We start from the raw sequence: 144,179 nt of genomic DNA on the forward strand, positions 1-144,179 counted from the left end.
CCTTGAGTCAGGTGCCCAACAGTCCAATCACCTGTGGCTGGGAGGAGTAGGGTTTTGAGGCCTGTGTTATCCCATCCCTTTAGCAGGGGCTATGGTGTTGAGAGACAATTCTTCCTCGATTTCTTGTATTTCTGCACATCTTCTGAGCAAGAAGCATGAATAGCTTTGTCCTGTCCTGCGTTTTCAAAGATGTTTGGATACCAAATAGCTTCTTAGGAGACAGATATGTTGTCCCCTACTCTCCTCCCAGGTCAGAGGACAGATTTGTTCCCTGAGCAAAATGAGGATAATGTCTTGTCCTGGGGCAGGTTTCTAGCAGTCCCCTAAGATTGGGGTTTCCTAAGCTCAAATTTCCTTAGTTGTGACACAGACTCACACTGTGTGTGTGTAGCACCCGAAAGGGAGACTGGGGGAAAAGCAAACTGATGTAATTATGAAACTCATGCTTTCTACTGTGCTATGAGAAATGAAGTCCTTTTTCTCTGATCCAGGGATCTTGTATCTACTCCTGGGACCTAGGAAACTTGTTAGCTTGCAAGAGGGGGAAAACCCTGAATCCTTTGCAGTCCTTGACAATGAGAAGGGATATTCTCCTTCAGGTAGAATGGTCCTTGCAGGCACTGTGGTAAATCCATCCAAGGCAGCATTCTGTTCTGCTTCCCCTTCTACTGAGTTTCACCTACATATAAATTAAGCTTTAGGTAGTTCTTCAGGGCCTCAGTTGTGGGAGAAAATGCATTATACAGTAATGAGGGTTGGGGAAAAAAGAACCCAAAGGATTGTGCAACATTTCTGCCCTCCCTGAGTGAACCTCGGTTATGCTCAGATTCGGCACCTCTGCTATACCACAGTGCTGCTGCTAAGTTGAGAGTGGGGACTGTCTTAACATGGCTGTGCATCTGCATAGCATTTATTTCCCTTAATGTCCAGTGTACTTTCATTTGGCCCATTCAGCTTCTGTGAGAGTCACAATACAGCAAGTCTGACAATTTTACAATGATGCTTACTCCTTGTTAAGCCCTTAGTAAGATAGTTTGCAGGGTTCATTGTGTTAGTGCTGGTACGCCAGCATAGTTACAAAAAAAATTATACAATATTTTGTATCAGAGCCTACATGGCCAGCAGAAAAGCAAGGCTTCAGAATTGCCTGCTTTATGTTCTATTTTCTGGATAAAACCACACTGGATGCATATGTGTGAATGCTGTAGCACAGGAAGAAGAGAAAACAAGCAAAAATAAGGCACAGGATATAAGGTCAAACACTGGAGTTTTGGTTCTTCTATTCAACTCAACCCATCTCTAGAAAATAAACTCTTGGCTGGTGCTGGTGGCTCATGCCTGTAATCCCAGCACTTTGGGAGGCTGAGGCAGGTGGTTCACCTGAGGTCAGGGGTTTGAGACCAGCCTGGCCAACATGGTGAAACCCTGTCTTTACTAAAAATACAAAAATTAGCTGGGCGTGGTGGCACATGTCTGTAATCCCATCTACTCAGGAGGCTGAGGCAGGAGAATCGCTTGATCTGGGGAGGCAGAAGTTGCAGTGAGCCGAGATCGCACCACGGCACTCCAGCCTGGGCGAGACTGCATCTCAAAAAAAAAAAAAAAAAAAAAAAAAAGAAAAGAAATTCTTTTCCAATTTCCCTGGTTGTAAGACATCATGACCTGCTGTGGGCCATGGGGCATACGACCTCTTAGGAGATGGGTTCAATCCTTCAACCTATAAATATCTCAATATAGCTATAGATCCTTTGGGCTTGAGAGTACGTGCTGGTAGCTAAAGTCACCTTAGGGGGCTCATTCTTTCCTTGCTTTTGTTTCTAGCTTGGGTAATCACAGAAGAGACACTAAGGCCCTGTATGTCAGGCATTCCCCAAGCTAAGATGAAATCCTTTCTACTGAGCAAATCCAGCTGTGCTAGGGGTGGGCACGCGTAACACTCTCTTCATTACAATGGACACTTCAGGATGCCAGGGATCTTGTCTGTCTTGTTCACAGGTTTGTGAGAGTAGGCACTTCGTAAATATTAAATGGACAGCAGCTCAGGTTATGCAAATATTTAATTTGTTGGGTTTAAGGAAGGTGTTTTTCAGTGGATTGAGAAAGGATTCCCATTTTATATGTCCTAATATACTATTTTCATAAGCTCCCTAATTTGGGTATGTTTAAACATTTTCTTTCAGGTAGTATTTACTCATTTAGATGTGGGTTGTAACCAAGGTGCTCACTTGTGAATAGATTCATTATCACCCAACTGAGGCTAGAGGTAAGCTCCTCATCCCTATCTTCATCTGCTTTAAAGATCAATTTAAACGGAAATAAAAAGTCTAATATTCTAGAATGGCACCAAACCTAGAATACTGCAATACCAGGGTTGGGGGATCCTTGGTGCAGGTAAAGAGGAAGAATTATTTGCTGAGGCCAAAAGCCAGTCGGCATGATGGCATGTAGAGAAGCCCCTTGTAACAGCTGTCTGTAACACTTGGGTTCTCTTCACAAGTCATTGGGACTAGACTAATAGAACTAGGGCACAATGTAAACGGCTGGATTTTAAAAAGAATGCTTTAAAAAAGAATTTTAAAATGGCATTTAAGGATTGATATCAAAAGGAAAGCCCCTATCAGGTGTCTCTTCCTACGAATGAAACAACTTGGGAGTAGGTTCTGTACTCTTTGGAGTATTTGCAATTGTGGAGAGCAAATGTCCATGGCTTCTAGAGGAACTGAAATCCAGACCTTTGGAAAGCGTAGCACAAATTGCTTGTAGAAAGATGTCTGCATAGTTAGCTCTCGCTGGCTAAGAGACGACAGGATGCTATACACATTTCAGGCCTGGGACAGTCTCTGCAGAACAGTTTAAGAAAACCAGATTACCAAGCAAAGGGAGGAAGTTCTCATTAGATCTTACTGGTGATTAAGAAACTTCACTAATCAGGGCCACATTAGAATCTTGGTCATCAGTACACAAATATCTTAACATGTTAGCAAAATAATATAGCAAGGAAAAAATATTTCTCAAAATTCTGAACAGATCCTAATTTTTTTCTGATAAAACAAAACAACAAAACAGATTGCATCTCAATGTACTTAAATAATAACACTGATAACACTGACCAGGTAAGCTGTTCCTACTCAGGAAGGCAGCATGAAGTGGACAAAACCCACAGCATCTCGTTTAAGAACCAGGGCTCTTTGACCATGTCTGGGCTCAATTTTTTTTTTTAATTTGTAAAGTTGAGATAAATAAACCCTGCAGACTTATTATGAAGATGAGCTAAGATAGAGAGCCTAACACTATGCCTAATATTTAGTGCTTCATAAATAGGAACTATTATAATGTAAAAATGCATTTAAAAAATGAATCTTCGTAAGAAGAAACATTGTTGTAATCTAAGGAAATCACAGTGACTGGCAGAATTTTTCTTACTGACAGTAAGTAGTATCTTTCTAAAAAGATAAGATAAAGACCTCCCTGTCAATGTTCACTATAAAAACTGTATATTGATTATATACTAATACTGTAAGGTGCAATAAATTGCCAACTATCTTTATTAGTGTGTTAGGTTTGTTGCGTTTTAGCAAAATTAGTATTATGAAAATTACATTTTATTTTGACTTAATAAAGTTCCCCTGTCAAATTCTCAACTCTTGAAAGGTAATTAATATGTTTTTAAGAGTGTTTTAGCTGAAATGTTCATCAATCTCCAAAAAGTGGTGCTATAAACAATGATGGAAACAAAGTATATTTCCCTATGACTTTGCACATCAATGAAAAACATGTTTTTTCAAACCCTTATTCATGCACAAATAGTGGTAGTACTGAACCTATAATTTAGATTCATTATAGAGAAAACAGAAGTAGGGTGATTACGTGACTTTGTCAAGGTCATGTTATTTCAAACACAATTTTGAGACAGGAAAAGGTGGACTCCAAAGATTATTAAAATGAGCTTGACATTGATCACTTAACAAATTCTAAGGCAGATTATTAAACAGATGGCATGTAAGGAGTTAGAAAAAGAGGTAGTATGGTTTCACTAAAATGAGGCATTTCCAGCTGACTTCATTTCCTTTCTTCAATATACCAGCACATTAGGCTACTTCCAAAGACAGTGCATAGTACATCTGTCTGCCAAACATGACAAAATTTTTAGTGTCCTTTTTAGGAAAGATGAAGAAACGGGCATATGAAGTGACTGGTAGTTACTGCAACAACTGTAACCAAAGTACTAATTAATGGATCACTCATCTGAAGTGCAGTGTATAGTGGCATTCTGAAGAGTCCCTGTATTGCATCACATTCAATTCAACATGTATCAACAACTTAGACAAAGCCACTAAATACCAAAGGTATGCTTTATCAAAATTGGAACTGATGCAAGGCTAAGTGGAAAAACCTGAATTCACAAGAACCTTCATAAACTAAATTCAGTAAGGATGAATGCTGTCCTTCAATTAGGTTAATAAGAGACTGTATAAAGACTAGGCGTGGACTTGGCTTACCAGCAATACCTGTGAAGCTCAGCAACAGACAGCAAACAGTATGACAGCCTGGCTAATAATGATGGTGGTAATAACAACATACACCAACCATAACAGCCATAGGAGAATCACTCTGAAGTTGGCAACAGTGCTCCTGAACCCTGCCCTAGTTCGATCACAAAATTGTGTTTAATTCTGAGCAACATACTTTAAGAGGAGTGAAAGAGCCAACCCTAGGCTGGTCTGGAATAGATATCATGTAAGATTTCAGAACATGTGAAGCCTGAAGCATATGAAGAGGTGACCACACAGAAGAAACAGGACTTTCTGTCTAATTTCACATGTGCTGTTTATAGAGAAATTTGGTGACAATCTTCCAACAATGAAATTCATCCTTTGCAGGGGTGACGAATGGCTCCATCCAGCAGTGGCTGAATGAAAATGATGATGAAATGATAAAAAAACATCGACAGTAGAGGTATACCACTGTTTCTAGCTCGGAGACTATTTTTCTAGTACATATTTAACCTGTTAGAGAAGAACTGGAATTCTAAACTTTTCTAAGCATTTAAACAAAATGGTGTTTTTGTCTTTGTAAATTTTTTTGAGACAGGGTCTCACTATGTTGCCCAGGCTGCTCTTAAGCTCCTAGGCTCAAGCAATCCTCCTGCCTCAAGCCTCCTGAATAGCTGGGATTATAGGTGCACACCACCAAGCCTGGCTAGTCTTTGTCTAATTGAATGGCGTAATTTATCAGCACCCAATTGACCCTTCTGAAATGAGTTCTCTGAACTGTTTGAGAACCACGAGGAATCTTGCTAAACAGGTAGATTTAATAATATTTCCATGCCTGATTTGCAGAAAACCACTGACGTGAGGTGGGCTCCCTTCTTATTAACGGTTTCTGCAGTCCGGAGTCAGTGTGGAAATCAGGTTCTGCTGAAACCTACAGGATAGCTAAGGATGTCAGGCAGGAGAGGGCAAGGACTCAGAGACCCTCCAGCAGTAGGAAGTCCATCAACTACTTCTGTCTGGCTCTTCCTAGGGCTTTCTTATATTATAGTTCAAGGACTTTTAACATCACATGCTCATAGTGTTGTCATTAACTCTAAATCCTTCAGGGTTACATTATAGAAGTGATACAATTACACAATTAAATATTAGAAATGACCACCGAGTATATTCTGTTTATTGTTTATGATTTACACAGAAAATGATGGGCTGGGGTTGTAGAACAATAAACCAACCATTACATTTAGACCTGGGCTTTTGAAAAACTTGCATTCCATTTTAACAATTCATATGTATCTAACAAATACATAAATCCAGATCACAAATAATCTTAAGAGTTAAACAATTAAGAAACACAAAAGAAAACCACATAGATCTACCTTTAAATATCAGCATTCATATTACAAGAAATAAGAAAATGTTAAAAAAATAAAATTAGGTTAAGTCACAACATAAAATAGAGAAATAAGATAAATGCTATTTTATTAATATTCATACTTATTTCTAATTTACCTTCATATAGTCTTAACTTTTTCAAAAGGATCCAAGATATGACCAAATAATATTTTAGTATCTGAACTTGCCAGCCTTAGCTATACCAGAGCTTGTTACCTTGAAAATCCTAAAACCTCAATTTTCTTTTTCCTTTTTAAAATTTAAGCCAACTCTTACTCAACTTTTCTCCTTCACAGCAGCTGTTTATAGATAGTAGGGAGCCAAGAATGAAGGACAGTAACAGATGGAAAGCAAAAAGTACAACAGCTATCTTAAGTTCTGCTCTCAACATTGCTGGTTGAGTTTGGAACCAAAACCTCGTAACAACTGGCAGATAATAGCTAAATCTTAACAGGCAAAGAAGAAATATTTTCTTTGGGACAGCTGCTATCTAGAAGAAAACCAAGGTCCCTTAATATAGTCTAAATATAATGTGTGGCTTATTATAGAGAAATCTTTAGCAACGTAAGTTTAACCAGTAAGTGTCACAACTGATCAACAGTACTTAAAAGGAAACAAACAAACAAAAATCACACTAGCCACAAATTTCCACAATATACATATGAAATTAATTTTAATCTGATTTGACTCCTTGACACTAACTGATCATTAATGAAATATGGTATGGAAAGATCACAGAGTAGAAAACAAGCAAAGATTAGTTTATACAACAATGACTATATACATCAGAGGGAAAACATGCTAGCTAATGCAACATTAAGGCCTGAATGTAAGCATTTCCAAAGTCACAGAAGCCCCAAAGAACTCCTAAATTACAAATTCATCACATTACATGCATGCAATGTTCACTTTTGTTTTACCCATAAAAGGATACACAGTATTTTGCTGTAAATACCAGACACATTTACAATATATGCAAAAATTAGAATGCAAGTGTTATGTTCCTTATATTTAAGCCTCAAATGTGCCAACAGTGAAAATTCATTTATTTTTAAAAATGAAAAAAAGAGACGGGATATAAATACTCAGAGGAATTACACAAATAAGATGTAACTCTGCATTTGGGAAGCCATATAAATATTCCTTTCATGTGCCCAAACTAAATTATCAATGGACCAATTAGATGGACGTACACTCACTATGTACTTTACTGTTTTACTTGCTCAAATGTGATATTCTAACAGTCATCATTCTCTAGTGTTAACATCAAATCACATTTGTAAGTGAACTATTATGTCCATGTTTGCACATACTCTTCTACTGTGTGTGATTACCTAAAGGAGACACTGTGCATCTTAGTTTGGGGTTATATAATTACAAAGATGACCCTGTGCAAGTTTTCAGACCTTCCAAAATACTGTAGAAGCAAAATTACCTTAAACTAACTATATCCAATATTAAACAAATGTGCCATGAGTGTTCTGGGCCTTCAAGTATAATTTTTACCAAGGAGAAACAGGTTGGGTGAGGTTAGAGAGGGTTTCATAAGGCCATCTAATTCAGCTCATTGTACCAAGCCCTGAGCACACTAGATTCTTTGTATGCTTTACTAACCTTATGTTAAGCACATCCACTGGTTTCATTAAGGATTTTACTACCTAACTTTATTTCAGGGGGAGTTACTTCTAAGATTTAAAACTTTTGTAATGTTCTGGCCAGAATTTTAGCCTTCATTTGGCATTCTGAAAAGTCCTAATTTTAAACAAAAATGGACTTTCTGAAAAATTTCTCAGCATATGAACCAAGAGGTTATGGCGTAGCAAAACCAAAGGGACTAGTGAAAAAGCATATTTTACAATTTGTTTCATTTCCAATGAAACCAAATTTTACTACTGTTGTGAACACAGTCTTAACATTTGATGCAAACAGGAGCGCTTAATTATAATCACTTAGTGGCAGTATTATAGACAAAGCCAGTAACGTATGCCACACAGATGATTATTTCTTCTGGAGGAAGTCAACTGATAAGCTTGGCTTTACAATTAATACAAACATATTCAACTAAAGAAAATGGATGCACTGTCTCAACATTCAGCTTGAAAATGTTTAATACTTTCTGCAAACCTAAATTTAGTTTAGAAAGGTTAATATTCTTTCTAAACTATGGCATATACTATATATAGCTTTTTTAAATATATTTATATATAATTATTTGCACATGAGATTTAGAAGGAATTTGCAGATTTACTTCGATACACTGATCTCATTTCAACTGTTAAGGTTTAGGGCGCTTCTGCAGTACTGTCATTTGAAGGTGGGGCATCAGGATCAGGCTCAGAGGAAGGAGCTGCAGATGCTTCAATAACTGCAGGTGGGAAATGACGGCGGCACACAGGGCATGTTCCCGACTGGAGAAAAAAAAAAACGTTAAGAGCCACCAGAATCATCTTAACTGCCACACAAATAACTTAATAAAGAAAAAACAGTATCATTATCCTAATAATAAATATCTTAACAACAAAAAATAAACTTCAAATCCACACAATGCAGAAAGACATTATTTTCATACTATTCCCTCTGTGCCCAATCAGACTCTAATTTGAGGGTAAACAATGTATCTTATTAATGTTCATATCTTTAAGGTCATTAATTCTCCTTCATTTAGTGAGTTTTAATTAAGAGCTGCTAAACTCAGCGGTGATGCAATGGCAGAGGGTGAGCAAAGAATCATGGCACATGTCCGCATGGAGGTCAGAGTTTAGCTTCAACAATAATCTGAACGGAATTATCATTATTTAGTCTATTATGCATTTATTAGAGAAACCACAGACCTACTTTAATTCACATCAAATCATTTATGATTTATTTATCATTTATGATTTGGTGTGAATTAAAGAAGGTCTATGGTAAATTAATGTAGATCTATGGCAAATTAAAGCCCCATTTTAGGGTAGCACAGATATGTCAAAGCAGATGGACTTCAGACTTTCTTTCTAAGCCATGACATTTCTTTCCAAAAAGAGGTAAGAGTGTCAGGTGCCTTCTAAATGACAAAACAATCAGCCACAGACCTTGGAGGGAAGGTGGGGAGGGGAAAGCAGTTATACTAGGAGTACAACATTCTAGGACCAATGGATGATTATAGAGCTACATTATCTGATAAAAGATTATCCCCTTGCAAATCTGGTCTTTTTCCCAAAGAGGACTCCCTGCTGGAAGGGAGGCTGAAGAGATCATGCTGTTTGAAGGCGACAAAGAACTGCATCTTGGGAACATTCTCCCCAGAAAAAAAGCAGGAAAGGCTTCACACTAAGATATTTCCTGACAGGAGAAAGACTGAAGAGACTGTTACCTTGAGTTACAGCAAAGTCTCAAGTATAATTCAAGGCTGTACAACATATATTATGTTTACCGTTTAAGAATTCATTTTAGGCCGGGCGTGGTGGCTCATGCCTGTAATCCCAGCACTTTGGGAGGCCGAGGTGGGTGGACTGCCTGAGCTCAGGAGTTCGCAAACAGACTGGGCAACATGGTGAAACCCCGTCTCTACTAAAATACAAAAAATTAGCTGAGTGTGGCAGCGTGCGCCTGGTAGCCCCAGTTACACAGGAGGCTGAGAAAGGAGAATTGCTTGAACCCGGGAGGCGGAGGTTGCAGTGAACCGAGATAGTGCCATTGCACTCCAGCCTGGGTGACAGAGCGAGACTCCGTCTCAAAAAAAAAAAAAAAAAATTCATTTCAGCAAACATTTATTGTGTACTTGCCATATAGATTGGGCCCAACAGTAACATTTTAGAGTCAAATCGATGAGCGTGGTCTTGGTGAACTATGTACTAGCTATTTAAACTTAGATAAGTAACAATCATTAGAAAACAGGAATAAAGATACCAGTAAGTCCTAATGTTCTGTGAGGATTAAAGGAGAGATCATGAATCATTAAAGAGGAATCATCTGACAGTGACTGACACACAGCAGGCACACAAAACACTGCTTCTTAAGTCTCTGAAACTATCGTGGGAGTTTAAAGACAGAATTTATTAAGGACAGAAAAGGTGGAATTTAAACTGCACCTACCTATATCATCTAATCTTACAGATGGTATAGGGAAAAATCATGCCAGACTTCAGGAGCAAATGTATAGAAACATAAGCAAATGTACAGAAAAGTAAATCTGAAGAAACAGGTTGAGGTCTAAATCACAGAAGGTCTTGAATGTCAAGATTAAAGCTTCAGATTATTCCACAGGTGACTGGAGGTCTCTCTCTTTCTTTTATGAGAAGGGAAGTACATGATCAGAACTATATTTCATAAGCAGCCTTTAATGACGGAATGATAGAAAATGAAGATTTGGAAGAGTGGGGGGTAGGAAGGGGGGAAGATAATGAGAAATTAGTTAATGGGTATAATGTATGTTATCCAGGTGATAGGATATCCTAAATGCCCTGACTGGACCACTACGTAACCTATGCATGTGACAAAGCTGCACATGTACCCCACAGATTTATGCAAATAAAAAAGAAATGAAAAGAAAGTACCTCTAAAGGAAGTAAGGAAATAAAGTAGGTAACTACAATAGTAGTTAAGACAACAAAGGTTGAAGGTCTAATGTATGGGAGTGGAAAGAAATGAGGGAATGGACCTCACAGACTCAGCCACGCTCAATATTGTTAAGAGTTGGTGGCTCTGCATTTTCTGCTTCCCCACTAATTTTAATAACACCTACTTTCACTACCACCACCATCATGTACAGACAGTGAAAAAGTCATTTTCTACTCAATTCTAATTTTCATTAGTAATAAGTTTACCATTACTTTTCCTACACTATATGTTTACTATGTGCCAAATACCATATTAAATTCATCACGAATTACCTACTTTAACTCTTATAAAAACCCTACAGGTTGGTATATTGTACAATACAGCCATCTAGGCTGTATTAATAAAATGCCAGATAAATAGGTCAAGAAAAATCACCTAAAATATTATTTCCCAAATTATGTTCTGGGAGAGGGGAGAGAGCAAGGAAAACAGTATTTTAAAACTAATTCAGAATCCAGCATTATACCTCAATCCAGAACGCCAGGAAGTCTCATGAGACTTGAGACACACATGATCTCTACACAGGCAATTACTCCTCAAATAGTACATGTTAGCACATGCTGTTTACTAAAGACTGCTAGCTCGTCTTTGTAACTTGCATCCTAAGTTTGTATTTGTGATTTTGTTGTTAATAAAATAAAAAATCTCTAATTTCTAATAACAGCTTTCATCTGATTTGTAAAATATTTACTGGGCACTTACTACCTGCCAGGCACTATGGGTTATCTCATATACAGATATTTTATAAAATAACAGTGAACATTTCTAAACTGGATTTCAGAGATTTTAAGTGGAGTTTTGAGAACAATGAAGTGGCAAATAGAAATAGAGGAACAGCAAGAAAGGAAAAGGAAAAAGAGGGAAGGAAGGAAAGCAAAGGGAAAAGGGAAGGAGAAAAAAAGCACTGGTTATAGGGGAAAAAGATAGTTGTATTCCTAAGTAGATAATCTGGGAAAGTGACTTGGGAATTCCTAGTGAGCTGGATGGTAAATATCCTTTATGCAAAAAAATAGACTTCACAGAGAAGACTGAAGTAAAACACTCACTTTATTTAAATAATTCAAATATGCTTAAGATTTATTGGGCAAATATTTGAAGGCAATATATAAAAACTGGAATAGGAGCTATTTGGTAGGTTATTAAATATCTTTCATATACATTTCAGAAACACCAACCCGTATTAGCAGAATAGCTGTATATTGTTATAGTACTTTGAGTAGTGCCAAAGGCTTCTCTGCTTGAGATACTTTTGAAAACACCAAATTTCAAGGTTATGATTAAAATTCTAATCAGCTTTATTCTAAAATAATTTTCAGATATTTAATCACTTCCTAAAATGATTAAAAGCATGTTATTGTTGGCTATGTTGTTTTTAGACAATGTTAATAAAATAAAATACTTCCATATTATCCCTGATTTGTAATCATTAAAGGCAACCAGTTTTTAACAATGAATTAAAAAGTACTACAAATTTGTAGCTAAATAAAACAGGTTTAAAAGATACTACCATTGGCTGGGCATGGTGGCTCACAACCTGTAATCCCAGCACTTTGGGAAACTGAGGCAGGCAAATCACCTGAGGTCAGGAGTTCCAGACCAGCCTGACCAACATGGCGAAACCCCGTCTCTACTAAAAACACAAAAAATTAGCCGGGCGTGGTGGTGGGTGCCTGTAATCCCAGCTACTTGGGAGGCTGAGGCAGGAGAATCGCTTGAACCACAGAGGCAGAGGCTGCAGTGAGCCGAGATCGAGCCACTGCAATCCAGCCTAGGTGACAAGAGCGAAACTCTGTCTCAAAAAAAAAAAAAAGAGATACTGTTATTATTCACTTGCAGAAGACACTATTAAAGTATTAAATTTTAAAATTTTAAATTAATTATTCTATCACTCACCTTTTGTAGCCAAATTGAGACACAAGGTTTGTGAAAGAAATGGTGACAGGGCAACTCTGTTGCTATATCATCCTTAATATACTCACTGCAACAGATTGGACAGCATTGTTCCTGACCAATAGCTGAAAACAACAAATAATTTAGATCAATCACATATAGTTCAATTTTAATAAAACTGAAAAACAATATATTATACTCAGAGAAGATACCTCTGAAAGACGAAAGAGCCAATCTTTGATCAGTTAATTGGCAAGCATTTCTGTCAAATACTTGGCAATTTGGAATCTAATAAATACTGATTTTGTAAAAAAGCTGACAAAGGAACATTTGTCTCAGTCTATCACTTGAAAATTAAAAATATTCTTATACTAGGTGAATTTGTAAGCATCTGGTTCTAATAAACAAATATTTAATCATCTAGGTACACTGATAATATACTTAAATGTGCAATGTGTTCCTCAACATTTGAGATCAACTCTGCCCTTACCAGTGTGATCTTCAAGAACAAGGGTCTCTGGAAGACCATCGATGCTTTCCTTACTGGCTGGTGGATTGGCCACCTCAACATCCACTGCAAGAGACTCTAAATGTGCCAGAGCAGTCTGAAAAACAAAAGGTACAGTTCTTTGTTAGGAAATACTTTAAAACAGTAACAGAAAACTATTTTTTAGGGTATCTTCAAAATTATATCACCATTATTCTCTTCTTGTTAGTTTCTTTTGCTTTAGTCCTTTGCTCCTTTTGCCTCTTCAGAAGAAACTACCACCATCACCAACAAACCAAAACATTAAATATACACGCAGAGCCCAACTTTCTACACGTGAAATAAAAATATATCTTGTCTCGGCTGGGAGCGATGGCTCATGCCTATAATCCCAGCACTTTCGGAGGCCAAGGCGGGTGGGTCACTTGAGGTCAGGAGTTCAAGACCAGCCTGACCAACGTGGTGAAATCCTGTCTCTAGTTAAAAAAATACAAAATTAGCAGGGCGTAGTGGTGCATGCCTGTAATCCCAGCTACTTGTGAGGCTGAGGCAGGAGAACTGCTTGAACCCAGGATGTAGAGGTTGCAGTTAGCCGAGATCATGCCATTGCAATCCAGCCTGAACAACAAGAGCGAAACTCCATCTCAAAAAAAAAAAAAAAACCCCGGGTGCGGTAGTGTGTGCTATAATCCCAGCTACTTGGGAGACAGGCAGGAGAACTGCTTGATCCTGGGAGGCGGAGGTTGCAGTGAGCTGAGATCACCATGCACTCCAGCCTTGATGATAGAGCAAGACTGTGTCTCAAAATAAATAAATAAAAATCTATCGGGTCTCAATAATCATCTACTTTTCCGTATTCATATTTTGAAGGAGTGGTTACTTTTTCCAACTATTGGTTCCTATGTGAGATCAATAACATGAAAGAAAGTAATAAACATTTTAGAAAGGTTCACTTCATGAAAGATAAAATGTGGCTGAGGCTACTAGATGCTCCAAGTATGGAAGCAAATAATGCGCCCCCGAATGGCTGTATCTACTACTGGCATGGATTTGGCACACCCACATTACCAGCTCACAAGTATTACTAGGTTATCTGGGTTGTGAATTTCATTTACAGGTTCAAATACCTATGTCAAATTACTGTTCTAACAAGGATGGAAAGAACATCAGATCATGTGATCATCTGGTATGCGTCATCCTCATCCTTTCTGGCTCCAATTAGACTAGAACAGCAGTTGAGACTTTCGTCTTTTTGTCTGCAACCTGTACAATTACTTGCTCTTGGTGCACATGCTGCTTCGCCTGCCTGGTGCTTTCTGTCTATCCTTTAAGTCCTATCACTCCCTCAGGGACTGCATAAGTCCTATCTCTTCCAGGAAGCCTGTCAGTGGTCCTAGACTGCACTAGTATCCTTCTGAACTGCTACTGTATTCAAAGAATTGGTATTACACAGTTTAATTATTACATGTTAGTATTATATCCTAATTACAGCATCATAAGATTATGGAGCTATGAAAGACCTTGGCTTCTTTGTAGGGATGAAAAACTTGAAGGAAATTTGACAACTATCAAAACTGGGCCTCCCATCCTGGTTGAAGTGCAGAATATTGTAGCTGCTACAGAAAACAGCCCAACAATTCCTCAAAATTAAAAACAGAATTATCACATAATCCAGCAATTCTAGTTCTGGGTACATACCTAAAAAGAACTGAAAGCAGGGACTAAAACAAGTATCTGTACACCCACGTTCACTGCAGCATTATTCACAAGAGCCAAAAGGTGGAAATAAATCAACTGTTCATTGATGGATGAACGGATATGCAAAATATGATGTACACATACAGAAGAATATTACTCAGCCTTGAAAAGGAAGGAAATTCTAACACATGTCACAACATGGATGAACCCTGAAGACATTATGCTAAGTGAAATAAGCCAGTCACAGAAGGATAAATACTGTATGATTCCTATATGAGATACCTAAAGTAGTCAAATTCATTGAGACAGAAAACAGAATGGTGGCTGCCAGGGGCTGGAGAGATGGGAAAATGTGGAGTTACTGTTTACAGCAATGTGAATACACTTAATTACACTGAACTGTACACTTAACTGTAGCAATAGTAAATTTTATGTTATGTTTATTTTACCATAATGAAAAAAAAATGAACAAGCCAGGTTTCCCATATAGAAGAAGAATTCTGCCTGACAGCTTAGCTAACACTGTATTCTTTTGGACGGCAAACTTAATATTTTATACATGCCTAAGGTTCTACGATAGATATTCCCGAAAAGAAATTGAGATAACTTATAATAGAGGATTACAACTTGCTTTGGGCCAAGCCTAAAGCAAAATCAGGACTAAAAAAGGAAAAAGCAAAAGGGTTCACCAAGAGTTAATAAACACAGTTAATATTATTGAACACCAAATTTGACTCTGGATATGCAGAGAAACATTGCAGAAAATAAGACACGCTGCTCCAGTAATTGAATTATTGCTTCTCAGCTCCAAATACACCTTTCATTTCTGCTCTTTGAAAACAGACTTGGGCATTTAAAATATTTTCCCTTTTGTTAGCCGACATGATTTTAAGTTTTGTCAGTAGAGGGTGCTGGAGAGACACTGCACACGTAAAGGACTTTGCTTCCTGGTTCCCTTGGGCTTGCCCCTGCAGTGGGCCAGGCTTCCCTGTGCACAGATGGCTTCTCCAGCATCAGGCTCCTCCATTGTGGGTGGCTTCTCCAGTGCCTGGCTCCTGAAGCACATGCCACTTATCCAGTAACTGGTAATTGCAGGACAAGGTGGCCAGTAGATTCTCCTGGTACTCATCTTGGGTGGTTCTGCAGCAGAGTACCTAGGGGCTTGGTCACATCACTGTGAAGCTTCTCTGGTGCCCCAGAGGGCAGATTCTTGCCAAGTTCCAGAAGGCAAATTTCCAGCAAGTTCTGCCAGCGCAGTACCATAAATACTCCTCCGTAAGCCATGGCTGTGTCCTTCCCAATAAGGTCTGGCTTTCAGCCTTAGAGGGGAGGGAAGTAGAGTGCTCTATCTCGGCCCTAAAGGTGTTCCTTAAATCTGCTAATCCTACATTCTTTAGAGTTTGCTTTATTTCCTACTAGCCAATCCTTTGGTATTCGAAACTTCTGTTGTAGTTAATATTTACAGTAAATTTTCCCTGTTCAAATTACTGTATTTCTCTCTCGGGACTGAACTCAGACTGATATAGAATTTGTATTAAGAGTGATCCCAGGACACATTTAAAGCAGTGTGTAGAGGGAAATTTATAGTACTAAATGCCCACAAGAGAAAGCAGGAAAGATCTAAAATTGACACCCTAACATCACAATTAAAAGAACTAGAGAAGCAAGAGCAAACACATTCCAAAGCTAGCAGAAGGCAAGAAACAACAAGATAAGAGCAGAACTGAAGGAGATAGAGACACAAAAAACCCTTCAAAAAAATCAATGAATCCAGAAGCTGGTTTTTTGAAAGGATCAACAAAATTGATAGACCACTAGCAAGACTAATAAAGAAGAAAAGAGAGAAGAATCAAATAGACGCAGTAAAAAATCATAAAGGGGATATCACCACCGATCCCACAGAAATACAAACCACCATCAGAGAATACTATAAACACCTCTACACAAATAAAGTAGAAAATCTAGAAGAAATGGATAAATTCCTGGACACATACACCCTCCCAAGACTAAACCAGGAAGAAGTTGAATCCCTGAATAGACCAATAACAGGCTCTGAAATTGAGGCAGTAATTAATAGCCTACCAACCAAAAAATGTCCAGGACCAGATGGATTCACAGCCAAATTCTACCAGAGATACAAAGAGGAGCTGGTACCATTCCTTCTGAAACTATTCCAATCAATAGAAAAGGAATCCTCCCTAACTCATTTTATGAGGCCAACATCATCCTGCTACCAAAGCCTGGCAGAGACACAACAAAAAAAGAGAATTTAGACCAATATCCCTGATGAACATCGATACAAAAATCCTTAATAAAATACTGGCAAACCGAATCCAGCAGCACATCAAAAAGCTTATCCACCATGATCAAGTTGGCTTCATCCCTGGGATGCAAGGCTGGTCCAACATATGCAAATCAATAAACATAATCCATCATATAAACAGAACTAAAGACAAAAACCACATGATTACCTCAATAGATGCAGAAAAGGCCTTTGACAAATTCAACAGCGCTTCATGCTAAAACCTCTCAATAAATTAGGTATTGATGGGACGTATCTCAAAATAATAAGAGCTATTTATGACAAACCCACAGCCAATATCATACTGAATGGGCAAAAACTGGCATTCCCTTTGAAAACTGGCACAAGACAGGGATGCCCTCTCTCACCACTCCTATATAGTGTTGGAAGTTCTGGCCAGGGCAATCAGGCAGGAGAAAGAAATCAAGGGTATTCAATTAGGAAAAGAGGAAGTCAAATTGTTCCTGTTTGCAGATGACATGATTGTATATTTAGAAAACCCCGTCGTCTCAGCCCAAAATCCCCTTAAGCTGATAAGCAACTTCAGCAAAGTCTCAGGATACAAAATCAATGTGCAAAAATCACAAGCATTCCCGTACACCAGTAACAGACAAACAGAGAGCCAAGTCATGAGTGAACTCCCATTCACAATTGCTTCAAAGAGAATAAAATACGTAGGAATCCAACTTACAAGGGATATGAAGGACCTCTTCAACGAGAACAACAAACCACTGCTCAATGAAATATAAGAGGACACAAACAAATAGAAGAACATTCCATGCTCATGGATAGGAAAAATCAACTTCGTGAAAATGGCCATACTGCCCAAGATAATTTATGGATTCGATGCCATCCCCATTAAGCTACCAATGACTTTCTTCACAGAATTGGAAAAAACTACTTTTAAGTTCATATGGAACCAAAAAAGAGCCCACATTGCCAAGACAATCCTAAGCAAAAAGAACAAAGATGGAGGCATCATGCTGACTTCAAACTATACTACAAGGCTACAGTAACCAAAACGGCATGGTACTGGTACCAAAACAGAGATACAGACCGGTGGAACAGAACAGAGCCCTCAGAAATAATACCACACATCTCCAACCATCTGATCTTTGACAAACCTGACAAAAACAAGAAATGGGGAAAGGATTCCCTATTTAATAAATGGTGCTAGGACAACTGGGTAGCCATATGTAGAAAGCTGAAACTGGATGCCTTCCAAACACTTTATACAAAAATTAATTCAAGATGGATTAAAGACTTAAATGTTAGACCTAAAACCATAAAAACCCTAGAAGAAAACCTAGGCAATGCCATTCAGGACACAGGCATGGGCAAGGACTTCACGTCTAAAACACCAAAAGCAATAGCAACAAAAGCCAAAATTGACAAACGGGATCTAATTAAACTAAAGAGCTTCTGCACAGCAAAAGAAAACCTCAGAGTGAATAGGCAACCTACAGAATGGGAGAAAATTTTTGCAATCTGCCCATCTGACAAAGGGCTAATATCCAGAATCTACAAAGAACTTGAACAAATTTACAAGAAAAAATCAAACAACCCCATCAAAAAGTGGGCAAAGGGGTTGGGCATGGTGGATCACGCCTGTAATCCCAGCACTTTGGGAGGCCGAGGCGGGTGGACCACGAGGTCAGAAGATCGAGACCATCCTGGCCAACACAGTGAAACCCCGTCTCTACTAAAAATACACACACACACACACACACACACAAAAAAGGCAGGTGTGGTGGCGGGCGCCTGTTGTTCCAGCTACTCTGGAGGCTGAGGCAGGAGAATGGCATGAACCCAGGAGACAGAGGTTGCAGTGAGCCAAGATCACACCACTGCACTCCGGCCTGGGAGACAGAGCAAGACTCTGTCTCAAAAAAAAAAAAACAAAAGTGGGTGAAGCATATGAACAGACACTTCTCAAAAGAAGACATTTATGCAGCCAACAGACACATGAAAAAATGCTCATCATCACTGACCATCAGAGAAATGCAAATCAAAACCACAATGAGATATACCATCTTACACCAGTTCGAATGGCAATCATTAAAAAGTCAGGAAACAACAGGTGCTGGAGAGGATGTGGAGAAATAGGAACACTTTTACACTGTTGGTAGGACTGTAAACTAGTTCAACCATTGTGGAAGACAGTGTGGTGATTCCTCAAGGATCTAGAACTAGAAATATCATTTGACCCAGCCATCCCATTACTGGGTATATACCCAAAGGATTATAATTCATGCTGCTATAAAGACACATGCACACGTATGTTTACTGCGGCACTATTCACAATAGCAAAGACTTGGAACCAACCCAAATGTCCATCAATAATAGACTGGATTAAGAAAATGTGGCACATATACACCATGGAATACTATGCAGCCATAAAAAAGGATGAGTTCATGTTCTTTGTAGGGACATGGATGAAGTTGGAAACCATCATTCTCAGCAAACTATCGCAAGGACAGAAAACCAAACATCGCATCTTCTCACTCATAAGTGGGAACTGCACAATGAGAACACTTGGACACAGGATAAGGAACATCACACACCGGGGCCTGTCGTGGGGTGCGGGGAGCGGGGAGGGATAGCATTAGGAGATATACCTAATGTAAATGACGAGTTAATGGGTGCAGCACACTAACATGGCACATGTGTACATATGTAACAAACCTGCACATTGTGCACCTGTACCCTAGAACATAAGGTATATAAAAAAAAAATTCATGGGAAGAGCGTGCAAAAAAAAAAAAAAAAAAAAAACCAGCTCTGTGTCTTGCAGGACACAGAACTGCATTTGGGGATTGGTTTGGTTAGGCCTGTGAGCTTGAGCTCAGTGCTGAGCTCCTTGCCAATAAGAATGGGATGCTATTAATCCATAGTCTGTAGTGGCATCACAATTAATCAAGGTATCACTGTGGTTGACAGTGATGAAGGTCCAACTGAAGCAAGTGTCTTAAGAGCCCAGAGAGCTGCTATACTTGACCTTACAGCAACAGTGATCTAACTATAAAAATCGTGATGTGAGATGGATTATTAATAAGTGCCCTTGTGCACTTACAGAAAAAAATTACAAACTCAGGTCTCTTAGCCCTCACAACAGGGTATGAGAGCCAGAAAGCATCCATGACAGCCCTAAAAGAAGCTCTTGCGCCTAAAAATCAAACACAAAATGTAACTGTGTGGATTGCTAAATGAAAATTAGAGTTGACTTCTCAGTCTCATCAAATTTCTCAAAAGTTTTACCATTGATTCGTTAAGGAGTAAGATTCTGAAACCTGGAATGAGGACATCTGGTTGAACTCTGAGGAAACTGATAATCTTGAATCCCCAAGTCACTCTGAGCCTCCTGTTACCAGTGGAAATAGTCTGCCCTCCACAGACTAGGCTTCCTCTGCTTGAAAACCCTGTGATAATAAACCCTGGAGTGTGAATCTCTTAGTGCTTTCATGCCCAACAGTAAAGTTACCAGAAAACTACAGCAGACAAAAAAAGAAAGAACTGAAGATATAAACAATGTAGGTTTGGGTTACTCTAACAACTAAAGAATCCTAACCAGCTAAATGAGCTTCTGGCTGAGGGCAGGGAAAAATATGACTGGGTCATGGAAGAAGGAAGTTATAGCTATCATTTACAGTCTCACGACCAAATACAGAACAAGGATTAGTAATTTTGCATATTTTATGTGCTTATTTTATGTATGTGCTTATTTGTATATATTAACAGTTCACTTTTTCTCTTTCCCATTTCTATTTCATATACCAGTTGCTGGAAGTTAAATTTGCAATTTAGTCTTTATATAAGAGAACATTCAGTGTGACTATGAATTTATGGAGTAATGCATAGCTAGTAATAGATACAATGACACTTGGAACTAGCCATCTGCTCATTCTGGGGAAAGGGTGAAACTTCAGTTGTAGTAATAGCTGTATTTTGTGGGCTGAAAACACAATTCTATTGATGGATGGAAATTTAAACGTGCATTGAAAGGTATGTATGGAAGCCAAGTTGTCAACGTGCTGGAATGTTCCATTTATGGAATTATTGCTCCATAAATCCAAATTCACCATTGTGTCAGCTCTGTGAAAATCTGGGCTGTTTAAATACTTTCCCTCCTAACAGCTGGCATGATGCTAAGCTTTGTTCACAGAGGATGTTGAAGAACACTGCTGGAGGAAAGGGCTTTCCTTCTGTCCCAGTGTGCTTGCTTGACAGAGCACACCGGGACTAGTGTGATGTTCATAGCTTTTTCTAGCACTAGACTCCTACAGTGCACACGGCTTCTCTAGCAGCCAGTTCCTGTAATGCACTTAGCAGGGAGCAGCCTCCCCCAGCACCCATGTTGGACAGTTCTGCAGCACAGTGCTTCCACTCAGACACCTTCCTATGAATAGCTCTCCTCAGCACCCTAAGAGAGCTGACTTCCAGCAAGTTATACCAGCACATACCACAGTGACTTCTCTCTCATATAGCAAGCCACAGCGATGCCATTTCCATCAAGGTCTGGACCTCAGCCCCGAGGTAGACTAGGCACTCTTCCTTGGATTGTCCTAGCTTTGCCTGACAGGTGGTGGTTGCTCCTTATATGTGCTTTTCACATATTCTTTAGAATTTTTATTTCCTCCTAGCCAATCCCTTGTTACTCTACTTCTTTGTTCTAGTTTAGAATTCTTTATATTGAACTTTCCCATTGCAAGACAGGAAATGGAAGGTAAGATCCTGTTATCTGTCCCTTTCCTTCTCACATAGCTATAATTATGAATCTTCTCCAATTTCCCATATGTACTACTGAAGATAGAACCTGCTTGCAAGAACTCATCTCTGCTACACATAAACAGAAATAAAGGATATTATTTATAGTAACTTTCATTTGGGGAGGTTATTCCAGGCTAATTATGCTTTGATATATGTTTGTCTCAATGGGTTCATCATCTCTTTCTAATGATTATCTGCACATTTGCAGTGCTAATAACACCTCAAATTTCATATATGTAAAAATAACTTATTGCCTTGGTACTGTCATGTATTTAAGATAATCCAGGATCACTTATAAGCAACACAAGCAAAAGATAGCATTTTATAGCCACTGCTATGAAAATCTATAAAAATTTAAAAAACAAAAAACAAAAAACTATTTACACCTTTAGGCAGTACAATGTATTTACAATAGTTAGTCCAAGAGTCAGAAAGACAACTAAATAGCCTAAATCACCCAATCTAGAATACATTTTAAAGTAGCATTTAGACCGGGCGCGGTGGCTCACGCCTGTAATCCCAGCTCTCAGGGAGGCAGAGGCGGGAGGATAGCTTGAGCCCAGGAGTTCGAGACCTGCCTGGGTAATATAGCGAGACCCCGTTCTCCACAAAAAAAAGGAAAAAAAAAAAAAAAAAAGACAAAAAAAGTAGCATTTAAAGTAGCATAATCCTTTATCAGCACAAAATTTTGTTCTGAAAAATAAAATACAATTCAGTTTTTAAAGAATGAAGATAGCAATACTGATTCTGAATGACAATCACTGAATCCAGATTTGTTCACTGATTACATCTCTTAGTTGACTGTTGATTTGAATAAACCTATATGAATATACCATTTACTGAGATCTCCCCAATACAAGCAGGTATTTTGCTAAAGGCTTTAACACAATCTCACAACAACCCATCAGGTAGATTTTATTATTCCCATTTTGTAAATGAGGAAGCTAAAGCTTAGAGAGGTTAAGTGAATTATCCAAGGTCACATAGCCTAACTCTTTAACACAAAAGCCCATCTTCTTAACCTCCACATTACTGCCTTCCGAGTGCCTATGCCTGGGTATATATAGGTGCTATTGTATGTAGAGACTTTACAAGGGGCCCGTGGGTATGGACAGTCTTAAGATGATCAGTTTCAATAAGCTTTCATAGGTAATCTTTCTTCAAAATGATCCACATAAGAATGTACCTGCAGTATATCATGCTGGTTCTCTGTTCTAACATTCTGTTTATACTTACCTTTCTTCCACTTTTATAAATAAAAGCACACTTCTTACCCATTCAGGGGGACAATCTGAAGTATGGAGGTAGAACTGAACTCTAATGACTAACTAACAAATCTTTTGGGTGACTTCCAATCCCTTGCTTAAACAAACAAACAAACAAACAAACAAAACTGAACGAATCTAAGGAATATCTAAACAACTTAAGTTGATGTGATTCTGGGTAAATATCTCAAAAGAATTCAGTGACAATGCCATAATAAACTCCTTCCATTCCTGTTAATTTATTTAGGTGAACAACATTTTTCAACCTTACATTCATAAGATGAAAATCAAAAGTAAAACTTATGCTGAAATGTTTCTCATTTCAGTAATAAATAAAATTCACTCATAACTGGGAAAGGAAAATGCCTCCATCTCATTAGATGCATTTCCTACAAAATACTTATCAAAATTCATAATTTATTTTTGATCATTTGGATACTATTAATTGTAACTCAATTTAGCCACTTTTTACATTAAAAATTTTAAACATTTTTCCAGGGAAGAAGTACGATAAAGTAAATAATACTACTTAGATTTATGCTGAAAAATTTTAGATGTCAACATAAACGTGCAAGGGGATTTTTTCAAAATCCATTTTGAGAAGTAGAAAAGTTTCAAAAAGTTAAAGATGTTTAATGTTTTATCCTCTCCTCACTCAAATTAGAGACACAGATATAGGGAGACAAAGACATATTGCCAGTATTTTCACCAAAAGCCACTACCTGAAAAGAACGATCAATCTAGTATTGGAAAAATACCAGAAATGAAAGCGACTACTTCCAAAAACTTATAGGGCTGCTTGAGAAACAAACAAACAAAAACAGTTTGTTTTGTTTTTGTTTCATTTAAAGAGTGTTAGTGTTAAATATAAAAGAAATAATCATAGATTATTTTTGTTTCATTTTAAAAAATGATTAAATAAATGCATACTGAACATAGAAAAATAAGATTTCTGGAGAGTGACAGGAAGAAAACTGTATTGATTTTCTAGGAGTGAAACATTTCAATCAAATTCAGATAAATTAAATCAGAGCACTAAACTGTGAAGAAGCTGATAAGCCTTAGAGAAGAGAGATGCTTAAAGCCATTAAACAGAGGCATAAGTATAGACTGGTAGGAATAATGCCACTGGGTTCACTACTGGTAGAAGCCAACAATGTGAGACTGTAAGTTCTTACTTGCCTCTTGTCTTAGTTCACCGCTAGTGCCTTTACCTAGCATGACCTCTCAAGACCAGTCTCTCTGGCTCTTCTTTCCAGATGCCAAATGTCACATTCCCCACTAGTAATAAATAATAAAACATTTCATTCTCAACACTTCTTTTTAAAGTTATCTCCGTATTATAGGAAATCATAAACCATTAGCATAAAATGAAAGACTAAATGTTGTGAAATCAGACCCTAGAACAGACCTAGCACAAGGAAATGAGTGATCCTTAATTTTTATATATTTCTGATGCAAGTTACCATGCTATACCATTATTTCTTATGTGTCAGAATTTGCCAAGGCAGGTTTAATAATTTGGCAAAAATCCTAAGTGTATCCTATCTCATGATGTTCTTTCTGACTTTTTTCCTAGTATAGAGTATTTCTGCTATGGTTACTTTGAGAAAAATTATTCATTATAAAGCATAACTGAAAGCAATCTCCATGGACAATTACATATGTAAAAAAAGTGATGACAAAGCAGAGCTAGCATAAATGTATGTGAACATGTATATGCATGCATGCATGCATGTGTGTGTGCAAATGGATAGGTATCTAATATCTATAGATGTCTGTATCTAATATCTATAGATATTACAGATGTCTAATATATAGCTAATGTATATGTTATGTATTACATATAGTTATATATAGCTAACATACACTAGATATGTTATATATAGCTATATATATTATATATGTAATATATAGTACATATAGTATATAATATATATTACAAATTAGAGGTAATTTAAAGACAAATATATCTAATAGAGATATAATACATCTAATATATATTATATATTATATACTAGAGAGGTAATATATTAGATATATAAATATATTATTAAATATATCAGTATTAGATAGGTACCTGCTACCTAATTTGTCAATCTGAAGTAGACTTTCTGGCTGGGCATGGTGACTCATGTCTATAATCCCAGTGCTATGGGAGGCCAAAGTGGGAGGATTGCTTCAGGGCAGGGGTTTGAGAGCAGCCTGGGTAGTAACATAGTAAGACCCTATCTCTACCAAAAAAAAAAAAAACAGAACAAACCAGGTCTGATGGCCCATATCTGTAGTCCCCGCTACTTGGGACAGGCTAAGGTGAGCTGACCGCTTGAGCCCAGCAGTTCAGGGCTGTAGTAAGCTATGACTGTACCACTGCACTCCAGCTTGGGCGACAGAGTGAGATCTTGTCTCAAAAATAAATAAATACATAAACTGGACTTTCTAATCTCAGAAAATTTAAAGACAAAATATATTATAATGCTTCTAAAAGTTCTTACCAAGTTTTTTGTCCTCTTACCTGTGGCTCATTCACCAGTCATTTCTGTACCTATATTTTGGAAATCACTTTGGAAATAGTGATTTAAAGAAAGATTTCTTTTAATGAAATCCACTGGTACAGTAGTAGTTCCCAAACACGAAAATACTTGGGCTTTGAACTTAGGCAAATAACATTTAAGAACAAGTTTTTCTGTTTTAGTTAAATAATGAAAAGAAGGCAAGAGAAACTTAGGCAGCAAATATGCCCCATTTATTGAAGTGTGTATATGTTTGTTGGGATAAGGAGCAGCAAATTTCCTAACTGCATTAGGCAGCCGGAGAGTATTTAGAAGCCACGAGAAAAAAAGAGATTTGTAATATATCCTTAGCTTCAACTGCATTTCACAAATACACGTGTGCATGTGTATATAAGATATTCACTCTCGTACTTGTATAATTCAATAGAGGAAAAGGTATTATTTTCTAAATGTAAGCAAAACATTTTCCATCCTGCAATAAAAACTGAGAAATACTGAAATTTAAGGCAAACTAGCAGGACACCAAGTATAATATGTATACACATACTGGTGACAATTATTATTCAATAACTGTTACTAAACTGATGGGGAAAAGATTCACCTTTTCTTAAGAATAGTCTCAAAATCCCTTTAAACCTTTATCATTTTGCATCCCATCAACTTATATATGGACATTAGAGTTATGAACATACCTCCATAGCCTGGGCTAAGCGTTCTTCTAATGCCATGTAGGTAAGGAACTGAGGATCCACATATGAAATAGCTTCGGCAACTCCTAGTCCATCTGCAAAGCCATCAAATAGGCTGAAAAAAAAAAAAGAAAGAAAAAAAACAGAAAAACAAAACTCACCACTATGATTTGGGAAATCTTATGCTGAGGACATAATTGTATTAGCATACTGACAAGCTGATAAGCATGCTGTGAACAGAAAACCTTAAAATATTTTAATACCAACTTGTAGGGTTAGGGGCAGGAGGAACCCAACAGAAAAGTGAGGTGCTGAAGATAAGTAGTTAAGATACTACTACCTCATCCAACAGGCTGCCAAACTCAATGCACAAAGTTTACAGAAAAATTCTCTTTTGTGTTTCTGGCTCCAACTCTAGAGACTGCTTAAAGGTACTGGTTGAGCATCCCAAATTTGAAAATCTGAAATCCAAAATGTGCCTATGAGTATTTCCTTTGTATGTCATACTGGCACTCAAAAAGTTTCAGATTTTGAACCATTTTAGATTTTGAATTTTCAAATCTGGGATGCTCAACTGGAAGTATATGCAAATATTCCAAAATCTAGGAAAAAAATCCCAAATCCCAAACACTTCTGGTACCAAGCATTTCAGTTGAGAGATATAGTACATTTCCCCACCTGATTATTTCCCACACATTTTTTCTGTTTTTCAGCTTCCAATTTGCATGTAGATGAGAGTATGACAAAGAAAATAACTATATATTTTTTAATTCTATCATTACTCATGGCCTCTTTTTTCTTTTCTCATTTTGTAATGCTGAATAATTCTAGATTTTAAAATATTTTATTATTTCAAGCCTTTCTCATTAATCTATCATCTCCTCTTCTAAGATTAGGCCACCTCCATTACTATGCAGCTTGAAAAATATCTAGCTCCTAACTGCTCATTTTTATTATAATTTTCTCTTAAAAACCGTTAAGCTCCTAGAAGGAAAACATGTCTCACTTTGGTCCTATTCTCTTTCCTCCACCCCTGAACACATCGAGATTCCTCCCTTTCCTCTAGCCTTGGAAATACTAAGTATTTCAAAATTTGAAAACTGTAAGCATGTCCTTGGTCCTCTTCTCTCTAATCTTGCTCCCTTGGAAACTATTAATATAATCAAGCCCATTTTCTTCAATTATCCTCTCTGCAGGTAATTCCTAAATCTCTACCTAATTCCTAAACTCCCCTGAAGCTCCTGACCTACATTTCTAGTTGTCTGTGGGGCACTTTGAGTAGATGTATTCCTACCACCTCTTAAGTACAAGACATCCTAAACTGAGCTTATTTTGTCTAAAGACAAACTTGTTGACTTTCATATCCTATCATATTTGAATATCATAGTCCTAAACATCCACAAACAACCTAGCTCGAAAATCATTTTGATGTCAACCCATGTGCCATAATTAAAATTACCCATCTATTGCCGAGAGACACAAAAATGGTTCTTAAAAAGAATATGTTATAGTTTAGCAGTATCTGGAAATCAAGTATCACACAATACAAAGCAACAGACATGCTCATATAATCACAGATTTTGGAATTAATATTAAGAATTACTGAATCCACTCACCCTTGAAATACTGAAACTCCCTCATCTAGCAGTAAGATGTAATACAAAGAGAAAGAGCCCTGAAGTCAGTAAGACATAGTAGGTGTGCAAAGGTGCCTGGCACAGGGATGGTACCACAGTAGACATTCAAGAAACAGAAGAAACATTCCTTCCATGCAGAAAATACGCTGCTTTCTAAGGTGGTATGTACCAGTGCGGGATAGCACTACTAGGAATTTAAAACATATTAAGTATTCCTACTTGTAACTTTTGCTCTGTTGCTGTAATTCTGCCTGCTGAAACAACATAAATTGTGTCTTCCTTCTCTTTGCAAAACGACCCTTCAAACGACTGAAGACAACTATCTCCCAATAATTCTTTTCTTCTCCAGGCTAAGCAAATCTAGACACTCAAAGCATAATATCCAGTTGTAATTTGGCCCACTACAAATAATCAGTTAAAAATTCTAAGATCATGTACTTGGCAGTCACCATGGTAATAACTGTTTCAGGCCGGGTGTGGTGGCTGTAATCCCAGCATTTTGGGAGGCCAAGGTGGGCTTTTGAGCTCAGAAGTTCAAGACCAGCCTGGGCAACATGGCGAAAGCCCGTATCTACAAAAAAATACAAATATTAGCCAGGCATTGGTAGCTCATGCCTGTAGTCCCAGCTACACGTGAGGCTGAGGCTGGAGAATCACTTGAGCCTGGGAAGCAGAGGTTGCAGTGAGTCAAGTTTGCACCACTGCACTCCAGCCTGAGTGACAGAATGGGACCCTGTCTGAAAAAAAAACATAAAACAAAAAACGAAAAAACAAAAAATTGTTTCAGACAAGGACCACTAATAGGTGCTAAAACTAGTGGATGGAAGTTTGACAGTTTAAGAAGAAACATGTTATTTACAGTCTCAAAGTATCTTCACGCTAGAAGCCTATTGACTACAGTTGACCCCTAAACAACAGGGGCTTGAGCTGCGTAGGTGGGTACCCTTAACCTCAGTTTTTTTTACACCCTGCCACCTCTGAGATAACAAGACCAATCCCTCCTCTTCCTCTTCAGCATACTACTCAACATGAAGACAGCAAGGATGAAGACCTTTATGATGACCTACTTCCACTTAATGAAGAATAAATATATGTTCTCTTTTTATGATTTTCTTAACATTTTCTTTTCTCTAGCTTGCTTTATTGTAAGAATACAGTATGTAATACATATCACATACAAAATATGTGGCAATCAACTGTTTACTTTATCATAAGGCTTCTGGTCAACAGTGGACTATCAGTAGTTAACCTTCTGAGGAGTCAAAAGTTATGCTTGGATTTTCTAGTGCACAGGGATCAGCACCCCTAACCCCTGTGTTGTTCAAGGGTCAGCTGTATAAAAGGATAAATGACAACTGTAAAGAAATCTGAAAGATAACATCATAACCAAATCAGATTTTATATCACCAGTAATGGGTTGATTTGACACCATGTATTTTCTGATATGTACTGCAAAGGACAAAACATCATTTCTAGGGTGTTTCTGCTAAAAATTCACAACTCAAATCTATTCATGAGAGACAAATACACCCTAAGGGACATTCTAAAAAATAAATGACCTGTACCGTTCTTCTAGTGCCATGTAGGTAAGGAACTGAGGATCCACATATGAAATAGCTTCGGCAACTCCTAGTTGCCGAAATCTCAGGGTAACGAAAAACAAAGACTAAGGAAATGTCCACATTGAAAGAGACTCGTTAACTAAATACAATGAAAAATCTAATACAAAGATTAGACCAGAAAAAAATTTCTCTAACGGCACTGGTGGAACAACTACGAACATCTAAATAAGGTCTGTAGATTAGATGATATTGTATCAGCATTAATTTGCTGACTTTGACAATTTTACTGTGTTATGTAAGAAAGTAGTCTTGGATTTGGAAATTCATTCTAGAATATTTACAAGTAAAGAAAGGGACATCATGCCTGCAACTTACTCATAAGTGGGTCAGAAAAAAACCTTACTATAAGTATAAAGAAAGGAAAGACAGAATGGTAACACAAATGTGGTTTCAAAATGTTAGCATTTAGGAAATCTTAGTGAAGGATATATGAGGATTTTTGTACTATTTTTGTCACTTTTCTGTAAGTCTAAAATTATATCAAATTATTTAAAAATTCTATTAAGCCACAGTTATATCCACACAGAATTAACTTCTCACAATCTTATTAGGTTAATAAGAACTCAATTTCTTACAGGAAGACAGAGAAGTTAAGGAGTTATCAAACAAAAAACAAACGGTAGAGTTGGGATTTGTCAGTATCTAAAACGATGATTTCTCTGTGTCACTTCCTACCACACCAAGCTATCAGGTACTCTTTAGTATTCTGAACACTAATGCAACTTGTAACTAATGCAACTAATGAAAACAAGTAAATAAACTTGATAGAGGACTTTTTCCATTTTCCTTTAAACTAAATTAACGAACCAAAAGGCTTCACTTTTTTCCTAAGCAGTGGTGAAATGAAAAAACGTGTGCCAAAGTTTGACCTCAGAGACAAGAACTGCTGCTCTTTGCCATGGCTTTACCCATAGCATGCTATTTTAATATAGAAATGAAACCACATTTTCATTTTATCAACCTTTAGACATTGCCACATAAATTAATGTAGTACCATATAAGCAAATAATGAGGTGCGGACATAGAGCAACCTTCAAAATTTGTGTCTTAAAATTAATGCTAAAATGTTTCTATAATTTTAAAAAAAAAACTACTTTGAAGCTCTGTACAGTTTTAGACCATTAGTAAGGTTTCTAAAACCTTAACACAACAGCCATATCTAGAAAGATCATCAGTGAACTAGAACCTAAAGTAATAGTTTCTCAAATTTAAGTTCAAATTATATTCAGAGGCTGGGCACGGTGGCTCACACCTGTAATCCCAGCACTTTGGGAGGCCAAGGAGGGCAGATCACTTGAGGTCAGGAGTTTGAGACCAGCCTGGGCAACATTGTGAAACCCTGTCTGTACTGAAAATATAAAAATTAGCTGGATGTGGTGGCAGGCGCCTGTAATTCCAGCTACTTGGGAGGCTGGGGCAAGAAAATCACTTGAACCTGAGAGGCGGAGGCTGCAGTGAGCCGAGATCACACCACTGCACTCCGGGGCAACAGAACGAGACTCCATCTCAAGCAAACAAATTATATTCAGTAAAAACTTCCATTATTCCTTCAAATTTTTAGGTAAAACAACCTTTTTGGAAGTTATTTAGAAATATGTATCCATACCCTGAAAAATACTACGTATCTTAGTAATGTCACCTCCAATTATTTGTCCTAAAGGAAAAACCAGAAGTATAGAAAAAGTTTTATGCAGGATGGGGAAGAAAAAGTTCACTGCACTATTTCAATGAGTCAAAAATCCGTTAAATCTTAGTGCCCCTATAGGAAGGAGCATCTTCGTAACAGAGCTGTAAAAAATTATTTTTAGAGTCTTGAAAATGTACAACAGAAAAAATTCCTTCATATGAAACCATAATTGCTTCCCAACATGCACAGATGATGCTAAACAGATGATTCTTTCAACTGCTGAACACTCTGAGGAATTACTTTGCATAATGGAGACAGAAGACTTCCGAATTAACAAGGAGTGCAGTAAAAAGGTAATGGGGAGACAGAGAGAGGAAGGAAAAGAGAGAAGCATCAAGATCAGCAAGACTGGGACTAGGTAAAGCCGCTTATTCTTCATAACGTATGGGAAGCCAGAAGATGTGTTTTAAAGTATGAGAATGTTTAAGGTAGAATTACAAACTGCATGGCTGTAATGAAATACCATTTCTACTTCCCCAAAATGGTAATAAAAGTCTGTTCTCCACACATTTTTCCCCCCTTGGGAAGTAAGAATAGGAAAGGGCAAGGAAGATCTCAAGATGTTCAGTTTCCCTTCTAGAACAATCTGGAGAAGTACAGAGAAGTAGCTAGCACACACAGAAAGAGAAATTAAAGACACAAAAGAGGGCTTAAAACATATGTTCCGGAAACCTGAAGAGATTCAGGAGATATACATGAGTTTTTTCTTATTTATTTTTCTGAATTTTCTGTAAAGGAATTTTAACTGGAAAAACAACACAAATTCTTAAAAATATATTTGTACAGAGAAAGAAACAAGGGTGAGTACATCAAGATATCTTTTTTGCCCCAGAAAAAGTAAAAAAAAAAAAGGGGATCAGTTAGGACACCTTTCTGCATCTCAACAGTTACCTGCTTCCAGTGGGCTACTACACACTTGAAAGACACTATAAACCAAAACAGTTAAATTCTGAGCATTGTATCATAAGTAGTAACAATTTCACAATACAATTCACTTATATGTTACTTTCATTTGAAGTTGACTATTCTTTGTCAAGCATAAAGTAAATTAAATGCTTTCAACATCTCTTGGAAAGTAAAATTTTATCTTCCATATTTTACATACAGAGAAGGAAAATGAAGAACAGGGAAGGAAAACTATTCTTACGGTTTTCTGATTCAACCACAGGTTTTAAAATTCAAGTGGTATTCATTAAGAAGCTATTTTTGAAAGAATTACGCTAAGTACTACAGGGCATATAAAGCAAAATTTTAAAAGTCAGAAATCTAAAACTCAAAAAATGTGTATAAGTAACTAGAATATAAGGTGAGCTTCAAGAGAGCTAAAGGTCAAAGGAAGAGGTCACTGACTGGAGGAAGCAAGAAAGGGTCCAAGTAGGAAGGAACATTTGAAATGAGCTTTGAAGAAGAGGAGAACTAACAGATGGGAAAAATTAGAATATTTCTTAGCCAGCAGAGATTTAATTTTCATAATTTAGAATCATGAACTCATTCTACTCAAAGAGTCTAATTAAGCATCCTAATAAAATCATGCTACATACCTCCAATCCACATCTAAGTCTTCACTCACACTGGAGTCATCCTCCAGGTTATTGTTACCATCCAACATGAAAGCTGGCTGTGCAAATTCATTGGCAGGTTCATTTCCCTCATCACTGCTGCTTTCATTGACTTCATTGTACTGTAACCAAGGAATTTCTCCCTCTTCCAAGGATGTCTGTTCCCTAGTACAAACATTTTAAAGGAAGAAAAAAATATTATTTTAAAACATACCATAACACTGTCTTTAATTCTATTCCATGCAAGTGGATTATGTTGAGTTCTAACCTCTTGGTACTTTTATAAACCTAAAAAACTGTCTTCCTTAACTGCAGAATTATGTAAAAAAGGAAAGAAATTAGTTATAGGGTCATATGTATACAGAAATAGTTCCTAATTACATAGGAACATATTTATTTGATTTACAAATTATCTATGCTCTGTTTTCTCCTTCTGTAGGAGAAACATAAGAAAACTCCACCCCTGACTATTTGAATTTTAAAACACTGCTCTTGAGTACTTTCCCTTCACAGTTAAAATCTGAATTCCTTAACCTGGCCTTCAAATCCTTGCATAACACATTCTTTCTGTTCAGCCCACTTCTCCAACAGCATCACTCTTCCCCCAGCTACTAGGCTCCTACTGTTCTTTCTACTTTTGCAACACATGGAGATCATTTCTACCTTGGGGCCATTTGCTCTACCTAAAATGTTCTTGCACTGAATGTTTACCTTGCTACTTTCTTTTTGATGTTCATGTCAGATTATAAGTCACCTGCTCAGGGAGGCCTGTCTTGAACATTCAGTTTAAATAGCTCTCCAGTTACTGACTACCACATAACTCTGCTTATTTAAATTATAAAATTTATTTTTGCTTAACATTTTCTTATTTGTTTACTGTCAGTCTACTCCTAATAGAAACTAACTAAACAGGAACAGAGACACACAAATCAATGGTACAGATCAAGAAAATAAGGAGGAGATAAAGGAAGCATTTCAAAACAGGAAGCAAAAAAAAAGGACTCCTTAGGCTAGGTGCAGTGGCTCACCCCTATAATCCCAGCACTTTGGGAGTCCCGAGGCAGGCAGATCACTTGAGGCCAGGAGTTTGAGACCAGCCTGGACAACATAGTGAAATGCTGTCTCTACTAAAAGTACAAAAAATTAGCTGGGTGAATGCCTAATTTCAGCTACTCAGGAAGCTGAGGCATGAGAATCACTTGAACTCAGAAGGCAGAAGTTGCAGTGAGCTGAGATGACACCACTGCACTCCAGCCTGGGCAACAGAGACAGACTCTGTCTCAAAAAACAAAAAAGGACTCAACAACAAAATGTATTGGGACAACTGCGTATTAGGCTGTAGGGAGGGAGGTTAAATCCCTTAAATAAACTTTAGCTATACTTTTTTGAAGTACATGTGCATATGCACCCCCACCCTCACTTAAACAATGAGTACCAGAAGAGTCATGAGAGAAAATTTTACAAAAATTTCAGTGTCATTCTAAGTATGATATAAAACCCTGAAGTCACAAACAGACTGATAAATTATACAACATTCACATTAAAGAAAACACTCACGGAAAAGTCAAAATGCCCAAAATTTGGACACAAAATTCAAATTGAGAAAAGTGAACTATAATACAAGAGAGACAAAGGGCTTTTCCTTAATAAATAGAAGCTTAAAATGTAAAAACAAACCATAAGAAAAACATCAATATATATCAACAGAAAGGAGGCAAAGGTTATATTTGGTTGGCAGAAAAGGAAATTCAAATAGCCCTTAAATAAATAAAGAGAAGCTCTGCCTCATTTATAATAATCAAAATGCAAATTAAAACAACTATGTTTCAACTATTAGCAAAAATAAAAAATTCTGATAATATCCTGTGTGTTGGTGAAATTTTGAAGAAAGGCAACCTATAGAGTGTTGGTAAGAAAGTGACAAATTTAAGTTCTTTGTAGGGAAACCTGGCAATAGCTATAGATTAGGTTTATGCATACTCACTGACCTAGTGGTTTGGCTTCCAGTTATTTCTCCTAAACAAGTATGCACAATGTGTTTTTTTTTTCTTCAGCATTACTTACAATAACCAAAACTGTCCACCAAATGAAACTGGTATACCCATTTAGCATTATACAGTAAGTCCTCACTTAACTTTATAGACAGCTTCTTAGAAACTGTGACTTTAAGCAAAACAAGGTAGTACTATGCAGATTTTTAAAAAGAATAAAGGAAATCTACATGCATGAATATGAAACAATCTAAAAAACAGATCTATAAACAAAACAAATAACAAAAGCAAGGTGTACACATATGTCTACACAATGTGCTACCGGTTGTATAAAAAAAATGAAATGGAATGTGTACACATTTATGCTTTTATGTGTATAGAAGATATTTAGAAGTTCAAAAAGGAAGCTGGTTATAATGGCTTTAAATAAAATCTAGGTTAGAAAAAATAAATATGTAATCATAGATTCATCAAAACAAGGTTGCCAGCTCTAAGAGCAAGTCTAAGGATGAAAAATGTGTGAGTAAAACCATAATTTGGCACTATAATAACGTAAAAGACTAATTTTGAAAAACTGGGCTTCTTAAATTACCAACATTCAATATCTCTGCTCTTGCTTTTTCTTTTGCATAGAAAGTTCTTTCTGAACCCTAATTCTCATCTTTAAGAACTCAGCTCAAAAGTCAATTCCAAAGAGACATCGTCCCTGACCACTCTAATTAATATCTTCATTATTTACCTTCTTTCACATTACTGTTTTATTCCCTTCACAGTAATCATCACAGTGTGTAATGTACTGGGTTTGTATCTTGGTTATCATCTGCCTTTCCTACTACAATGTAAGCTTCATGAAGGAATGTTATTTGTCTTGTTTACTGATACACAACTCCAATATCCAACACAATGTCTGGCACAAAGTAAATGCTCAATAAATATTTGCTGAGTGAATAATTACTAACACAAATGATATATGGATAATTTATACTTAGTAAACTAAACTAACAGTGATTAAAGGCAATCAAATATAAAATCATGAGGCCAGGCGTGGTGGCTCACGCCTGTAATCCCAGCCCTTTGGGAGGCCAAGGCAGGCAGATCATCTGAGGTCAGGAGTTCAAGACCAGCCTGGCCAACATGGTGAAACACTGTCTCTACTAAAAATACAAAAATTAGCCAGGCATGATGGTGGGTACCTGTAGTCCCAGCTACTCAGGAGGTTGAGGCAGGAGAATCACCTGAACCTGGGAGACGGAGATTGCAGTGAGCCGAGATCGTACCACTGCACTATAGCCTGGGCAACAGAGAGCAAGACATACCCTCTCTCTCTCTATATATATATATATGTGTGTGTGTATGAGTGTGTGTGTGTATATAGCTCAAGAAGAAAAAAGTGCCACCTCAACCTACCACTGTCAAAACCAATTATGTTTGTGAATTTCTCTTTATAGATTTTTCTATATATTTTATTTCTAGATTTTCTTATAGGATTAATCTCAAGCTGAAAATATATATGCTTCGAGAAGTACAAGTTTTACTATTAGTTTAGACTGAAAAAGTTCTTTTCCTAAAAAAAAACCCAAAAAAACATAATTTACCAAAATAGTTCCCATGAGAGACTAAGAATTAGAACCAATTATCATAGAAAAAAATTATCATCAAAAAGATATTCTCCTACAATAAAACAAGAGGCCTAGATGGTTTCACAAGTGAATACTAACAAACTTTAAAGGAATAAATAAACTAAGCAACAGATGCAAAGGACAGAAAAAGAAAAAGAAAAGCATAAACATTCTTTTAGCAAAGCAAGTACCAAACTGATACTGAAACAAAAAACTAAAAGACAATTTGCATCTAGGAATCTCAATATAAAAATCCCATGTAAAATATTAGAATCCAGCAGCCCATTAAAATAACAATAAACCATGACTGTGATCAGATTTGGTTTATTTCAAGGAGCAAGGGAAGTTGAATATTAGCAAATCTAATTATAGAATAATTCCTCATGATCAGGGCAAAAGTGAAAAATCATCATGATCATTTCCATTGATGCTAAAAAGACTTTAATAAAATTCAACAAACATTCTTGCTAGAAACCCATAAAACAATAAAAGGTTGGAAGACAGCTACAACCATTCATTTACATCTTGTCTATGGCTACTTTTATACTGCAACAGTAGAGGTGAGTAGCTGCAACACAGACTGGACACAAAGCCATGAATATTTATTATCTAGTCCTTCATAGTATGTTTGACAACCCTTACAGTACTAGAGCTTTCTCATTAAAATGAGGAAAGAACAAAAATGTTAATCATCAATCACTGATATTTTGGAGAGATCATACAATGCAATTAGACAAGATTATGAACACTAGCTTTTGCAACTAACTTTCTCCATTTCTGTGAATGAATCACTGATTTCCCTCTTGAGGCTGTCCTTTCTCCCTTAAGCAATGACAGTACTAATTTACCCATTCCTATCTTAACCAAAATTACATTTTAGGTGCCCAACTTTTCTTATTAAAGCAAAGTAGAGACATACATTGTGTCTCAATAGAGGATACTGAAATTATCAGTGTTTTCAACTTAATTGTTCTTTTTAAAATACCAAAAGCATAATGAAAAAATCAGGGGGTCCTATTGGTTCTACATAAGGCTTATAAATACAATTAACGGCATATCCAACATTTGAATGTGATATATACCACTCTTGTACAATATACAGAAAAATAAATCTCACTGTTCTCAACATACCCTTCCTGAAGAGATAATTCTTGGTTTTCTTCTTCAGGGCCACTGCTATCACTCTGTAGCTCAGGTTCATTCTCATCTTTTCCTGGCAGAGTCTCCCAGCTTTCATCACTTGAGGATTGATCTTTTTCTGTACCAGAAAATCGATGAGGCAAAGAAGCAGACCATTCCCCATCACTGCATTCAGAACTGTAAATCAGAAAAGAAATAAACTATCATTATGTGTTCAGTTATTTTTATCATGTAGGGTGTTAACTAGATGATACGGTTTGGATCTGTGTTCCCACCAAATCTCATGTTGAACTGTAATCTGAAATGTTGGAGATGGGGCCTGGTGGGAGGTTACTGGATCATGGGGGTGGATCCTTCATGAAGAGTTTAGCGTTATCCCCTTGGTACTGTTCTTGCAATAGTGACTGAGTTTTCACCAGATCTGGTTGTTTAAAAGTGTGTGGCACCTCCCCCCTCACTCTTTCTTGCACCTGCTCCTGCCAAGTGAGAAGTCTTGTTCCCCCTCTGCCTTCCACCATGATTGGAAGATTCCTGAGGCCCCCCTAGAAGCAGAAGCCACTATGCTTCCTGTACAGCCTGCTGAACTGTGAGCCAATTAAACCTCTTTTCTTTATAAATTACCCAGTCTCAGGTGTTTGTTTATAGCAATGTACAGATGAACTAACACACCAGACATCACGGTATAGAGTGGACTGCTGATGCCACACATGCTTCGTTAGGTGTTAATTCAATCTTTAGACTATTAAACAAATAAATGCATGCAGCAGAGTATGACTCTTTGAAAAGAATATGGCACATGGCAAGTTATGGAACATATCATTTTACTTTTTCTTTCACTACATCCATGGTACCTAGATAGGGGCTTGTCATATTTTAGACATATTTCTAAATAAACTTTTAAGTACAATTTGGTAATCTTAAATGCTACCTGGAATAAATGTAAGTAGACTTACTGCATATCTAATATGACTATAACAACTTTCAAATTATATAGTGACAACTAATGACATATTTTCTATGAATAAATTTCTACTATTACCAGGTACTAACAAGTTAACTGTCTTTTTTCTTCCTTTTTCCCAAAGAACTTTTAAAGAAGTGACATTCAAATGCATAAAAAGCAGTACTGGCAAAACTTTACTGTCCTTAGGTAGGACCGTGAATACGAAGTAAGTTTCAGTTCAGGCCGGGCATGGTGGCTCATGCCTATAATCCCAGCACTTTGGGAGGAGGCTGAGGTGGGCGGATCACCTGAGGTCGGGAGTTCGAGAGCAGCCCGACCAACATAGAGAAACCCCGTCTCTACTAAAAATACAAAATTAGCCGGGCGTGGTGGTGCATGCCTGTAATCCCAGCTACTCGGGAGGCTGAAGCAGAAGAACCACTTGAACTCGGGAGGTGGAGGTTGCGATAAGCCGAGATTGCGTCATCGTACTCCAGCCTGGGCAATAGAAGTGAAACTCCCTCTCAAAAAAAAAAAAAAAAAAAAAGCACAGAAAATTACTTTTTTACATTTAGCTTTAGTCAACTTGGTTACATTTAACTACTCTTAGTTTTTAAAGAATTAGTCATCTTATAACTACCAAAGGCTAAAATATTACTTATTAGTGTTGAAAGTAAGTCTTAAATGCCCCCTCCAACCATATCAACCATTCTGGTTAAGAATCTCCTCAAAGATTTCTCTATGTTCACTTGACTTGGAAAATCAAAAATAACAATTTTAGTTTACATTTTTGAAAGGAAGTGATAATTGGTAGGAAAATTATATTTTAAAATTATGATTATTATGTCATTAATATGCAGTTAGTGATTTCTTTTATTAACAGATGCACTCAAAAGATCAAGATGCTGTTAACAAACAGTAGCACTAATCTAAGCTCTGAGAAGTTTAATAGAAGCAAAAATATAAAATCAATTGCCAATTTCCGGTAAACAATGGATGGCAGGGCACTAACATCCCAGAAAAGGAAAGCTATAAAACCTAGGCATAGCAACTAAAAGGTGTTCTTTCAGCTGGGTCTAAGCCAAAGTTCCTTGTATTCTGTACAATTTTCTGCGACCCAAAGAATACTCTAATATAAACAATTTCTAGACTTATGTAAGTGTAAAAATCCAACACAGAAATTTGTTTTAAAGGAGCTTATTCAGCTAAGTTTCCTTGACTAAGAACCTTATAAAATTCAAAGCTAAATTACCAACTCCTATTGTCATATGTCTTTAACAATTAGGGCAAAATTTCTACATAAATTTGTGGCAATTCCTAACATGTATAAAAGAGAAGCTCATTTAAAAAAAAATAAATTTCACTCAGAATATGATCCTGTCCAAAGAGGTAACGTAAAAAAGCCCTCACTTTTCCATATTAATCAAATAACTCATGGAGTATTTCTAAACTTCAATACAAGAGGAAAGTCTATGATCAATAATCAACAAGCCTATTGGATTGGCAAAATTATGGATTTTTTGGGAAAGTTATGGATTGGCAAACTACTACAGGGTTCAAACGTGGGTTCAAACGTGGCTCTGCTGTCTGTTTTTAAATGGTCTTTGAGCTAAAAATGGGTTTCACATGTTTATCTTTAATTCTGCCTCTTAGTCACCAAAGCCTAAAATATTTACCATCTGCTCCTTTAAGAAAAAGTTTGCAGACCCCAGGCCTATATCATTATTACTCATGATACCTAACACTCAATGCTAAGGAGACAACTTTTAAATGTATATCCCCAGTCAGCCCCAACCACCACACTAAGCTTTTCCTATCACTAACTACCCTCTAAGCATTTTAAGATTTTTCACCTTCCTTGTCAAAAATTCTATTATGAAATTCATCTGTCAGATGAATCTCTCTCTTGATTTGTCATCTTTTAATGTTATCACCATCTCTCATTCTGCAAACACTTATTTTTTGACTCTTCACAAACTGCCCACATTCAAATCCTTTCTTACTTTCCATTCTTTCTCTGCACAATGGCTCTTATAGTCTAGCTCCTTTTTCTCCGTTTCTCCTAAAATGTAAAACCCTGGTTCAGATGCTTTTCTCCAAATTAGACCTATATAGTCAATTATTAATTGCTGTTCCTAAATTTAATTCCACTCCCTCAAAATGCATTCCGAATACTACCATCACTTCAATTTACATATCAAACAGTACGTTTATAGTATTACTCCAAAAAACCTTCAACAGCTCTTTTTCCCTAATGCTACAGCTTTAGTTTCACAAACAAGCCATTTGCCTATCATTCTCACAATTTTTGTGGCAGTTACACATTTACCTTCTGTCTTAAGGTATGATAGTTGAGAATACAGGTCCTGAAGTCAGTTTGCCTGGATTTGAATCCACTACTTATTAGCTATGAAAACCTCTCTATGCCTTTATAGTTTCACATATCAGGTGAATAAAACAACAGTATTTAATAGTTCACTGGGTTCATGTAAAGGGTATATGAATTAATATATATAAAAATTTTAACAATGCCTGATAAATAATGAGCCACCAATAACTGTTAGCAAATCTTTTTTTAACATTTTTTTTTTTTAAACTCAAATACATTTAGTTAGGATAAGCAATAGCCATTAAGTCCTGGATTTGATGTGCTACCTATATTTTACTTTCCATTAACATGAATACATAATGATTAAAATTAAAAACACTGTCTGTGTACCACTTAATATATTTCACCCACTTTGGAAATAGTGGCCTATAGAATAAAAAGTTAAATGTCTTTGAACAGCACTTATAATTTACCGCTATCTGATCCCAGTACTTTCTTGCATTCAACTCATGAATGCTCTATTTCAAACAGTGTCCTCAAAGTGTGAACTTTCACTACAACCATTCCTCTTGCCATCAGGAACATCTTTACAATCACGTCACCTTTTCCCCACTTCTAGGCCCAGATCAGACTCTATTTCTTTCAAGACCTTCCTGTATAAAATCGCTTATCTTGTTTTTCAATTATTTCATGAACTAGACTTCTTGTTTACTCAGTGCAGCTCACTACAACACAGCTGCTTCTTTAACATTACAATTATTTTTCATAATAGTGCAGAGAAATCAAAGGAAATGGGTACTGAGAAAAGACAAACGGATGTGGAAATTAGGAGGTCACCACGGACATTAAAGAATATAGGGCCGGGTACAGTAGCTCACGCCTGTAATCTCAGCACTTTGGGAGGCTGAGGCAGGCGGATCACCTGAGGTTGGGAGTTTGAGACCAGCCTAAGCAACATGGAGAAACCTGGTCTCTACTAAAAATACAAAATTAGCTGGGCGTGGTGGCGGGCGCCTGTAATCCCAGCTACTCAGGAGGTTGAGGTAGGAGAATCGCTTGAACCTGGGAGGTGGAGGTTGCAGAGAGCTGAGATGGTGCCACTGCACTCCAGCCTTGGCAACCAGAACAAGACTTTGTAAAATAAATAAATAAATAAATAAATAAATAAATAAATAAATACATAAATAAATAAATAAATAAATAAATAAATAAGAAAGAAAGAAAGAGAAATAAAATTAGCCAGGCATGGTGGTGCACACATGTAGTCCCAGCTACTCAGGAGGCTGAGGCAGGAGAATCGCTTGAACCCAGGAGGCAGAGGTTGCAGTGAGCTGAGAGTGCACTGCTGCACTCCAGCCTAGGTGACAAAGCGAGACTCTACCTCAATAAAAAAGAATATAGAAATAATATTAGGAATTGGATTTCAAGGCAGTAAGAAGAGTAGATAGTGACAGAATAGAGGCAGTAGGTATGGAAAACTTTTTGTTAAAACTCAGCGGTGAAAAAGAAAACACAAACAGGCAAATAACAGAGAGAGCAAGAAAAAGTAAAGGTTTTCTTCAAGATAGAGAAAAACTCAAGGTTGAGAGATAGAGGGAAGCAACCTATGAGTAAGGACAATTAGATGAAGTATCAGAAATTACTATAGGCACAGAATGAGAGGGGCTACCTCTCTTCATTGAAGAGGAAATTAAAAATACAAATAAATACTACTATCCCCTAATATGGAGAAGAGGAAAATAAGAAAATTCACATTTATACATTTTTAACTTCTATAGGAAAACAAGAAACGAAGTTAACCACTAGGAGTACATGGAAGGAAAAACAAAAAGGGAAAAGATTTAAAAATCACTTTTTCACGCCTGCAATCCCAGCACTTTGGGAAGCCGAGGCGGGCGGATCACGAGGTCAGGAGATCGAGACCATCCTGGCTAACACAGTGAAACCCCGTCTCTATTAAAAATACAAAAAATTAGCCAGGCAAGGTGGCGGGCGCCTATAGTCCCAGCTACTCGGGAGGCTGAGGCAGGAGAATGGCGTGAACCCAGGAGACGGAGTTTGCAGTGAGCCGAGATCGCGCCACTGCACTCCAGCCTGTGTGACAGAGTGAGACTCTGACTCAAATTAAAAAAAAAAAAAAGAAAAAACATCACTTTTTAAGAAGTAAGCAACAGAACAAACAGGACACAAAAATGATCATGGAATAGTGAAGATCCATTCGTTCTAGATTTTAAAAGCGGGTGAGTGACACATTTAAAAGTTCTCAAAGTAAAAACTAAATTAAGTACTACTTTGATCTTCATATGATCCTTCACTGGTACTGACCCCTTTTAGCACTTAAGAGTTGTATTTAAAATGCAGATGACTATAATTTACTCAAATGTCACACTGTATACACTCAATTGTGAGCTAAAAAAACTTCATATACAGAATGAAATTATAGACAAAATTTATGTACAAATCCTAGGCAGAAATAAGCTATGGAAACATAAAACCAACCAAAAGCAATCTCTCATTCCATAATTCCCCAAGGTACTTGTTAGTTTGTTCTTCCTGGTATTTATCATAGCCATAAGAAACTCAACTATAGGAGCCTAGGAAAAAGTGAAATTTTAAATATTTTGTTATCTGACATAATCTAAACATTTTGGAACTTTTACCACTATTAACACTGAACTGTAATGTCATACAGTGATACAAATGGATTATGTCCAAATATATGTCCGCTTAATTTTATTAATAAGGCCAAGATGGCTATGATTTTTGAATTGTGCCTGCCTTTTGTCACTTTCTGGTCTTTTTCCTTAATATCAGGATATTGTAATCCCATGAACTCCCTAGCATATCTGCAGAACAAACACATTTACACCTGATGTGCTCCTTCCAAACTTCTATGAACTTGAAAACAAGATAAAAAGGTTTGCTAAAATGTCAGCGCATGTGCTTTAAGATCTGTGCCTTAGCTGCATATAGATGTTTTATTTATTGTGGGTAGTACCAAGTTCTCAGAGAAACTCTTTCTTTGTGGCTTTCAGGTAATCTACACAGAAGAGGAAAGGTACTTAATTCAGCCTCACAATATAAATATGTATATTTTGTCTTCTTCATAAAGCTAGTGAACGTTATGGGAACAGGGACCATTACGATTTGCATTAACAGGGCACCTGGAACAAAGTCTGGCACTTAAGAAGATTTCAACAAATCTTTTAATGTATCATATCGAAGTCAACTAAATGGCTAATAATCATTTTATTTCCCAACAACTTCAACAAAATAAGTTGTCCCAACATTGTACCTTAAGTAAGGTTTTTTTAATTTTAAGCAAAGTTAAGTCCTAAGAACACAAAAATTCTGCAAGAAACCCCAAGTGCTATAAGGAATGGTCAGTAGATGGCATGCCTCTCTTCAAAGCAGTTAGGCCCAAGGTTAAGATGTGCTAGTATTGCTGAAAGGTTTTTTTTAAACTCAAGATCTTGTCCTCAAACAGCTACTAAACTTCTCAGGGTATACTTCAAAAGAGCAGGGTACTAACCTTAGCTCTTTGGTCTAATTCTAAGTCTGGTAATTATATGCTGAATATTAAAATTCCCCTTGGAGTCCTAATTTAATAAGGTGGGGCTCAGTTCCTGTCAAACAGCTCAGAGCAATGCTACTGGCTGCAATGCTTATCCCATAGAGTGTAACATTTCAGATGTGATTAAGTGATCATTTAGAATTTTTCAGGGAAGAAGGCAATCATGAATTCATTAAAATACTTTTCTACTTATAAAGAATATATATTCCATATTTTTAAAAAAGTAGCCAAAGTTCCTATATCTGAAAATGCTGGTCAGGTGCAGCGGCTCACGCCTGTAATCCTAACACTCTGGGAGGCTGAGGCAGGTGGATCACTTGAGGTCAGGGGTTCAAGACCAGCCTGACCAACATGGTGAAACCACATCTCTACTAAAAATACAAAAATTAGTTGGGCGTGATGGCATGCCTGTGGTCCCAGTTACTCAGGAGGCTGAGGCAGAAGAATTGCTTGAACCTAGGAGGCGGAGGTTGCAGTGAGCTGAGATCACAACACTGCACTCCGGCCTGGGCAACAGAGAGAAACTCTGTCTCAAAATAAATAAATAAATAATAAAAAAATTAAAATGCCACAATGAACTTTAGTTATATTCTTGATGAGTTCTACTTTGGCTATTATAAGCATGACAAAAAAACTTTTCAAGTATATCAACTTTTTAAGCTTTACAAAGAAAACTCAAAGTTCACAGACTCAAATTAAGCAGCAGTTCTTATACTTTCCATCCAAAACCTGAGAAGACTAGTATCACCATTTCTCCAATCTACTAATACAAGAAATAGGCAGGATGACAATGAAACATCAGGGAGATGAACAAGGGCAAAATGAAACTAAATAGGAGTGTACAGCTATTAAATTCCAACCTTTAGCTGGCACCATATTAAAAAGGCACCCTGGCAACTATAATCCTTTGCAGGGAATTAGGGTAGAGGAACAGGAAACAGCATAGAAATGGAGTTTCTGTACAGAAATAGAACAGTCTGTACAGAAAACTGTCTGTACAGACAGTTTGAGATCCTAAAACATATCTTAAGGCTATGGATAAAAATACAAGTACAGTCCTAGGCAGAACCATTATCCTTTAGAATTTATTCTGATTCTTTAAAACAAAACAAAACAAAAAACTTTTAAGTGTTTTCAGCATTTCAGTGTGTCTTAAAGAATGATCCTCAAGTAGTTCCATCATTTTGGCATACCCTAACCACGGGCTCTGTAGTTAATATATTACTAGCAATTTAAAAGGACAAAGTTTCTATTAACTGTAAATGTCTTTTTCCCATCTACACATTGTGCTTGTAAAAAAATACATATATATATGTGATATATATATATATATATATATACACACACCATGGTTCAGAATATTGACATCATTTAAGAAAAAAAATTAAAAATAAATAAGAACAACCAGAACTACAAATAACTAAGAAAATACCTTATAACTATCAAAAGTCCAGGGTCCTTCCAGGCAAAGAATACACTTCTACCACTGACCACCGCCAAAACAAAGAAAATCAGTTTAAAATCCAGGAGCCAGGAAGACTACCCTTTCTCTAGGGGTTGGCAAACAACATAACAATTTCATCAACTTCATCATAAGACATAACCGACTATAAAAAGCAAGCAGAAGAGAGGTATTTATTTTGCCCAAAATGACAAAGGTACAGCCAAATTAAATGATTCTCCTTAAAGAAGAAAAAGTGTAACTGGGGGAAAAAAATACAAGTACCTTACACTTTCAAAAAAATAAATTATCAAAGACTGTAAGTTTTGTCTTTTTTTAAAAAAAATAGTAACCTAGAGGTATAATATTAGAGACCTGCAATCTAATTCAAAATCTTAGGGCTGAATGTGTTTTGGAATTTTTATATATATTTCCCAGATTTAGAAATACTACTTAACAATCCCCAGCGTGGTCCAGGCCAGCACACAGTAATCAAACATAATCATATTTCTGCAGTAAAATATACAAATATTTGAAAAAATATCCTCATTTCAATTCAGATCCAGATCTGCTTATCCAGGAAGTTAACATCAGGTCAGGCTTTGTGTCCAATTTCTGTTTTTAGAAGTGTGGATACTGAATAAAAGACTGTGGGCTTGAACTGAAAAAATCTTTACCCTTAGCTTAAAAACAATATATCATACAAAAATTACTTACTAACACTTAAAGTTTACAAACTTTGAAAGAGTAGCAGAAATTACATTTTAAATATTTTTTATAATAAATTACACATTCTGTATTATAGTAACTTAATTCATATGTCCAAAGAAAACCAAATGAATTGTTTTATGACATGAATTAAAATGCCTTCATATTCAAAATGGTATATTTCTTCCTTTATAGTACTTTCTAGCTAAAAAAAACCACAGAATTGTTTCTACTAGCTAATAAAATCTTGCAATTGCACTGTAATTGAGCACTGTCAGGGGTGCAACTAGCTTACAAGGACTCATGAAAATCTGGACACTGAGGTAATGGAAATTCAACAACTGAACAAAGAAATTCTCCATTTTTTTCTTGTTTCTATTGTCTTATGGTTTGGAAAAAAAAGATACAGGTTTGTAAGAGCAATCAGAATGTTTATTATAAGTTTTATGTTCTCTTGAAAATAGCAAAGAATAATGGTGAACAGTCTCTGGAATACCTAATCAGGCACTCAAAGCCCAGCTCTACCATTCAGTTGCTCTGTGACCTTAGGAAGTTATTTAACGCTCTGTGCCTCAGTTTCCTTATTTACAAATGAGGGAAATAATGGAACCTACCACACAGAGTTGTTAATGAGAACTGAATGCTAAGAAAAAAATAAGTAAAAAATAAACTTAGCAATAGGAAGACCACAAGAAGAATAGATAAAGAGGGAAACAGGTGATATTAGTAACTACTGGCAATGTTAATGAAGTATTACCAACCAATAATTTGTGACATTAATCACTTTTTAAACCAAGACTGGCTTAATGTAGGTTTTCAAAAAATACAATAAATGTTTATCTTACATTTTATTAATTGAAATACCATGAACTAACTAGCATCTCTATCCCTTTATAATAATTAATAATCATTATCTGAACTTATTTCTGTAAACTACTAAAATCTCAAAAACATTTTTTTGTGAAAAATTCTAATGAGTAGTTTGCATGTATGGTTAGCATTCAGTAAATAAGAATATTTGGTAAGTCAAAATGTCTAATTGCCTGATCTTATCCAATAGCCCAATCATCAAACAGGGTTTTAGAAAGAAACCACTTCATTTACTACACAATCTGAAAAAGTACTGCATGTGACCTTACCTGTCTTCATCTTTGTCATAGAGTTGGTAATAATCTCCACAGCCATTCCAAAAGGTGTTATCCACTTCTTGCCTTCCTGCTGTGGCTCCACTTTCTGGTGTTATTTGGTTATTTTCTGTTTCCCTTTGTGTAATAACTCTCGAGTATGGTGGATCCAAGAACATACAGTCATGCTCTCCATCATATTCTTCACATTTTATTAACAGGTCATCTGAGCCACTTTCCTCAACTTCCAAAGCCTCCCTCCATCTTTGAACACTTCTTTGTTTCGCCTCATGCCTATTAAAACCTGTTTCTTGGTCTACCTGGCTTGAACTTATCAGTTTTCTAACTTTTGGCCTCACTACCTGTTCAGGAGAACTTCCATGGTTCTTTTCCCTATCATTGGTATTTTGTTCACTACAAATATGCCCTGGACCATAGGCTGCATCTTCAGTTGAATTTTCTGTCTGTCTTTCCTGGCTAGCATTGTTTTGTTGTTTCTTTCTAACCATTTCATCTTGAGAAGACCTCTGAATTTCCTGGCCATTCTGATGGACAAACTCAGTATCACCAGCAGAACTTTTCGCTAACGGTACAGAATCTAACTCTTCAAATGCATCTCTTACTTCACAGTTAAATGAGGGAACTGGTGGTGAAAGATCAGAGTGTGCCTCTGCCTCTCTGTTTTCCAACTCAAATATTGTATTGCCTAATGACTCCTGATATCTGCTACCTTCCACGACTTCTGCAGAAAGTTGAAGACGGTCATTATCTTCTCCATGTTTGCCATCTGGATCATAAGAGTCTGTATGAACCAAAGCAATTCCATTTTGGACACTTGAAGCATTACAAGCTCCTGGAGTATACTCTCCCTCAGAGTGATTATGAAGATTTGTACTGCTTCCTAAGGTATCCCTGCCTTCCTCACTATGATGTACTGCAGCAAAGGACTGACTGCTCTCAGTGGTTTGATTCAATGCTGAACCACAAGTGGGAATTTCTGTTTCACTTTTTTCAAATATAGGTTCGCTGGGCAAAGAAGAATCAACTTGATCCAAAGGACTGGAACCTTCATAGAAAACAAAAGAAAACATATTTTGAAGGATTAACTTAGATAAAATTTTATGTAATAACTATCACTTAAGTGGAAATCATACCAATTATTGCCTACTTGAATATATGAGTAAATTTATTTACCAAGCACTTCTATGCTCCTTAACTTAACCGGGGATATAGACTGGTTACTCTATAAGTTCATTTATGTCAATGTATAGCCTTTCACTATCATCTCCCTCACATGTCTTTGGCGGTTTTCTATCTAAATCCTAATATCTAATGCATTCTGCAAGACATATAAAGGAGAAGCTCTTGAGAGGTTATACAATGGAAGCCTCTCGTAAGTGGAGTCTAGGGTAACCAATCTGCCCTCCCAGTGATTTCCAAACTCACCTTCTTTATTACATGCAGGCAAAAACAAAAAAAAAACAAAAAAACAAAAAACAAAAAAGCCTTCAAAAGTACTTATGACAGATATAATAACTATAGTTACAGATCTAAGAGAAATTAGACCCTATTGTGTTTTGTTGGCACTTCACAAAATTATATCTCAGTATCTAGACGTATTAGATTATAAATTCGATTGTTGAATACATTTATAAGTTAACTTTAGATATGTTATAGTTATGACTGAAAATAACAGATCAATATGTTGATTCTTGTAATAGTTCAACTGTGAGAATTCTCAAACATGAGTAAAATCATATCTATAAATTACTTTAAGCATAACTATCTTGCATCACCACTAACAATAAAAAATGAAGACATTAGAGATTTGTTGGAATAAAAATTCATGAATTGTAAAATAACTGAAGTTTGGCTATGACATATTGTATGAAGGGTTTTTTTATTTTATTTTTTTTTGAGACAGAGTCTCGCTCTGTCACCCAGGCTGGAGTGCAGTGGCGCGATCTCGGCTCACTGCAAGCTCCGCCTCCCAGGTTCATGCAATTCTCCTGCCTCAGCCTCCTGAGTAGCTGGGAACAAAGGGTTCTTTAATGGGATGACCTTAGTCAGTAATTCAGGTTATTACATATGACAGTTATTACAAAAATAATCTAGAAATGTCAAGTTTGCTTAGAACAAGAGGAAGAAGACAAATCCAGTCCAAAAATGTGCAATTATGGTACATGGGATAGCTGCAAAATACTTTTTCAAAACCACCAAATCACTAAGAAATTTTAATTGAATAAGCCTTCCTTGTCCTTTGGATTTTGTATGACGAAAAAATAAACAAGTCAAGTTAAATTTAGAGATAAAATTAAAAGAAGAAAAGTTGGCCAGGTACAATGGTCCATGCCTCTAATTCCAGCACTTCAGGAGGCTGAGCTGGATGGACCACTTGAGGTCAGGAGTTCGAGACCAGCCTGGGCAACATGGCAAAACCCCATCTTTACCAAAAAATATAAAAATTACTCAGGTGAGGAGGCGCATGCCTGTAGTCCCAGCTACTTGGAAGGCTGAGGCAGGAGAATCACTTGAACCCAGGAGGCAGAGGTTGCAGGGAGCCGAGATCATGCCACTGCATGCCAACCTGGCTGACAAAGCAAACCTCCATCTAAAAAAGTAAAAAAATAAAATAAAAAAAAGGAAGGCCAGCACGGTGACTCAAACCTGTAATCCCAGCACTTTGGGAAGCCAAGGTAGGTGGATCACTTGAGAGGTCAGGAGTTTGAGATCAGCCTGGCCAACGTGGTGAAACCCTGTCTCTACTAAAAATACTAAAATTAGCTCGGTGTGGTGACAAACACCTGTAATCCCAGCTACTAGGGAGGCTGAGGCACAAGAATCGCTTGAACCTGGGAGACGGAGGTTGCAGTAAGCCAAGATTGCACCACTGCACTCCATCCTGCGCAACAGAATGTGACTCCATCGAAGAAGCAGAAGAAGAAGAAGAAGCAGAAGCAGAAGAAGAAGAAGAAGAAGCAGAAGAAGAAGCAGAAGCAGAAGAAGAAGCAGAAGAAGAAGCAGAAGCAGAAGCAGAAGCAGAAGAAGAAGAAGAAGAAGAAGAAGAAGAAGAAGAAGAAGAAGAGGAAGAAGAAAAGTTATTTAAATATCATATGCAGGGAAAAAATATCTCTACTTGATCCACGTTTTTAAAAATTTCAAAACATTTCTTTTTGATGCAAAGATGATTTCCTTCAGCTGGAGGTTATGACACTGTAATCACTACTATGACAGCGTAGTTATATTTTAATGATTGGCTATATTCTATTTTCTTCTATGTTTAAATATATACACCATTAGTATTAAATTCAATAATAATTTCAAAATAGAATTTCTTGATAGGAAGTGTGCTGCATTTGCACTCACAGACATGCATAATACCCACCCAAAAACTTAATTATAAGATCAATTCCTATATAACTATTAATAACCTTTAAATAATTATATGTTACACACCTGAGGAATTTTCCTTTGGAACATCATCTAGTTCCAACACTTCATAGTCATCACCAGCCCGACCTAAGCTTCTTTCATGCCTGGTCATACATGGTTTAAAACTGACATAAGCATGTCTTCTTCCATATCTCCTGCCTGTAATTGTCTGATATCCTCCTGCTGGTTTGGGCCAGGCAGCCTTACCAGATTCTTGGTCCATTGCTGAAAAAAAAGTTAAAAAATTAAAACAGGAACAGCAATGAGCTTTATTCTGGCAGCCTGTCGGGGAAAACTACTTCAGTTTATATTTTATTACTTACCAAATCATATGCTTCTGAACATGAAGTGTACCTCACTAGTACTATAAAACATTATTCTTCACTCACTAGAAAATTAAACATGAAGTACTATATAATAAGAGTTAGTGGCCTCTTTCCTTCAAAAAATATGTTTTAAAATTTGGTTCAAGATATTTCAGATTTTTATAATGAAACCTACCAAAAAAATATTTTCCATATGCCAAATTATTATACTGCCAAAGCTCTTTATGGACTGGAGATCTTCCAAATTAAGTACCTTATATATTAATATAAGTGCTCAATACATATTTGATGAGTCAATTAGCATATGATTGATGGTTTCAATTACTTTAAGAATGAAAACATTTATGTCAAAGATAACAAGTAACCTCTTTAAATGGTATCCGTACCATGAAGAATCAACCAGACCACAATAAATATGTCCCAAAGATTAACGTCAGATAAAACTATGCAAAAGAAAACAGCAATGAGCCAGGTCAAACACACACTACCCTGCCTTCAAAACTACCAATGAATGGTATATGTTACGGTAAGAAAAGCCATCAACATTTAAATGACTTGACTATTAAGTTTTGATGACTGAGGGGTATATAGCAGTAAACAGCAGCAACTTTCACTAAGTAGTACATTATTACTCACACATGCATATTAAGTGTAAGTTTGTTTAGTCAATTATGTATTACACGTACTACGCAGCAACTAAACAAAATATTTTCTCACAGCATATGGTACAGTCAATAAATGCAACGGTTGCTGGGTGTGGTGGCTCATGCCTGTAATCCCAGTACTTTGGGAGGCTGAGGTAGTCGTATCACTTGGGGCCAGGAGTTCGAGATCAGCCTAGCCAACAAGGCGAAACCCTGTCTCTACTAAAGATACAAAAATTAGCTGGGCATGGTGGCACATGCCTGTAATTCCAGCTACTCGGGAGGCTGAGGCATGAGAATCACTTGAACCCATGAGGCGGAGGTGGCAGTGAGCCAAGATTGCACCACTGCACTCCAGCTTGGGTGACAGTTTGAGACTCCGTCTCAAAAAAAATGAATAAATGAATGAATGAATGAAACAGTTACATAATTTTTAGTTGCATTAAAATAAGAAATATAATCACTTCCAAGAAGGAAACAGAAACAACATGTATTTATTATACACATATCAAGTATAATAATATCAAGTGTTACACTTACTTAACCCCATCAGTAATCTTGAGGTGGATACTGTATTCTATTTTAAAAATTGAAAAATTAAAGTTAAAATTAAGTGTTGGATAACTTGTCTAATAATCTAACAGTATGACTCCAGAACCAATGCCCTTAACAATTCTACCAAAAGAATAGTCTCCAAACTGGAAAGCATAAAGCTTTCCAAGCTAAATGGGTACAGAAAGAAAATATCAGAATTTCTAATTAGAAACTAAGCTTTACAAATATTCAATATATGGATCAAAACCAGGCTTTAGTAAGATAATATGTCAGATGATCACATGTCACTTACTGGTACTCAAGGTACCCAGAGGGAGAAACAAGAAGTGCTCAATGTAGAAGAACTGACTTTCCTTACCTGCTGGCTCCTTTTCAGTGTACTGTGACATATATGGCAGTGTCTGTATGACTAGTTCAGTAGAATTATAGATGTGATTTAGTTTTTATTCACACTATGGATAAGCCACAGGAGATTCCTACAAAGAAACAATGAATTGAACAACAGATTAATAATAAAAGCAAAAAAACAGCAAAAATGATACTTCCACTCCTCCTAGGGAAGCCTTATAATAAAACTTAGAAAAATACAATGTGATGTAGCCAGGCACAGTGGCAAATGCCTGTAATCCACCTTAGATTACAGCACTTTAGCAGGCCAAGGTGGGCAAATCAGTTTGAGCTCAGGAATTAGAGACCAACCTGGCCAACATGGTGAAAGCCTGTCTCTGCAAGAAATACAAAAATTAGCCAGGCGTGGTGGTGCACAACTGAGGTGGGAGGATTGCTTGAGCCCAGGAGGTAGAGGCTGCAGTGAGCCGAGATCATGTCACCGCACTCCAGGTCTGGGTGACAGAGTGAGATCCCGTCCCAAAAATAAATAAAAAAAAACAAGCAAAATGCAACATGATTTGACAAGCCAATCAAAAACCCTTAGAAATACCAAAATGGCTATCTGAAATACAGATTTACATCTGCTCTTGACAAAACTCACCTAAGTATATATCATCCTTAAGACTGTCAATGACAACACATACATAATTTATAAGTAAACAAACAAAAATATTAAAAGTACTGACTCACGTACTTTTTATTAAACTTACAATAATTTAAATAATAAAAAAGTTTAAACAATAAACTTTTACAATATTAGAAGTACTGACTACCAAACTATTTGGGAGTCTACTACACTGTGCTATCATTGCTTCTCTGTCAAGCAGTAAAGTTCCTTTAGCCCTGGAATTGCTAAAAGGTAACTGTAAGAATACAAACTTCATTTTTTAAAAATGTGTAATGGTTTATAACAATTAATAATGTGTGTAAATAATGATGTATTTAATCTTTGCAATAGTCAATTGATCAGATAATTTAATCCCAAATAACCTATTTTCAATCAGGAAAAACTATAATTTATCATGGAACAAATACAAAAAGAACTTCTGTTTTGAAATTAACGCATTTATTTACTATTTGAAAAGTACTACTTGAGAAGTTGCAACCTGTGGTTTTTTGAAAGTCTGGTTAAGTTTTTTATTTAAACACCTTAATCATTTAAACACTTGAGCTATTGCTAATTGCTCATCATTAATGCAAATTTATTAGACAATAGCTCTGCAAATGAGTTTAATTGTATATGTTACCTCTCTAATCACAGATATATATTAACATATGTAAGAGTACACACCCACATTCACCCATATAAATTACAAATTCAGTAACAAGTTATGATCCTTTAAAGTATCTGAATCAAAAGAGGCTGTTAGCAACAGCTGAAGAGAAAAGGAATATAAAAAAATAATAATCTTAACATACTGGCAAAAACAAAGGTGCGAATTAACAATGTTTTTTTTGTTCGTTTGTTTTTTGTTTTTGAGACCGAGTCTCGCTCTGTTGCCCAGGCTGGAGTGCAGTAGCTTGATCTTGGCTCACTGCAACCTCCGCCTCCTGGGTTCAAGTGATTCTCCTGCCTCAGCCTCCCGGTAGCTGGGACTACAGGCGCGCGCCACCATGACCGGCTAATTTTTGTATTTTTAGTAGAGACAGGGTTTCACCATATTGGCCAGGCTGGTCTCAAACTCCTGACCATGTGATCCACCCTCCTCGGCCTCCCAAAGTGCTGGGATTACAGGCATGACCCACCGTGCCTGGCCGAAATGTGGGTTTTATTCTGAGATGGAAAACCATCGAAGTTCTGAGCACAGAAGAGACATTTGACTTGTTTTAAGAAGAACGCTCTGGCTACTGTGTTGAATAGCATGAAGGGGAATGAGGTCAAAAGCAGGGAGTACTGTTACAAAGCTATCAAAATAATACTGGCAAGAGATCACAGTGGTTTGGACCAGGTTTTAAAACAAAGGGGGTAAGAAATGACAAGATTCTGGACATATTGTAAAAACAGAATCAACAAAATTTACTAATATAGGATATGAAAGAAGGTCAAGGTTGACTCCATGTTTTAAAGGCTGGGCAATGGGAAAAATGGAGTTAATTTCAACTAATGTAGGAAAAACTGTGGAAGAGGCTGATTTGAAGAAAATATATTCAGTTCAGTTTTGGATGAATTAAGTTTGAGATATCAATTAGACATTCAAGAGGAAATGTTAAATAGGAGTCTGGAGTTGATTGAAAAATTATGAGCTGTTAGTATAATTTGGGAGTTGTCAGTGCATAGATTATACTAAAACACGTATGAACTTGGATGAGATCTCTAGGTGTACATGGAGAAGTAAAGTTAAGCCCTGAGACAATCAAATATGAAGAGCCCAGGGAAAAAGCAGCAGACTGGGTATCCCTTTTCTTAAACGCTTGGAACCAGGAGTGTTTCGGATTTGGGATTTTTTCAAATCTTCGAATATTTGCATATACATAATAAGATATCTTGGGGATGACATCCGAGTCTAAATACAAAATTCACTTGTTTCCTACACATCTTACACATAGTCTGAAAGTAATTTTATACAATACTTTTAATAATTGTGTGCGTGAAACCAAGTTTCTGTTAAGTACTGATGTGTGGAATCTTACACTTATGGTATCATATTGGCAGTAAAAGTATTTCAGATTTTGGGGCCAGGTGCAGTTGCTCATGCCTGTAATCCCAGCACTTGGGAAGGCCAAGGCAAGCAATCACCTGAGGTCAGTGAGACTACGTCTCAAAAAAAAAGCTTCAGATTTTGGAGCATTTTTTAAATGTTAAATTTTTAAATTAGGGATGCTTAACCTATACCAGAAAAAAATAACAGAGAGGCCAGTGAGAGAAAAGTCAAGTCCTGAAGTGTGAACACCAAGTGAAGAAAGTGTTTCAGGCAGAACTGACCGTGCCAGAAGTTAAAGTATGATGAAGGCCTATCACTGACCACTTAGCAACATGGAGGACAATGGTGAATGGCGGCACCTTTGGTAGCATGGTTGGTGCAAATACGTGATAGGAATGCTGCTAAAGAGAGGAAAGGCATTAGGAAGAATGCAGAAATCATGGAAATCATCCTGTTTCTTAAACTTTTCTTTAATGTGATTCCACTTTTTTTCTTAGATACTCTTTTCCGAGCCGTCTAACATCCTGATCTAAATTTAGTCTACCTGTTTTCAAGGGCTATTACTCAGCTACTTCTGTGGAAATCTTTTGATTGTACTACCTGTTCAGGTAAGTCCCCTACTTTGAATTCCATGTTTTTATCATTTTTTTTCCAAATAACGGTTTCAACAACTATATGTTGGAGGCAAACACTGAGTCCTTGGACATCTGAATATACTATCTCTCTCACACTTTAGTACAGTTCAAGACAAAATCACTTTTTCTAAACTTTGAAAGGCACTGTGTCCTACCTGTCTATTGATTTATACTGCTGTTGTAGAAACACCAAATTTTTCTGTCTGGATATTTAGGATCTTGTCTCAATAGCTGGTATTCTATAATTTCACAAAGACTTGTTTGGGGCAGGCCATGTTTAAATTTTTCCTACACAGCACTGGAAGAACTATTTTAATTTAGAGACTCTTGTACAGGTCTCAAATATATCTTTTTCCGTACTACTTTTTCTTTATTTGGTCCAAACGGGTTAATCATTTGTCTCTAAACTTTTCTTTCATATTTTCACTCTACAGACTGGGAGATTTCACTCACTTTTCCTTCTTTCACTTAGCCTTTCCTTATTCTCTTAGCCTTTCATTATTCTCTGTAACAATCTTTTTAATTTCTCATACTTTCTTAATCTGTGATTCTTTATTATTTAATAGTGGTTCTTGTTTTATGAATACAGACTAAAATCTCTCTGTAGATACTAATTATTTCTATTTAATCCGAGACCTCTATATTCTGTCTACCACAGTATTCTCATTTCTAAGTATAAAAAACAAGAAAAAAAGCAAAACAGGGAGGAGATAAGTAGGGAATAAAAACCATAGCTAGGGTCAAGATTAAAATGATTACTCAGTCCAAATTTGTAGCTAAGGTAAATTGGGAACACTTAGTTTTTCTCTAAATAGACACTTTCTTTGCTGATCAGTTATTTGCTCCATGTACTATTCACCTAACATGTTTATAACAGACTCCTCTCTACTTGTGACAATTAGTCACTTCAAACAATTTGGGGTTTTTACATACTTCTTACTAGTACTAAAACAAATATATAAACATGTTGCTAAGAATTAAAGGAGTTAATCAGAGATGTATTAATTTCTAGGTCTCTCAATTATTAATCTAGAAGTCATCACTTTATCATTTTAACTACAGTATTATGCCAGCAGCTCTGGACAGACAATAGGAATAATCTTTAAGGATTACAAGGAAGAACATGGACCTGCAAGATACACTTCTCACAGTAAACTAGTGAATTTAAAGACAAAGGCCTTGTTTATTTTTTATTTACATACACTTTGTCTAATACATTGTCTGGCAGTATATTTAAACAGTTACTGAACAAATGAATGAATGAACGAGATAATTCTGTGCTCCTTTCTCTGATGGAAATGTGGTCATATAATGGAAAGAGAGTGCTAAGTATTTGGGCACACATGGATTCAAACTTCATTTAGGCAAATTAATAAACTGCTCTCATTATTAGAGCCCTCTCTTGTGACTTGTTTCTAATGAAGACAGTGTGATGGATGTGACTGTGTGTGATGTACAAGAATAGGGTAATAAAAGGAATTGTGGCTCCCTTAATCTCTCTGTTCACTCTTTCTAGAAGAAGCCAGCTGCCACATCATGAGATCACTCAAGTAGACCCATGGAAAGCCCACATGGTGAAATACTGACTGTTTCTGACAAAATCCACAAGAAACTAAGGTCTTCCAGCAACAGCCACATGGATGAGCAACCTGGAAAGCAGTTATCTCAGCCCTAGTCAAGACTTCAAATTACTGCAGTCCCAGCCTACATTTGACTGCAACCTCTTGACTGCAACTACTTGACTGCAACATTATCTTTACAAAGAATGTAAATTAAAATGAAGATTTAGGCACAGGGAGAGAAAAATCAGCTAAACTTTCAGAAGAGTTTCAACCAATAGCATGGATCTACACACTTATGACTCATCTTCTGGGAGCCAGAAATAACTCACTTTTAAAGTATCTTTTCTAGAAAAACAAAGTTGAGAATCAAATACAATTTGATCCTTACTTGAAGAAGTCTTGGTTACCCTTCCAAGTCCATTAGAATATTTATTTTATATTCTCTCATATTTATATTTACATATATGCCTCCAAAATGCCCTAAAAACATTTAAAATTCCTCTTAAATCAGTCTTCTATAATTATCTACCCTGCATTTCCTTTTAGTACATGAATTCCTCAGACACACAGAATTTTGATAATTTACACCTATTATCACAACTGAGATATAAATTCAGACTACAAACTTTATGACAAAATGCATTTATGACAAACTATGACAAATGTTATTAGAAAGCTATTTTACATATACATGTCAAAATCAACTATATTTTAACTTAGTTTACTAACATTATCTCGTCTTTTTATTAACTGCTAAGGCAAAATAAATATCCCAAGAGTTAACAAGGTATTTATTTTGAATAACAATCAAAGCCTACACTTAAATTATTTCTCATACTTGTATATTCTTTTTAATCTATCTCTAGATTTCTCCTATCTTCTATCCGCCAGCAAATGACCACCTACACATACACACAACTGCAAAATCGTCCAGTAGATCTTATTTTCTAACTAGTAGATACACAATAAATAAGGAATGAGGCGAAGTCATTCCTATATTTCACTGTAAATAATAACATGAATTTCCTACATAAACATGGAATAATTTCTCCACGTAAGTATTTAGAAATGTCTGTCGGCACTTTTAATTTTCAGTATAGAAGTCTTGTTCAAGTTAATTGAATTTATTCTTAGCCATCTTACATATTTCAATGCTATTCTACACGTATTTTAAAAACTTTTACACTTTGTGGTTGCTAGTACATATATTATAATAATTGGCCTTGTATCCAATCGCCTTGCTAACTTCACCTATTTTAATAATTTGCTGGCAATGTATTTGGGGTTTACGTTTTCTAATTTTTATATTATTTTTTGACCGAGCATACTGGTTAGAAGTCCGATGCGGCCAGGGGCGGTGGCTCATGCCTGTAATCCCAGCACTTTGGGCAGGAGGATCACGTGAGGTTGGGAGTTCAAGACCAACCTGATCAACATGAAGAAACCCCATCTCTACTAAAAATACAAAAGTAGCCAGGTGTGGTGGCGCATGCCTGTAATATCAGCTACTCAGGAGGCTGAGGCAGAAGAATCGCTTGAACCTGGGAAGCGGAGGTTGCAGTGAGCCAAGATTGCGCCATTGCACTCCAGCCTGGGCAACGAGCAAAACTCTGTCTCAAAAAAAAAAAAAAAAAAAGAATAAAAGAAAAAAAGTTCAATGCAATGTTGAATAGAGGGACAGATGTATTACACACAAATCAGTGGTTTTTCATTGAATATGATGTTAGCTGTATGTTTTTTGTTGGCAAATTAAGAATGCTTCCTTCTATTCATAAATTGATGAGGTTTTCTAAACATAAACACATGCTGAATTTTGTCAAATAATTTTTTTGTAAATTCTACAAAATTTACAATTTTTTTCTCTATGGACCTATGAACTCACTACATTATTCTGTAAAAGTGATAGATAACATTGATTAATTTTATTTTTTATTTTTGAGACAGGGTCTTGCTCCGTTGCCCAGGCTAGAGTGCAGTGGCCAGATCAAGGCTCACTGCAGACTCAACCTTGGCTTAAGAGATCCTCCCACCTGAGCCTACTGAGTAGCTGCGACCACAGGCATGAATCACACCCAGTTAATTGTTAAAATTTTTTGTAGACACAGGGTCCCACTATGTTGCCTAAGCTGGTCTTGAACTCCTGGGCTCAAACGATCCTTCTGCCTCGACCTTCCAAAGTGGTGGGATTACAGGCATGAGACACTGCATCCAGCCAAATTATTACTTTTAAAACATTTAACCAACTTAACTTTACATTCCCCAAACAAATCCATGTTGGTCACAATACATTAACCCTTTTATATCTCACTGGATTATTCTTTTATCTATGTTTATGAGAAATATTGGCTTAAAATGGTCTTGTCATGCTTTTGTCCAGTTCTCCTATCAAGATTATACTAAAGTCATAAAATACACAAATAAATCTATGTTCTTCTTGTTCTCTAGAAGAGTCTGTGTAAATCCAGGATTATATCTTACTTGAATGTAAGGCAGATTTGTCAGTGAAGCCATCAGGTCTAGGATTTTCTTTGTGGAAAGGTTTTTGACAAATTCAACTACCTTAATAGACAAAGAACAACTCAGATTTTCTATTTCTTTATAGGTAAGCTGAGTAAACTGTGTTTTTCAGGGATTATGACCTTTCATTCAAGTTGTCAAATGTATTATCAAGTTGTACATAATTCCCTTTCATTAACAATTTAATATAGAGAGGATCTGTAGTGATGTCTCTTTTTTCCATCCCTGATACGAGTATTTGTGTTTTCTTTCATTTTTCTTAATCAGGTGATTAGAGGTTTTCATTTTTAAAAAGTTTTCTTAACTAATTGACTGTAGAACTTTCCTGCTTCATTGATTTCTACTTTTATACTATTTCCTTCTTTCTACTTCCTTGGGTTTAATTCATTGCTCCTTTGAGATAAGAGCTTAGACTACTGACCGTTAACCTTTGTTCCTTATTAATTTATACATCTAAAGCATAAAGTTACCTCTAAGCACTGCTTCAGCTGTATTCCAAAAGTTCTGATATGTATTATTTTTCAGATTAAAATGTTTTTGAATTTCCACAGTGACTTTGTTTTTCATTCATAGGCTAACCCAGAAGTGTCTTGGTTAATTTCCAAATATTTGCAGCCTATTTTTTTTGTTATTGGGTTGTAATATAATTCTATAGTGATCAGAGAACACGCGTTATATAATTTAAATTCTTTGAAGATTAATGATACTACTTTATGACTAAGAATACTTTTGCAAATGTCCCATATGCACTTAAAAATAATGTAAAGCCTTCAGTTGTTGAATATAATGTTCTACAAATGTCAATTAGGTCAAGTTGATTAATCATACCATTCAAATTTCCTATTTCTTTACTAATACTTATTTTATCTTATTGTTCTACCAGTTACTTTGAATGTACTTAAAATCTCCAGCTAGGAATACGGATCTACCTTTCTTTTAGCTATTTTAGCTTCTGTCTTACATACTTGGAAGCTGTGTTACTATGTGAAAACATATTTAGAATTATGTCTTCTTGATAAATTGGCCCACTTATCATGGTTTTCTGTTTTTCTTATCTCTCAGAATACTTCTCTCCTTAAGTCCATTTTGTCTGGTATTAATATAGCCACATCAGCTTTCTTTTGGTATTTGCAACAATACTGATTCCATCTTTTCATTTTACCTGTGCCTTTACTTGTAAAGTGCTTTTATTATAAACAGAATATAGGTAGGTCTTACTCGCTTCTATATAATATCTGATAATCTTTCTCTTTTTGTTGGAATATTTAATCCATTCGCATTTAACATAATTACCAATGTAGTCTGGTTTAAATCTACCATCTTGTTATTATTTTCAATCATCTCACCTGTCCTTTGTTCCTTTATTCCTCCTTTCTTGAATTCCTCGGTAATGATAATTTTTTTGTTATTCCATTTCATTTCATCTACTAGCTTTTTTTGATATATCCTTTAAAATACCATTATCTTACTGGTTTTCCTAGAAATTACAAAATGTATCCTTGACGTATGCTGGATAATATTTCCTAGAAGCTCTAAATAACTTACCTTTCTCTAATGAGCATTTTAAGTTTTCTTCCAGCAGGCAATTATATTGCATGTAGATTGTCTTAACATCATAGAAGTCTGGTTGTGGTTTATGTTTGGACAAGTCCATTTCAGCTTGTCCTTATATCAAAGTGTGCCCTACACTCTTACTGCCTACTTCAAACTACAGATGCTCCTTGACTTACAATGGGATTATGTCCTGACAAATCTAGTATAAAATGAAAATATCATTAAGTTGAAAATGCTTTTAAGACCCTACTAAACCCATTGTAAAGTTGAAAAATCATAAACGAAACCAGTTGAGCACTGTCTGTAGTTCTTTTACCAGGTCCCAAAAGATGCAAGAAACTCTCATAACAGTTTAACTCCTTCATGTCCATGGTTGTTATTTTCATACAGCTCACCCTACATATAAGCCCCACTAAACATTATCAAGACTGTTTCAAACACCTTCAATATCCCTTTCTGAAAACGTCTACTTATTCCATTTCCATGCCTCCATCTGTCTGATGTTCCTTTAGCCTGAATAACATCTTTTAATGTTTGTTATGAGTCTGCCGGTGACAACTTCCCTCTCTGCTTCTGTATGTCTCAGACTGTCTTTGTTTTTGAAGGATATTCAAATGAAAACAGTATTCTACATTAGATGCCTTTTTTTTTCTTTTTAGGAGCACTATAAAGATGTATTACTATTGTTTGCTGGCTTCCACAGTTTCCATTAAGAAGTCCATGCTATCTGAGCTGAATACATATACTCAAACACCTATCAAGTGAGTGTGCCTGCCAGTGAATTAAAAATGAGAGAAAATAAAAAGTTTAAGGATTGGAAAGGAAGGAAAAATCTCATTATTCACAGACAACATGGTTACATATGAAAAAAAAATGGAAGAAACTACCTACAAGTACAGTTCTACAGTAATAAGTTTTAGATGGTTGACAGATACAAAGTTGATATAAAAATGTATTATCACATTCCAACATATAGCTAGAAAACTAAATTTATTACTAATATTACCTAAAAAGGTTATTGTTTACAACAGCAACCACAAACATCAAATCCCTAGAAATAAACTCAATGAAAGATGCAGAATATCACTCACAGACATTTTAGAAGACATAACTAAATGGAGAAAAATCCCATACTCATTGGCTTGGTTCAGTTTCATGAATTTCAATTCTCCTTAAATAATATATCGGTTAAATGTAATCCTAATAAAATCCCAGCAGGCATTTTTTTGGGGAAAATTGACAAGGTGATTCTAAAATGTAAACAGGACTGTAAATGGCCAAGAATAACCAAAGTTATCATTAAAAAGAACAAGGTACAAAGAGGTAACTCTTTCAGAAGACAAATCCTAAAAACCTATGATAATTAATAAGAGGCTTGTTAGGGAATAGGCAGACAAATATATCAACGGAATAGGATAGAAAAGTGTCCAACAGACCAGGCGTGGTGGTTCATGCCTGAAATCTCAGCAGTTTTGGAAGCTGAGGTGGGTGGATCACTTGAGGCCAGGAGCTGGAGACCAGGCCTGGCCAACATGGTAAAACCCTGTCTCTACTAAAAATACAAAAATTTGCCGCACATGGTGGTACATGCCTGTAGTCCCAGCTACTTGGGAGGCTGAGGCAGGAGAATCACTTGAACCCGGGAGGTGGAGGTTGCAGTGAGCCGAGATTGCCCCATTGCACTCTAGCCTGGGCAATAGAGCAAGACTCCATCTCAAAAAAAAAAAAAAAAGAAAAGTGTCAAACAATAGAACTTTCTGAGATGATGAAATTCTGCAGTGTTCAAGCCTATATTAATTTTAATCGTAAACAGCCACATGTGACTAGTATCATACAGGACCAACACAGGAACAGAGTCCCGAAACAGATACACATTACATACAATTGACTTATGACAATGCTACATTACAGAGCTCTAGGGACAAGATACGTTTTTTCATTGAACACACTAGATTAATTGGATACTGATGCAGAAACAAAATTTCGCCTGTTTTCCACAAAGTGCAAAACTCAATTCCAAAAGGACTGTAGATCTAAATGTAAAAGGCAAAACAATAAATCCAAAAAAACTATAAATCTTTATATTGTTGGAGTAAAGAAAGATGTTTTTAAAAAGGGAACAAAAAGTAAAATTTCCTAAAGAAATAAAGGGCCAATGAACTGCACAATGGAATTTAAAATTTCCATTCATAAAAAGATACCATTCAGAGACTGAAAAGGAAAGCCACAAATGAGAAAAGAAATGTACATTACATATAAGTATCAAAGTGCTCACATACAGCATATATAACATACTCCTAAATATAAAAAAGAATAAGATAATCCAAAAGAAATGTGATAACATGATGAGACACATTCCAGAAAAGGATACACAAATGGCTAAGAAACATATGAAAAGGTATCAATTTCATAAACGGGCTGAAATCATAAATTAGAACAAGTTACTATTATACACCAGAGATGAAAATTAAAATATTAACCATATCAAATGTTAGTGTGGATTTTAAGCAACTTTCACTTTACAGTTGTAAATATACATCTCTGCATTCATCTTGGAAAACTTTTTGGAAGCACCTACTAAACCTGAACATATGCATATGATATGGTCAGGCAGTCTGTCTTCAAATGCATACCAAGACATATAAAAATGTTCACCTACAGTCCCACTTATATGGCAGTCTGTGGAGGGTGATTGCTTGAGCCCAGGAGTTCGAGGCTGCAGTGAGCTATAATCTTGGCACTGCATTCCAGCCTGGGCAACAGAGCAAAACCCCATCTCTAAAAAAATAAAGAAATTTTTAAAAATGTTCATAGAAGCAACGTCCATAATAATTTCAAACTGTAAACAACCCAAATGTTCAACAGCAAAATGGGTGAATATAACAGAATATATTTGTAGGCAAAATACTATAAAACAAAAACGAACTACAGCTACCCACAACAGGAATACTACAAACACAAATGGATCTCATAAAAATGAATGAAATGAAAAACAGCCAAATACAAAAAATTCATGCTGTATGTTCCATTTTTATAAAAGTTCAAAAACAAGCAAAATTAATCTATGGTGTTACATACCAAGAGAGAATAACCACCTTTTCCGGAGAAGAGGAAGACAAAATGCTGAAAGGTATTATAGCAGAAGGATGTGCTAGTAACATTCTAATTCTATTTTTTTTTTGAGACAGAATCTCACTCTGTTGCCCAGGTTGGAGCGCAGTGGTGCAATCTTGGCTCACTGCAACATCTGCCTTCTGGGTTCAAGTAATTCTCCTGCCCCAGCCTCCCGAGTAGCTGGGATCATAGGCACCTGCGACCACACCTGGATAATTTTTGTATTTTTAGTAGAGATGAGGTTTCACCATGTTGGCCAGGCTGATCTCAAACTCCTGACCTCAAATGATCCACCTGCCTCGGCCTCCCAAAGTGCTGGGATTACAGGTATGAGCCGCTGCACCCGGCCACATGCTAATTCTTGACTTGGTTGGTGTTTATATTGACTTCAGTCTGTGCTAATTTACTGAAGTTACACACATTTTTACAAGCACAGTGCAATAAAAAGTTTTATATAGTCACTGGAAGAAAATATATTCAAGTGTTAAAGTTATATTTCAGTTTGGGTCTATGAGTGATTTTTATGCCTTTGGAAGGCATTTTTTGTTTTCCAACTTTTCTTTCACACACTTGTGCTCCTTTTGTAATTGGCAGAAAAATGTTTAATCACTTTGTTAGCAACAGGTTTTTATGGACCACTGAAAATTAGGCTAAGACATTTTAGAATGCAAAAACATATATTTAATTATTAGACAAAAATAGAAAGTGTGAAGTGGAATTATCCTGGGAAACCTAGGACATGAGATCCTTCTTCTAACCACACAAACATTAGAGAATAAGAAACACATGTATAAAACAAGATCTCATGAAAATTCAACTTCTCAATTTCTGTTTCTAACAGTATGACAGATAAAAAAAATTTTTTAAACCTCACAACTCAAAGCAAATACAAATGTCTTAACTCTGGGTAGGGGGTGAATGGTGGAAAAGAGAAGGAATATCTCGCCTAACAATTCAAAGCCACAGCTTAATCTCATTAGATTTGTGGCTGCAATTCATACAACCTGTATGAGCCAACAAGCCACAAAGTGAGAATATTGTTAAGTCTTAGGGAGCAGTGTTCCAAGTACCTGGGAACAAAGCTAATTCCTCTCAGTTGAAAGTCACCTCACTTTCAACCCAGGTCAGAATTCTCACATGTAAAATTTCAAAGAATATGAACTCACAATAAAAAGTACAACATACATGAGAAAGAACGTTGACAAGAATTAACAAAATAAAAGGAAACGGAAAATGCCTCTGAAGACTTCAGATATTAAGATTATCAGATGAATGTTTCTTTAATGTGTAAATCATAAAAATAAGGGTCACTAAAAGTATAACTTAAAAGGACAACACTAGGCTGGGCCCAGTGGCTCATGCCTGCAATTCCAGCACTTTGGGAGACTGAAGCAGGTGGGCAGTTTGAGCCCAGGAGCTCAAGACCAGATGAGCAACATGGTGAAAACCCATCTCTATAAAAAATGTAAAAATTAGACAGGCATGGTGGTGTGTGCCTGTAGTCCCAGCTACATGCGAGGCTCAGGTGGGAGGTCACGTGAGCCTGGGAGGTGGCCGCTGAAGTAAGCCATGATTGTGCCACTGCGCTCCAGCCGGCGACAGAGTAAGGCCCTGACTTCGGGGGAAGGAATAAAAATCTTCCCACAAGCAAAACAATAGGCCCACAGGTCTTAATAGAAATTTCTTTTTTTTTTTTTTTTTTTGAGACGGAGTCTCGCTCTGTCACCCAGGCTGGAGTGCAGTGGCCGGATCTCAGCTCACTGCAAGCTCCGCCTCCCGGGTTCACGCCATTCTCCTGCCTCAGCCTCCCGAGTAGCTGGGACTACAGGCGCCTGCCACCTTAATAGAAATTTCTATCCAAATATACAAATAGATTTCCAGTGCTAAACCTGTTTGTCCAGAGAATAGAAAAGGATTTCATAAGCTTGTTTTAAAGACATGTTTTAAAGTTCATTTGAAGAGCAGAGTAAAATCTTCATGAACTAGCCAGACAAGGATGGGCGCAGTGGCTCATGCCTGTAATCCCAGCACTTTGGGAGGCCAAGAGGCTGGTAGATCACATGAGGTCAGGAGTTCAACACCAGCCTGACTAACATGGTGAAACCCCGTTTCTACTAAAAATACAAAAAATTAGCTGGGTGTGGAGGCACATGCCTGTAATCCCAGCTACTCGGGAGGCTGAGGCAGGAGACTCGCTTGAACCCGGAAGGCAGAGAGTGCAGTGAGCCGAGATCGCACCATTGCACTCCAGCTTGGGCAATAAGAGCTAAACTCTATCTCAAAAAAAAAAAAAAAAAAAGAAACGGCCAGACAAGCAGACAAGTCACAAAAATAAAAAATTAGATATCAATTCCAGTGATAAAAAAACAAAAATTCTGAGATATTAGCAAGCCATTACAGCAATATACTTGAAAACAGTATATGCTGAGTCTATTCCGAAACAGACTCATTAGATATGATTGCTTCTATTTTCATTAATAAACATTTCAGTGGATGGAGAAAAAGCATTCAATGAAATTCAACATTCATTCAAGTTTAAAAGAACTCTCAAGAAACTAAAAATGGAAAAGAATTTACTAAGCCTTATAAAACTAATCAGTCCAAAAGGTATGGCAAAATTATATTGAACAGTGAAGTGTCAGTATCATTTCCTTCTTAAAATGCCAACCATCACTTCTACTTAACACGTAAAGTTTTTTTCTTTTTTTTTTTTTTTTGAGACAGCCTCTCTCTCTGTGGCCCAGGCTGGAGTATAGTGGCACGATCTCAGGGCACTGCAACTTCCGCCTCCCGGGTTCAAGCAATTCTCCTGCCTCAGCCTCCTGAGTAGCTGGGATTACAGGCGTGTGCCATCACATCCGGCTAATTTTTGTATTTTTAGTAGAGACGGGGTTTCACCATGTTGGTCAGGCTAGTCTTGAACTCCTGACCTCATGATCCACCCGCCTCAACCTCCCAAAATGCTGAGATTACAGGGGTGAGCCGCCACACCCGGCCTAACATGTAAAGTTCTAACCATCGTAAGACCAAAAAAAAAAAAAAAAAAAAAAAGGTGGGGGGGGGGAGAGGGGGAGAAAGAGGAAAACAAGAGATACCAACAAAACTAGGAATGTAGAAATAAAATTTGTAAAAAGTAAATAAAACTCTATTAAAGTGAAAAGAAATCTAAAAGAAAAAATTGAGACATACAAAAAAATTTAGTGATAGTGTCAGTGCTATGGTTTGAATGTTTGTGCCATCTTCCAAAATTCTTAATCCACACTGTGGTGGTAATAAAAGGTGGGGTCTTTTGAAAAGCGATTAAGTCATAAGGGCTCTGCCCTCATAAATGGACTAGTACCTTATAAAAAGGCTGGGGGGGAACTACTTAGCCCTTCACGCTCTTTCATTTTCTGCTGTGTGAAGACAAGCACCAGGTGCCATCTCGGAAGCAGAGAGCAGCCCTCACCAAACACTAAACCCACTGGCACCTTGATTTTAAACATCTAGGCTCTAGAATTGTGAGAAATAAATTATTTTCTTTATAAATTACCCAGTCTTAGGTATTTTGTCATAGCAGCAGGAACAGATTAAGACAGACAGCTATAACATCAAGATACAAAAGTCAGTACAGTAAACAGCTATAAAAAGTAATTTTAGAAATACACCATTTGTAGGAGTTCCACTTCTGCAGGGTATAGAAAGCTGGAGTGTCACTCCCACGTCAGTTGTGAAAGGGAGTGACTGCCAACAAGGGAAAGGAATGAAACCCTTCCTCAACACTTCTCCCTAGTAGGAAAAAAAAAAAGCAACAACTTTATTTTTATTTTATTTTTTGAGACGGAGTCTCATTCTCTTGCCCAGGCTGGAAGGCAGTGGCGCCATCTTGGCTCACTGCAAACTCTGCCTCTCAGGTTCAAGCAATTCTCCTGCCTCAGTCTCCCAAGCAGCTGGGATTACAGGTGCCTGCCATCACACCCAGCTATTTTTTTGGGTTTTTTTTTTTTTTTAGTAGAGACAGGGTTTCACTATGTTGGCCAGGCTGGTCTGAAACTCCTGATCTCAAATGATCTGCCCGTCTTGGACTCTCAAAATGCTGAGATTACAGGTGTGAGCCACAGTGAACGGCCAACAACTTTAAACCACTAGGGAAGGGCAGCAATCTCTGTCCTCCATTGTGGTTTGGGTATGAGTAAAAGAAAAAGACCTTTACTCCTAGAGCACAGTTAGGAAACAGTTTATAGTCCTGGCTCCTATACCGGTACATTAAAGATTTGCTACCACTGGGGAAGGAGCAGAAAATCTCTCCTGCACAAAACCTATCAAAGATATGGGCCGGGTGCAGGGCTCAGGCTTGTAATCCCAGCACTTTGGGAGGCCGAGGTGGGAGGATCACCTGAGGTCAGGAGTTCAAGACCAGCCTGGCCAACATGGGGAAACCCCATCTCTACTAAAAGTACAAAATTAGTTGGGCGTGGTGGCACATCGCTGTAATCCCAGCTACTTGGGAGACTGAGGCAGGAGAATCGCTTGAACCTGGGTGGTGGAGTTTGCAGTGAGCTGAGATCACATTAATGCACTCCAGCCTGGGTGACAAGAGTGCAACTCCGTTTCAAAAAAAAAGATATGAGGCAGAGTTTGGCTACCATGGAGAGAAGGTACAGCATCACTGGCCCATACCCAAAAACAAGAGACACAAGGCTTGTGTAGCACTGAGTACAGATAAGGAAGACAGAGAAAACTCTGCATCCATCCCCAGGCTAGTCAGCATCAAGAAACAATAGTCTACTGCTGGGGATAATGACAGCATGTGGAGAAACTTCTCCACTGAGGGATGGGCACACATGAGAAAGCTGAAAGTTGACAGTGAAATAGGAACACTTAGAAAAATCAGGCACTTCAGCTGCCACACTAAGCATAAGGTAACACTAAACACAATGCAACCGCAGAAACAAAATCCAAACCCATCTCAATCATGAATTAGACTGAATCAACGCCACACCACACTAAAAGCCTAGCAGATGCAGCAGCAGACTCACATCCAGACATAAGAATTATATGCCTCAATCTCTACTGTTCTGCATATGAAGTCTTCCATTCAGTCAAAAATTACAAGACAAAAAAGTTAAGGAGGAAAAAACCCTCTTTATCAAGAGACAGCAATGAACAGAACTAGATAAGGCAAATAACAGAATTATCAGAGAAGAAAATTAAAATAACTATGATTACCCTTTTAAAGACTCGGCACAAAGGTAGGAACATGCATCAACTCATGAGAAATTTCAGGAGAGATGAAAATGGAAATGCAAAAAATAAAAAACACAGTAACAGAAATGAAGAATGCATTCTATAGGCTCATTAAAAAACTAGGGGAGGAAACTTTTAGTGAGCTCAAGATAAGTCAGGTCAGGCTCAGTGGTTCATGCCTGTAATCCCAGCATTTTGGGAGGCCAAGATGGGCGGATCACTTCAGGTCAAGAGTTCAAGATCAGCCTGATCAACATAGTGAAACTCGTCTCTACTAAAAATACAAAAAATTAGTGAGACATGGTGGTGCACGCTCATAATTCCAGCTACTCAGGAGGCTGAGATATGGAGAATCACTTGAACTCAGGAGGCAGAGGTTGCAGTGAGTCAAGATCGCACCACTGCACTCCAGCCTGGGTGACAGACTGAGACTGTCTCAAAAAAAAAAAAAAAAAAAAAGGTTAGGTCAAAAGATATGACCCAAGCCTAGATAAAAAGTGATTTAAGTGAAAAGAAACACATTAAAAAACAACAGCAACAAAAACCAGAATAGAGCCTCCAAGAGTTGTAGACTTCATTAAATGAACCATCATGAATTTAACTGGAATCCCGCAAATTGGCGGTGGGAGGGAGAGCAGTGGAAACATAAGAAGATGCTGTGAATTTTTCAAACATTATTTAAAAGATCATAAATCCCAAGAAGCTCAGTGATTCCCCCCTACAAAAGCAGTATAAATATAACACACACAAAAATGTACACATATCCCACGATGTAACATCTCTAACCTGCTATAAAAAATGAATGATATGGCCGGGCACAGTGGCTCACACCTGTAATCCTGGCACTTTGGGAGGCAGAGGTAGGTGGATCACGAGATCAGGAGATAGAGACCATCCTGGCTAACATGGTGAAACCCTGTCTCTACTAAAAAAAATACAAAAAAAATTAGCCAGGCATGGTGGCGGGTGCCGGTAGTCCCAGCTACTCAGGAGGCTGAGGTAAGAGAATGGAGTGAACCTGGGAGGCCGAGCTTGCAGTGAGCCGAGACCGCGCCACTGCACTCCCGCCTGGGAGACAGAGCAAGACTCCATCTCAAAAACAAAAAAACAAAAAAACAAAACAAAACAAAAAACGAATGATACATGCCTGCAATCCCAGCACTCCGGGAGCCCAAGGAAGGCAGACCACTTGAGGCCAGGAGTTTGAGACTAGCCTGGCCAACGTGGTGGAACCCTGTTAAATACAAAAATTAGCCAGGTGTGGTGGCAGGAGCCTGTGATCCCAGCTACTTGGGAGGCTGAGGCATGAGAATCACTTGAACTCAGGAGGTGGAGGTTGCAGTGAGCTGAGATGGTGCCACTGCACTCCAGCCTGGGCAACAGAGTGAGACTCTGTCTCAAAAACAACCACTACCACCACCAATGACAGCCTGGGCACAGTGGCTCAGGCCTGCAATCCCAGCATTTCTGGAGGATAAGGTGGGAGAATTGCTTCATTCTAGAAGTTGGAGGCTACAGGGAGACAAGCTTGTACTACTGCACTACAGCTTGGGCAATAGAGCAAGACCTTGTCTTAAAAAACAAACACATAAAATAAAATTTAAAAACCACTGATAAAACATATTTGATACTGACAGTAGCAAAAGGAACTAAATAAGAATCACAGCCAACTTCTTATTTGAAACTGTGCAAGTCAAAAGGTAATAAACAGCATCCTTAATATTAGAAACACTGTGAACATTAAATGTATATCCAGCAAAATCTTTCAAAAGAAAAAGTGAAACAAAGTATTTGTGAGACAATCTTTGGAACTTTGTTACCAGTAGAACTGAAATGCAAGAAATGTGAAAGGAAGTTCTTCATGCAAAAGGAGTAAGCACTGGAAAAGAGGCCATTATAACAAAGAAAATGAACTTTAATTTAACTTATACTACTTTAAATTCAAATTTAAATAGCTACACTGGCTAAAGACTACCATATTAGACAGCACAGGAATAAAACAAACATTACAAGGTATTATGCATTTATGGCATTTGTAAAAGGTAAAACAGTAATAGCACAAAAGATAAGGAGAAATTGTAAATATACATTGTAAATATACTGTTGTAGAGCTCTGACACTATGAAAAATGTGGTGTAATATTGCTTCAATATGGTATATTATTAAAGATGTATAATATAAATCACAGAGAAGCCAATAACTTTTTAAAAGAGAAAAAGTAAGTGTAAGTAGTGAGCCAATGGTCAAGATAAAATGGACTCAAAAACAGGGATCAGAGTAAGCAGAAAACAATTAAGATTATATATTTAAATCCAATTACATCAATAATTACATTAAATGTAAACAGTCTAAACACTTCAATTTAAAAACAGGTTTTTCGAGATGAATTTAAAAAGGCTGTCTAGAACAAACTCATTTTTCTTTTTTTAATTATACTTTAAGTTCTAGGGTACATGTGCACAACAGAGCAAACCCATTTTAAATAAAAGACAGATTAAATGGATGGAAAATAATATACAAACACTAGAGAGGCAATATTAATATTAGATAAAGTAGACTTTGGAAAAGAATACTATCACAGATAAAGAGGGCATTACATAATGATAAAGGGGTTCGTTCACCAAAAAGTTTTAACAATCCTAAATTTACACACACCTAACAGGAGGTTCAATATACATGATGCAAAAACTGAAAAGGAGAAATAAATAAACTCACCATTATACTTGGAGACTTCACTCTTCTCTCAATGATCAATGAAAGAAACAAAAACTCAGTAAGGAAACAGAAAGCCTAACAAGCACCATCAATCAACTTGACATAGAATACCCCATCGCTAAACAGCAGAATACACATTATTTTGAAGTGGACATGGAACATTTACTGAGAGTAACCATATTCTGATCATACAACAAACATGAAAGAATTTAAAACAAATTATACAAAGAAAGAGACATGCAAAATCACCAAATATTTGGAAATTAAACAGCAGCCTCCATGGGTCAAAGTGGAAGTGACGTAAGAACTTTAAAAATAATCAGTGCATCAAATTTGTGTGAGCACCTCGGGCAGTGCTTGGAAGGCAAAGAAAAAAGGTCTCAAGTCAATGACCTAAGCTTACACCTTAATAAATTAACACATTGGAATTTAAACCCAAAGCATACAGAAAGAAATAGTAAGGAGTAGAAATCAATAAAACTAAAAATAAAAAAATCAAAAAGCAATCAAATAAAAAGTTGACTTCGAAAAGATTAATAAAATAAACCTGGAACCAAATAAAAACAAGAGAGGTCACATTGCTAATAACAAGAATGAAAGGAAAGACATCACTACAGATGTCATGGGCATCAAAATAATTAAGAAACAATTTTATGACAATGAATAAATGAAATAAGACAAATGCCTTGAAAGACAAAAACTACTAAACCGCACTTAGTGAGTGACTCATACAAAGACTGAAAGCTTTCAAGAAGAAATAGATAACCCTAATAATCCTGTATCTATTAAAGAATGATTGGACTTATCCCTTGAAGCCTTCCAACAAAGAAAACTCTAGGACCAGAAGAGTTCACGTGCAAACTCTAAAAAAAAAAATATATAAAACAAATAATACTAATCCTGATAAAATTTTTTTCAAAAATATAAGAAGAAACACTTTGCAACTCTATGAAACCAGCATTACGTGAAAAAGTATCTTTCATGAACATAGATGCAAAACAAACAAAAAAAAATTTCACCAATTTATAAAAATGATACTAGATAATACACCATCACCAAGTGAGGTTTAGCCACAGAATGGAAGATGATTCTACATTCGCAAATAAGTTAATGTAATTCATCATCACATTAACACAGAAACAAACCATATTATCATCTCAATAAATACAGTAAAAATACCTGACTAAACTCAACATCCACTCACGATTAAAACAAAACAAAAAACAAAAAAACTCTCGGCCAGGCACAATGGCTCATGCCTATAATCCCAGCACTTTGGGGGGCCAAGGCAGGAGGATCATGAGGTCAGGAGTTCAAGACCAGCCTGGCCAACATGGTAAAACCCCATCTCTACAAAAATACAAAAAATTTAGCCAGGTGGCATGTACCTGTAATCCCAGCTACTCAGGGGGCTGAGGCAGAAGAATCGCTTGAACCCACGAGGAGGTGGAGGTTGTAGTGAGCCGAGATGGGGCCACTGCACTCCAGCCTAGGCAACAGAGCAAGACTCCGTCTCAAAAACAACAACAACAAAAACTCTCAGCAATCCAAGAATAGAATGGGAACATCCTCAATATGATAAAAGGCCACTTGTCTTAGTCCATTAGGACCGCTATAACAAGCTCCCATAGACTGAAGTGGCTTATAAACAACGGAAATTTATTTCTCGGCTGGGCGCGGTGGCTCACGCCTGCAATTCCAGCACTTTCGGAGGCCAAGGCAGGCGGATTACCTGAGGTAAGGAGTTCGAGACCAGCCTGGCCAACACGGTGAAACCCCGTCTCTACTAAAAATACAAAAATTAGCTGGGCATGGTGGCACACGCCTGTAATCCCAGCTACTCGGGAGGCTGAGGCAGAAGAATTGCTTGAGCCTGGAAGACCGAGGTTGCAGTGAGCTCAGATTGCGCCACTGCACTCCAGCCTAGCCAACAGAGCAAGACTCTGTCTAAAAAAAAAAAAAAAAGAGAAAGAAATTTACTTCTCAGTTCTGGAAGCTGGGAAGTTCAAAATCAAGGCGCTGGTAGATTCAATGTTTGGTGAGGGCCACTTCCTGGTTCACAGACTGCAGTTTTTTCACTGTGTTCTCATATGGCATAAGGGGATAGGAGCTCTCTGGGACCTCTTTTATAAGCACACAAATCCATTAATGAAGGCAGAAGCCTCATGACCTAATCACCTCCCTGAGACCCCATCTCCAAATACCCTCACAATGGGGATTATGTTTCAACACTATGAATTTTGGAAGGACATAAGCATTCAATCTATATAGCACCACTCTATCACACTCAATAATGAAAGATTCAAAGCTTTCTTCTTAAGATCAGGAACAGAGAAGGATATCTGCTTTCACCACTGCTATTCAACATCATACTGGAGGTCTTAGTCAGTCTAATAAGAAGAAAAGGTGGAGGGAGTTATATACAAATTGAAAAAGAATAAAACAGATCTATATTTGCAAATAACATGATTCTCTACAAAGGACAATTCCAAAGAATCTACAAAAAATTTACTCGAATAAATGAATTTAGCAAGGTTGCAAGAATCAAGGTCAGTATGCAAAAACCAACTGTATTTTTACATATAGCAGTGAATAACTGGAAACTAAAATTTAAGAAAATTATTATGTACAATAGTACCAATTATTACTTAGATATAAATCTAACAAAATGAGTAACATCTTTATGATGCAACTACAAAATGCTGACAAAGGAAATGAAAGAAGACCTACATAAATGGAGACAACATGTATTTATGAATTGGAAGACTCAAGATGTCGATTCTTCCTAAATTGATCTACGCATTCAATACAATCCAAATTAAAATCCCTTCAGGACTTTTTGTAGAAACCAACAGGCTGCCTCTAAAAGTTTTATGGTAAAGTTAGAATAGCCAAGGCAATTTTGAAAAAGAATAAAGTTCAAGGATTCATATTACCTAATTTCAACACTTATTATAAAGTAAAAATAACCATGACAACTTAGTATTGGCAAAATTATAGGCACAAAGATCAAGAGAAAAGTACAGGAACAGATTCACCTATATGGTCAACTGACTTTTGACAAAGTTAACTCAATGGGGAAAGGAAAGTAGTCCCAGCAAATGGTGCTACAACTACATATACACCTGAAAAGAAAATGAGCCTTGACCCTTACTACACACCATATACAAAAACTAACCCAAAATGTATAATGTGCCTTGACATAAAAGCCAAAACTAGAAAACTTATAGAAAAATCATAAGAGTAAATCTGCACAACTTTGCATTAGGCAAAGAGTTCTTAGAACACAGAAGCACAAATCATAAGAAAAAGTTAGTAAGATGAATTTATCAAAATTAAAAGCTCTTCTTTTAAAGTTAGGAAAATGAAAAAAAAAAAACAAGCTTCAGATTGCACTGTGTGTGTTTATGTATCACTGTGTCAAATAAGTTGTATTAAGAATGCATTAAAAAATGCTTACAACTCAGTAAGACAAACCACCCATTTTTTTTGTTTTGTTTTTTAACGAACAAAAGATGTCAACAGATCTTTTGCTCATTAAGACATACACTTGAGCAAATTTTCAGCACCATTAGTCATCTGGTAACTGCAAATTAAAATCCCAGTATGATACCACTACATACCCACTAAAAGCGCTAAAATTTAAAAGACTGAAATAACCAAGTGCTGAGGACGATGTGGAGCAACTGGAACTGTCATACACTGCCGACAGATATGTAAAATAGGACAACCACTCTGGAAAACAGCTTGGCAGTTTCTTAAAAAGTTAAACATCTATGTTTATACAACCCAACAAGTTCCATTTCTAGGAATTTACCAAGAAAAAAAGATGTTCACAAAAATTCAAAATAAATGAATGTTCATTGAATAAATGTTCAATAAATGAAGGTTATTTATTAATAACAACCCCAAACTGTAAACAATCCAGGTATCTGTAAATAGGTGGAATGGTCAACAAACTAGTAAGTCAATATCAGGGACTTCTATTCAGCAATAAAATGAGATGAACCAGTTAAGTACAGAAAAACATGGATAATCCTGAAAAACATGCCAAGAGAAAAAGCCAGATACAAAAGAGTATGTATTACATAATTCCACTTATATGAAATTCTAGAGAAAATGATACCTTTATAGCAAGAAAAAAAGGATGAGTGCTTTCCTAGTCCTGAGGGTGAAATTGTGACTGATTGTAAAAGGCAACTTTGGGGGAGATGAAAATATGCTATACCTTAATTGTGACATGAAAATATTCCACTCTTGACTGTGGTGGTGGTCACAGAGTACACATTTGTCAAAAACAAAATACACTGTACATTTTAAATAAGTCCATTTTATTGTATCTAAATTATCCTCAATAAGGTTGATTTTCTAAGAGGGTGATCTCTCAGGAAAATATAAACCAGGGAATACTGGTGATGACCACATATACCACCTCAAAAGATGTCAAAAATATATATATAAGAAAACTCTTTTATGGTTTTTAAAAATGTCAGAAACAACAACATAATCATCTTGGAAAGCCAAGACTAGAAGGAAATATTTTAATATCGGCGGCTTTACCAGAAAGCTTCAGCAAACATCATAATTAATGCTAAAACATTAGAAGCATTCCCCCTTAAAGTCAGAAACAATACCATGTTTTCAGCTATCAGTGCTATTAGTTTTTAATCTATCAGTGTTCAACATTTTATAGGAGGTATAATTGCAAAAGCAATGAGAAAAACACCTGTTATAAAAACTGAAAAGGAAACCACAAAACTGTGACTATCTCCTGATAATCAACTCAATAAAATAATTTGATACATGACAGAAAACTCAAAAGTTTGGCTATAACCAGAGAAAAGAGAGAGAGAGGAATGTTATTTAAAGTTTCCATCCACCACACGAATCAAACCATAAAATAGCTAGGAATACTGGGAAGGAATGTTATACGTATGAAGAAAAAAAAGAAAAACTATAAAAATTTCCCTAAGAATATAAAACAAGATGTGAATAAAATGGAGAGGCCACATTTCTGAGGAGACTCAATACTATAAAGATCAGTTGTCTCCACATTAATCTAAAATTTCAATACAATCTTATTCAAAATAGCTAAGGATTTTTAGTTGAGTCTAAAGTTTACCTAGAAGAAAAAATGTGTAAGAAACATTCAAGAATATTTTCAACAAGAGTAATAAAGAGGGAGAAAGGGTTACCAAAATTTAAAATACGCATAATCTTTTAACTGAGCAACTCCACTTCTAGGAACCCATGCTCCAGAAATAATCACACATAGAGGAAGTTTACTGAATTGTTAACGGTGGCAGACAATCAGGATGCAAGCAGGACTAGAAGTGGAAGCGGTACTTTTTATCTTACATTCTTCCATACTGTTTAATTTTTTTAAATCAAGGATGAGTTAAAATTTGTAATTAAACATCGATCAATTAATTAGAAAGTTATTTTCACTATAAATCATTATTTGTGATACCAAAAAGAAACTACAATTAAATGTCTTTCAAAAAGGGAATAAATTATAGCCCATTCAAACTGATGAGATACCAGTTAGCCTTTAAAAAAGTATTAGGGAGACCTTTATGTAAAAAGTAAAGGTGTTCAAGATATGTAAATAAGTCAATAAGCAAGCGGTATGCAAACATGTTTGGTATATGGTATAGCCTCCCTCAAAAAAAAAAACTTTACGTGTACGTTTATGTGTTTAGAAGTGCATTTGTAAGAGCGTTTTGAAAAATGAACACTAAACTGTCAACTTTACACTGGAGTGGGACTGGGGGATGAAAAGAAATATTCTAATTTTACCTAACAGTCCGTTATTTACATTGTTGAAATGTACATCAAACTTGCCATGTCTGTAATGAATTTTTAAAATTAAGTGGTTATCTCATATAAAATTGACATGAATCCCAAAAGACAATTACAACACTGAAAAATATAGTTTAAACGTTTATTACTGTTATCCTCAGGTTTATTCACATACACTTCACATAATCTGTAGCCTTCAGCAAAGGTGACTGCCATTTTAAAGAAATGTGACCAAATATTTCATGATAAAACAGAATACATTAAGCCTGTAACGAAAATTTTAAACTTCACAAAACCAGCAGACTCAAAAGAAGTGCCTATGCGGATGTAAATTTTTTTTTTTTAATGTCCGCAGACAGAACTCTCAGATTACTCTTCCTCACTGCAAAATGACTATTTACCACCTCCCTTTGCTTCAACTTGGTCTGAGCGTCTTCAAGCTCACCATTTTGAATGTGCGCAAAATGATTAACAGTCATCTGAGGGAGGCCAAATTAAAGGTGCATCTGCAAGAGGAGCTCTGGCCTGACATCGCTAACAGAGAACAGCCCTGGCGGAAGGGTGCTGATCCCGGGAGTAGAGCGACTGCTGCGGCTCGAGAGGGGTGTCTGCGTGCCGAGCCTCACTGACAATCGGGGAAAATGCAGACGCCCAGCAGAGCGACGGCAACGGAAGGCTCCTCGGGGGAGGGGGGCTGCAGGCCTGTGGCGTAAGATGGTTCCGCTCTACGCGGGGTGACGGGAAACCGGCAGAAGGGGGGTGTGAGGTGTTGGTTGGGGGGCACACTCTTGGACAGTGGCGAGTGTACGGGAAAGCCAGCGGGGTCCTTGGCCAAGTCACCAAGGACAGCAGAAGAGGCAGGAGGAAAGAGCGGCAGCGGAGACCCCGATACCAACCGATGTCATCCGTCGGGGGGCGGCGGGCGCGACCGTCCCGGATAGGAGCGCGGCCCGGGTCCGGGCTGGACAGGGCCCAGGAGGCGAAAAAGGGTTCCCACAGCCATCAACCCCACCCACCATGGCCGGCGCAGCAGGCCAGGGACAGGCCCCGCTCCTTCCCGAGGCTAGAGACAGAGAAACTGAGGAGCAGAACGCAGCAATTTCCTCGCCCCGACCCCCACACTCCCTACAGCGGAACAAGCCAGATTGAAAAAAAAAAAAAAAAAAAACCCTCACCGAAATGTGCAGCGGCTCCGGAGCGAGAACAGCGCTCGAACCTCCACCCGCCACCACCGCCTTCTTCTCCGCCTCCAACTCCTCCCCCGCCGAACGCGCAGCGGCTGGCGGCTGTGGCGGCGGCGGCGGCGGCGGTGGTGGCGGCGGAAGCAGAGGCGGTGGCGGCGAGTCCCGCCCCTTGCGCCGCGGTTGAGGCGAAGGAGGAGAGTATGCAAGCCCCGCCCTCATGGCAGAGATGACCAATCGGCTTACAGGATCTCTGCCGGGGGACAATGCATACGCCCAATCAGAACCTGAGGAGTGGGCTCACGTCAATGGTTGGGACGTGGCAGAAAAAGGGAAAAATACTTGGACCTTCTCTACAGCCTGCTCCCCCATCTCCCTCAGGGGGAGTTCACCATTGGCTGAAGAGCGGAAAGACGAAGCTGACTCCGTCCCCCACCCCCAGCCGGGCCCACCTCCTTTCCCTGCAGTACTGCGACGTTTGGGGAGGGGGCGGAGCACCGTGTAGGAGCTAAAACAGCGCGGCCTTTTGTGGTTTGGGCTGAGAGAAAAGGGCGGGGTCTCAGGGAAAGGGAGGTGGGTGTGGAGAACTAACAGAAGGACTGGCGCAGTTAGGCTTTTTCGGAAATTCCAATAGCGACAACCAAAATGGAGGCGTTAAAATCGATCCTGATTTGACTGGAAACCTGATTAACAAGGTTAAGGTCTGGCATAAAGTTCAGTTACAATTCAGATATCGGTGGGAGAAAAAAAAAAGGAGGAAAGGCTCGTTTACCCACCCTGACCCTGGGCACTATATGGCGCTTCCCACCCTCCCTTTCCGCGCTGACCCTTGGCCCTCGCTTCTTATTCTGCTGGGGCGGGGTTCAGAGGAGGCCTGCCTTTCCTCTCCATAGCCTTGGGCTGACCACAGCCTCCCAGCTTGCATCTTGAGGCTGTTTGTCAAGCCGGGAAGTAACAGCTCCCATGACATGCAGCCAAAATAAATACAACAGCTGTAGTCCCCGGACACCTTGCTTAATTTAAACCTGGGTAACAGTTTAGTTAATTATGTCAGTGATACAAAACTGTTTCTTCGTTCCGCACATGTTCTTTTTATTCATCATGAAACGTGTCCGCTTCTCTGATTACAGTCCCGCTGTCTTCTCTTATTCCCTACCCCCGACCCGTCGTCCGGTGCCCAGGATATATTAATCGCGACCCCTCCCCCACGAATTAAGAGCCCCACTTCTTGTGCTGTCCCCTTAACAACTGCAAACTCTCTTGCCTGTGAACTGAGACAATTTTTTGGCTGTTGTTGGAAACAAATTACCCAAAATTTACTGTAGAAATTTAGGTTTATGAGAATTTGCCAGACATTTTGTGAAATCCCATCTGAATCCCAGCCCACTCCTGTAGTACATTTCTTACCAAGAAACCATTCCTCGCTTGATACTACCCTGCCTTTACACGTGTTGCTGTAGGAGTTCTGACTCTAACCATCCAAGTACCTCTTTGAAAAAAACAAAATTCATATTTTAATTACATATCCCTAACTTCCCTTTAGGGTGTTCCAGATTGGCCCACTTGGAACATTAACCTGTTCTGGAAGGCAGGGATTCCCAAATTTCAACCTTTTTCATACTGTATCTGTGTATACTACTCACTATCCTTTTTTCTTTAAATAAATGTATGTTTTCTTTAATTTCTTTAAGAAGGAGATTTTATAAAAGTACTATAAATGGAAAACTAGCATCACCTATTATAAGTTGAAAGTAACTGTAAGAAAAATGAATGCAAAACAATGTTTTTAAATTGTGGCTACAAATTGTTGCCCACTAAAGGCTCTAAGTCTAAAGACAACTCTCTTTGTTAAAAGGGCAAGCTACCAAGCATTAGACACACGTTAAAGATATAGCACTCAAATGGTATTTTTATCATGATGTCATCAAAGGATAGAAAAAATAGAGCCAGAATAACAATCACTTTCTCACTACATGAGTCATTGTTTTTAATCCTGCATGCATGTCCCAACTACAGTTAACTAAGGCATCATAAGTGAGCTCTTACTATGAGAAACACTGGTATGGAGGCTGAAAAAGCCTGTACTCTAGAATCAAACAGACATATTCACATACTGGCTCCTGTATTTGTAGCCATGTGCCTCTGGGCAATCTACCTTGTTCTCTGACCTCAGTTTCCAATTTATTATAAATATGGGAAAGTAATAATACCAATTCATGAGTTGTATAGATTAAATAACCCTATCAATGTAAAGCATATCATGCCTACAATGAAGTACTAAATACATAATAGCTTATGTATTGTATTACTACATAGAGATAATAGTATATATTATTCGCTTATATGTATTATTGTTGATTCCAGGGTTGGGAAGCACTACCTAAGGCAATGGATTGAAGATACTACATGATATTCTGCAGTGGTTCCTAAAGTGTATTATAATCCCTACACCTACAGCATCAGCATTACTTGGGAACTTTTAAAAAATGCAAATTCTGGCAAGGCGTGGTGGCTCATTCCTGTAATCCCAGCACTTTGGTAGGCTGAGGTAGGCAGATCACTTGAGGTCAGGAGCTCAAGACCAGCCTGGCCAACATAGTGAAACTCTGTCTGTACGCAAAAATACAAAAATTAGCTGGGCATGGTGGCACATGCCTGTAGTCCCAGCTACTCAGGAGGCTGAAGCAGGAGAATCCCTTGAACCCAGGAGGCAGAGGCTGCAGTGAGCCAAGATCGTGCCACTGCACTCCAGCCTAGGTGACAGAGTGAGACTACCTCAAAAAAATAAAAATAAAAAATAAATATATACATAAAATGCAAATTCTCAGGTGTCAACCTCAGACTTGAATCAGAAACTCTAGGTATGTTGCCCAGCTGTATTTTTACAAGCCTTCCAGGTAATTCTGATATGCATAAATTTGATGACCACTAATTTAAATAGAAGAAGGCTCGGTCAAGGAGTGAGAGGATCTATGTTCTAATCATAGCCTTAGAGTGATGTCAGCCAAAATGAAGGTGTAAGGACCTCTGAAAATTCTCTTCAGCAATGAGAACACTGGCAAAATTGTCAGAACCAGCTTTTTTAGAACTCTGAAAATTTACCAAAGGTTTGCAGCAATCCAGGGAGTATTTATTCAAACAGCTGAATCTCTAAGAACAGTGAGTTTTGTGTCATTTTGACTTGCCCTACTCTAACAGTCACATGTCCAGGTCCACTGTAGCTTTGAAAACCAACAGCCCACAATTGTGAAAATGAGCAGGCTGGTAGCCAGCAGGGGAAGTAGAATGGTGCCGGAGCTCCTTTAAAGAGCCTAATTTCCAGAGAACTGTCATTATTTGACCTATCTGGTGGTTCTGCAGATTGTACAAGGCTCCCTTTATTTGATTTCACTCCAGACTCACCCAGTGCAAAGACTTTTCCCCAGGGGTCATTTGTCAAAAACAAAAACATTGATTAACTTTGCCACTGTCTTAGGCAGTGGAAACAGTTGGGGCCAAATACAGCTTAACCAAACACTTGAAAGTGATGCAGGGCAAGTGGGCCCCAAAACTGGGGCTTAGCCCAGGAAGGTTCCTGGCTTCACCCAGGGAAAAATTTGATGGCAAGCTGCTGGTGTTAGACAGCGATTTTTATTGAAGTGGCAGTGTACAGCAGCAGCAGGGATACTGCTCGTTGCAGAGCAGTGGTAACCCATGGGCAGCGTGCCCAGAGTAGCAGCATATGGGCTGTTGGAAGCTGTATTTAAACCCACTTTTAATTATATGCTAATTAAGAGGTGTATTATTAGAACTTTCTAGAGGTGAGGAGTTTTTAGATCCATATAAGGTAATTTTCAGGCCGTTGTCATGGCTTGTTGCCATGGCATTTGTAAACTGTCATGGTCCCAGCAGGAGTGTCTTTATAGTAATGAACAGTGTGGGCAGCTAGAGGTCACTTTTGTTGCCCTTTGCTGGTTTCAGCTGGATTATTTACTGCACTCTGTTTCTACCAGATCCTGCTCTGGTAAGAGCAGTAGTGATGGGTAGTGACCAGTGCTCAAAAAACAAATCCTGCTAATTAATCTCCTACCTCAAAATGTAAAGCTGGAGAATGAGATGTCCATAGGAACTTTGAAAAACTCTGATATGGTTTGGCTATGTCCCCACCCAAATCTCATCTTGAATTCCCATGTGTTGTAGGAGGGATCTGGTGGGAGGTGGTTGAATCATGGGGGCAGATCTTTCCTGGGTTATTTTCATGATAGTGAGTAAAGTCTGATGGTTTTAAACAGGGGAGTTTCCCTGCACAAACTCTCTTCTCTTGTCTGCCACCACATGAGACATTACTTTTACCTTTTGCCATGATTGTGAGACCTCCCCGGCCAAGTGAAACTTCGAGTCCAATAAACCTCTTTCTTTTGTAAGTTGTCCAATCTCAGGTATGTTTTTATGGCAGTGTGAAAACAGACTAATACTGTAAATTGGTACCAGCAGAGTGGGGCATTGCTGAAAAGATACCCGAAAATGTGGAGGTGACTTTGGAACTGGGTGACAGACAGAGGCTGGAACAGTTTGGAGGGCTCAGAAGACAGAAAAATGTGGGAAAGTGTGGAACTTCCTAGAGACTTGTCGAATGGCTTTGCCCAAAATGCTGATAATTATATGGACAATGAAGTCCATACTGAGGTGGTCTCAGATGGAGATAAGGAACTTGTTGGGAACTGGAGCAAGGGTGACTCTTGTTATGTTTTGGCAAAGAGACTGGCAGCATTTTGCTCCTGCCCTAGAGATTTGTGGAACTTTGAACCTAAAAGAGATGATTTAGGGTATCCGGCAGAAGAAATTTCTAAGCAGCAAAGCATTCAAGAGGTGACTTTGGTTCTGTTAAAGGCGTTCAGTTTTATAAGGGAAGCAGAGCATAAAAGTTTGGAAAATTTGCAGCCTGACAATGCAATAGAAAAGAAAATCTCATTTCCTGAAGAGAAATTCTGACCAGCTGCAGAAATTTGCATAAGTAACGAGGAGCCAAATGTTAATCTGGAAAATGTCTCCAGGGCATGTCAGATGTCTTCACAGCAGCCCCTTGCATCTTAGGCCTGGGGGCCCAGGAGGAAAAAATAGTTTCTTGGGCCAGGCCCAGGGTCCCTGTGCTGTGTGCAGTCTACTGATTTGGTACACTGTGTCCCAGCCACTCCAGCTGTGACTGAAAGGGGCCAACATAGAGCTCAGGCCATGGCTTCAGAGGATGCAAGCCCCAAGACTTGGCAGCTTCTTTGCGGTGTTGTACCTGTGAGTGCACACAAGTCAAAAATTGAGGTTTAGGAACCTCCACCTAGATTTTAGAGGATATGTGGAAACACCTGGATGCCTAGGCAGAAGTTTGCTGCAGGGACAAGACCCTCATGGAAAACCTCTGCTAGGGCAATGAGGAAGGGATGTGGGGTTGTAGCCCCCACACAGAGTCCCTACTAGGGCACTGCCTAGTGGAGCTGTGAGAAGAGGGCCACCATCCTCCAGACCCCAGAATGGTAGCTCCCCTGACAGCTTGCACCATGTGCCTGGAAAAACTGCAGACACTCAATGCCAGCCCATGAAAGCAGCTGAGAGGAAGGCTGTACCCTGCAAAGTCACAGGGGAGAGCTGCCCAAAACCATGGGAACCCACCTCTTGTATCAGCGTGGCCTGGATATGAGACATGGAGTCAAAGGAAATCATTTTGGAGCTTTAAGATTTGACTGCCCTGCTGGATTTTGGACTTGCCTGGGGCCTGTAGCCCCTTTGTTTTAACCAGTTTCTCCCATTTGGAATGGCTATATTTACCCAATGCCTGTACCCCCATTTATCTAGCAAGTAACTAACTTGCTTTTGATTTTTACAGGCTCATAGGCAGAAGGGACTTGCCTTGTCTCAGATAAGACTTTGGACTGTGGACTCTTGAGTTAACGCTGAAATGAGTTAAGACTTTTGGGGACTCTTGGGAAGGCATGATTGATTTTGAAACATGAGATTTGGGAGGGGTCAGGGGCAGAATGATATAGTTTGGCTGTGTCCCCACCCAAACTCATCTTGGATTCCCATGTGTTGTAGAAGGGACCTGGTGGGAGGTGGTTGAATCATGGGGGCAGATCTTTCCTGTACTGCTCTCATGATAGTGAATAAGTATCACAAGATCTGATGGTTTTAAAAAGGGGAGTTTCCTCGCACAAAGAGTCTGCCACCATGTGAGACATGCCTTTCACCTTCTGCCATGACTGTGAAGCCTCCCCAACCACGTGAAACTATAAGTCCGATAAACCACTTCGTTTGTAAATTGCCCAGTCTCAGGTATGCTTTTATCAGCAGTGTGAAAATGGCCTAATAGAAACTCCAACACATTCCTGGGGATCTAGAAGCTCACACACATGCCCACAGCTGTGTGAAACTGTTCATACACTCAGAAAGACCTGTTAAGAACCTAAGCATTCACCTTAGGCTGATCTTGAGGCTCTACATAAGTAGGAAGTGAAGGTTAAGGGAGAATTATTAACTGCCTGCTTTAGTGTTGAAGCCATGCTCTCCTGTACTCCAGTACACACACAGACCATCAGTAAACACTGGGAGATGTATTGTTTCCAGGCCTTTAAGAAAATATGTCTACTCATTAGCAGAACACTAAGCTAAGCAAGCAGAAACATTAAACTAACCAAGCAGTGGGAGTGGCCACACAGGACAAAGAATATAGACTTCATAGTAGTTCAGAAAAGTGACTAAACAAGCAGCAATAAACAGCAGCAACAACAAAAAAGTCCAGGAAGGAGAAAGACTCCATTTTCCAGAGCTGCCATATCATATTTTTTAAATGTCTGGTTTTCAACAGAACCAGAAGTCGGTTCTTCAAAAATATATTTTTTAAAATGATGAGCCTTTCACTAGACTAAACAAGAGAAAAAGAAAAAAGACTCAAATTCCTAAAATCAGGAATGTTAGAGGAGACATTACTACTGGCCTCACAGAAATAAAAGGTTAACATAAGGAAATACTGAGAACATTTGTATGCTGACAGGCTAGAAAACCTTGATAAAATGACAAATCTCTGGAAAGACACAAACTACCAAAACTGACTCAAGAAGAAATAGGAATTCTAATCTTAGCCTTTTCATTTATGACCTTGGGTTGATTATCTACTTTTCTTGAGCCTTAGTTTCCTGAGCTAGAAAATAGAGATAATAACATACATGTGTTATAGCATTTAAATGAGGTGGTGACTATAGAGAGGTTTTATTAGTTATATATTAGTCCCTGTAATAAACCAACTTCTCAAGTCTTAGTAGCACAACATAATATTGCTTATTATTAAAAAGCCGTTTAGCAGAATGAGCAGGATGCTCTACTTCACATTTAGGAAACTGAGGTCTACCATCTTTGATATGTGTCTTTCATGATCAGTCTGAGTATCAATATCCAGCCAACAGAATGGAGAAACCTTGGAGAAAGTGAGTTTGAAATATTTCTGAGATTTCTATTGATCTAGCAGGCAAGTCATTGTCATTAGCGATCATGATCTGCCAGCAGATCACCTTGAATCTGTGGAGGCTTGCTGTTAGGCTATGATAGGGTTGGTCTATTTCAGCTTTGCTTTTATTGTTAGGATATATCCCTTATTCCCAGGTCATGTTCCTGACTCACAGAGTTACCCTTCTGGGGTCTCAACTGAAAGCCTGGGATATTTACCAAGGTCTCTCTTTCTCTTGGCAGGACTTACATTCCTGTCTTTGTCTCCTGGGCCATATGACTGCTGAAACCTTCTCAGCCCTTTATTATAGTCTCAGTTGGTATTTTCTGCTGGTTTTCTTGTAGTCTTGCTCTTTGCATAAATCATTTAGGAGTCAGCTAATAACTTGAGGGAAATTTGTATAAAGGTTTTTAGTTTCCTTCTTTGCAGTTCTTTCCTCTTGTGGGTATTTCCTCTTGAGTTCAGCCATTTTGGCAACCTTGAACTCTTATCTCTGTCTCTTCTGTGTACTAAGGGTCCTTGGTGTATCCACTTTCTGTTTGAACTCTTCCTTGGTATCACAATTTGGTAAATTTGGTAAAAACCAAATTGCTCTTAGGGAAAAGTCAGTATGAATGTGAAGCTCACTTCCTGAGTTACCCTTTTCTCAAGGATCATAGGCTCTCAAGTCTTTCCAACATTGCTAATTTTTTATGCCTTCAAACAGTTGTTGTATATAGTTTCCTAGTGTTTATTGTTGCTGTCAGTGGGTAGGTTAGTCTGATAGGAGTTAATTAGGAGCAGAATTCAACCAGAAGCACACCAGACAGTTGTTTTAAAGTTTTAACAGGAAAATGCATTTTTAAAGTCTAGACTCATGGTCCTTTAGTAGTATAATTCCTTCCAATTCTTAATAAATTTCTGATATTTTTCCTTTTTGGTAGTTCTATGAGTCATTAGCCATATTCAAAGTTCTTTCTAGATTTAATTCTCAAGTCTGGTTTAATTCTTTGCTTCCTTATTTCCATGTCTCTCTCTTTCCATTTAATGGTGATTATACCTTGATGCCATCAGGCTTGGGTGGGAAAGCCATGCTCTTAAATTGAATTTTTTCATAAAGATTGGTCTTAATTGGTTTTTGTTGATCAAAACCTTTCTGGTTTTTTTTAGCTTACAGTTTAGGGTCTAGTAGTGGAAGTTCACTTTCCCAGTCTTTTGCAGCCCCAAACTTCTGGAATTTCTGTTTCATTTCTATTTGTAAATAGCCATTTCTCACCTGAGCTTATTTCCTTCATCTTATAGTTTGCTAAGCAGTCAGTAACAATAATACACACCTCTAATATTCTGTAGTTTTCAAACCTTTTGCCCTGGAGTTACAGACTGCAGGCACAAGTATCACAGTGATAGACAATCAGAACTGGCTTCTTCAACCTTCATTACAAATTTTTAACATGCCTTTAAGTATGGGAGACAGCACTTCTTAGGACTCCATTTCTTGGATTCCTTAGCTGTTAGGCTGCCAGATATCATTTAGGTTCTGCCAATTACATGCACCCACATGAGATTTGGAAGGTGAAGTGAATTTCATGAGTCAAAGCTACCGTTCTGCTGTTTTGGCTGTTTCTGCTGCAGACCCAGTGTGGAGGAATTGGAATTATCTCTAGCAGCTGTGGCAAAGATCTAGTGTCTGATACTGAGTTCTGTGGCAAAGATCTAGTATCTGATATTGAGTTCTGTGGCAGTCCAGAGTCAGGTTTGGACATCATCTTGTTGGTATGAATTGTGATACAGATTGTGTGGTATTGGAGCTGGGAGTGACAGTGAAGTTTTCCTTGAACTGCCAAGCAGCTCTTTGTGCTTATGGTAAGGGCACAAGTTCTTTTGGCCCAGTTTTGCAGTGTGACTTTAGGGATAGTTCATGGAAGCTCCAATTAGAGCCTATTTCATCAGCCTTCCCAACAGTAGTGTGAGACATTTTATAACAAATAATACACTTTTTGTCTGACCAAACTTGCTAGAGTGGATTAAGTTCTTTAAAACTATTTCTAAATAGAACAATAGGTAACCTGATTTTTTTCTCTCAGAAAAGTTTTAGTACATTTCCTCTTTGTGTTCTAAAATTTTGCAACAATTTGTTCTAAATTTTTTTCTTTTTTTCTTTTCTTTTCTTTTTTTTTTTTTTTTTTTTGACTCAAGTGCTAAGCATTGGGTAAATCCTATTCTGTATAAATACTTAAATCTTTGAGCCCAGGGAAATTTTCTTGTATTATTATATTGATAATTTCCTCCATTCTCTTTTCTTTCCTCTCTAGGTATCTTCCAATTGTTTTCTCTCACTCTTTCATCTTCTTTTTGTTCAAATTTCTTGGAGAATTCTTAAACTTTATATTTTATTACTTGTATTGAATTTTTCTTTTTCTTTCTTTCTTTTTTTTTGAGATGGAGTCTCACTCTGTTGCCCAAACTGGAGTGCAGTGGTGCGATCTCGGCTCACTGCAACCTATGCTTTCAGGGCTCAAGTGATTCTCATGCCTCAGCCTCCTGAATAGCTGGGATTACCGGCACACACCACCACGCCCAGCTAATATTTTGTATTTTAGTAGAGACAGGGTTTCACCATGTTGCCTAGGGTGGTCTCGAACTCCTGAGCTCAGGCAATCTGTCAGCTTCGGCTTCCCAAAGTGCCAGGATTACAGGCATGAGCCACTGCACCTGGACAGAATTTTTCAACCATCGTTTTTTTAATTCCTATGATTTCTTCTTTTTCATGCCATATTCCTCTTATATTATGGATATAATCTTTTCTTGAATTTCTCCAAAAATCTCCCCCCTTTTTTTTTTTTTTTTGAGACACAGTCTCACTCTGTCACCCAGGCTAGAGTGCAGTACAGATTCTAATTAGATATTTTTTTTTCCTTTGCAAAGATTCCTTCTGTTCCTTGAACTATGTTGGTTTCTTTCGGTGTCATTTACAGCATTTTTAAATTTTAATATTTCTCTTTCTTACTGCAAGCTTTCTTCAAGTATATGATAATCCTTCATTTGTTTTCTTATTTGAATAATAAATTAATTGGATGGTCCATGAATATGTGTGGGACTTGCTGATTGTCAGGCTTTACTTCAAGGGGAGCTAACTGTTTTCCTGGGAAAACCGTAAATACTAGAATGCCAAAACTTTGCTTCAGGGCTGTTAGATTTCTTTTTGTCTTTTTTGTTTGTTTCCTTTTTTTTTTTTTTAGATGGAGCCTTGCTCTGTTGCCCAGGCTGGAGTGCGGCGGCGCAGTCTCGACTCACTGCAACCTCCACCTCCTGGGTTCAAGCGATTCTCCTGCCTCAGCCTCCCGATTAGCTGGGTGTGGTGGCATGTGCCAGTCTCTCCTAAAAATACAAAAATTAGCTGGGTGTGGTGGCATGCGCCAGTAGTCCCAGCTACTTGGGAGGCTGAGGCGGGAGAAAGGATTGAACCCGGGAGGCGGAGCTTGCAGTGAGCCGAGATCGTGCCACTGCCCTCCAGCCTGGCGACAGAGCAAGACTCCATCTCAAAAAAACAAAACAAAACAAAACCAAAAAAAAACAAAACAAAACAAAAAAAAAACAAAACCAAAAAAAAAAACCCCATATATATATATATATGGTTTTTAAAAATTGTAGTAATTGCAAAATGCCAAGACAAATAGGCTAGGAGATTCATAGCATGATATCAGCTGTTAGTGAAAAGACAAATTCTGAAGAATTTGAAGGAAGAATCGATATTGATTGGTCCAGCTTTTTACTCAATGTAGAAATCCTTTCCCAAGGTCTATTCAACACAACAATATTTGGGGAGCTTATTGAGATAAGGTTTTATTCCATCTCTGAACTATTAGAAGTAGAATGTTAGAAATTTCTTACTTAGGTAAGATAAAATCTTCCTCGTTTATTTATTTATTTATTTATTTTTCAGACGGAGTTTCACTCTTGTCGCCCAGGCTGGAGTGCAGTGGTGCAATCTCAGCACTGAGAGATTCACTGCAACCTCTGCCTCCCAGGTTCAAGTGATTCTCCTGCCTCAGCCTCCCAAGCACCTGGGATTACAGGCATGCACCACCACGCCCAGCCAAAATCTTCCTCCTTTATAACATTCACCCATGAGTTTTAGATCTGATGGCTCTAGTTATTCAGAATAGAATATAGAAAGTTTTGTCTGGCTGGACACAGTGGCTCACACCTGTAATCCCAGCACTTTGGGAGGCCAAGGTGGGTGGATTACCTGAGGTCAGGAGTTTGAGACCAGCCTGGCCAACATAGTGAAACCCGTCTCTACTAAAAATACAAAAACTAGCCAAGCGTGATGGCACACGCCTGTAGTCCCAGCTACTCAGGAGGCTGAGTCAGGAGAATCGCTTGAACCCAAAAGGCGGAGGTTGCAGTGAGCCAAGGTAGTGCCACTGCACTCCAGCCTGGGAGACAAAGTGAGACTCTGTCTAAAAAAAAAAAAAAGTTTTGTTTGCAGTCCATATTTGTTTCTTACTAACTAGATGACGCAATTCTTGCTTTCTACATATAGAAAATGAGGAGTATAACAGCGCCTACCCCTAAAGAGTTATCATGAGGAATAGTGCAATAATTAGCAGTTAGGTCAGTATCCAGCACATAGTGAGCATTCAATAATTAGTGACAATGATCACTAATTGAATGATAATTATGATGATGATGACTGAGGAGAGCAAAGATCACCTGGTGGCCATCAAGCAGACTATCCAGAGGCAAAACTCCTTAACTGAGGAATTAAGAAGTGATTAGACTTCCCTATTACCTAAAGCAGGGCTGTGGTTCCAGACTTCTTTTCCAAAAATTTTTAAGTTACTAGAATTTCTGTACATCTCCAGAATGCATGCATGTCGAGACTTGTGCAACCCTTGCTAACACCAAAATGCCTACAAATGTAATCATTTGTCATGACCTACATGGCTAATAAATGATTCAAATTACTTTTAAGCTCCCACTTTAAGGTCCATAAATACCCCTAAGGAAAAATCCACTGTGGTGTGCCCAGTCCTCCCTTACCGAGGTATCCTGCTGCACTTCCCTGCAGCATTCTTTCTGTCTCATGAAACCGCCATTGCAAAATTGTAACTGAGACAGTAAAAGAGATCTGACCTAACCAACTCCATCTTGCTTCTAATCACTAAGCCGTCTTTGTTCGTTCCTGGGTGTAAACTGAACTAACTTTGGGAGAACTTGGTTTATACTTTATAGTTTAAAACAAAGATGATCACAGCTCTTTCCCAAAACAAACCTCCTTCTTGCCTGGGATGAGACTGCCTTTGTAGGACTATCAAATTAAGCACAAGATTAGAAATTATGGCTTAGGAGTCATGCAGCTGGAGGCTATAAGTAAGATTCTGACCCTCCCAAGACTATTCCTAACATCAGTGTTTGAGATATTTTGCAGACCCTGCACTTAATGGATGAGCTGTCACCACCCAAATCCATAAACTGGCTCATCTGATCTTGTGACCTCCACCCAGGAACTGACTCAGCACAAGAGGACAGCTTCAACTCCCTATGATTTCATCTCTGACCCAACCAGCCAGCACTCTTGACTCACTGGCCTTCCCCCACCAAATTATCCTTAAAAACTCTGATCCCCAAATGCTCAGGGAGACTGATTTGAGTAATAATAAAACTCCGATCTCCTGCACAGCCAGCTCTGTGTGAATTACTCTTTCTCTATTGCATTTCCCCTGTCCTGATAAATTAGCTCTGTCTAGGCAGTGGGCAAGGTGAACCCATCAGGCGGTTATGCTAATAAAACTTTCCTTTTCAAACCTATATTGCTGTTGGTAAACTCTTACCAACTCATGACTTTCCAATGCTGGGACTCTGACACTTTGCCCAGCATTTTGGTGGTCTGTAAGGGGATTTTACTGAGATTTCTCTTTTTCCTCCCTGCTTCCCTTGGTGCCCTGGTTCTTTACTCATGGGAATTGATGGTCCCTGGCTGAGGCCACTCTTTAGTGGGATCCTGAAGCCTAGAGAAGGGATACCTGTTTGTTGCTGTTCTTAGAGGTGAGAGACTGGCCAGGGTTCTTTTCTGGCCAGTGAGCCAGCTTGAGTACTCTTTGGGAATTGAGGGTTTCTGGCCCAAGTCACTCCCTGGTGTTACCCAAAGGCCAAGACAAAAGGACGAATTTGCTATTTCCTGTCAGGGTAACAAGTCCATTTTCACTTTATTTTTTTATTTTATTTATTTATTTGAGAATGAGTTTTGCTCTTGTTGTCCAGGCTGAAGTGCAATGGTGCGATCTCCACTCACTGCAACCTCTACCTCCTGGGTTCAAGCGATTCTCCTGCCTCAGCCTCCTTAGTAGCTGGGATTACAGGCATCCACCACCACGCCCAGCTATTTTTTTTTTTGTATTTTTAGTAAAGATGGGGTTTCACCATGTTGGCCACGATGGTCTCGATCTCTTGACCTCGTGATTTGCCCACCTCAGCCTCCCAAAGTGCTGGGATTATAGGCATGAGTCATCGCGCCTGGCCACTTTCACTTTAACGTTCTGTAAACCGTGCCTTGGAAATGAGCAGCAGCGATCTCAACTCTGCGCAGACACGTGCCACTGGTGGTGCACCCAATTTTGGATTCAAGTTCATCACAGACACTACATCATAAGTTATGGTGAGTTCTCCTTCACATTGGGTTTGAGCTGACCACTGAAACAAGGACATGCCTGGTCTGGTCACCTAGGCAGGGGCAGGCCCTCTATCCATGGTGGGATATCTCTGAATAGAGTGAGACAAAAGGATGCCCTAGGGCTCTTGAACTCCCTTTTTCATTCCTACTTACCCTTAGATCGTATTCTTAAAAATTAATCCCATTTTGACTCACAAACTCTCAGAAAGAAGCATATAATTTTCTTTTGTATTCAGAGGTTCCATATGTTCAGGTCTTTTTGACTTTATCCCAAAACCCAAAATTATGTGAAAATTGTCATGCCTGCTTCCAAGGAACTTCCTCTGTCCTTGATTTTTTGATGTCTTAGATGATCCTTCCTTTTGACTGTCACACTCTTTTCAGCCTGTTCCCACTTCACCTACCCCTTCTCCATCTGCTCCATCCCCCAGTAAACCCCCTATCCCATATCCAGATACTTTATCTGCCTTACATACTGGCATGGGAGTCACGAATGCCACTGGTACAGAGTCCTCAGAAAATCCCTGAAATGTTTTGCCTGTCTTCGAGGTGGCAAATGGAGATTTAGGAACAATTTGAGTTCGTGTCCCCTTCCCAATGTCTAATCTTTCACAAATTCAATCCTGGTTCATTTAGCCAGGATACCTCTAAGTTCATTCAATAATTTCAGGCTTTAACTATTGCCTTTGATTTAACCTGGCAAAACATATTCGTGGTATTAACTACTTGCTGTTCTCATGAAGAAAAGTCATGCATATGGTCTTTAACTAGAGTTTAGGGAGATGAAGCTCATGCTTGTAATCCTAATGAAAATAGAACTGGGGCAAAAGCTGTTCCCGACACAGAAACCAATTGGCAATATCAGGCTGCCAATGCTGGCCCAAACAGAGGCAGGGGCAGACGAGATTATATGATAACTTGCTTGTTGGAAGGAACAAAAAAGCCTATAATAAAACCTGTTAATTTTTCTAAACTATGACAAATCACTCAGGAGCCATCTGAGAACCCTGCCCCTTTCTAAGTTAGACTGGTGGAGGCCGTGCATAAATATACAAATTTAGAACCTGAAAGCCCTGAGGGCCAATCCACTCTGGCCATACATTTTATAAGTCAGGCTTCCCCAGACATTAGACAAAAACCCAGAACATTAGGGCAAGGCCCACAAACTCCCTTTCCTACTTAATTAAATTATAGCCTTTAAGGTTTTCAATAACCGGGAGGAAACATCAAAAATAAAAAAGGCTCAACTGGAGGAGGAAAAATGCTGTCACCAGCTAATTACATGGCAACAGCATTGGCACATTGTTTTTTGTTAGCTAATAACCCCAAGGCTAGGCCCTATAATACTAACAGAATGGAGGCCTGTCATCACTGCATAAATCTAGAACAGTGAAGCAGAGAACGTCCAAAACCTTCAGGTTACAAGCCGCCTCTGGGACCCTGTCCTCATTGCAAACAAGAGGATCATCTGAAGAGCGAGTGTTCCTCTCTCCTTCATGAAGGGGGGCACCTCTTACTTCTGGGCTGTCACAACCACAACCTTGCAACCTACCCAACAAGGGGGTCCTGCAGAATGAAGACTAGGGCAAGGGCAAGGGCAAGGAGAAGCACCTCTAACTCTATTCCTGGATTATGATCAAGCCTCTGAAAGTCATCCTCTAGATGACTGATAGGGCCTTGAGGCCATCCAGGCCCCATCTTTTCCATCTCTATAGATGAGCCTCAGGTAAACCTGACTGTGGCTGAACGAGAGATAATGTTCCTCTTAGATACAGGGGCCAGTTACTCAGCTTTAAACGTTTACTATGGCCCAATGTGCCAGTGCTCCATTTTCCTCATGGGTATCAATGGAAAACCCCAATGAGGCTGTTTCACACCTCCACTCCCTTGTAAAACGGAAGGTTATTCCTTTACTCACTCCTTTTTAGTCCCGCAAAACTGTCCTATCATTATTAGATCATGACTTACTCACAAAATTACAAGCTAATTTACAGCTAAGGCCCCCACCTTCTAGCTGTATTAACACACTTCACCAAAAGAGCCACTACAGTCTATGGAACCTCACATTCTAGAACAAGTGCCATTTGAGGTCTGGAATATTTCTCTACCTGGCCATTCAATATCAGCTACTCCTGAGATTATTCAGTTTAAAAATCCCAGTAATTCCCAATAAACCCCTGAATACACCCTTGAAACCAGAAGCATGAAAAGAGTTAAATCCCCTAATAACAAAAATTTTAACCCATGGATTCTTGTACCCATGCAACTCACCTTACAACACTCCCATTTTAGCTATAAAGAAACCAGATGACTCCAACAAGTACAGGACCTTAGAATTACTAATGAAGCTGTTATATTTATTTATTTTATTGTCCCAAGTCTGTACACCGTTTTTGGACAGATTCCCCCCACCACAGCTTAGTTTACTGTGCTCGATCTTAAGGATGTCTTTTTCTGCATTCCTATACACCCAGATAGCCAATCTTTGTTTGCATTTGAATGACAAGACTGAGATACTCAAATGATTCAATAGTTAACTTGGCCAGTTCTGCCCCAGGGATTCAGAGATAGTCTCCACTGTTTCGGACAGGCCCTAGCTAAGTACCTGTCCACGTGGGAGCTTTTTCCAGATAGCCATCTGTTCCAGTATGTGGATGACCTACTATCTGTAGTCCTAACAAGGCTATTTCAGACCAAGATACAGTATTAGCACCAAATAAACTTGCTGATTATGGGTGCAAAGTGTCTCCTTTGAAGACACAAATATCCACACAAATAGTTCAATTTTGAGGGTCCTATTTTAACCTCTGGTACAAAAAGCCTCTCTAGTACTCGTAAAGATCTTATTGTAAACATGACAACTCCAGTAACTAAACAACAGCTGCTGTCCTTTTTGAGTATGGCCAGGTGTTGCAGAATATGGACTCCTTCCTTTGGATTAGTAGCAAAACCCCTTCATATGAAACCCGCGAGGGAACTGAGGAACAACCTCTATCCTGGACTAATGATATGAAGCATGCTCTAAACCAAGCTAGTCTAACCTGTGGCCCACAGGCTGCATGCGGCCCAGGATGGCTTTAAATGCAGCCCAATGCAAATTCATAAACTTTCTTAAAATATTATGAGATTTTTTCACTTTTTTTTCTTTTTTTTTTTTTTTTAAGCTCATCAGCTATTGTTAGGTTTAGTGTATTTTATGTGTGGCCCAAGATAATTCTTCTTCCAATTTGGCCCAGAGAAGCCAACAGATTGGACACTGCTGGAGGCCTAACACTTTTTGTTTTTTTGAGATTGAGTCTTGCTTTGTCACCTAGGCTGGAGTGCAGTGGTGCAATCTTGGCTCACTGCAGCCTCCGCCTCCCAGGTCCAAGTTATTCTCATACCTCAGCCTCCCACGTATCTGGGAGTACAGGTGCATGCTACCTTGCCTTGCTAATTTTTTGTATTTTTAGTAGAGATGGGGTGTTGCCATGTTAGCCAGTCTGGTCTCAAATCCCTGACCTGAAGTGATCTGCTTGCCTTGGCCTCCCAAAGTGCTGGGATTATAGGCATGAACCACTGCACCCGAACATGTCTAAACACTTTAAAACAGGCTTTAATCTCAGCCCTAGCCTTAGCCCTACAAGATCTGACTAAGCCTTTCTTTTTGTTTGTACACAAATAAAAGGGAATAGCTTTTAGAGTCTTTGTTCAAGATCTGGGGGTCCTCTAATTTGCCTTACAGCATATTTTCCAAAACTTTAAACCTAGTATCCCAGGGATGCCCCCCTCCCTACTTAAGAGCCTTAGCAGCAGTGACCATCTTAGTCCAGGAAGCCTCAAAAATATATTGTCTTCCCCTCATGGGCTCTTATAGTTTTTTGGCATTGCTATTAATAATAATTATTTAAACCCTTTTCGAGCTTTGGGCCTATCCCACCTTGACAATTTTCTTCATTATTGTGATTGTACTCTGGGAGCAACACCTCCCACCCAAATCACTGTCTTGAACATAATTTCCAATCCAGAATTTCATTCTAGAAGAAAAAAAGAGTCCTAGGACTTACTATGGCTGGAGTTGTGGAAACTATCACAACTCTTGCCTCTGGAGAGGGTTTTACTTACCATGAAATCACACCGTGGGGACTTACTGCCTCCCTTGAAAGAGCCTTAGCAAAAACTGGTACAAAGTCTATTGATGCTAGAAAAGTCTTAGACTCACTTTTTTTTTTTTTTTGAGAAGGAGTTTCACTCTTATTGCCCAGGCTGGAGTACAGGGGCGTGATCTCCACTCACTGCAACCTTCCCCTCCCAGGTTCAAGCGATTCTCCTGCCTCAGCCTCCCAAGTAGCTGGGATTATAGATGCCTGCCACCATGCCCAGCTAATTTTTGTATTATTAGCAGAGACAGGGTTTCACCATGTTGGCCAGGCTGGTCTCAAACTCCTGAAGAAGTCATTCACCATGACCTAGTGGGATTTATCCCTGGGATGCAAGGATGATTCAACATATGCAAATCAATCAATGTGATACATCATATCAACAGAATACAGGAAAAAAATGTATGATTATTTCAATTGTTGCTGAGAAAACGTTTGATAAAATTCAACATCCCTTTATGATAAAAAAAAAAAAAACACCCTCAAAAAATTGAGTTTAGAAGGAATATATCTCAACATAATGGTCATATATGGCAGACCACAGCTAGTATGATACTGAATGGAGAAATGCAGAAAGCCTTTCCTCTAAGATCTGGAAAACAACAAGGATGCCCACTTTCAATACTGTTGTTCAATGTAGTACTGGAAGTCCTAGCTAGAGCCATCAGACAAGAGAAAGATATAAATTGGAAATAAATCAAATTATCCTTGTTTGCAGATGATAGTCTTATATTCAGAAAAACCTAAAGACTTCACCAAAAAATATTAGAACTGATAAACAAAACACAGTCAAGTTGCAGGATACAAAATCAACATACAAAAATCAGTAACATTTCTATATGTCAACAGTGAACAATGTGAAAAATAAATAATCTTATTTATAATAGTCACAAATAAAATTAAATACCTAGGAATTAACCAAAGGAGTAAAAAATCTCTATTATGAATACTCTGAAACACTGACAAAAAATTGAGAGGACACCAAAAAATGGAAAAATAATCTATGTTCATGGATTGGAAGAATCAATGTTGTTAAAATATCCATACTGCTCAAAGCAATCTACAGATTCAATGCAATTCCTTTCAAAATACTAAATGACATTCTTCACATAAATAGAAGTAACAATCTGACAATTTATATGGACCCACAAAAGACCCAGAATAGCCAAAGCTATCCTAACCAAAAAGAACAAGACTGGAGGAATCAAATTACCTGACTTCAAATTAGACTACAGTGCGAATGTAAACCAAAACAGCATGGTCCTGGCTTAAAAACAGACCAATGGAACAGAATAGAGAACCCAGAAACAAAACCACACACCTAAAGTGAACTCGTTTGTGACAAAGGTGCCAAGAACATACGTTGCAGTAAAGACAATCTCTTTAATAAATGGTGGTGGGAAAACTGGATATCCGTGTGGAGAAGGATGAAACTAAACCCCTATCTTTCACCATATATAAAAATCAAATCAAAATGGATAAAAGAGTTAAACCTAAGACCTCAAACTATGCAACTGCTACAAGACAACATTGGGGAAATTCTCCAGGACATTGGTTTGGGCAAATATTTCTTGAGTAGTACTCCACAAACACTGGCAACCAAAGCCAAATGGACAAATGGGACCACATCAAGTTAAAAAGCTTCTGCACAGCCAAGGAAACAAACAACAAAGTGAAGAGACAACTCACAGAATGGGAGAAAATATTTGCCAACTACCCATATGACAAGGAACTGGTTAATAACCAGAATATAGAAGGAGCTCAAAGAACTCTATAGAAAAAAATCTAATAATCCAATCAGCCTGGGCACAGTGGCTCACGCCTGTAATCTCAGCACTTTGGGAGGCCGAGGTGGGCGGATCACCTGATATCAGGAGTTTGAGACCAGCCTGGCCAACATCGCGAAACTCTGTTTCTACTAAAAATACAAAAAGTGGCTAGGCCTGGTAGTGCATACCTGTAATCCCATCTACCTGGGAGGCTGAGATAGGAGAATCGCTTGAACCTGGGAGGTGGAGGTTGCAGTGATCCAAGATCCCGCCATTGCACTCCAGCCTGAGTGACACAGCAAGACTCTGTCTCAATAAATAAATAAATAAATAAAATAAATGAAAATCCAATCAAAAAAGGGCAAAATATTCGGAATGACATTTCTCAAAAGAAGACATACAAATGGCAAACAGGCATATAAAAAGGTGCACCACATCATTGATCATCAGAGAATTGCAAATCAAAACTACAATTAGATACCATCTCACCTCAGTTAAAATAGTTTCTATCCAAAAGACAGGCAATGACAAATGCTGGTGAGGATGTGGAGAAAAGAGAACCCTTGTACACTGTTGGTGGGAATGTAAATTTGCACAACTACTATGGAGAACAGTTTGGAAGTTCCTCAAAATGCTAAAAAATAGAGCTATTATGTGACCCAGCAATCCCACTGCTGGGTATATACCCCAAAGAAAGGAAATCAATATATTGAAGAGATATCTGCACTCCCATGTTTGTTACAGTACTATTCACAATAGCCAAGATTTGGAAGCAACGTAAGTGTCCATCAACAGATGAATAGATAAAGAAAATGTGGTACATATGCACAATAAAGTACTATTCAGCCATAAAAAGAAATGAGCTCTTGTCATTTGCAACAACATGGTTGGACTGGAGATCATTATATTAGGTGAAATAAGCCAGGCACAGAAAAACGAACATCACTTGTTCTCGCTTATTTGTGTGATCTGAAAATCAAGACAATTGAACTTATGGGCATAGAAAGTAGAAAGATGGAGGCAGTGGACCCAGAGCTATAATCCCAGCACTTTTGGGAGGCCGAGGCAGGTGGATCAAGTGGAAGTAGAATATCCTAGCTAACATAGTAGAGCAAATCTCTACTAAAATACAAAAAACCTTCCAGGCGTGTTGGCAGAAGCCTATGATCTCAGCTGGCGGGGTAGGAGGATGAGAGTGGGCCGGGTGGGCAGTAGAGCCAGAGCCACGCCTGCACTCAGCTGGGAGCACAGCGAGACTCCGTCTCAAAAGAAATAGAAAATTTATCCACAGGCTAGGAGGTCATAGGGAGGAGGAATGGGAGGGGATGTTACCAAAAAAAGTTAGGAAGAATGAATAAGACCTAGTATTTGATAGCACAACAGGGTGACTATAGCCAATAATAATATAACTGTACATTTTAAAACAACTAAGAGTATAATTAGATTGTAATACAAAGGCTAAACGCTTAAGGTGATGACTACCACATTCCTTATGATGTGATTATTACACATGGCATGACTGTATCAAAACATCTCATGTACCCCGTAAATATATATACCTACTATCTACCCACAAAATTAAAAATAAACAAATTAGAAAACTAAATAAAGACTGGCACATAAAGTATTCAAAACCATGTTGTGAACTTAACCTTGCAGTTGAAAGGCACTGAATACATTCTTTTTTTCTTTTTCCTTAGCCAATGTAATATTAAAGACTATCTTTTCTTTAAAAAAATAAAAGCAGTGGCAGGGTTTGAGAAGATTGACTCAAACTTTGAAAGAAGTTCTACTTTGGGTAAAGTGCTATCAAATGGCATTGCATGCTATGGACAAATATTTTGTGTAAGGAAGAGTCAATCGATGTGGCAAGCTTCATTTTTGTCTTATTTTAAGAAATTGCCACAGCCACCCCAACCTTTAGCAACCGCCACCTTGGTCAGAAGCCATCAATATCGAGGCAACACCCTCCGCCAGCAAAAAGATTAGGACTAGCTGAAGGCCCAGATGATTGTTGGCATTTTAAAGCACTAAAGTATTTTTAATTAAGGTATATACATGGATTTTTTAAGACATAATGATATTGCACACTTAATAAACTACAGTGTAATGTAAACATAATTTTTATATGCACTGGAAAGCCAAAAAAATTGTGTCATTCAATTTATTGCAATATTCACTTCATTGCCATGGTCTGGAATGAAATCTTCAATAGCCCGGAGGTAAGCTGTGCATACTGAAGAGCAGGCAGTGTATACAATGTGGGTCTGCTGGACAGAGGATGATTCATGTCCTGGGCTGGATGGAGCAGGAGGGCATGAGATTTTAATCACACTAGTCAGAACAGTGCAAAATTTAAAATTTATCAATTGTTTAAATCTGGAATTTTACATTTAATATTTTCAGCCCTCCTTTGACTGCAGGTAACTGAAACAGTGGAAAGTGAAACCATGGATCGAAGGGCCTACTGTATACCTTATCTAACTTGTATAGGAAACTGAAAAGGGAAAGAAACTGTTTCTTCTATACAATCAACATTTCCAACATTTCTGTGACCAGATATATCAGGGGTTTTCCCACACTGATCAATTCTCAGGCACCAGCTGGTATCCTACACATCATTTCAATTCTGACACTATCTACCTGGAGTTATGTCAGATCCCACAGGGTTAAGAGTTCAATCCCACAAGACTGCTCCCACATTTAGATGACAATTGCAACTAGTGGGTCCCTAGGACACCCACACTTCTGTCTTACAGAATGCAAGATTTGGATGCAAATCAGGGTTCCAGAAACTCTCTCCTCATGTTCATTATTTTGCTACGATAGCTCACAGAACTCAGGGAAGTATGTTTGCAGGTTAAATATAAAGGATTTGATGAGGAACATAAATGAACAGTCAGATAAGGAAGTGCATAGGACAAGGTTCAGAAGGGTCCTGAGCTAAGGAACTTCCATCCCTGTGGAGCTGGGCTGCATCACTTTCCTGGCATATGAATGTATTCACTACCCTGGAAACTTTCAAACCCTGTACTGTAGGGATTTTTATGGAGGCTTCATCATGTAGGCATAATTCTTTTTTTGAGATGGAGTCTCACTCTGTCACCCAGGCTGGAGTGTAATGGCACAATCTTGGCTCACTGCAACCTCTGCTCCCAGGTTCAAGCAACTCTCCTTCGTCAGTCTTCCGAGTAGCTGAGACTACAGGCATGCACCACTGCTCCCAGCTAATTTTTATATTTCTTTTAGAGATGGGGTTTCACCATGTTGGTCAGGCTGGTCTCGAACTCCTGACCTGGTGATCCACCCATGTCAGCCTCCCAAAGTGCTGGGATTACAGGCATGAGCCACTGTGCCCAGCAGGCATAAGTAATTCTTAACTCAATACCCTGCCCTTCTCTCCTCTCCCTTTCCTGAATAATGGCTGGGGCTAAAAGTTCCAAGCTTCTAATCATGGCTTAGTCTTTCTGGTGACCATTCCCTATCCTGAAGCTACTCAGGAGCTCACCAAGAGTTGCCTCATTAGAACAAAAGATGTTCCTATCACTGAGGAAATTTTAAGGGATTTAAGAGTTCTGTGTCAGAAACCAGGATTAAAAGACCAAATATTAGAAAAAAAGAAGTTCCTAGAACCCCTATCACTTGGGAAATTAGAAAAGTTTTAGGACCTGTGTGACAAGAACTGAGACAAATACTATTTATATTACAATATCACCTAATTTGATTACAGATTCATTATAACCTTTGTCACCTTTCCTCAGCAATGTTTGTATCACTTTTAGGATGTAGTATTCAGGTTATCATTGCATTATTAGGTTTGCTTCTTCAAATAACTGAAATTCTTATCCATAGTTTTAAAATTGAAAATAGAATATAAAGCTATAATACAAAATACAGCAATATAAAGCAATGAACTATATAGCTTACATTAGTTCTTTATGAAAGTAATCTTAGATAAGAAAGATTTGATTATAACATGTTAAATACAAGCCTCATTCCTAGAAATACATGTACCTTTTACATGTAGTTCATATTTTTATCCCAATCATCTATAAACTCTATGAGGGTAAGATATATGTCTGTTTCTTCACAATTGTATTTTGCTGTGTAGTAGAGTCTACTTGCGTGCACACATGTGCACATGCGCACACACACACACACACACACACCCCCCAGTGTGGAAAACGCATCATTTAGGTAACCTTAGTTTTTACCTACAAGCAAAAACTGGCTTTACCTTTTCAAATGTTGACCTTGCTTTTGGGAAGTGGTGGTATTTAGAATTCTGAATGGGACTTTAAAACAAACAAACCACATGGTGCTATATATTGTATTAAATTAATCTAATCCAGGTTTCTCAGCCACTACCAAACCTCAGAAAATTAACACTGACCAGGCATGGTGGCTTATGCCTGCAATCCCAGTGCTTTGGGAGGCCAGGCCTGGAGGATTGCTTGAGGCCAGAAGTTCAAGGCCTGCCTGGGCAACATAGGGCCACCCTGTCTCAAAAAAAAAAAAAAAAAGAAAAGAAAATTAGCTGAGCATGGTGGTGCACGCTTGTGGTCCCAACTACTCAGGACGCTGAGGCAGGAGGATTGTTTGAGCCCAGGAGTGTGAGGCTGCAGTGAGCTATGATTGTGCCACTGCACTCCAGTCTGGGCAACAGACTGAAACTCTGTTAAAAAAAAAAAAAAAAAAAAGTTAATGTTTCTATTGCCAAACGTTTGGAAATGTTGACTTAGAGATGGGAATAAGTAGCCAGAAATTGCTTTTGTAGAATACCCCCTAATTATGTTTTGGAAAGAGACTAAGTGTAGATGAGGACACTGAGAATGAGAGATATTTTGGACTGTATGGCCATTATTATGCAGATAATATTCAGCTTTATTCAGCCATACATCTCTCTTTCCTTTAGTCCAGATGGTGAAATGACTCATCTCTTCCACTGGCCAGCAAAACAAGGGAGACAGAAGAGGAGCTGTTATAATCCAGATAAAAATGGATGATGTTTCAGAGGCGGGGGAAAATATTTCTAGGCAATGATGGTAGTACATTGATAGTGCTTGTTAATACTTTACATTCCTTTTCAGGTTCACAGCTTGAGTTTCACATTGCTTCCAGATTCCCAAGAGTAGTTCTGAGCAAGAATTCTTTTTATCTTTCTCATGTATGCAAGTGGTAAACATTTTTGACCTTCAAATGATTTGTTTTGGTAATTTCACTTTGTGAAGATGAAACATTATCCTTCAAACATGTGACTTTTTTTGTTACTTTCCTTGAAAACCACCTAGCAATTTTATATGAAGTACGTTCTTATTTACAAATGTGGCTAGGATTAACGTATAGTTCCTTCACTGAATAACCGGAAAAATGCCTACTGGATAGAAAGAACAATGAGATAGAAAATTATGGGGTCTGATAGACAAAAATAAACAGTAGGAGGAAGAGAGTTTTATGTATGTCTCTTTCTGTGGTTGTCATTAGGTGAGGTTATGGTTATGGTAAGTCTGTGTGTAGGGCCTTTTAGGTATGTAGTCACAGATAGTTTTGTACTTCTTTTTTTTAAAAAAAAAAATATTTTATTTTATTTTATCTGGGGTACGTGTGCAGGATGTGCAGGTTTGTTACATAGGTAAACGTGTGCCATGGTGATTTGCTGCACCTATCAACCCATCACCTAGGTATTAAGCGCCTAGCATGCATTAGCTATTTTTCCTGATGCTCTCCACTCCCAACTACCCTCCCTGAACAGGCCCCAGTGTGTGTTGTTCCCCTTCCTGTGTCCATGTGTTCTCATTGTTCAGCTCCCACTTATAAGTGAGAACATGTAGTCTTTGGTTTTCTGTTCCTGTGTTAGTTTGCTGAGGATGATGGCTTCCACCTTCATCCATGACCCTGCAAAGGAACTGATCTCATTCCTTTTTATGGCTGCATAGTATTCCATGGTGTATATGTGCCACATTTTCTTTATCCAGTCTATCACTGATGGGCATTTGGGCTGGTTCTATGTAGTCGTTGAAGAAGTCATTGATTTCTAGGAAAATACTAGAGTTTGTCACTAGCTAGAAGTTCAGTTTCTAATACAAGAAAGAGTTTGAAATATTAACAAACAGGTAAGATTTGTTTGTAGCTATTAGTGGCATAGTTGTACCTCTGAATCTAACTTCTGGTTCCATTTGTTAATAAAGCCATCAGCCTGAATTTCCTAAATGACAGTTCAAACCATATTTTCCTCTATCCTAAAATATTTTATAACTGCCCATTCCCTCTAACATTGGGAAAAATCTTTCCCCTGGGTGTTCTGGGACAGTTCTACACAGCAGGATCTACTTTGCTGCTGTTATCCTGTGAGGGCTGTTTATGTGTACTATGCTAGCCAAACTAAACTTGTCTATAGAATATATAATTTATTAGGATTCCACTACAAACTTGCTGACACTGCTCCTGTCACCCAAAATGACTTTCTGCAGTATAGTGGAAATTTCTGTTTTGTATCTGCCTAACATAAATTTTCTCTTCTTCTGGTAACAATGTCTAGATTTTCCACTGAGGATGAACCTCCTCCCATTGCAAGCAATCTTGGTTGGTATCTCAGTCAAGGTGCTCATTCCACCTCTGCCTGGTATATAAAAGTGGATCCATTACACAAGATAAGCCAGTCCAATTCTCTCTCTCCCTAGAATTTGAATCTTGAGCAGCGTAATAATACAAATGGTTTCAGCTGATTCATCAAGATAGTGGTGTTTATTAAAAGAGATTGCCAATTATCTTCTACTTTCTAGATATCCAGATTTCACATCCTTTCCAACACAAAATTATTCAGCTTTTCTGTAATTCAATGAGCTAAGCCTTTATACATCTAATAAGTTCCCCATCTGCTTCAGTTAGAGACACTTTCTATTGCTTGTAAACAAAGAATACTGATGGACCCTATGGTAGGCAGAATAACAGCTCCTTAAAGAGTCCACATCCTAATCCCCAGAACCTGTGAATATGTTATGCTACATGGCAAGGGAGAATTAAAGTTGCAGATAAAATTAGTTTACCACAGGGTGCGGTGGCTCATGCCTGTAATCCCAGCACTTTGGGAGGCTGAGGTAGGCAGGTCACCTGAGGTCAGGAGTTTGAGACCAGCCTGGCTAACATTGTGAAATCCTGTCTCTACTAAAACACAAAAATTAGCTGGGCTTAGTGGTGTGCTCCTGAAATCCCAGCTACTCAGGAGGCTGAGGAAGGAGAATCGCTTGAACCTGGGGGGTGGAGGTTGCAGTGAGCCAAGATTGCGCCATTGCACTCCAGCCTGGGCGACAAGAGCGAAACTCCATCTCAAAAAACACAAAACAAACCAAAAATTAAGTTTGCTAATCAAATGACTTTAAGATAATGTATCCTGGATTATCTAGGTGGCCCAATGTAATCACACAGCACTTAAACAGGGAAGAGAGAAGCAGAAGAGTAAAAAGTAGAGAACGACATGTGATAAAGACATCACCAACCATTGCTGACTTCGAAGATGAAAGGGGTACAATGAACCAAGGAATGTGGGCAGCCACTAGAAATGCAAAAGGTGCCCGGCATGGTGGCTCACGCCTGTAATCCCAACACTCTGGGAGGCTGAGGTGGGCAGATCGCTTGAGCCCAGGAATTTGAGGCCAGCCTGGGCAACAGGACAAAACCCTTTCTACAAAAAAAAAAAAAAAAAAAAAATCCGGGTGTGGTCTTGCGTACCTGTAGTCCTAGCTACTGGGAAGGCTGAGGTGGGAGGATTGATTGAGCCTGCGAGTTCAAGGCTGCAGTAAGCCTGATCGTGCCGCTGCACTCCAGTCTGGGTGACAGAGAAAGACCCTGTCTCAAGAACAAAAAAAAGCAAAGAATGCATTCCTGCTAACACCTTAATTTTAACCCAGTGAGATCTATTTTACATTTCTGAACTCCAAAACTGTAAGATAACAATTTGTGTTGTTTTAAGTCACTAAGTTTGTGGTAGTTTGTTAAAGCAGCAATAGGAAATTACTACGGATCCACAAAATATGACTGCATAAATCCTACATTTCCTTCAAAGCAAATACCACTTTCTCCATGAAGGCTTTTATTTTTTATTGTTTTTAATTATGAAATATTCTGAAACTTATGAAAATGTAGATAAATTTATCATTAATATATGTTTGCCACCCAGTTTTGTCAAATTATGAAATTTGTAATATTAGTTTTAGTATTTTAAAAAGTAAATAAAACATAACAAATATAGTTTATTGAGTACAGTTTTCTTGATCTTATTTCCCTTCCAATTTCCCCAGATTTAACTCCTAACCTGAATTGTCATTCCTTAAATATGTAAATCTAATTTATTTCCACTAATTTTATATGCATAAAATTTTAAAACAATTTTCAGTGAAAAGTTGCTGAATGATTTACATGAAACTATCATTTATATAAATTTGAAAATGTGAAAAATATAAATTCTTTATGTATGAATAACTAAATTATAAACTTATCATTGTAATTATAATATAATAAATTTAAAATAAATTATAAAACTATGCACAGGAATGACATAGAAGATTTTTCTGTTTTTAAAATTAATTTCTAGTTTAAACACTCTATTTTGAGGGATTTGGTTACTGCTACTTAGCTTACACACCACTAGGTAAGAGTTTTCTTTCTTATGTAATAGTGCGGCAGTGGATAGCGCAGCGCATTCTGCCATCCTCAACACACGGTTTCTACCTGAGGGATGAAGATGGTGCTCTAGCTCTTCCCATTTCCTGGCATGAAGAGGGAAAAGATAAGAATAAGAGTCTCTTTCTTTTTTAGCATGACAAGGAAGTGACATATCTCTCTTCAGGTCACATCTTATTGCCAGAACTTAATCACAAAATTACACCCAGCTGTATGGAAGCTAGAGCATGGAATGTGACTTTTGGCAAAGCAGCAAAATGCCCAACAATAATTTGAAATTTCTATTTTTAAAGAAAGCAGGGAAAATTTTGACACTCCTCTTTCAGTAAGATAGGCCTAGTAGTCAAAAATCATCAAGAACAGAGAAAACCTGAATATTATCAACCGACTGAATCTGGTTGACATGTATAATGCATTTCACCCAACAGCCAGAGAATACACATTCTTTTGAAATACACAAACATTTACTAAGATCGACTTGATTCTGGGTCGTAAAATAACTTTAACAAATGTAAATAATTGAAGTCATGCAAAATATATTCTCTGATTATAATGGAATTAAACTAGAAATTAATTTTAAAAACAGAAAAATCTTCAAACACTCCTAAATAATCCATCAGTCAAAAAATAATTCTCAAGGGGAATAAAAAATATTGAACTAAATAAAAATGAAAACACAACCTAGCAAAATCTGTGAGATATAGCTAAAGTAGTGCCTAGAAGGAAATTTATAGTATTAAATACTTACATAAGAAAAGTTTCAAGTAAATAATCCAAGCTCTCACCTCAAGAAACAAAAGAACAAAGTAACCCAAGACAATCAGGAGGAAGTAAATAATAAATTTAAGGCCAGTAATTGTGAGACTGAAAGCATAAAAAGAATAAATAAAATCAATTAAAATAAAAGCTGTTGTTTGAGAAGATTTTTTAAATTGATAAACTTCTAGCAAGATTGAGAAAGAAAACAGAAGAGGCAACAATTACTAATTTCAAGAATACAAGAGGGAATATAACTACAGACCCTGTAGAAATTAAAAGGATAATAAAGATCCACTACAAAAAACTCTACATACATAAATTCAACAACTTAGATAAAATGGAAAAATTCCTTGAAAACCATAAGATGAAGTATATAATCTGAGTAGTCCCATAACTACTAAATAAATTGAATTTATAGTTAAAGACCTTCCAAAAAACGTTATGCTCAGATGTTTTCACTGGCAAAATCTCCCAAACACATAAAGAAGAAACAACACTAATTCTACATGATCTCTTCCAGAAAAATAGAATAGTAGGGAATACTTCCCAACTTATTTCAAGGAGCCAATATTACTCAGATATCAGAACCGGACAAATACATCACAGAAAAGAAGACTGCATGTCAATTTTATTTATGGGTATAGACATAAACATTGTCAACAAAATACTAGCAAACCACATTCAGCAACATATAACAAATGGCATATTTGGCTGTATACCATAGCCAAGGGGGGTTTATCAAAGGCATGCAGGGTTAGTTTAACACCTAAAAGTTAGACTGGCATGGTGGCTCACGCCTATAACCCCAGCACTTTGGGAGGCCGACGTGGGTGGATCACTTGAGGTCAGGAGTTCGAGACCAGCCTGGCCAATAGGGTGAAACCCCTTTTCTACTAAAAATACAAAAACTAGTAGGGCGTGGTGGTGCATGCCTGTATCCCAGCTATTCGGGAGGCTGAGGCATGAGAATCTCTTGGACCCGGGAGGCAGAAGTTGCAGTAAGCTGCAATCACACCACTGCACTCCAGACTGGGTGACAGAGCGAGACTCCATTTCAAATAAACAAAACAAAACAAAAGTTAATTAATTTGTTTTTTCTTTTTTGAGACGGAGTCTCACTCTGTCACCCAGGCTGGAGTGCAGTGGCACAATCTCAGCTCACTGCAACCTCCACCTCCCAGGTGCAAGGAATTCTCCTGCCTCACCCTCCTGAGTGGCTGGGATTACAGGTGTGCACCACCATGCCCAGCTAATTTTTGTATTTGTAGTGGAGATGGGTTTTCGCCATGTTGGCCAGGCTGGTCTCAAACTCCTGATATCAGGTGATCCACCCACCTTGGGTCTCCCAAAGTGCTGGGATTACAGGCATGAGCCACCAAGCCCAGCCTAAAAATTAATTAAGGTAATATATCATGTCAATAGAATAAAGCACAGAAATCACATGATCCTTTCAATAGATGCAGAAAACTCAGATTTTCAGAAAAAGAATGAATAGAATTGGCAATGGTAAAGGCTTGGATAAAGCCTGAAGACGACATTTGCCTTTTGTTCCCTTAAGTTTTTATTAAACCTTAAAGAGATAATTTCAGGGTTTATCATATATGTAGATCTAGTATATAACAACTCTAGCTTATTAAATGCAGAGTGAAGGTAGATCAATAGAGTTGCAAGAAAATAAGATTTTACAGGAAATTATACATTCTTAACTATGGGTGAACTGTGAGAGGTTAAGAGTATACATTATAATCCACAAAATATCAATTATGAAACAATTCAAAAAAGTATATCTTAAAAGTCAATTAAAAAATTAAAGCAGAATTCTAAAGAAAACTAATATATATTAAAATTAATAAAGGAAAAATAGAAGAAAAAAAGCAACAGAGATAAGTAGAAAATAAAAAATAAAATAGTAGACCCAAACCCATGTATATTAATAATTACATTAATCATTAATGGACTAACCCATTATTTAAAAGGCAGAACTTGTCATAATGAATAAAATAACAGATTCCAAATATAAACTGTCTACAAGAGATGCACTTTAGGCCGGGCACGGTGGCTCACGCCTGTATTCTCAGCACTTTGGAAGGCTGAGGAGGGTGGATCACCTAAGGTCAGGAGTTTGAGACCAGCCTGGCCAACATGGTGAAACCCCATCTCTACTAAAAATACAAAAATTAGCAAGGCATGGTGGCAGGTGCCTGTAATCCTAGCTACTTGGGAGGCTGAGGCAAGAGAATTGCTTGAACCTGGGAGGTGGAGGTTACAGTGAGCCAAGATCGTGCCAGTGCTCTCAAGCCTGGGCAAAAGAGTGAGACTCTGCCTCAAAAAAAAAAAAAAAAAATGCACTTTAAACAGAAATATACAGAGAAGTTGAAAGTAAATGAGTGGAAAAGATATACCACATAAAGAGTAAGTGTAAGAATGGAGTGGTTATGTTGATGTCAGATTACACAGATTTGAGAACAATATATTATTGGAGAAAAGGAAGGATATTTCATAAAGTCAAAAATGTCAATTTATCAGGAAGGTATAAAAAGCATAACCATTAGGGCCCAATAACAGAACTTCAAATATATGAGGTGAGAGATACAAGAATTAAAAGGAGAAATAGATAATTCCACAATGATAATTAATGAATTATAACACCCCCTTCTCAAATTTGTAGAACAACTTGACAAAAATCAACAGAGACATAGAAGACCTGAGCACTATCAACCATCCTAACTTATTTGATATTTTGAGAACTCTATACCCACTAAAAGTAGAATATACACTCTTTTCAAGTGTACGTGGCAAGTTTCCCGGAATAGATCATATTTTGTGCTATAAAAGTAGTCTCAATGAATTTAGAAACATTACACATATACAGAGTATGTTTTCTGATTAAAGTGGAATTAGATTAAATTTAAAATAAGTTGACAGGCCAGGCACAGTGACTCACACCTTAATTCCAACACTTTGGGAGGCCGAGGTGTGAGGATCACCTGAGGTCAGGAGTTCGAGACCAGCCTGGTCAACATGGTGAAACCCCATCTCTACTAAAAACACAAAAATTAGCCAGGCATGGTGGTACATGCCTGTAATCACAGCTACTCGGGAGGCTGAGGCCAGAGAATCACTTGACCCAGGAGGTGGAGGTTGCAGTGAGCAGAGATTGCACCACTGCACTCCAGACTGGGTGACAGAGCAAGACTCTGTCTCAAAAAATAAAATAAAATAAGATAAAATAAAATAAAATAAAATAAGTTGACAAAGAAAATCCCAACTTTTGGAAGTTGAACACCATACTTCTAAAGTACAAAAAAATTAGAGATGTATTCTAAACTTAATAAGAAAAATAGAATATATTAAAAAGTGTGATATTCAGCCAAAGCTGTTTTTTGGAGGGAAATGTATAGCATTAAATATTTATATTCAAAAAGAAGAAACATCTCAAATCAATTATCAAGAAAAAACTTCCACCTTCAGAAAGCAAAAAAAAGTGGAAGAGGAAATTGAACAAAAAGCAACTAGAATAAAGGAAATAATAAGGGAACTGAAATCGATAAAATAGAAAATGGTAAAATGAGAAACCCAATGAAACAAAAAACTATTTCTTTAGAAAATAAATACAATTGATAATGCTCTTGCCAGAATTATCAAGATAAAAAGAAAGACATAAATTATTGACAGCAATGAGAGAGAGTTATTATTGTAGATTATAGATCCCATAGACATTTAATATATATTATGGTGATCTTATGGAGAATGTTATAATACTTTAATAAACATTAATAAATGTTATAATACTTTAATAATACTTTAATAAACTTTAATAAACAATCTAGATAGAATGTACAAACATCTTAAAAGAAGCACTGTCATTAAATTCAAATTACTTAAAATATAAAACTTTCCCAAAAAGGAATAGAAAACTTAAACAGCTCTATATCAGCGAAATAAATTGAATTCATAATTTAAAACTTTACCCCAAAGAAAACTTCATGTCAGATTATTCACTGGTAAATTGTATCAAACAGTTAGGGAAGAATTCATCCCAATTCCACACAAATTCTTTTTGAAAGGAGAAGAGGAAGGAACAATTATCAACCCGTTTTATGAAGCCAAAATTACTTTGATGCCAAAACCAGACAAAGAATAGAACTATTAAGAAAAATATCTTGTAAACAGAAATAAACGTCCTCAGCAAAATATTATCAAATCAAATCTAACAACATATAAAAAGAACAATGCATTATGACCAAGTAGGTTTATTTGGAAAATGCACGGCTGGTTAAACATCTGAAAATCAATCAATGTAATTCACTGTATTATTAAAATAAAAGAAAAAGCCACATGATCATCTCAACAGACACCAAAACATTTTTTAAAATTCAAGACTATTTTATGATTAAAAACTTGCAGAAAACTGAGAATAGAAGAGGCTTTCCTCCCATTAAGTAAGGTCTCTTATTGAAAAACCCTACAGTTAACATTGTTATCAGTGGAAAACAGGCCAATTCTTTGTATCTATGATTAGGAACAAACTAAGTTATGTCCATTCTTACTACTTTAACATTGCACTGAAGGGTCTTGCTGATATAATACAAAAATAAAAACAGGGTTAAAAACTGTAGAAATTGAAATGGAAGAAGTTAAACTGTCCTCATTTGCAGATGACCTGATTGTTTTGGTTTTTGTTTTTTTTTTGAGACGGAGTCTCGCTCTGTCGCCCAGGCTGGAGTGCAGTGGCCGGATCTCAGCTCACTACAAGCTCCGCCTCCCGGGTTCACGCCATTCTCCTGCCTCAGCCTTCCGAGTAGCTGGGACTACAGGCGCCCGCCACCTCGCCCGGCTAGTTTTTTGTATTTTATAGTAGAGACGGGGTTTCACCGTGTTAGCCAGGATGGTCTCGATCTCATGACCTTGTGATCCACCCGTCTCGGCCTCCCAAAGTGCTGGGATTACAGGCTTGAGCCACCGCGCCCGGCCTGACCTGATTGTATATGTAAAAAATCCTTAGGAGTTAACAAACAATGTACTAGAATTATTACAGGAATTTAAGATTTGCAGAATACAAAATCAATATTTGTAAATTGGATTTATATATAATAGCAAACAATAGGCAATGAACAAAAAATTTTTAAACTCCATTTACAATAGAATTTAAAATATTGTGAAATAAAGTTAATGAAAGCCATGTAAGACTTGTACATTGAAAACTATAGAACATTGCAAAGGGAACTTAAAAAGACCTAAATAAATGGAGAACTCTAATTATGTTTACAGAGTGTAAGCCCCAATATTGTTAAGATGATAACCTTCCCCAGGTGATCTATATCTTCAGTTTCATCCCAGTCATAATTCTAATTGGCTTTTTATTTTTGAAGAAAATGAAAAGTTGATTAAAAAACTCATACGGATTTATACATAAGAAATGAAACTATACAAATACTGGAAGAAAATATGTGTGAATTACTTTTTAGCATCAGTATTTACAAAAGGTTTCTGTGAGTCAAAATGCAGTAACAGGAAATACTGATATATTTTATTATGTGAATATAAAATGTTTACATATCAGAAACATCACAAATAACTTTAAAAGACAACTGACACTCTAGATAAAACATATAGCAGAGATAAAGGACTTATCTCTCAAATATAAAAATAACTCTTTATGTAAAATAGAAGAGAAAACACACCAGTATCAAAAAGCACACTTAATACCCAGATCATGGTTTCTAATACCATTCTCCAATGAAAGAAACCAGGGCTCCTTGGAGAAACAGCCGACTCTACCACTTGGGCAAGCACTATACAAGATGAATCGGGAGCATCTTGTCTTGTAATACCAGAAAGTAAGGAAATGCTACACACACACACACACACACACACACACACACCCCAAGCAAAAAATCTGAAAAACATATTGACGAGGGTGTGTCAAAAGTGCATAGGAGCCAACTTGAGAGAGTTCTTACTGGCTGAATCAATTTGAGCAACGAAATAAATAAAAGAGTATTGGATTTGGAGTATAGTCTAGTACAAAATACATATTCATGAGTCAATACAGATATAAATAAATGATTGAATAAAGTAATAAATGGATGAGAAGGAACAAATCTCCTGTGCAGAAGAATTTCAAACAATTTACGTAGCTACTTCACCCTCAAGGAGATGGAACATAATTCCCCATCCTGAAAGTGTGGGCTGTGCATAGTGACCTCATTTCAAAGAGTACAGTATAAAAGAAGTGGGAAGAAGAAATTTTACAGTAGTTCTCTACTGACAAACATTACCTAAGCCAGGTTATTGAGGTCAACATCAATATTCATAAATCACTTCTTGGTAGTGTGTACCCTATGATGTGATGAGAGTGGCACTCTACCTGTGAGGTCTTCCCCAACAGAACCAATAACCTCAGTCTTATAATAAGAAAAACAACAGACAAATTCTAAGAGTGCAGCATCCTACAAAATACCTGACCAGTTCCTCTGAACTGTCAAGATAATCAAAAAGAAGCAAAGTCTGAGAAACTGCACAGCCAAGAGGGGCTTAAGTAGATACACAACTAAGTGCTATATTGTATCCTAGATGTGACCCTAGAACAGAAAAAAAAATTAGGTAAAAACTAAGGAAATTGGGATAAACTATGGACTTTATAACATTAACATATCATATTAATAATAATGTATCAATATTGGCTCCTTAATTGTAAACTATGTGCCATACTAATGTAAAATGTTAATAAAAGGGAAAACTAGATGTAGGGTATATGGTAACTCTCTGTACTATCTTCTCAAGATTTCCACAAACCTAAAATTGTTCTAAAACATCTATTTCTAATTCTATTTTGAAAATTAAATAAAATAAAAAATAGGGGGAAGAGGATAACTAATCGTTAGAAAAATGTGAAAAAGACAGAAATAGACAACTCACAAAGAGGATATAAAAATTGCCCTTAAATATCTGAAAAGATGTTCAATTTCACTCACAATTAGAGAAATGCAAATTAAAACATTTATTTTGTCTTTGCAAAACCTTTTCTATTTTGGAAACAGCACCCTCTTTTGTTGAAAAGGTGCTCTTTCACCCCACTTTATCCCTCTGGTTCTAGCTAGAACTATCAGTTGCACCAGACACAGTGGCTCATGCCTGTAATCCTGCCACTTTGGGAGTCTGAGATGGGAGGATCACTTGGGGCCAGGAGTCTGAGGCTACAGTGAGCCATGTGCTCCAGCCTGGGTGACAGAGTGAGACTCTGTCTCTAAAAAATTAAATAAAACTATCAATCATAACCATTTGACACATACTAATCACTCAGTTATTGTTGGCTAGTAACTTGTTATCTGGCTGTGGCAAAACCTACACTTGAGAAAATTTCTATTCATGCATCTATTACATTAGTATGGTACATAGCTTACAGTTAATGAGCCAATATTGACACATCATTATTAACTAAGTCCATAGTTTATCCAGAAATTGAAACATAGTCCCCTTGTAGGTCTGGAAGATTGAAAAGAGGTTAATAGTCAGTATGGTAGGCACAGTGGAAACAGCCATGCTGGTAGAAGAATTTATATGTGAATTAGGACATACAAGTTCTTTACTGGCTCAGGCCCAAGATATATGCTATGTAGTTAGATTGAAAATTCTCCTGACTCTGATCCCTCTTTCCTACTTGCATGGTCAATATCTATCATATCAGCTACCGCAGTGACATGTTTTGGCTGCTATTAGTTTGATTTCTAAGCTAATCATCAAGAAAAACCATTAAGAGAGTCCCTCTGTCTGACACACACTACTTGTTCATCATAAAATTGGAAGTGTGTGGGGAAGAATATCTTACATCAGAGTCTATTTGGGCCACATTCACCTCTGTCCCCGGCTCTGAGAAGATGTTCATGTGTAGGTTTTAGATGATTGGGTCCTCTGTACAGTGGTGGATGGTGAAATCCAGCTTGTGATACCAGCCATTTCCTGATTACTTTACTCTTACTAAACTGTAGATTCTCACTTTGTTTACAGATCTTTTCTGGTTTCTAATATTGTAGCCCTGGTTGCTTAGTTTCTGATCTCAGTATATAAATCCCCAAACAGACAAGCATTTATAAGTGGGCTTAGGCAGAGTCTGCTAACAATTGTCAATTTCTAGGAGTCCTGTGTCACTGATTAAACCTGAACTACCCAGGAGACTGCAGGAAACATTGGAATGTGAATTTATTAACTTAAAATGAAAAATATCATGGGAATAAGAAAACTCATAATTGCAGCGAAGAGCCTATTCTCGCCTTTAAGATACATGTGATTAGAAGGTAATGTGGTAGATGTAGAAATCTTAACAACAGGCATTAGATAAATCAAATGTTTGTTACTATCAAGGCTGATAGTAACAAACATTTGATTTATGGACATGGTCTTGCTATAGGGATCAGGGTACTCAAAATATGATACCCAAGATTCTCTTTACTCAAGAATCCACTGAGATGGATGGTGCTGACATTTTTCTCTACATCTCTCGTTTGTGTGTGCTGGGAAGGGTACCAAACTGTTTTCCATGACTTTTCCTTTCTGGATTTCTTTGGCTGATATGACAGGTATATGCCTGACAGGTATCACCTTTATATTGTGATTCTGAAGGTTTAGGAAGTTGTCCCTTTTGTAGGAGATTGTGTCCACAATTACTAGATATTTTTGTAGGAATTGTGGACACAAAATATCTAGTAATTGTGCTCATTTTGCAGTTGAAGTCTAATAAAGAACTCTATCGCCCTCATTTTTGAGTTCTTGAGGGCCACTGGTATATATAATTCTCGGTACACACCACATCTAACTTCTCACAAGCACAACATTTTCAATTTGTTGCTATATGGAGAAAAACTTGTAAGAAACAGATAGATGATAGCCTCAGAAATTTTTCTTTATATTATAAAATGTAATAGACAGGAAAAAATGTTGAGATGCCAAATTAAATTAACTATAAAAGACATATCTATAAAATAATCAAAGGAGAAAGTTGTTCTTAGCGTAGATGGGGAGCAATACTTTAGGATCACTCATTGTGTTTTCTGTGACTTAATTTTTAACGTTTGATCAATTTTAATCTTAATAATTATAGTGATCAGCATCAGATAAGGATAAATTTGCTTTTAGAATGCATAAATAATGTTCTAAAACTTTTTTGGGAAGACCACAGCCTATATTGGAGTGAAAGATACAAACATAATATTAACAATACCAAAGAAATTATATTATCAACTAAGAACTGTTCATATGCTGGTGTCTGCACATTATTTTTCTTTCCTTGAACTTCCCATGTAAGAGGTAGTGATGAATCTCAATTATTTTTTAATTAGGTGAAGTTTAAATGTATGAAATGTCATCAACTCACTGTCATGTTTTTTTTTTAGTGTACCAAACATATTTACATTTCTTTTTTTTAAGAAAATGACAAAGACCCAATTTACCAGCCTTATTTTTTTAAACCTAAGCTTAACATTACATAATTAAACAATTGTCAGAACTTACTAATTTGCCAACATTCATGCACAACTGGAAAACGTCCTTAATTTATATTAAACCAGAAATATATTACCACTAATGCATTAGTATTTTTCACTACTAAATACTGAAAAAATTTGAAATTATTTTTGTAGAAGATTTCTCCTAGCGATGTTAACTTCACAGCAGGCTGACATTACTTGGCTCAGGTTTCAGACACAATGGAAAAACAGATCCATGCTGGTGTTAGTGTACAGTCTTGTCCAACCACTACTAAAGATCATGGCTCACTTTTGAGTATTTGTTTTTAAAGCAAAGCGCGTGCGGAGATTCACAGCAATTTTAAAGACCGAATAAATGGTCCTATTATTACAAGTAATGGCAAAAGCTGCAATTACTTTTGCACCAACCTAATATGTGGTCCAAACAATAAATTCAAAAGTCTACAACAAATAGGGGCTCTGATAGCTGTTTATAAGTACTTTAGGTGCAATTACACTGAAAGCTGAGTTCATTTGAAATCTTCAAAAATTGTTTCTGTTAATCCTCAAATAGTGCTTGTTATAGTTTAACATTAAATGAGAGCATTGAATTACTTGTTATTCAAGCACAGCAGTTGTTCCTTACTATCTTCCGTGAGGACATTAACTGGCCATCTTTTTTCAGCTTCTACTCCTTCTTGACCGTTCTTGACAATTCTCTTCATAGTGATCTTTCTGCCATTAACTATTTTAGTAGAAGTTGATATAGGTTTGAAGTTGTCCATACCATTACCACCAAATGACGTGAAACAGAATAAATTGAGGCCCCTTGACCTGCTGACTCGAATGAAGTAAATCCTGTACCAAAAGAAGAAAATCAACTTTCAAAAGATGGAAATCCACTGAAAGCAGAGAAAAATGTCCCCATTCTTTGGCTTTTGCTTCCTTAGGGACCCCTTGGATTCCCAAAAAAGTCCTCAAATGGGTTGTCAAAGAAGATGAAAATGAGTCCCTTCCACCAAAAAATTCCCTGAAGACATCATTAGCGTTGGCATGTGAAGCCAAACTCAAACGTACTGTCAAAATGACTTCCACCTTCTCCTCCACCATTTAATCCTTCTTTGCCTATTTTTCATAGATGTCCAGTTTTTTAGCATCTGACAGCGCTTCATATACCTCAGCTACTTGTTTGCATTTTCTCTCTGCTTCTTCTTTATTCTCAAGATTTTTATCTGAGTGCCACTTCAGTGCCAGTTTCCAATGTGCATTCTTTTTTTTTTTTGAGATGGAGTCTCTGTCACCCAGGCTGGAGTGCAATGGCATGATCTTGGCTCACTGCAACCTCTGCCTCCCAGGTTCAAGCGATTCTCCTGCCTCAGCCTCCTGAGTAGCTGGGATTACAGGTGCACGGCACCATGCCTGGCTAATTTTTTGTATTTTCTTTTATTTTTTTTAGTAGACATGGGGTTTCACCACATTGGCCAGGCTGATCTTGAACTCCTGACCTCAAATGATCTACCTGTCTAGGCCTCCCAAAGTACTGGGATTACAGGTGTGAGCCACCGCACCCAGCCCAATATGCCTTTTGAATATCCTTAGGTGAGGCCTGTCTCTGCATGCCTAGAACTTCATAGTGACACATCATTCTTTAACAGATTGCTGGATCAGGTCCAAAATTACAAATAAGACAGAACTTATATCAAATGGTGTCTTATTTTCAGGTGCGCAGGGAACATTCATGAAAATTTACCATATCTTAGGCCACACAAATGTACGCACACACACATACATCTCAGTAAAGTCCAAAGAATTGAAATAATATCAATAGCACTTTCTGAACATAAGGCAATAAAATTAGAAATTAATAATAAACTTTTTTTTTTTTTTTTCAAGACAGGGTCTTGTTCTGTCACCCAGGCTGGAGTGCAGTGGCATGATTTCAGTTCACTGCAGCTTCCACCTTCCAGGTTCAAGCCATCTTCCCACCTCAGCCTCCTGAGTAGCTGGGATTTCAGGCGTGCCCCACCATGCCTGGCAAATTTTTGCATTTTTTTGGTAGAAATGGGGATTCATCATGTGGCCCAGGCTGGTCTCAAACTCCTGGGCTCAAACAATCTGCCTGCCTTGGCTTACCAAAGTATTAGGATTACATGGCCAGCCTAAGCTAGGCTGGAGTACAGTGGTGCCATGGCTCACTGCAGCCTTGACCTCACAGGGGCAAGTGGTCTTCCCACCTCCACCTCCCAAGGTGCTGAGACCACAGGTGCTAGCCGCCGCCTGGCTAGTTTTAATTTGGGTAGAGACAGGGTCTCTCTATGTTGCCCAGGCTGGTCTTGAACTCCTGGGCTCAAGTGATCCTCCTGCCTTGGCTTCCCAAAGTGTTGGGATTACAGGCTGAGCGGCCATGCCCAACCAACAACAAACTTTTAAAAGGCTCTTCAACATTCAAATTTTTAATAATTACACTTCATTAAACAACTATTGGGTCAAAAGAAAAAATTGCAGATTTTTCAAAGGAAAAATAAGCTAAAATTGCACAATAATAACATGGGAACACTTCTTGAAGTTAAGCAAGAGAAGCCAATTCCTCAGTTTTAAATTGTTGGTATATGTTAGAAGTATTCTAATATGTAAATAATGCTGATTGTGTTTTTTTCTTTCTCATATTTTTAGCTGGGTTTTTCAATGTGCAATTTTTTAAATGTTTATTATAATGTGAGCTTAAAAACAGTTCACCTGCTATCACTTGCTATCTCACTTACATTTTAGTGTGCAAGAAGAAATAAGATTGAACATCATGATGTGTATATATATTATATTATACATATATATACACACCTACAGGCATATGAAGCAGTATGAGGCGGTGCCACATCCTTCTCAGAAATGGCTCTCAGTAGAGCCATCAACACTCTGTTCTTTCACCTCTTTCTGCTTTTCTTTCTTCCTCTTTTGCGAAGGGTCCTAAATACGTGGGTAAATCTAGAGCAGAACAAGAAAGTAGATAGTCTAAACCTTTGCTACTTATGGAAGGGAAAGCAAAATCTCTGCCTTTAAGAAACAAACTTTTCATTCTTTCTCTTTTTTGCCCCTTCAGTTCTCGTTTGCCCCCAGAGTAGTTCCTCCAAAGGAATTCTCTTCTCTCTTCCTACCTCCATGTCTTTTGGTGCCAGAACCCAGGTGGCAGAATAGGTACGATTTGCATAACGCTGCTGTTCTTTCTCTGCAGGAGCGTGGCCAGGGGTCTGCAGCCTGAATTAGTCATGAATTGTAGTTCAGTGAACAGCAGGGAGGAGCAGGTAAAGACGACAGGCTCAGGGGTTTGGTGGAGCCCTGTAAAGACCAGGGGGGGGGTTTTGTGGGGGACACTGGTGATTCTGCTGTCAGTGTGTATTCTTTCTTGACTGTCAGCTCTCTTATTAGTTCACATGGGACTGGCTGCAACACCAGGCTCTAGGAGTGGGCATATGACAAATCAGGGGTTCCCAAATCAGGAGAGTGATTGCTAAGCTATAATACATGACCTTGGCCAGAACCATGAAAATTAGATCCAAGAGTTTTGGCAGAACACATTAAAAGACTCTCTCTCTCCTGGAGCTATTCTTCCAGACATTCCTCATGCTTTCTGGCCCAGCAACTTTGAACAAAACTCTTAAGTTTCAGAGAATTTTCTCCTGATGAGGCTTGTCTCACCAAGGTAGAACACAGAAAACGTGCCGCTATCCCCATCCTTTTCACTGTAGGAAACAGGTCTGTGAGTTAGATGACTCCACCAGTCACTCAGATATAGGAAAGTTAGATTGAGAAGTCAACACCTTAAAGAAGGAAGCTCTTGGGGCACCATTTGGTGAGGATAGCAACTGAGATGTATGGCTTTGGGGGGTGGCAGTGATTGTATGATTGAGTTCCTCGGCCTGGAATGGCCTTGATGCCAGCAGTATTTGAACTCTTGCCACCAGTGCAAAGGAAGCCCTCAGTGTTGGTGGCAGCGGCAGCCGATGTACCCTGGCTGTAGTTTCTTTAAATTGTGCATCTTGGAAGTTTGGCTGCAGACAAGGTTCTCTGGCCTTTACAACAATTCTGTAGCCTGCAAAGTAATCTTTTAATGAACTCCTTTTCTGTTTAATCCTCAGGGTCAGAGTGAGCAGTTACAAATAAGAACTTTGACTATACTGTTATAAAACTGGAAGACATAAACCTGGGAATTTCAGGGGCTCTGGCCTGAAGATAGGCCATTTGGAAACAAAGTTACATAGAAGAAAGCATGGCTAAGAGATCAAGAGTTAAGAGACAGAGTGAAATTTGATGAATACTGGATCCAGCCTTGCCTGAAGCTAATATGAATAGATATGTAAGTTGATAATTTGTTTTTCTTAAGTTATTTTGGGTTGAGTTACCTGTCATTGCAATTCAAGGCACTCTGACTTATATAGGTTTTTAATTTATATATATATATATATATAAATATATATAAAATTATAACTTTTTTTTTTTTTTTTGGTCAACATGGTCTCACTCTGTCACCCAGGCTGTAGTGCAGTGGTGCCATCTTGGCTCACTGCAGCCTCCGCTTCCTAGGTTCAAGAGATTCTCTTGCCTCAGCCTCTCGAGTAGCTGGAATATACAGGTGTGCACAACCACACCCGGCTAATTTTTGTATTTTTAGTAGAGACAGGGTTTCGCCATGTTGGCCAGGCTGGTTTTGAACTCCTGGCCTTACATGATCTGCCTGCCTCAACCTCCCAAAGTGCTGGGATTACAGGCGTAAGCCACCCAGCCATTATAATATCTTTTTATGTTGCATTCACATCCATTCCCAGGCCCATAATTAGGTACTTTATGCAAAATAACGGAAAACTCCGTCTTGTTAGTTCTGTAGCAAAAGACATAGAAGTTTATAAGATTTCTTGCTAACTCAAGTATGTTTTGCTTTTTTATTTCCAGTTTTTTAATAAAAATATGAAAGCTGATTTAGAAGTGATGGGAATATCCACCCACAAAATCAGGATAATTGATGCCATGTGCCTTTTATAGAACAGAGTTTCTCACTCCAAAGTGAGAATCGAGTTCAACATGAATGTTTTCTGAATGAATGCATACATCCTGATCCAGCAACTCTATGTTTATAAATTTCTAAGAAAGTAGTCATAGTTACCTGCAGAGCTTTAACCACATGTGAATACATACCAAATACAGGTAGAAATTTCTAAAAAGTAAAAAATCAACTTAATAAATAGTAGATTGCAATTTTATATTGCTTACAAGCCACATGTGATAAGACTTTCATGGATATTAACTATTAAATTATAAAAATAATTCTATGAAATTGATACTATTATTTTTCTCATCTTACAGATAAGGAAAGTACGGCAAAGAGAAGCGAATACTCTCTACTTCTGCCATGAAGCCTGTCATGATCTAGCTTTAGAAGCCATGCCAAGCCACTTCTGCTGCAGTCTCTTCCTTAGACTCAGGCCCAGCACGGTGGCTCATTCCTGTAATCCCAGCACTTTGGGAGGCTGAGGCAGGCAGATCACCTGAGGTCAAGAGTTTGAGACCAGTCTGGCCAACATGGTGAAACCCCGTCTCTACTGAAAATATAAAAATTAGCCACACGTGGTGGCGGGCACCTGTGATCCCAGCTATTTGGGAGGTTGAGGCATGAGAATTGCTTGAACCTGTGAAGCAGAGGTTGCAGTGAGCTGAGATCGTGCCACTGCACTCCAGCCTGGGCGACAGAATAAGACTGTCTCGAAAAACAAAAACCAAACCAACACAAAAAAGAACTGAGTCGGTAAGGCTGGTCGATATTCCAGGGGAAGAGAATTAGACTCCATAGTTTGATGAAAGGAATGTTGAAGAATTTATAGTTGTATTTTAAAACAACATAATCACACAGCTGGTCAGTGACAGAATTGGGATTCAAACCCAGGAAATCTGCATCTATCTATTACGCCAAAGGGGATCTATTCATCCGAATGTGAAACATATATGTGTGCCCCAAACGACAGATGTTAAAAATGTGATAAAGAGTAGTGATTATCAATTTTTCTCTTTAGCACCAGACCCCCGCTTTTTTTTCCTTTTTTTCTGAGACTGGGTCTCACTCTGTCGCCCAGGCTGGAGTGCAGTGGCAAGATCTTGGCTCACTGCAACCTCCGCCTCCCAGGTTAAAGCAGTTCTCCTGCCTCAGCCTCCCTAGTAGCTGGGATTACAGGCACCCATCACAACACTCAGCTAATTTTTGTATATATATATTTTTAGTAGAGATGGGGTTTCACTATGTTGGCCAGGCTAGTCTCAAACTCCGGACTTCAAGTAATCCACCTGCCTTGCCCTCCCAAAGTGCTGGGATTACAGGTATGAGCCGCTGCACCCGGCTAGCACCAGATCCTTTAAACAAATAAGTAAAAAATATAGCTAAAGCATATATATATATATATATATATTTTTTTAAAGGCTTTGCTGATGAAGGTGTAGATTGGGGTGGAGGTGGAGAAATGGAACTCTGTCCACTCAGCCATTCTCCAAATCCTGAAACCCCTCAAGCATCTCAGAGGAAGCATTAGGTCTCCTCAGAGTAGCAGTACAAAGCTGACTACACAAGAAAATTTTAGGGACATGTAAAGATGTTCAATAGATAGTGTTTGTGAGAAAAGAAGGTTAAAAATTAGTATGTGCACTGTGGTCCCATTTTTTGTTAAAAACCAGACATATATTCATGAAAAAAGAATATAAGGAAACACATGGAAATATTAACAGATTGCTGGACTTGCAGGTGATTTTTATTATTTCTATTTTTTATTTATCTGAATTAACTAAGATCAACTTTGTCTACAGCAAATCAAGACTTTTTTTTTTATTGTTGTTGCTAAATTCGACCTTTCTGTGAGATGACTTCCCTGTACTTAACTCCTTATCTCATTATCTTAAAATAATATGTTGAGAAACCTTTGATGCTGTATCAAATTCTTTTTTTTTTTTTTTAACATTGTATGTAAACTGAGAGACAGTGATGTCGGGGAAGCTGTGACTTTAGCCTATATTTATTAACATGCTGATGCTCAGGTATTTGAAGTCTGAACTGTACTTAAAACTCTTGGTTCTTGCTTTTTGTTCTGTTGAATAGAAACCCCAGAGTTGCTTCATAGCATTTAAAGTAGCCAGAGAATATTTTCCCTTTCAAAAACATGACCTATGCATAGACACAGTGGCTTTTAGATATAAACAGATCATCCGTTTGATATAGAGACCTCATCTCCTCTCATCTTAACTCTGATTCATCAGTGCCCCTTGCAGTCTCACTGAGATAGACATTCAGGCATAGTTCACTGGATCTGTTCTGGTTCAGTGGTGGACAAAATTAGCCCATATGTAGATAGCAGCCTTACACATTTAAATGAAAAGAAGAAAGTCATTGTCAGGCCTTTATTAGCCCCACTAAGATTTTGCCTCTCTGATTAAAAAGCTTAGTTTTTAAAAACTCACTGAAAAAGACTGAGAGACTCAAACTTCATTTTCTTCTCCCCTCCAATAAGTTACATTAGGATTCAAATATTAAAGACAGCTGTGATTAGAAAAACCATAGTGTATTGGCCTTGTAAGCAGGCTTAGAGACTGTAGGCATGCATCAGTGGTAAGGAAACAGATGCTGCAAGTGTAACTTATGAAGGTTACACATCACAAAGCAGGGTAACCAGACTAGAATTCAGACCTCACTTTAGGGCAACTCTTTTCTAATCATACCACACTACTTCTTGTTATGAGAACACTTTCCTGAAAATTTCCAAATTGGCTTGAGACCTCTGACATTTCCATATCATGATTTTTTCTTCTCATTGAAGATCATTAGGTCAAGACCATTGTTCTTCAGCAAAGTATGCCATGGTCACTGTGCCCTTTTCTGAAAGAGAGGCTACATATTTATAGTGAGAGTATGTGGGTAATATCTATAAATCTCCTGCAATGACTCTATAATTGTATTTCTCATTGAGGTCATAGTTCTGCCCCGGGGAAAGGATAAAGAGTCAGAACGTACCCTTTTTAATGTGGGGGTTCCCCACAGAGACTTGGATTTAAAACTTTGGAAAAAAGCTTTTGTCGTCTATTCCCCAACTGCCAGCTAAGAGACCTTGGTACCGGAAGCTCAGGACAGATGGATGAAGAGTCCCACCTTTAGGCAGGGAACTGGAGGCAATCTAGCTGTTGTTTATCATTGCACTACATAGAGAATTAAGGGAATATGAAATGCTCTATCTGTTGGTATTCTGCTATTTCCATCTCATTGCAATAAAAAGAAATATAAGTAGTGTATCACCCCAAACAAGAGGTAGGTCCAAGTTTAGAAGATTCCTACAACTGTATGATAGCATCTATGATTTAAAAGTAATTTTATTTTATCTGATTCTCTTACCATTTCTGTGATGTTAGCACAGTTGAAGACCATGGAATCCAGGGAAATGAAGAGATAGGACTATGACCACAGTCTGTTTCTGCAGTAGGAATCAGTTCCTCAGGTTCCTTCCTAGTCCTTTGTAGATATAGCTACGGGATCTTACAGGCATGGAAACAATCAATTTAGATTATAAAGGTTTATCAACAAAAACTATTCTGCTAAAGGCAAAAATCCTGTGATCTAGATAGTCAGAACACTGTCCTCACAGGGCCAGGAATGTTCTTCAGCTAAAGTATGTTCAGAATGGCTTCTTTTCCTTCTGGCTTTTGGACAAGAATTTGTAACTTTGGAAGACTATTCTCTCAGCGGAAAGGGACAAGTCTAAGAAAAAGAAAATGCTTATTTTAAAAACAGTATTCAAAAAGAAAGCTAATGCTTTCATACTACTTAATATGTCATTGTTGTGTTACATTAGAAAGCAATGGGGTTTTGATGTGCCCTTATTATGGTTTATAGACTTAAAAAGCAGAAAAAATGGAAACAAAGGAGTCCCACCCATGTGGCAAAGTGTGCTTTGAAGTTCTGTTGCAATATGTTTTATAGATCTTGAGACAGGTTCATAAATTGCCAATCTGCAAAGCTGTCTGGATGACCTATCCACACATAGAGGTGACCTAAGCAGAGTAGTATGCTGGCAATGACCAGGAGGCAGAGAAACTAGCTTCCTCGTAGAGCATGTGTTCATTTACAATTTTATTCCCATTTTGCTTTGCAGGCGGACTCAGTTCTTTTAAGTTAGTTTCATTTCATTCAGTTTCCATAATTTGTATGGGTGACTTAGCAAAATAATTACTTTTGGTAAAAAATATTCCTTGAACATTATTCATTGTTTGGTTCAATATTTGCAACAAATATTTTCTTGGGTTAGACATTGAGCTGGTAACTCTGTTTGTGGTCTTGACCCTCTTTTATCCATTTGGCTTTTCTATATGCTGTTTCCTCCACTGAGAAATCCCCTTACTGTTGCTCTTTTCTAACAATCTCCTCCTTATTCTGCAGACTCATCTTTTCTGAAAAGACTTTCTTCATCCACAAATGGCTTCGATGCTAATACCTTTATTTATGCCTGATGGGAATAGATGAGATCACTCAGGAAGAATATGTCATGGGAAAACAGAAAAACTGGTTTGTACAGGACACAGAGGAAACTGCGCCTGCCAGGAGAAGGGAGAAGAGTTCTAGAGAGGGAGGAGAAAGCCAGGAGAAAGGCCAAGGGGTAACTGTTTCTACATGCAGAGCATGGAAAGCGCCAGTCACCGCTACAGAGAAGACAAGCAAACTGAGAAATGGAATGCATCATTGGTCTGTACTTGTGTCTGCTCATTTGCATACAGAATAACACCAGAATGATTCATAAGAATCTAACAGTGGTTACTTATAGAGGTGAGTGGCCCTGAGCAGCTGAGGATCATGTACAGAAGGTAGACTTTTATATTTTGCATACCTTCTAAAGTTTCTGAGTTTTGAACTATGTGAATGAATTACGTATTGAATACACTAAATCAAAATTATTTAGACTCACACCTGTAATCTAGCATTTTAGGAGGCTGAGATAGGGGGAGTCACTTGAGACTAGTAGTTCAAGACCATCCTGGACAAACATAGCGAGAATCCATCTCTAAATATTTTTAAAAAATAAATAAATAAAAAAATTTAGACTATAATACTCTAATATTCATATCAAATTAGCAAGATATACAAACTTCTAAAATTTTTATATAAAATTAAAATTGAGTTTAATGGGTCAAATGATCTAAATCAACATTTCAGTGAAATTCATGTAATAAATCATTGGCAAAAATCATTATTGCATTTGTTAATGATACTCTATTGGAAAACAGTAGATCTTTTCCAATCCATTTGGATTGAGAAACATTTTATTTGTATTTTAATGTTTAATAATTTCTGGCTCTCAGTCAAGCAAACAAAATATTCTGAAATGCTATAATGCATTTTCTCAATGCTACAAAGCTTCTGCAATCTTTTCTTACTTTACTTTTTTTTTTTTTTTTTTAAAGTAGGTGAAGTGCAACAGAAATACAAGATTTACATGTACCTTAGGAGGGATAAAATCTTTATGTTCATCATGTACTTTATCTAATAAAGTAAGAATGTTAAAAAGACAGTTTTCCATTTGGGGAAATGAAGTAATGAAAATGATAGAATTCTGATTTCAAAGGAATATTTGTTGAAGTGTTAGTTTCCAAAAGATCCGAACAGGTAAACCGAGGATTTTTTTTTTCTTGTTTTACATGTGATATACTCTATTATTATAAATCTTATTATTGAAACACTTTTTAAATGTATTGGTTACATATAGTAAGTTTTGTGTCTTAAAACTAAAATATTTCTATCCCATTTGCTGCCATCTCTATCTCTTTCTGTATTAAAGCCCCCTTGTGGGAAAAGCTTGGTCTCTAGAAGTCTTGGGAGGACATCCAACCTATCTGACACTCCTTTCTGGGTTTATTTATAGCTAAACAAGAGATTTTTTTTTTTTTTTTTTTTACCAATTTTACCTGAATAGTATGAAATAAATTCCAATGTATTTTTATTATTTAATAAAAAACCAGAACTGGGAATTTTTATGAACTCCCCGAAGTTCAGTAAAATAATAGTACTGTACCTATTCTTTCAAAGAAGCATAAAAAATGTGATTTTCTTATATATGAACTTTTATACAACTCCGAAAAGGATTTTCTAAGAACTTGAACTGTTTTAAACCTTTTTAAATGCAAGATTTTCTCTAATATCTAATCGTTAAGTTTCGTACTTTTACCTAAGAGAAATCCTAAATGGATGTGTATTACATTTCAATTTAGTAATTCCAAAGATTGAGAAGAAGACATACTCCACCTTTAGAGTAGCCTTCAAAGGCTATTAGACATATAAGAGTTCTTAAACAAAACCTGCTAAAAGTCCAACATTTGATTCATTCTCTATTTTAGGCATAAATATGATTATAATTGCAATATAACCTATTTATACAATTAAAGAGAAAATAAACTCATTTTCACAATTTTGATTTTCTTTTAAGATGAAGTGTCAATCAAATAATTTTTTCCATTATTTATATTGAAAATTTGTTTCTGGATTGCATTAGGACAGGCTAGGCTATCCTGCTGTGATAGATATCCTGAAATCTCTATGACTTAACACAACAAAAGTACCTTTCCTTTTCATAAAATTTCCAGTGCAAGAAGGATTCTATCTAGTATATAATGACTCCAGGATCCAGGTGGCTTCCATCTTGAGGTGCTGCACTCTCAACACGTGGCCTCAATTACTGTGGCAGAGGCACCTTTCCTTCTACTTACAGGCCATTTAGTTGCATATTCTCTGACCTAACTATAAGGAAAGTTATGAAATACTCTTTTCTCTTGTGTTCAGGAAAAGAACATGAAATAGGATTAGGTGAACACAAAGCATTGCCTTTGCCACAGTTTTAAGTGTAGATTCTGTGAAAGTACTTTTTCTAGTACCAGTTATCCTTGGAAAAGGAGTACCAAATTAGAGTTGTTACTCATCTCTGATTCCTGCTGAACATGATGGAAATTTTGAACAAACATGTACTCACATGCAATTGACCATCCAATCATGGAATTTGGAATGACCCTGGTTTATTATTACCTTCAAGATTTAACGTCATTTTAAAAATTTTGATTGGATATTGAAAATGGAGATGGACTAGAAATATAAGAATCTTATCAGTTCATAGTATTGCCAAGCGGAGTAAAAGTCTCCCATCATGACTTCAGGTTAGCTTTTTGAAAATATTACTATCAAAAACGGTTTGTATGTCTCTGATAATAAATATGGTCTTACAACTTCTACTTTATTAGCATTTGATGGAGTTGAGAACTTACATTAATAAAAATGAAATTATATCTAATAAAATACTCTATAAATGTCGCAAAGATAAATGAGGCATTTTCATAACTTAAAATTCTATCTCTTCAAGCATTTTTAACTTAAAATAAAAACCAAAACTTTCTCCAAATTTTACAGTTTCAGGCTATTTTGAACTCAACCAGAATTATTTTTTTAAAACAAAATCTTCCTTCCGAACTTTAAAGTGTAGTCAGAGAAGGCTGAAATATTTGCTGTTGGTTTGCTTTATTAATGCGAAGACATCTTGAGTACAAAAGAGAAGCAATGGCTATATATCTAACATAACAAAATTTTTCCTTGGCACGCAGGGCATTTGGAAGGGGCCATATAGCTGTCATTTGAGGTCTGTGGGTTGACCTACTGGGTACAACAGAAGGGTTATATATGGTAGCTGGCCTGGCAGGTCTGAGCATTGGTACAATATTTATGAATTCTAGCTTTGTTCCTTGACTCTTTATAGTCTCAAATAAGTAACAGGTGAAATTCTAAAAAGTAACTCCACTGTTAGAAGTGATGCAAAGTTATACATAAGCTAAACAAACAAGCAAATGAAGCTTTTAAAAAATAATTCCACAGAAGAGATTTATTTTATTTTGTTATTAACATTGACAGCAAAAGCTAAGAATGAATGAGAAAAATGGGGAAAAGCACATTTTGAGCTCTTAGCTTCAAGCTGAAAACATAAAGGTTTTTGTTTAATTTCTGCTTCATCCTTTAGTTGCAAAGTCATAACTGTAAACCAGGAAGGTAAGGGACAATTTTTAATGAAAGAGGAAAAGAACTCAAAGACAATAGCTCTCAATCTGTAAGCTACTCTTCCTCATCTCAAAATATGGGGCAGAATATACAGCTTTTTGCAATATCCTGAGACATAAACCTCAGGCCTCAGGAATTGCTAAGGCCAATGGTCAGAGGAGCCAAAAGAGAACCAGTCATGGAACATTGTCTGGCCAGTACCGGTCGTGGGACCAAATTAGGTCAATGTCTTAACCATTGGAGTGAAGATGGGCTATGTGCTAAGGGAGATCTGGAAGACATATGAAAGTGTCCTTAGTCATAAGGCTTAAAGAATCAGTTATGGACCTTCCAGCTGGTGGCCCAAGATTATGATCCCTTTGACAATAAGATACCTATAAAAGGAATACTAGCTGTTTATTAAAAAGTGTGTGTGTGTGTGTGTGTGTGTGTGTGTCTTGGGAAACTTGGGTATATATATGCCAAACCTAAAGATTTAATAAAAATAAATATCATTTACCAATATTTTTGCCTTATTTCTCCTTAGATATTGTTTTAAAAAGTTCTAAGCCAAAAAGCCACCTCAATTATTACAAAGAAAGAAATACCTTAGAATAAGTAACCAGAGTATTGTCTTGAAAACCAGAATATTGAGCAAGAAAAGACTCGTGAGAAGGTGAGTCCAACACACAGTACTGTGACACGTAGATGTCCAGAACAGAAGACACTAGGAGACTCCAGATACGGCAATGACCAACGGCAGTCCTGCACCAGAAGTTATCAAACCTTCTAATTCAATCATTAGCTACTGAGCCAATGTGGAGACAGGCTGAAAATCATTTATCTAATTGGCAAGGACCAGTGTGGGATTTAGGAAAGCGAGGTGAGTAACAGAAGAAAACACAATGATTGATAATTGAGGTCCTGAACTCATGGCTAGAGAGTTATAACTCCCAGGTAAGGTAAGATTCGTAGTTAATAAGGCGATACCAACAGCAGACATTTGGGATCTATATTTCCCACCAGCCTAGTGTTGTACCTACCATCCTTTCACACATTAAGGGATGTTTATTGAATGCCTGCATTGTGCAGGCTTTGTATGAGAAAGACCTAATCCTTGCCTTTCAGGTGAAAGGAGGGATAGGAAAGGCTTTCTCTGGTTGTGGTTACTCTACTTACCACATTATTGGTCAGCCAAAGTCATTCTTCGCAGGTTCAACACTGTGTGATGTCAAAGCCAGGCCTAACCTCTGCTCAGAAGCCACTGAGGGACCTATCTCTTTAAGTGTGTTAATTATGAAAGAACCCCAGACTACAGAACACGATCAGGACCCTAGATTACAGGTTATATATTAAAAGGAAACGAAAAGACCAATGTAAAGCAAATATGGGAAGTAATTTGCAGAAACGAGCTAAGTTAAAAGACTCAGTTGTTGAGAAAACCAGCTATGTTTTGGGAAGTCAAGCAGGCAAAGATAGTGGAGTGAACTGAGTGTGTACTTACGGAGCCCCCTTGAGGAAGAGCCCACTGGGCTTACCCACCATATAGCTCCTTTCGTAAGCTTTTCCACCTCAGCAGAATTGACCACTTCCAACTTTATCCACTGATGTACCATGAACAGTTTTCAGCACTTATACCTTCAATTCTGTTGCTTTGTTTTGCTTATTTTTTCACTAAAAACTGTCATATTCATCTTTGTATCACCAGCACCTAGCATAGTATTTGTTACTAACAGGGATTTAGGTGACAAATTACGTTTTCTGCCCTAGCAATTCCTATTGGTGGTAATCTAGACTTTGAGAGTGCGTCAGGTGAGGAGGTAGCTGAATAATTATGTTGGCTCCATACAGATGAATGATTCCTAGAATATATATCTTGTCTGCTCCATAGTGGTTTGCACAATGCTCAGCAAGGATCTCAATACATACACAATTACTTGATATTTAGATGAGCTGAGCCAAGTGGTAGTGCTTGCTTTATTTAACAGCTGATGGCTGATGGCTGCTCTTTAAAGTAGATGTAAAGGATGTGAAAAGAGAGTAGGCGAGAAATATACCACCGGGGCCGGGTGCAGTGGCTCATGCCTGTAATCCCAGCACTTTGGGAGGCCGAGGCGGGTGGATCACCTGAGGTCAGGAGTTCAAGACCAGCCTGACCAGCATGGGGAAACCCCATCTCTATTAAATACAAAAAATTAGCCAGGTGTGGTGGTGCATGGCTGTAATCCAAGCTACTTGGGAAGCTGAGGCAGCAGAATTGCTTGAACCCAGGAGGCGGAGGTTGCAGTAAGAGGAGATTGTGCCATTGCACTCTAGCCTGGGCAGCAAGTGCTAAAACTTTCTCTCAAAACAAAACAAAAAAAGGAAATATACCACTGGTTCTTAGGTATATGAAACAGATACCCAACCTTATTCATAATAAAAGAATGTAAATTAAAACTACACTGACGTGTGGTTTTTACCTATTAATTGGCAAAGATCAGGAAACTTAATAATGGTAGTTTCAAGAACATGGAATTGTAAAACTAGGCCAACTAGTAAAGCTTTTAGACAGCAATTTGGTAATATCTAACAAAATTAAAAATATAGATACCCTTTGTTTCAAGAATTCAATTTCCAAGGATCCTAGGATCAATATGCTCATATGCGTAAAATGATGAGTCAGCAAAGTTATTCCCTGCAGCATTGTTTGTGCAAGCAAAAGATTGGAAACAAACCAAACGTGTAGTCAGGAGGTACCTGTTTGAATAATGGCACTATGTACAGTGGAATATTATGCAACTATAAACAGAATGGGAATGCTTTCTTTTTGTGTGTGCTGGTAGAATAATCCCTAATATATGCTAAGGAAAGACAAGAAAGGTACAGAACAGTGTTATAATTATGCTATCCTTTTGTAAAAGAAGAGAAAAAGTGTGTGTTTGTGTGTGTGTATGTGCACGTGCACTTGTACATGCATAAGATATCTTTGGAAGAAAACAGAAGAAACTAGTAACATTATTTGCCCTTGAGAAAAAAACCAGGTGACCAAGAGGTAGGAATGGGAAGGAGAGTTTTCCCTCTGTGTCCCTTCATATTTTTGAAATGTAGAACCTTTTAACTACATGGCATATATTTATTTTTTAAAATATATATATATAAAAGTAAAATAAACACAGTTAAGTGAGGCTGTGGTTCTTGGCAGGGAGCCAGCGTTGCCATGGTCACTGGCTGCAGCTGTTACACTGGTGTGGTCACCTACAGTGACATCTGCTGGTGCTTCCCAACAGCACTGTTACACTGTTAGGTCAGTATTTTTCAAACTTGATTTCAAAGTGGGCCATGGAACTAATGTAGTGGGTCCAACCAGTATTAAAAAATAAATAAAAAAGAAAGAAAGAATAAAAAATATCAGAGTACATAACAAGTAGTAAAGGTAAATAAGGATAAATACTGTTGTGTGAACTCCTGATTTAAAAAATATTCTTATGTGTTCTGGTATGTTTTTTTACTGTGTCAGAAATGTTAGGAAGTCACCATCCTTGGTGGGGACCTTTCTCAGACAATCTATTCTTCCACAATTCTCCTTGAGCAACCAAGATATTAATGGGGAAGACTTGAAGTTTCTATGCTGCTTGATCCATAATTTTCTCACCATGGATGTGGGGTTCTCGCCTTTGAAGGCTGGTCTCTCTGCTTATGTCTCCATTACCATTACATTGTCTCTATTCATGCCAATTCCCTGACTCATGCAGCTGCACCATCAGCAACACCTCTCTTTCCATCCCTGCTACCTTCTATCTAGCTTTTTTCAAGATCCTGCCCAGGGCTACATCTTCCACCAAACTTTCCCTGATTCCCTCAGCCAAAGAGACCTCTCATATAATCATCATGCTCTCTTGATTGCAATGGAATGAAACACAATTCAAACTGGGTTTAAACAAAGAGAACTGGAGCTCAACTAATTTAGAAGTTCACAGGTAAGTTGGATCCACAGACTGAAAGTTATCAGGAAGCGTTACTTTGTTTTTCTCAGTGATCCTACCAAAAGATCCAAGATCTCACTAGCCTAACTTGGATCATTTGCCCAACACTGAATCAATCATTATAGCCCCTGAGGTTAGAATCCACTGATTGGCCAGTCTCAGATTGCACGCTTTCCTCAGAGACCAATCTAGTCATAGAGAAAAGCTATGTGGAGTGTGAAAAAGGGGTGGTTCCTTGAATGCATTTGTCAAAAGTGCTATCAACTGAAGAGGGAGAATGAATACTGGGCAAGCAAAAACAACATGTGTTCCTGTCAACTTGTAATCTGTACAGTGAAAACAGCAACTTCTAAATATATTTTCTTGTGTTAATACTTTACCTATGTACTATGGTTTGTATGTTTGCACCCAACAAATCTCATGTTGAAATCTAATCCACAATGTGTTGGTGTTGGGATGCAATGCCCAGTGGGAGGTGTTTGGGTCATGGAGGCAGATCCTGCATGAGCAGGTTAGTGCCCTTCCTTGGGGGTGAGTGAGTTCTCACTCTATTAGTTCCCTGGAGAACGACTGGTAAAAGAGCCTAGCACCTCCCTGCTCTCATGCTTCCTCTCCAGTCATGTGATCTCTGCCCAGCTGGCTCCCCTTTCCCTTCTGCTATGAGTGGAAGCAGCCTGAAGCCCTCACCAGAAGCAGATGCCAGTGCCATGCTTCTTGTACAGTCTGCGGAACTGTGAGCCAAATAAACCTCTTTCCTTTATAAATCAGCCACCCTTGGGCATTCTTTTATAGTAACAAAAAATGGATTTAGATGCTATGTGAGAATGAATCATTTACAATAAAACTGTCAGACAAGTAAGATTAACATTTCAATTCTCCAGTTATATTATTCAATTGTTCTACATTTTCCAGGCTTTGTCGTGATTTGTTTTCTCTCAATTCTACTTAGATCTCCACTGACCAATTCTCATGGAGAACTGAGTAATTAATCTGTTTATAAAATCTATAACAACTGTAAAAATATTGAATTCATTGTGTTTTTGCCCATTGACTTTTGCCAAATATTTAAATCACAGTAAGCATTTTAAATGTATGAAAGGAAGACCAAAGTACATTTTGAGGAGGAAATCTCTCATTTCTTCTTTTGAGCATTCTTTCTCAGGAAACAGAACATATTTTTAAAGAGAAACATCTTAACACATCTGGTGTGATCTTCTAGTTATCTAGTTTAAGCCAAAAAAGGTGGCATCATCTGTTTTTCTTTCATACATTTTGAAACATGAGTTTCTGAAAGCTATTTCCTAACATATGTCAGTTTAACATCTGCTGGTTTCTAACTGATAATGAGGAACAGCGCGCTGGCAGCCCCTCCGATAATGCCAAGGTATTTCCCATTAGAATTGTTTTCACTTTGGAATTGTCAGTAATATTTTTACTCTAGGATAGCCTATTTTCCTAACTTGAAGGAGATACATGAATGGAAGCACAGAGAAGGAAGAATAAACAGATTGATATATTTACAGTTATGTGGCAGCACAGCAGAGAGAGATTTCAAAAAGAAATATTAGATAAGAAAGTCAATGTCATAGGTCATGGATTAAACTCCTTCTCCTGGTAAAGCATGCTTCACTATACTACATCTTAATTAACCCTTGTTATTCAATATCAAGAGGATTTGAAAACAGAATTAAAATGTATTAACCATATCTAAAAGTACCCAACCATGTCCAAAGCTTCTTTAACATTTCTTCTCCTTTTTAATCCTTTGATGCAATTTAAAGTGCATCAGTGAACTTTAATTTCTGCCTTGGAATTCATAACAGAATGATATTTTGACATTTATTTTTGAAAGAGGGAGCCTAAGTGTTTGTCCTGGGAGAGATCAGTATTTTTGTTTGCCCTAAAGTAATCTAGTGCTTAATACATATTTAGCAATTTTCAGACCTAGTAATTTGGAGTCTGCAAATTATTGGTGTCATCTGTACCCTTTAATACATTCTCCCTATCCCAATAACATTATTGCATTTTACTTCATTGGTCTTTGAAGTAGAGATATCATTGTGGGCTTGTCAAGATCAAAGCTAGCTTCATATTGTTATTGCTATATTCTCAATGTCAAGCCAAGTGCTTTATATGCAATCAGTATAGAATGAATGAATCAATTTTGTCCCAAGATTCTGAGATACAAAATTTACTTTTAGAGTCTTAAAAGTGGGGTATCTTGAATAGTCTTACATAAATTTTAAAAACCACCAAATTGACTTTGATAAAGAAAGAAGAAATAAGTTCTAGGACTTACTTGGACTTCTGTAAGGAAACTTGGTGGTAGGTCTCTCTAAATAAATTTGGGAACTGACATACTACAAACCAGACACCATTTATGGTGATGGCTACTCAATAACTTTTCAGTGAAGATAGTGGTTCTGAATATAATTGTAAGGGTTGTGGAAAAAGAAGGAACTTTGGAGACTGATAGTCTGGAGTTGAAATCCTGGATCTACTCCTTACAAAATTATTTAACCTCTACTTTTTTATCTGCAAGATAGACATAATGATACTACAATGCAGGGTTGTTGTAATAAATTCAGTACAATAACAATGTACACAAAAGCTTAGCAAAATATCTGGTACTTGAGGTCACTTACTAAGTAGCAGTTATGATGATCCTTATTATAACCATTCCTGGTATTAGCTTCTCTGATAATATTCAGATAACAGACTCAATTACATGTAACCCAAACCCTTTAAAGTCTTATAAGTTAAAGCTAAACTCACCCTATGTTGGTTTAGTCAATATAGCAGAATGGTAACTAAAGACCCTACAGGTAAATGTGTATATTTGCATATATTCATAATTTTTTTCTTTCTTTTCTTCTTTCTTTTCTTTCCTGTTATCTCCCTCCCTCCCTCCTTCTTTTCTTTTCTTCTTTCGTTTCATTTTTGACAGTATCTCACTCTGTCACCCAGGCTGGAGGGCAGTGGCACAATCTTGGCTCACTGCAGCCCTGACCTCCCAGGTTCAAGTAATCCTCCCACCTCAGCTTCTGGAGTAGCTGGGACTACAGGTGCACACTAGCAAGCTCGGCTAATTTTTTGTATTTTTTGTAGAGATGGGGTTTTGCCATGTTGCCCATGGCTGGTCTCAAACTCCTGGGCATAAGTGATCCACCTGCCTCGGCCTCCCAGAGTGCTGGGATTACAGGCCTAAGGCACCATGCCTGGCCCTGCATGTCATTTTTTAAAAGGAACTGTAAATAACAGAGACTGAGCAGAAGAGTCTCAGGTTAATCCTTAGTGTGATACAGCAGTAGATTTCTAAAGGAGTCCTCCCCACTCTCTCCTTGCGTCCCTCACATTCTATTGGGAAGTGTGCCAGGCACTGTATATACAAGGCATATTTACAGTTGATGAGATAGCAGATGAAAGGGATTCCAATATGTTTTCTTTATTGACCTATTGAGAAAAAGGTGAAAGCCATTCCATGAAAAGTTAAGTACTGTAAAAATGCATTAACTTTTGGTTCACTGGAGAGATGCTATGAGTTATGTCCCCAAAACTTTTTGACACGTGAAAAAAATTAAATAACTCAAATTTCAACGTTAGAGACTATTTACTGAAGGCTTTTGAAAAAATAGTTGCCATCATCCTCCTTAACAAAGTGGATGGAGTGAAACATGCAAAGTTTCCATACTGAATGGGTTGATACAAGTCATTTATTGGAAACTATTTGGCAGTATGAGCTATGAGTAAGCATGAAAGCTGTAGTTCTACCTATTTATTTTCATGTTATTATGCAATAGCTTTTCTCTAAACATTTATTAAAGTAACAAATTACTTGGGTGTTTTGCCTATCTTTGGAGAAAAAGGGGCTACTATTTTCATATGGCTACATTTAAATGATAGGCATACATAGGCATAATCCTGGCCAACACCATCTAATAGATACATCCTTGATTAGAGCAATATATATTTATTTCTCTTGAGACTCATTTTTGGGATCATATATTCTCATAAGAATAACCTCTGCAGGGCATTGACTGAATGTACAAAATCTGGAAACCTCCTTAAAACCGTTAGAAACAAAGGGAAAATCAAGGTTGTTTTGAATGTTGCTATTTCATGCACATTAAGCTGATTTATTTCCTGGAAGAATTGGAGACCAATGTCGATTTTGCACATTATTTGCACAATTCATATCATATTGAAGATAATTATACTATGCAGTCAAATTATTTAATAATGGATTTAATATTCTCTTACTTTAAAAGCTTTAACTCTCTGCCATGTATATTCTCAAATAAACTTGCAGCTCACTCTAGATTTAATTGAATTTCAGGTTTTTGTAGAGGTAGATATGATACCATGGTTAATAAAGTAAACAAGACTAAACCCAAATGATAATTTTCGCTGGTGTCCAGCAAAACTCTTTATACACCTAGGTTTTCCCACACTATTTCAATCAAATGTTCTATCTTCTCCCGCCTTTACTTTCTTTTTTTTAAAAGGCATTATCTTCTTGTTACTTCAGATTTTAAATATTAAATTTATTTTTTCTTTGCCCTTCTTACCTTTTCAGTTATCTATTGCTAAGAAACAAACCACTCCAAAACCTGTTAGCTTAAAACAACTATCATTTATTAATCTTTTATTAATTGCTTACAAATCTGCAATTTGGGTACAGTCAGTAGGAACAGCCTTTCCCTTCTCCACATGGTGTGTGGAGAAGCTAGGCTGGTCCACATGTTGGCTAGGCTGGTCTCAAACTCCTGGCCTCAAGTGATCCATCCACCTCGGCCTTCCAAAGTGCCGGAATTACAGGTGTAAGCCACCGCATCCAGCCTGTGGAGCTATTTTAAATGACTGTATATGGAAATTTATAAAGAAAAAAAAAAAGAAGAAACAAGTGGGGATACGTTGGGATTCTTTTTAAAAAGCTCTGGGCCAACAAAACTCCAATTACCCTACCCCTTGAAATTCTAAAAGAGAAGAGAAAATTAAACTGATTGAATTTATTAAACTCATTTATGGTCAATGTATTATAGCAGAATTTTATTTCTTTTATGTGCTATAAGTACATTTGCCCATTGTATAATCAATATAGATGTAAGCCTCTTGACAACTGTATAAGATGTGGATTATGAATTTTATGTTTAAAATTATTATGGATGTATCCCATTGTTGCATCTTTGTTTTTATGGCAAGTTTGCTGGAAATAGCTACAGTTTATTTGTTTTTATAGCAATTATTTAGGTCTATGACCCTCAGGACACTGGTCCTGGCAGGTGGCAGTGGGGAGCGGTCTGTGTTACCACTGATTCCTGTATGTTATAATTTCCAGGAATGCATTGTGGACACAAACAAGAACTGTCTGTACTCTTGCAGGAAGTGGAAATGATACAAATCAGCATTTGAGTGAATGAACTCTGAAATGCATGCTGCAACCAACCACTGGATTAGGGTACAAGACAAATAAAGGTTCTAGTGGAACTTGGGGGAAAAGCACTTTTAAATGGAATTTAATATATTGTTTTCTGACTTATCTTTGCTTATGATTCTATATTTGGATAATTGTTTTCCTCAATTCTCTGACAAAAAGAGTTGGAGGGGTCAGGAAGAGCAAGAACAATTTGGCTCTCAGTGAATTTTTAATAAACGATGTGTTGCATCAAGAACAATTAAATGCTTTTAAATGTAAGAGAATTTTACTTTGACAAATGATTTTTGAGAAGTACTTTCAAGACCGAATTGAGTAGATATTTTCTTGGACTAATTACCTTATATCTAGCCATTCCAGTAAAACATGACTGGAGCACGTATTATTTTACTTATTTTTTTTCCATTTGGTTCAATTTTTAAATCTGAAAACTTTTACACATTTACTTCTACTTAAAATGTTCTGTTCACAGTGCGGTGCTAAGTGAAAACATTAAACTATGTTTTCCAAGTTTTCTACGATAATCAGAAAAAGATTGTATATAAATAATTCCACAGGCAACTCTTAGAGTGTGTCTAAATGGCAAATTTGACTAGTCATTAATGGTAACTTAACATATCATGTAAACCAGAAACCAGGAAAGGATCTATCTCATGTTCTCCTAAACCTCAGCCATAGTTAAACAACTGAAATCAATATACTTCTCAAGCAAGTGAATAATTCCTCAAAGCAATTTTTAAAAGGAAAAGAAAATTTTCTTTCATACAAGCATCTTTTCCCTCAGTGATTCTTATATTTGCCTCTTTTTCTCACAAATTTCTAAGATAGGAGACAGAGTTAGCCTTTGTGCTTTAAAATTTTCCCTTGATTATACTAAAAAACATATAAATTTCATGGTTTTTGAGGAACAGTGACACAGAGAATAGTTGACTTAAGGTGAGGATAGTATGAAGGAATAAAAACATCAGTTTCTTTTTCCTCATAAATAAAAGTGAATTCCTAAAACTTTTCTCCCATGACTTGAGGTAACTGGAGTAAATTTTATGGGAAGCTAAAGGCAAAATATCTCTTACAAGTGAATTTTATTTGGTGAAGATTGATAACCATTTGAGAAAGGTAGTTCTTGTTGCTTGATTCAAGTTCCTGGAGAGCCATGGCTAAGATTTTTTTCTATTATACTTAGTGTATAATGTAGTATAATTATTTGCATATTGGAGTCCTAAATTTGTTATATAAAAATGGCAGGTAGTGGATATGAAAGAGAAAGAACCATAATACAAAAAAATCTGGTCAGCAGAGCTGCAGCTTTGCTGTGCAAAGGGTAGAATTAGAATTTATTTTTTGTGACTGGCCCAGGGTAGCTGCAAGATAAGTGGCTCTGAAAACCAAACAGATAATAGTAACCATACTTTTGAAAAACTTGCAATGATTTAATAGGACGTTGGAAACATGATTTTAATAGTCTGCATGCCTCTAGAGGTATCACTGTTTCTCATATGGAAAAGCCGAAATGAAAATTCTAGTCCCTGTGTGAAGGTGTTAGAAGGAATCATTTTTAAAAACTCAAAAGGACTCACTTTATTATTTTTGACAAGAATTTCTCCCTAAATATAAAAATAAGATAGCATTGTAAAAGTGACTGTAGAAGAAAAAAACCCACTGTAAAGCTATTAGGGACAGCTGGCTGAACTGCTGTGTCAGAATACATTTTTATTTCTTTAAAAATAAAACTTGAATGTTGGAGTAAAATCTTATTCAAGATTTTTAAATATATAAAAAGTGCATGCTTATTACTCAACTTTATCAGATCTCAACATATTGCACATTTTGCTTATTTGTTTAAAAATTTATTTTGTAAAAGAAATGAAACAAAGTTTTCTATGTTTTCTTTCCTATGCTCCCTGGAAATAACAACTACCATTAATTTGATACTTACAGTTTCCAAGAATTTCTTTATAATCCAGGGTTTGTCTTTTTTCCCCTTATTTGTGGTATCTTTTGATACACAGGAGTTCTAATGTGGAAAAATTTATCACTTTTTATTTTGTGCTTTTGGTGTCTTATTTCATAAATTCTTCCTTATCCTGAGACAAAACAATAAATTTCTACATTTTCTTCTTACAGTTTTAAAGCTATGGTTTAAAACATCCAAGTTCTTAGTTGTCTTGGAATTTATTTTTGGTTTATGTATAGTAAAGAATTTTATTTAGATTTATTTTTTTCCCACATGAATAACCAATTATATATTTTCTCTAGTTTTTGGGATGCCACCATAGATTTTTTTTTCCTTGGATTTATGTACTGTTTCATTGGTCAAGTAAGACAAGTTACTCCCATTTTGTTCTTCAAGTTGAACAGACTATGTAAAGTCTTGTGTTATTATGTATGAATTGAGTATCAATTTGTTAATTTATACAATTGTATTAGACACCATTTCAATCAATTTCTTTCTGATAATTTGGAGAGACTGTTTAATCTTTCCATCCATGAACATTGTATATCCCCTTATTTTTTTAGGACTTTCAAAATGCTGTTTAATAACGCTTGAGAATTTTCTGTATAAAGGAGCACTGCAATATTTTGTTAGAATTATTCCTGGGTACATTATACATTTTGTAGCCATTATGAATGGTGTCATTTTGTATATTATTTTTCAGTTGGTTATTGTGAGTATATATAGCAATATTATTAATTTTTATATTTTCATCTTAAGAAGAAAGATTAAGGCCACTTGCAATTGTCTACTAGCACACATTTTTAATAAAAATTTGACCTTCATTTTAATTCAGCTAAAGTCATGGTTGTCTAGAGATGACTTAATCATTAACTACATAGAAGTGCTGAGTAAAAAGTTCAGATCTTTCGCTTTACATTATATTGGACCTAGTTTGGCAAAGACTTAATGACACCATCTAGTGGCAGTTTGAAGTTCTAAGTAAATTGTAAAATGCATTTCCAGATTTTATTGGATAACTATTTATGTTAAAAAATTATGATAG

The 144,179-nt window shown here is 37.5% G+C and overlaps 1 protein-coding gene and 1 pseudogene across 3 annotated transcripts; both read right to left on the reverse strand.

Moving 5' to 3' along the window:
* Positions 1-5,636: 5,636 nt before the first annotated feature.
* On the reverse strand, positions 5,637-79,933 carry PJA2 (praja ring finger ubiquitin ligase 2). Of its 3 annotated transcripts, none has more exons than XM_021939580.2 (10): positions 79,759-79,933; positions 52,785-52,902; positions 50,926-51,126; positions 47,485-48,535; positions 37,342-37,527; positions 32,583-32,765; positions 26,099-26,210; positions 12,865-12,979; positions 12,378-12,499; positions 5,637-8,293 (listed from the first exon to the last, which is right to left on the reverse strand). In XM_021939580.2, the coding sequence occupies exons 2-10, from the start codon at positions 52,813-52,815 to the stop codon at positions 8,168-8,170; spliced, it is 2,127 nt and encodes a 708-aa protein (XP_021795272.2). In that variant the 5' UTR covers positions 52,816-52,902; positions 79,759-79,933; the 3' UTR covers positions 5,637-8,167. The 3 variants fall into 3 exon arrangements, with proteins under 3 accessions (XP_021795272.2, XP_021795273.2, XP_021795274.2); XM_021939581.2 differs by lacking the exon at positions 79,759-79,933 and adding an exon at positions 79,029-79,729; XM_021939582.2 differs by lacking the exons at positions 52,785-52,902; positions 79,759-79,933 and adding an exon at positions 52,412-52,436.
* Positions 79,934-118,817: 38,884 nt separating this feature from the next.
* LOC101003623 lies at positions 118,818-120,573 on the reverse strand (annotated as a pseudogene).
* Positions 120,574-144,179: the final 23,606 nt, after the last annotated feature.

Source organism: Papio anubis, chromosome 5 (assembly GCF_008728515.1).
Source record: "Papio anubis isolate 15944 chromosome 5, Panubis1.0, whole genome shotgun sequence".
NCBI lineage: Eukaryota > Metazoa > Chordata > Mammalia > Primates > Cercopithecidae > Papio > Papio anubis.

Coding starts and splice junctions, on each gene's coding strand:
- PJA2 (XM_021939580.2), bottom strand. CDS start 52,815: ATGTCACAGTACACTGAAAAGGAGCCAGCAG. Junction 37,528..47,484: donor TATGACAAAGATGAAGACAG/GTAAGGTCACAT, acceptor TCTGATTTACAG/TTCTGAATGCAGTGATGGGG. Junction 8,294..12,377: donor TCTCAATTTGGCTACAAAAG/GTGAGTGATAGA, acceptor TTTTTTCTCCAG/TCGGGAACATGCCCTGTGTG.